Raw genomic sequence first — 116,225 nt, forward strand, 5'->3', positions numbered from 1 at the left:
AAATACGGTATCTCTCTGCTTCCAAAATCTTCTCAACCTCCCTTTTCCAATCCCCCTATCGTGAGGCATATGGATTGCTTCCAGTATCTAGGGATTAGTGCCTTAGCTGCATTTAGCAAATGTGGAGTGATGTTTCTTTTAGGAAATGTAATAGAAGCTGTCATCCCGTGAAAGAGGAAGTGTAGCAGAGAGGGCACTACAGATCTAAGTGTTAACTTTTTTATCCAAGGTGTTATCTCCTCCCAGAATTTTTTAATCTTGGGACAATACCACCATAAGTGGAGAAACAAGCCCCTCTGGTTACACCCCCTCCAACATTTGACATCGCCGGATGGGTACATCTCTGCCAATCGAGTAGGTGTGAGGTACCATCTGGTGAGATATCTATAGGACATCTCTTGTACATAAGAGCTTGTTGAGGAGTGGTGTGTTGTCTCCATCTATCTATCCACTTATTCTGTTGTAAAATTATGGCCCAGCTCCTTTTCCCATTCATGTATGTAATAGGATTTGTGTGGCCTTGGGCACTTTATACCAACTTATACATTTGGGATAGCATATGACCCAGTTCTGATAAGTTGACACACCCCTCTTCAAAAATGGTCAGAGGGTTTGCAGGTCTGATCTTTCTTTTATTTATTAACTAAATCCTTCAACTGACCGTATTTCTACTCTGCCATTGATACTTCCCCCAGATTCTTTATCAAGTCTCCCAATGGCAGTAGTTTCCCTTGTGGGGCCACTCCAGCACAGTTTCCCCTCCCCTACCCCAACACCCTAAAATACCTCTATCCTCTCCCAGGGGGGACCAAGGGAACCCTTCTAGGGGCGTTATGGGTGATATCGGGGAGCAAACCTTCCTGTCTTGTTCATTCTATCCCATATTGTAAGCGTTGTTTTAGTCAGGGGGGATACATACTCCGATAATCCCCTATAGGCGGCTGGAATCCATGGCGCTCCCGCCAAATTCCTACCTGCCGATTTTTTCTCCAGTGGTACCCATTTTTTACTATTTGAATCATGGCACCAATTCATGATCCGGACCAGGGCCATGCCCCGATAGTAAATCCCTATATCCGGGAGGCCTAACCCTCCCTCCCCCTTTGGTCTCCTCAACATGTCTCGTATGCCAATCTGTGGTGTTTATCTCCCCACACAAAAGTCGTTAAAGCCCTCCTTATTTGCTTAAAAAATGTCTGTGGGAGAGTTATGGGAATGGCATGCAAAACATAGATGGGCCTAGGGATGACGTTCATTTTAAGCACACTTACCCTACCAAACCCAGTCAAGTTATTACCTCTCCATTTCTTCAGATCTTCTACTATCAAAACAACTAAAGGTTCATATAATCGTTTTACGTCTGGAGTTATATGAGTCCCCAAATATGATAGGGAGTCCAGGCGCCATACAAACGGAAAAGCTCTTTGCAACTTCTTCCTCAACCCCAGGGATATATGAATTGCCATTGCCACGACTTTTCAATGTTTATTTTAAAATTTGATAAAAAAACAAATTTCTCTATTTCTTGTATCAATTCCTTCATGGATTCCTGGGGTGAGGAAAGATACAGTAATAGACCGTCTGCATACGCTGATACCTTATGTTCCGTTGACCTGTTTTCTATTCCCTTGATCTTCCTATTGCCCCTGATTTTACGTAAGAAAGGTTCCAACACTAAAGTAAATAACAATGGTGACAGAGGGCACCCTTTCCTAGTCCCGTTCCGTAGCTCGAAATAATCTTATAATCTCTCATTCACTTTGACCCATGCTCTAAGATCCGCATACAGTGACATCACCCATCCCATCATCCTTTCTTTCAGGCCCATCTCTCTCAGAACTCCGACCATGAACCCCCATCCTACTCGAATGCTTTTTCCGCATCCATTGAGATCACTACACTTGGTATCTGATTTGTTCCTTTATGCATCCAGTGCATTACCTTAAAGCGGAGTTACGGCCACAATTTCACTTTTTATATATAAATACCCCTGTAATACACAAGCTTAATGTATTCTAGTAAAGTTAGTCTGTAAACTAAGGTCCGTTTTGTTAGGTTGTTACAGCATTTAGACACTTTATAAAATAGAAATTGACTGGGGCCATCTTAAGCTTCAGAAGACGTGATTGGACGAAACGATCGTCAAGCGGATACACGCACACTCTCACGCACTTCCGGGAGACGAGCTGGGACGCATCTGGAGCGCACGCCGCTCAACCAGCTCTGTCACAAGCACCGGCTTACAAGTGCATAGTGGGACACTGCTGGTACAGCAGCTTTTAGTTTTTAGTTTTTTGTTTTTGTTTTTATTACCCTAACGGCTGGCAAATCCAACCAGCCTGGACCTTTTATTTACTTTTATTTAATTTTACTTTTCATATTTTTTATCCCAATATATTTGAGTCCCTGTACTCTTGTTACCTGTATTTCGTGCTGGCATAGCCAATAAATCTTAGCCTGAGTGCTACCACTTAAATTACTACACTATGGGAGTCCCTGTCCTTTTTATCTCCGGAGGTATATAAAGACAGCCGTCTTTATATTTTTTGCCCCGCTGTGGAATCTAAAGGGAACGTTGGGAGAATCGAGTGCCTGGAGATCCGAGCTGAGGAGCACCTGGTGGAAATCCCTACCTACGCCTGTTACCCCTGCAGGGGTGTTCAACTCTGGTGAGTGGGGATACATAAGGGGGAGCACCGGAGCCACAGCGACTGCACTCAAATTATTTTGTCTGTTCACCTAGCAAGTCACCAAGATGACACCCACCGAATGAACTTTATATCTGCTGCTGTTTATTATTTATTGTTTACACTTCAGAGTTACTAAATTGGAAGGACTATTTCAATTTTTATATATATACTTTTTTGATCACACTATCAGATGAATGAACACCTGATTGACCACGGATCTGTTACACGTTTTGCTTCCAGCTGTGGATGGTAGTACCACGTTCACAGTGTATAATATGCATAGATCTGTATGTCACTGAAGAGTCTATGTATCTACCTGAATCATTATTGTTTATGGTTTAACACTTTACAACCAGTCACATTTTGATCACATTTCTACTACCACATTTATTTAGGTATTTTCCATATACCGCCATCTAGTGTATATTTAGCATCACTACATCACTGAGTATCCAGTTTGGCTATTCACTTAACCTGTTGATCCTTGCTATTCAGCATTAGGATTGTTTACAGGTCCACACCCTGGTCACACAGGGTATATAACAGACAGCGCCACTACCCCCATCACTTCTTACCCATCTTAAGTGTGGGCATCATGAAGCCAGACTGTATGACTTCCCGGATTTCAGCCTTGCAGATCTGGCACCTGCTCAGTGCTGCACAAGCATTGTAATAGGTTTCAGATCAGGTTTCAGCACCTGTACTGTCCAAGTCACATGATTCTTCGAGATTGGGGAGTGCACAGACTCCTGGAAAGTTACACCCACTACATTCCCAGGAGTCTGTGCGGTGTAGGTTAGGAAGCTTAAGCACCTAGGTGCAGGAAGTGGGAAGATTAACTATTCTGATTAGCAACAACACTTTGAAGGCATCTAAAAAACATTTTTTTTTTCTTAAAGGACTAATGACATTTTTTTAAAACTACTGATGTAATGTTATATTTATGGGTGGAACTCCACTTTAAGAGCCCGGATCGTATTATCTCTTGCCTCCCGGCCTTTCATGAACCCTGTTTGGTCCAAATGAATTTTAACTATATGATCCTGCAGCCTTAGGGCCAAAATCTTAGACAGGAGCTTCACGTCGGAGTTCAAGAGGGAGATGGGCCTGTAACTGGCACAGTTCTGGGAATCTTTCTCCTATTTTGGGAGGACTTTCACATAAGCCAATAGGGCCTCTGCCGGCAGAGGTTTAGACTTCGAGACCGAGTTAAGATATCTGCAGAGAGGGGCCAGTAGGATTGAGGCAAACTTCTTATAGTACGTATTTGTTAAACCATCAGGTCCTGGACTTTTGCTCAAGCTTGACGCCGAGATCACTCCATCCAATTCCTCTGTGGAGATTATCTTTTCCATCTCCTCCAGGGCCTCTAATGGAATAGCCTTCAAACCTGAGGCAACTATGTATTCCCGAGTCCTATCCTCCTGATCTCCCTCTGTCGCCTCTCCAGAGACCTGATCTATATAATACAAAGACGAATAAAAGCAGTGGAATTCCGCTGCTATTGCTTGAGAGTCTATAATTTGCTCATTTCCTGTTTTGTTCAATTGTTTTTATTAGGTTTTAAAAAAGAAAAAATACATAACAATGTACAAAATATTAGAATACAAAGTCTCATTTCTCATAGTACTTACATACAAGTCTCGAAAGGGGAGTAAAATATGTATGTTAACACAAGTGAGTAACATAAGAATATAAAGGGGTAGGGAGAGTAATGGGGTGGTAAAGGAGAGCAATAGGGAAATGAGCACATGTGTATAAGATGAAGAAAAAACCGCATGAAATATATCCAAATACAGTCATCGGTCTAATCGCTATAAGAGAAACATTAGTGAGAGTTTGAGAGTGAGCAAATAAAATAAAATTAGGTCAGTTAGACAGCAATAAACAAAATTCATTAGATTTCGCGAAGTGATGCCAGCATGCCCATTTATTGTAGAAGCTTTTTGAGGAATCTTTGGATTGATGAATCAAATCTTCCATATTCGCTATATGTTGAACCTTATGCAGCCAATCAGAAACAGTAGGGGGAGAAGTTTGTGTCCATTTAATAGGAATGCAGAGCTTAGCGGCATTAATAAGGTGTAAAATTATCAAACTTTTGTACACTGAGGTAGGTAAAGAACAATGATGTAATAAATACTGTTCAGCTGTATAATCAGGAATGTACGTGGTGATATAGGATATTAGTTTGTGGATCTTCTCCCAAAAGGGTTTAATTGAAACACAATCCCACCATATGTGGAGCAATGTCCCAGGAGCAGAGTTACAGCGCCAGCATAAAGAAGATACATTCGGGTTAAATGTATTAATAATATAAGGGGTTCTGTACCATCTGGAATAAAGTTTGTAACCATTCTCCTGGGTCAATACATTCAAAGAACCCTTGTGTAAGCGGCGGAATATAATTTCCCACTGGTTGGTAGAAAAAGAGCTGTTAAGTTCTTCCTCCCATTTCAGATTTGTATTGTCTGTCTTTAAATCAAATGTGGAGTAGAACATAGCATACATTGTGGAAATTAAGTGTCTCTGGGGAGATTTCCTAAGACATAAAATCTCAAACTGGGTTTTGGGTCTGCGCCAATTAGAGTGTAAATTGGGTTTATTAATAAATCGAACAATTTTATCAAAGTTGAGTGGGGAAATTCTGCTGTCAAGAAAATTCAATAAGGAAAGATTCATAGGAAATAAGGTTACCATGTTTGAAGAGTTTACTGGCCCTGAGTTCCCTATCAAGAATTGGAACAATAGGGTTAGCCGCTGGGTGAATTAAAGGTATTTCTGGGTTACAATTACAGAAGTAAGGCTAGATTCACGTACCTGGGCGCATCTTTTGGCCGGCGTAGCGCATCCCATTTGCACTACGCCAACGTAACATAGTGAGGCAAGGCCAGTATTCACAAAGCACTTGCTCCATAAGTTACGTCGGCGGAGCGAAAATGGGACGCTGTAAGCCCGCCTAATTCCAATTGGGCAGGTAGTGGGCGTACTACATGTAAATTAACCGTGACCCCATGTAAATGAAGGGCCGTTGGTACGGTGCATGCTCGCGCATGCTCCGAATCACGTCGCAAATACTCCCTACGATACAACGGCTCAATGCGTACGACGTGGACGGAACTCACGCACAGCCCTATTCACGTACGACTTACGTAAACAACATAAAATTTGACGGCAGTTACGACGTCCATCCTTTTGCATGGGCTGCGCCACCTATAGAGGTGTTTTATCTTCACGCCGGCGTATGTCTTACGTAAACTGCGTAGCTTACTGCGATGGGCGTACGTACGTTCGTAAATCGGCGTATCTTGCTCATTTACATATTCGACGCGTAAATCAACGTAAGCGCCCCTAGCGGCCAGCGTAAATATGCACCCAAGATACAACGGCGTAGGAGACTTACGTCGGTCGTATCTTGGCAACATTCAGGCGTAGCTCATTTTAAGAATGAGCGCATAGATACAACGGCGCATTTTCAGACTTACGGCGGCATATCTACTGATACGTCGGCGTAAGATCTCTCTGAATCTAGCCTGTAGAGTCTGCTTTCCTTCCTAATGTCACCAATCTATGCTCCTTTAATCTGTCAATCTCATAATGTGTGCGCTTGAATTTAGCTGTTATTCACATTAATAAATAGATATTATTACTGGGATTCATAAAGACTTACGCCGACGTATCTACTGATATGCCGCTTAAGTCCACGGATGCGCCATCGTATCTATGCGATTGATTCTGCAAAGGAGATACGCCTGAATTTCGGCTCCATCCGACCGACGTAAGTCTCCTACGCCGTCGTATCTTGGGCGCATATTTACGCTGGCTGCAAGGGGCGCTTCCATTGATTTACGCGTCGAATATGTAAATGAGCGAGATACGCCGATTCACGAACGTACTTACGCCCGTCACTGTAATCTACGCCGTTTATGTAAGGCATACGTCCGGCGTAAAGATAAACCACCAAAAAGGAGGCGCAACCCATGCAAAGGTTTGGACGACGGAACAGCCGTCGTATTTTACGTTGTTTACGTAAGTCGTACGTAAATGGGGCTGAGCGTAGGTTACGTTCACGTAGAATGCATTAAGCCGTTGTATCTTAGGGAGTATATGCAACGTGATTCTGAGCATGCGCGCGCATGCGCCGTTCGTTCGGCCCTTCATTTACATGGGGTCATGATTAATTTAAATGTATCACGCCCACTACCTTCCCAATTTGAATTAGGTGGGCTTACGCCGGCCCATTTACGCTACGCCGCCGTAACTTAGGGAGCAAGTGCTTTGTGAATACTGTTCTTGCCTCTCTATGTTACGTCAGCATAGTTCATATGAGATGCGCTACGCCCACTCACAGATACGCCGCTCTATGTGAATCTGGGCCTATGTTCTTTAGTAAAATGAAGACAAAGGGAGTGGAGTTTTTCCACTGAACCTGATTTTAACACAAATTTGCAATTTCTCCAAGTGCTTCCAAATCCTCCAAGTGACAGCTGTTAAGATAAATTGCATCCTGCAAAATATATATATATATGTATATATATATATATATATATATATATATATATATATATATATATATATATGTCTTTGAGAAAATATTTCCATGTTGCTTTGTAAAGCTCTGGGATCCCCCCCTCCACCAGTCACAAATAACAGCCAAAAAGGGGATGCCCATCCCTCACTCTTTAGCGAGTGGGCTTCCTGTGTTCAGGGCTGGATTTCTGGATTTTAACCACTTGCCGTATGCAGGCAAAGCAACATACAGGTACGTTGCTTTAAATCTTATGATGGTGTCACGAAGAGGCAGAACGGGGAGATACCCTTGTAAACAAAGCATTTCCCTGTTCTGCCTAGTGACAAGACAGTGATCTATGGCTCCCATCTGGAGCAGTGATTACTGTCGTATCACTGGTAGCCCAGCCCCCTCATTTAAAATCACTCCCTAGGACACACTTAAGCCCTTCCTCGCCCCCTATTGTAATTTACACAGTAATTAGTGCATTTTTATAGCACTGACCGCTGCATAAATGACAATGGCCCCAAAATAGTGTCAATAGTGTCTGATGTGTCTGCCGCAATATCGCAGTTGTGATAAAAATCACTGATCGCCGCCATTACTAGTAAAAAAAAAATACATAATAAAAATGCCATAACTATCCCCTATTTTGTAGACGCTATAACTTTTGCGCAAACTAATCAATATACGCCGTCGCCTATTGTAATTTTTTTTACCAAAAATATGTAGAAGAATACATATCGGCCTAAACTGAGGAAAGAATTTGTTTTTTTATATTTTTTTGGGAATATTAATTTTAGCAAAAAGTTTAAAATGTTGCTTTATTTTCAAATTTGTCGCTCTTTTTTTGTTTATAGTGCAAAAAATAAAAACCGCAGAGGTGATCAAATGCCACCAAAAGAAAGCTTTATTTGTAGGAAAAAAAGAAAGTAAATGTTGTATGGGAACCACATCGCACGACCGCGGAATTGTTAGTTAAAGTGGCACAGTGCAGAATCGCAAAAAATGGCCCGGTCGTGGAGCAGCCAAATCCTCTGGGGCTGAAGTGGCTAACCTAGGTGAAGTATTTTTCCACCTAAACGGTTTAATTCAGGCCAAACTCTGCCTGCCATGTTTACACATACTAGTCTAAGCCTTATCATTTAGTGGGGTGTTGCAACTAATTTAGTCTGTACACCCCGATACCCAGCCCCAGGCTATCCACTGTTTCTCTGGTGGCTTGTAAACTCTGACGGCAGAGGAAACACAGAAGACAACCTTGGTCTTATTTAGGTATCCCTTACCTAATACACCCCCCCCCCCCACACGCAAATCGCCACCACAGATGCGGTGGGTGGAAGCATCTCAAAGGTGGTAGGGCAGACATGCATGCTTTTCTTCATCTCTTCTAACACCTTCAGTCCATTCTTCCCACTCCAAGTCCCCAGTACTATCCAACAGTGTATGCTGCTGCTGCTTCTTTGGCTGCTAGTCAGAGCAAGTCCTCTGGTAGCAAAGAGTTGTCAGAGGCCCTCAGAAAGAGGGAGTTGTGAGCTTCCTCCTATACCCCCAATTTTACTCTCCCAAGAGCCAACATCATGTTCCCAGCTAATGATGTAATTTTGGCACAAGAACAAGTCCAGGGTAGTTAAAAGGAGCTTCCATATCATGTAGTCCTTTAAAGACCACTGCACCCTTAAAATCGGAGGAAAAAAAAGTATTTTTATTTTGCCTCCTCTTGACTCCATGGCTAATTTCACAAAAAATACCAATTTTTTTAACCAAAATTTCTGTGAAATTAAAACGTTCAATTTCACTTATACTTATTTCTGGTAAAGACAGGGCCAGTCAAATATCACCAGGATGGAATGGTTCAGGGTAGTGTGTCTGGTGTGATGTTGCTCGGTAGACAGAAATATAAACACACAAATGGTAGACGAAAGCAGAGTTCTTTCTTAATCATAGAAAAGATTCTTAAAATGCATAAAGACCAAAATAGACATCAGATATATAATATCTATACATGTAAAAACAGGCACTGTCTGTTTCTTAATTAAGGATTTAGAAGATTCTTTGAATGAAGATCGTTGTTATTTTTTATAAACAATTTTGTATGCTAGCGTCAAAAGGAAGCAATCTGCAAGCCACAATAACTTCAATTTGTCTACAAACATAATTAAAACATGCAACTTTCATCCTTTCAAAAAAATAGCTCAAGTTTCATATGGAATTGCTCAACATCCTAGGAGCAAAGGCACTTGGGCTGAAACTGTAGTCATCTTTAAGTGATGTACCAGTAATTATGAAAGGATCTAGCCATTTCTATTATGAAAAGATGTCGTTATTGTGATAGTTCATCCATTCCATGTATGTAAAGTTTAAGAGAATTTCAGCAGGTGAAAAATGTAAAATGGATCCATGTCACTAAGGCTAGATATATTTTTTATAAACTGGCTGAATTCAAAGCATAGCACTAGACTCCACTCACTGTACATAACATGATCTGATAGGACAAGATTAACGGGTTACTTTTTGTAAGGTGGGGCTAAAATTAATTAAAATTAACTAATTAAAAAACTAAAAAAAACTAAATGAAAATGTCAACCCCTTCCTACATTCAGGTGGGAGGAAATAGGACTCTTGGCTGCTGACAACAGAACACATGGAACCCAAAGCAATGCCAGAGTTTTGCTTTGAAATCTTGAATTCACCAATCAAAAGACTGAGATTACTTACTAACTGTATTATATTTTCTATTACATATTGCTATTGAAAATGATCAAAGTTCAGTGTGTTATGCTTTTAAAGTGTTAAAAAAAAAAGTTATATTTGTGACAAATTCATACTTCAATTATCAAATCTATGGGTGGGTGGAAATAGACTGTGTACTTTGCAAGAGCAGTTGCTACAGAGCTTAGTAAATGAGGAAAAGCGTCACTTTGCAATAAATACCCAGTCACATGCAAGAAAAAAAAACAGCCTTTTTGCTTGCACATGATTGGATGATGGAAGTCAGCAGAGCTTCCCCTCATTTACTAAACTCTGGAGCAACTGCTCTATTATCCTTTAGTAAATTAACCCCAATGTATGTAAAAAGTAAAAGTATATTTTTAGGACTTTAAATGAGGCAAAGGCTGTTGAAAGGCCAATGTCTCCATCCCTGGTAATTGTATATAAAAGGGGGGGAGAAGGAAAACGTGGAGGGAAAAGGATAGGACGTGTGTAAAACTAAATAACAAAGTAGCCTTGGGACTATAAGTGAGACAGTGGTTAGTGAGCTAAGCCATAGTCTCTAGCCCTATTACTTGTAGGAAGAAGGGGAGCATCAGTGGGGAAGGGAACAAGGGGGAAAGGGAGGGAGAATTAATGAAAGGCGGGGAAATAGGAATTGTGGGACTTTAAAATGAAACACACCACCGGAATATAATGAATCAATTAGTGAATTAAAATAACATTTATTGGATACACCAGAGCATACCGAGCAATGAACATTTATAACAATAGATACTGTACAAATAATAACAGGCATGATTGGTAAATCATATGATAAATATCATGAAACGTAAATGTACCTATGGTATAACATAATATGCATCGCTGTATCCAAATTATTGTATATAGTAAAAAATAGAAATACATAAAGACATAATTGTCTAAAAACATGATAAACATGATATTAGTTGTCAGGATATAAATTCATTGATTCATAATTCTCAGAGGTAAACCACATATGGTGTGATATAGTTACTGTGACAAAACATCAGTATAAAGTTTGATGTGTTTCGTGGATAAACTTCCACTCATCAGGAGCAAGTATGGCCTGGGTATATCTGTAAATGTAATAAAATAAAATGTGCTAAATGGTAATTTAGTACATATATAATCCAAGGAGGGGACATAGAGTAGAGTCCCAACCCTCTTACCTATGGGTAGATTAGCCATTAGATAGATTTTAACCAACAATGTTGGCATCTAGGAAAGCATAACCCCCGGGGGGAGCTGAGGTGGTGGTACTGTGGCAGCAACATGGCAAAGAAAACTGGTAGCTGGACATTTGATAGAAAGGAAATCCCCAATCGGCAACCATAGTTGGGGTATATGCTTTCCACAGTGCTCCTAGATGCCAACATTGTTGGTTAAAATATATCTAATGACTAATCTACCCATAGGTAAGAGGGTTGGGACTCTACTCTATGTCCCCTCCTTGGATTATATATGTACTAAATTACCATTTAGCGCATTTTATTTTATTATATTTACAGATATACCCAGGCCATACTTGCTCCTGATGAGTGGAAGTTTATCCAGGAAACGCGTCGAGCTTTATACTGATGTTCTGTCACAGTAACTATATCACACCATGGTGTCCGTTTAATAAACTGTGAAGTTTTTTCTCCGTTCAGTTCACAGCAGTTCACGGCAGTTCTCATGAGGAGAATTATCTCCTCTGCAGCCGGTTTAATAAACTGAGAACTTCAGTTCTCAGATGGTGAACAGAGGTGAAGTTTTTTCTCTGAAAACAGCCGAGATCTGTGTAAAAGTGGGTGGACTGCCTGTAATCTCGTGAGATATTGTGAGATTATGGTGCAGCCGAATTCAAAAAGTGAAACTAAAGTTTAAAAGAACATGTAATTAATGTTTTCAGACATGTGATAACATATTATATATTTTAGATATATATATAAAATTACATATATATATATATATATATATATATATATATATATATATATAAATATTGTATGTATATATATATATACACATATATACATACATATATACCGTATTTATCAGCCTATTGTGCACACCCGCGTATAGCGCGCACCCCTACTCTGGACGTGAAATTCCTGAATTTTATTTATTTTTTATTACTTACAGTTTTGGTGTCTTGCCTGGCGTCCAGCGGCGTCCTTGTCCGGTCCGGCGTCCGTCTACGGCCTTCGTGGTGTCCTCCCCGCTGCTCCTGCACTGTCTCTGAGCCGATCCCTGCTTCCCGCGCTGTGTTTGAACGCCGCCGCCACCAACATATACCGAGCGCAGTACACTCGAGCACGCTCGGCTCCTCTCGCATAACCTAGAAGGGAGCCGAGCCTGGCCGACTGTACCCGAGTGTACTGCGCTCGGTATATGTCCGCGGCGGCATTCAAACACAGTGCGGGAAGCAGGGATCGGCGGCAAAGTTCAAACACAGTGCGGGAAGCAAGTATCGGCGTATATCGCGCACCCACAATTTTGCCCTGATTTTAAGGGCAAAAAAGTTTGCGGTATACGTCGATAAATACGGTATATATGTGTGTGTATATATATTTATATATATATATATATATATATATATACACACACACACACACACACACACGTGTTATATAGATACTGTATATATATATATATATATATATATATATATATATATATATATATATATACACATATATATATATGTATATATATACACACACACACGTGTTATATAGATACAGTATGTGTGTATATATATATATATATATATATATATATATACACACACACACGTGTATATTGTTGTTAATATTCATTTTTAACCCACTGGTGTTGAAATTAGGAAGAAATAAGCCTTCTTCCTCTTATCACACCAGCTTCTCTCCCAGATTCTCCACCTCTGAGCTGGTGAATCTGGAAGGGAGATATTTCAGTGGAAGAGCTGTGAAATCTTCATATCACGGTTTATTAAACTGGCCGTTTGTGACAAAACATCCATGTGATGTGATGTGAAGTGGAGAATGTGTTCTCTGCTCCTTATCACAGTTTATTAAACCGGCAATGCTCTGTGATAAGCAGTGATCAGCCGTGATCATCATGATCTCGGCTTATCACGGTTTATTAAACGTACACCCATATGTGGCTTACCTCTGAGAATTATGAATCAATGAATTTATATCCTGACAACTAATATCATGTTTATCATGTTTTTAGACAATTATGACTTTATGTATTTCTATTTTTGACTATATACAATAATTTGGATACAGCGATGCATATTATGTTATACCATAGGTACATTTACGTTTCATGATATTTATCATATGATTTACCAATCATGCCTGTTATTTTTTGTACAGTATCTATTGTTATAAATGTTCATTGCTCGGTATGCTCTGGTGTATCCAATAAATGTTATTTTAATTCACTAATTGATTCATTATATTCCGGTGGTGTGTTTCATTTTAAAGTCCCACAATTCCTATTTCCCCGACTTTTCTTAATTCTCCTACCCTTTCCCCCTTGTTCCCTTCCCCACTGATGCTCCCCTTCTTCCTACAAGTAATAGGGCTAGAGACTATGGCTTAGCTCACTAACCGCTGTCTCACTTATAGTCCCAAGGCTACTTTGTTATTTAGTTTTACGCACGTCCTATCCTTTTCCCTCCACGTTTTCCTTCTCCTCCCCTTTTATACCCAATGTATGTAAGTAACCATCTAATTTTACATGGAATATTGCAATACTGGAAAATTGTTATCAATACTCACTGTAATTTTCCTTTCCTGGCCTGTCCTCACGTCAGCACACAATGGGTTAACCCCTTCCTCCGGTCTTCCAGTACCACCTTAATTTAGCTGATAAATAGGGGGCCCCTCCTCCCTTTCCCTTGTTCCACCTAACTGGCGGATGACAGGCTTATAGGGAGGGAAAAGAGCTGTGCTGACGTGAGGACAGTCCAGGAAAGGAAAATTACAGTAAGTATTGATGACAATTTTCCATTTTCCTGGCCAGCCTCACATCAGCACACAATGGGATCTAATTTAGCTGATATAGGGTGGGGAAAAAAAACATAACACTCGAACAACAACAACTGAGAATGCTGCTTTAGTGAATATTTTATTTTGCTTGCAAAGGTCCCGACACCACTGCGTTCCCAAAATTCAATGCACTAGCCACTGTGACATCTAAACTGTAGTGTTTAGCGAAGGTTTCACAGGAGCTCCAACTAGCGGTCCTGCATATGTCTTCAATCAGTATCTTAGCCAAAGCTGACCACGAGGCTGCCACCCCTCTTGTAGAATGATCTCTAATAACTTGTGGAGGTGTCAGCCCCTGTTTCTCATACGTAAGGTTTATCACCTTGGTGATCCAGGTAGCTACGATTCTTGCTGACGCCGCTTGTCCTCTTCTAGGCCCTGATAGCAGGATGAAGAGGGTATCAGTCTTGCGCAACTGTAGAGAGCGGTGTAGATAAATTGAGAATAAGTTGACCAAGTCCAGTGGCCTGAGATCTTGCTCTTCCATTTGTCTCAGTGGTCGTGTGAAGCTAGGTCGAACCGCCTCCCAATTCACATGGAACTTGGAGACCACCTTAGAGGTTATGGTCGGTGAGGGCCTCAAGATCACTCTGTCCAGGAGGATAATGCAATATGGATTTTTGCAAGATAGGGCTGCCAATTCTGAAACTCTCCTTGCTGACGTTATGGCTGTAAGGAAGACAAGCTTGACTGTCAAGAACCAAAGCGGACATGTCTCCGCAGGCACGAATGTAGGGTGTAGGAGCAGAGCTTTTAGTACCGTGCCCAGGTCCCAGGCTGGAAACAGGGATTTCCTTGGTGGTTTCAACTTTATGGCTGCTCTGAGAAATTGTCTTATTAGTGGTTCGTCTGCCCACTTTTGACTGTGACTAAGCTATGATTAAGCACTAAAGTTTACTGTGAAATGCATCAGCTTGTACCCAGTTTGCTGTGGCATGTATCCTGTATTTTTCATTTTACAATAAAAGCAACAAGTTTTGGAGTGCGGCTGTCCAGAAATTCTTCCTTCATTTTGCATTATCCTATGCATTGCCAGCACCCGTGACTTCGGATTTGGTGAGGAGATTCCTAATTGATATCCTTGAGCGGTGATCCTTTCTGTGACCTGTGAAGCACGCTAAGGCTGACACTTGGACCTTTATGGTATCATAGGCTAAGCCCACTTTTAGGACTGACTATAAAAAGTTTCATGTTTGGGGACAACGGGGCAAAGTTTTGTTGCAAAGCAAACGCTGTAAACCTATTCCAAATTCTGTTGTAAATGACATTGGTTGTGGCTTTTCTAGATTTTAGAAGCATTGAAATTACTTCTTCTGAGATGCCTTGCAACTGCAGTCTGGCTGATTCAGCAGCCAAGCCATCACTTGCAATCTGCCCGGGTTGGGATGATACCACTGGCCCTGCTGTAGAAGGTCTCTCTTCAGCGGCAGTTGTATTGGGGGAACTGACGCCATCTGCAGGAGCAGAGGGAACCATGGCTCTCCGTGGCCAGAAGGGCAGGATTATAATTGTATGGAGGTTCTCCCTCGCAATTTTCAACAGGGTTTTCATTACCAGAGGTACCGGTGGAAAAAGGTAGACTAGGGGAAAATCCCACGGAATTGAGAAGGCGTCTTGCGTTAGCGCTTCATTGTAGCGGAACCTTGACACGAACTGGGGTATTTTCGCATTCCATGGCGTCGCCCTTAGATTCACTGAGGGGGTTCCCCACCTGTAAAAGATTATCTCCAGGCCGTCTGTGTTGAGTGCCCACTCGTTCTTGTTGGGGAAACCCCGACTTAGACGGTCTGCTATGCAATTTTGACTGCCCGGAATGTAGGCTGCCGTCAAGGCTTCCACATGCGCTTCAGATGAATATCGTGGTTGCCAACTGCAGCAGCGGCAAGCTCTTGGTTCCGCCCTGTTTGGTTATATAAGCAACCGCCGTTCGGTTGTCCAAGATCGCTTGACCCGAGCTCCGTGAACTCGGTTTTCGAATGCCCGCATGGCTAGGTATGCTGCTTGTAACTCCAGAAGGTTGGAGTGTCTGGTCTCCATCCTGCTCCATTCGTCTTGAACCCATCTGCTGAGGCAGTGAGCGCCCCAGCCCCGGAGACTGGCATCCGAGGTTACCTGGATCCAATCTCCGGGGGTGAGAGGCACGCCCTGTGACAGATTTCTTGGTGCTATCCACCACATCAAGCCCTGGCGGATCCGTCTTGGTATGAGGATCTTTTGGTGGAGTGATGCGCCATCCTACTGGTTCAGAAAGGACGTCTGGAATGCCCTTGTATGGAATCTTGCCCATGAGACAGCTGGGATCGCTGCAGTGAACATTCTTAGAAGCATCATACAGTCCCTTGCCGACAGCGATGAGGACTCCCTCAAGCTGTTTACACAGGCTACTAGCTCGGCTGTTTTGCATCTTAGTAGTGACACATGGCCTTTTGCTTGTATCGAAAACAAGCCCTAGGTATTCCATCTCAATGGAAGGGAATCAACTGGCTCTTCTGCTTGTTGACAATCCAGCGGAACTCGGATAGAATCTTCAGCACCAACCTTGCGTTGTGCCATCCACTCCTCGCTTGCATTGGCCACTACCAAGACGTCGTCTAGGCAGTGGAAGATCTTTATGCCCCTCAAACGTATAACGGCGATGATAGCTGGCAAGATCTTGGAGAAGACTCGAGGTGCTGTGCTGATCCTGAAGGGTAGACATTTGAATTGGAAATGGTCTTCCTGTACAATGAATCACCAGACCCCATGCAATGGGGTAAATTATCTTGGAGGTCTGCAGTTCGGAAGGCTTCTCTCCCTCTGCAGTCCTGCCAGGTAAAGGAGATTGGCACATGCGTTTATACCAGCATGATAGAAGATGCCTTGTCAAGCTCAGGGTGCATTTTGGGCCTGCATGCAGTCTGCAGTGGCAGAGAAATGATATGCACAGGTTGCCTCACAAGTATGTGGTTGTGCAAAATTCTAAGGCCTATTAAGGCCGCTATAGCAGAAAGTATGCTGCAAAATATTCATGCAACAAGCAACACCCCAAACGATCAAGCGTGAATCGCTCGTTCATGAAGCATGGTCTTTTCCTATAATGGCAGAGCGTAAATCGCTCGTTAATGAAGGATGGTCCTTTCCCATAATGGCAGAGCGTAAATCGTTCGTTCATGAAGGATGGTCTTTTTCCACAATGGCAGACATGGTCTTTTCCCATAATCGCTTGTGGATGAAGGCTGACCGAGACCTCATCAGAAGACCAATTTACAGTAACAAGTTTTCTGAACTATATCCAAATAGGATGGCTGATGTATGTTTATGCATTGCACTTCCAGGATGGATGCTGCCCTCTAGTGTCTGGGACAACAAGTGTCTTTGCCTTTTTTATAACTTGGTTGTCTCCAGAGATCCTATGGATGAAAAAATTGACTTGTTCACACCGGATGCAGTCCAGTGCGTTTTTATTCTGCATCAATAAACGCGTAGACAGTGGCAAACTTTGATTCCAAATACTTAGTTCACACCAGTACAGCACATTCTAGTGTAGTCAACAAAAGTAGAATGTTGCATTGTTTCTGTATAGAACACATCTGGAAAGTGGCAAAAACGCATTGAGAATGCATCAAAAACACTCATGCAGAAACACATCTGGAACATAGTAATTGTGGCAATCTAGCCATCAGAGGTATTGCATTCAACACAGGAAACTACAAGATTTGGCATAGTTTCCAGAAAGAGTTGAATCCAACAACTAACTTTTGGCTGATGCTTTTGGTAGACCTGTTACAAGCACTGGCACACTCAGTCACTGCTATGAGAGCATTATGGTTATGCCACTGGAGGGCAGGCTGAACCTCTACACAAGTGTAGCGCTACCCCTCAGGATCTGCTGGTTTGTTTTGGGATCTACTCTCTTTTGTTTGACTCACCCCTATTTAACAAGCTTGAACCCTCCCTTGACACAGCAGAAGTCTGGTAGGTAAGATATTGTGACCTCTGCTGGGCTGGGGTCACAATAGCAGGCACACAATATACAGTGATATAGCAATAGTATTACCTGCTTTCATGGAAGGTCCCTCCAGACAAGAAAATACACTTCACACAGCGGATATAGTTAAATCAGAAAGATAAGTTTACTTCATGTGAACTTTAAGAAACAAGCATAGGTTTAGACCTTAAACAAATAACGGTTAAATAATATCTCACTATGATTCCGCAAGGGCCCTTGCAAGAATCAGCAATTAATATTAGTATACAAAGGTTCAGATGAGTGTAGCGCCCCCTTACTTTCAGTATGCGCACTACGCTAAAGTTAGTGGGGAATGGGAGAGTTACTTTGCTCCCATTCAAAATTTGCTAAAATTGGGACTTCTGTCACTCCAGAAACGTTCACTGGGTCAGTCTGTGCTCCAGGGATGCAATACCATCCCTGGCCAGCAGTTGGCACGAGAGGGGTTCTGGCAGAGCAACTTTCCCCAGAAGCCAATCGGAGAAGTTCCCCCCTCGCAAGGCATGCTGGGGAGGGGTATATCTGGGACAGGTGTCATGTGCTAAGCAGAGTTTCGCGGGGTCCCGGTTCCAGGTGCGGCATCCACCTTCAGGGTGTGCGCATCCATGGACCCCGCCAGCGAGGCCCACCAGGCCAAAATTGCAGTCTACACAAACCCTCATCCGGAGGTAAAAAGGGACTCCAGTGACTTACTGGGTCCCCAGTTCTATTGAAAGGATCCCAGGCTGGGTGTCCCATTCGATTGGGGGGTCGGCTTGAGGAGAACCCGGAGGCAGGTTGTCCAACAGGGCTTGAATGAACCAATCGGGAATCTGGTGACCGGAATGCTGACAGGTACGTCTTGCTGTGATCCGGTGACCTATGCTAAAACCTACTGGGAGGATTCGCTCCATTCATCCATCTAGCTCACCTAAAGTAATTGGCCTGTGGCAGAGGCCCTAGAGCCAGGTCTGTGAGAGAGATCTGTTCCTCCCAGCAAAATCCTAGGTGACACTTCGGCTGCCAGGCTTGTAGAGGGGTCTGTCTGGTGGCACTTTACCCACTCCAACTAGAGTGGCGACGAATAACATTTGGTACTCTATTGAGCAAGTACTGCTCAATTAATATCCGGGCCTGACACTGCAAGGTTCTTTTTTTTTCTTCATCAACCTGCTCTTCCCACTTAATGTGGATGTTGGCCGTGTTTGACCTGGAATAAAGCATTGGAAAACCCTTTATTCACTGTCTGGACCTTCGCTCACTGCTTTGTTCTCCAACTGCACCCATACGCCACATTAAGGTAACTCAATATGCCGATCCCAACAACAAATCAGCAGCTCCTTCAGGGGTAGCGCCAAATGAGGAATAATACTATTCACTTAAACTAAGGTAGGAAGTCTATGCTCGCGAGCTCCCTCTAGCGAGCAGTTCTGCAGAACAATTTATGTCCACGTTGCGGCCGGTAGGTGCACGTTAAATTTGTAATCCACAGTGGCAAACAATGAAAGAAATTACCCAACAAGGTATCTGGAACAGTAGATGTCGGTGAAATGATCGCTCGTCAGTGTCAGTCACTTCTATAACACACTTAACAGTGAACTGGGCCTCTAAGTTTCAGCTAGAGACCAAACGCATATCTACAGCCTGTGGGGTGGCACTAAGTTGTCTGTATAGGTGGAAGTCAAGACTAAGCATATGCTCTCTCACCCGACAGGCCGATCCGCCTGAATTCTCCTCAGAAGGCGCGTTGGTAAAGCACTGCTCCACAGCACAAGGGTCCCGGGCGAGGGTGCTCCACTGTTTCAGACGTCAGCTGGGCTGCCTCTTCGATCTCCGGGAACACGGGCTGGATACTGGAGTTTTTCTTCTCTTCCTTCCGGATGGTTGGTCTCTCAGTGGGTTTAGGCCCAGGCTTCTGGCCTAGCAGCACGGCTGTGCTGTGACTGCAGCTCCGCAGAGGTGAAGATGCTGGTCACGAGGAGAGCGAGATCAACCGCGCCCTTTTCTTAAGTAACCTCCCCCACAAGTCTGTGAGGGGGTGTCACATGCTCCAATGCTGCAGGGGATTATGGGATGTATAGTCTGTTTCTCCTAAGGCCTCGTACAGACGAGGGGACAGTCCGCTGAAAACGGTCCGCCGGACCGTTTTCAGCGGACATGTCCCCTCGGAGATTTCTGTCTGATGGTTGTACACACCATCAGACAGAAATCCGCGCGGACAGACAGAGCGATGACGCGGCGACGTGCGCGACGCTGGAAGGTCAATGCTTCCACGCATGCGTCGAAACACCGAGGGATGGCGGCCGCTCGGACATGTACGGTGAGTCTGTACAGACGACCGAACATTTCCGATGGACAGGATTCCAGCGGACATGTTTCTTAGCATGCTAAGAAACATATGTTTGCTCGAAAACGGTCGGGCGGACAAATGTCCGCTGGAAACCTGTCCGCTCGGCCGTACAGACGACCGAACATGTCTGCTGAAACTGGTCCACGGACCAGTTTCAGCAGACATGTTCGGTCGTCTGTACGAGGCCTAAGAGTCAATGGAGTCCATATCTCCCGCTACTTTCAATCCCATAATGCATAACTCCTTAAAGGTATCTTACATATTTACAAGCGTGAATAAAGTCCCAGCGGGGATGCCCTGTCCTTAACTCTGACAGGATGACCCCGCTACACAAGCCTTCGACATTTCCTATAATGGGAAGGTATTGTTTGGCCAAACATTGAACAAAGCAACTTTACAAAACCATTTTTTTTGCTAGAAAATTACTTAAAACCCCCAAACATTATATATTTTTTTTCTAACACCCTAGAGAATAAAATGGAAGTCATTGCAATACTTTTGTCACACCGTATTTGCGCAGCGGTCTTACAAGCGCACTTTTTTTGGAAAAAATTCACTTTTTTAAGTGAAAAAATAAGACAACAATAAATTTGGCCCAATTTTTTTATATATTGTGAAAGATAATGTTACGCGGAGTAAAATGATACCCAACATGTCACGCTTAAAAATTGCGCCCGCTCGTGGCATGGCGTCAAACTTTTACCCTTAAAAATCTTAATAGGCGACGTTTAAAAAATTCTACAGGTTGCATTTTTTGAGTTACAGAGTAGGCCTAAGGCTAAAATTAATGCTCTCGCTCTAACGATCGCGGCGATACCTCACTTGTGTGGTTTGAATACCGTTTTCATATGTCGGCGCTACTCGCGTATACATTCGCTTCTACGCGCGAGCTCGTCGGGACGGGGCGCTTTAAAAACATTTTTTTTTGCTTTTCGCATTTATTTTTATTTATTTTAGAATTTTTAACACTGAAAAAAAAAAAAAAAAAAAAATTATCACTTTTATTCCTATTCCAAGGAATGTAAACATCCCTTGTAATAGAAAAAAGCATGACAGGTCCTCTTAAATATGAGATCTGGGGTCAAAAAGACCTCACATCTCATATTTGGGCTTAAATGCAAAAAAAAAAAAAAAAAATTTGGAAATGTCATTTTTTCAAATGACAAAAAAAAAAAATGTTTCTTTAAGACGCTGGGCGGGACTGACGTTTTGACGTCACTTCCGCCCAGCGGAGCTATGGGGACGGGCGAAGGAGATTTTTCCTTCAGTCTCGTCCCCGCTCAGCTGCCGGATGGTCGCGATCTCCTCCGCCGCTACCGACGGCTACGGTAAGCGGCGGAGGGCGGGGGAGAGCGGCGGGAGGGGGGGGGCCCTCTCCCGCCACCAATAACGGCGATCTCGCGGCGAATCCGCCGCGCAGACCGCCATTATCGTTAAAACGGCCGCCCACAGAAGAGATGAATATCTCGATTGTGGCAGCAGCTGCTGCCGTTACCGAGATATTCATCTCTAAAGTGAGGACATATAACGACGGTGGGCGGTCGGCAAGTAGTTAAGCGAATGACAGGAGAAAAAGTCCAGGCAGTGGCCACAGACTAGTAAGAGGAAGCCGCCATCCTTCACTCCGAACCTCAGAAGGTGCAGGCTGCAGATTTAACAGATCACAGTGGAGAATTCCAAAATTGACCACTTAATTCATCTACTTTATGTTCACCAAATCTCCAGAAGAGAAAAAAAAGTTTGCAAGATTTTCATACTGCTACAAGGCCATCATGACAGGGATGCCGGAAACATATAATCATCTGTGGATCTGCGCATCAGAGTTTTACAGGGGCAGATGGCGCTAAACATGCCCAGCAGAGGCCCTCGTCAGGACAGCCTCTTGACGTGTTTGGTTTTGCCGCCATCGCAGTCTGATCAGCTTTGCGGCCTAGACTGGTCATTGATTGGGATCTATGTCCTGTGCGTGACCCAGACGCATGCAGAAATTTTGAACGGTGGCGGGACTTTTTCTTCCGCAGATGTCTTGTTTTAGGGCTTCTGCTCCTATAAAGACAAAACACCTCCTGGTGTTGCACTCTTTTGTTCTCTTTTGTTCTGTGGCCCCCGTAGTATAGTCAGGCTATACCTGACGCCTGCCAGAAAAACACAGGGAAGGCAACCAGCGCGCTCCTAAGGCACAGATATTTAGAGAGCATGATAATACAGCAGCACCATTAAGGTGCATTAAGGTGAATTTTTTTCCTTTACAACTCCTTTAAGCCTTAATCTGCCCGCATAGCTCCTGCACATAGAGTGTACAGAAAAAGGTAATACCTTTATTGTTCTGGACTTTCTAGTCCCAGGACAGGCTTGAACCTGGGTGAGTTGGTTCGGCAGGGTTTTTTTTTCTTGTCTGCAGCTTCTTTCTTTTAACGAGTCTGGTGGCCTGGCGTCCGACCAAAAAAAAGGAACAAGGGCAAGGGAGGAGGGGCCCCTTATTTATCAGCTAAATTAAGGTGGCACTGGAAGACCAGAGGAAGGGGTTAACCCATTGTGTGCTGACGTGAGGCTGGCCAGGAAAAGTGAATTTTACAATGCTCATAGGAGTCAGCACCATAACCCCTGGAATGACAAGTGGAGGTGTTTTGGAGCGTTGTGGGTATGTCTACGCATTGCAGGTATGTCTCTACTCCATTGAGATGGTTGAAAGATAAATTCTGGTAATAAATATGTAAGATCAGCTGGAATCTGTATTTAATCTGTAAGTGTTGCTCCAGGAGTGTTTTTAAGAAGGTTGTGCAGGGCCATGAATGAAAGAAATCACACTGGATTATTAACTGTCCCTTTGTGAAAAGATCCATGTCTATGAGTGTTTGGGTCTTTTTTTTTTTTATTCCGTGTGCCACTATGACTAGCTCAACTAAACTGTCAAACCATCCAATAGCTGGTGTCATAACTGATCACATGTGCAGGATCATGGCAGTTGTAGATTAAACAGAGGCCAAGATGGCAGCTTCCTTGGCTGACAACAATAGGAGGGTTTATTTAATTTAAATTGGATGTTTGTTTTTAAAAATATACAATGTTACATTCATCCTGATCTCTAAAACTATTAGATATGTTTATAAAAATCCATAGATAAAACATTTCCAAACATGTCATTTATTAGTGATAGCGTGTCCCTATGTTTTGATTTTATTTAGTGAATGCGAGCATGCCGCCTCTGTTGCCCTTTTTTGGTGACCATTGATCCTCTGTGGGGGCTTTGAGGCTGTTTTGGGTTGAGACTCGTGCGGTCTGCACCACTGAACCATTTCCTGTTGGTCTGGACAATTGGTTACGTCCATATATTTGTAAGTTATATGAAATAATAAAATCATGCATAACTTGGTAAAGTCAATACAAATTTTACTATGCATTTTTTCTTGTTTTCTCTATGTATGTAGGATTGCTTCCACTTCCTTCACCCCTGATAAAGACTTTGCATAAGTTGAAACGCGTTGGGTTGATTTTGTTGATATATATTTTTTATTTTATGTATCCCTGCTTCATATGTGCTTAGTAGGAATGTCCTCAAAATTAGACCAACCAATTTTTAAACCTATTGTCTAACAACGATTTTCAATATATATATATATATATATATATATATATATATATATATATATATATATATATATATATATATTCGAAATGGTGTGATTTCCATTGCTGAAACAAAGTCCCATGGGAGATATCTTTCCAATAGTTTATTATGGATGGAGCAGCTTTCCCCCATGATATAATTGCTACTTGTTATGCTCATCTAGTGCATATTTCCTGGAGTAGTCAGTGTGGAATACCCCTCTTACATTGATGGTCAGTGAGAGCTTAGATCCCTCATTGATGGTGAGTGGGAGAAGGCCCTTTATATTGGTGGTCAGTAGCCGAAGAGAACCCATACACTGGTGGTCAGTGGGGAGAAGAGCCCCCTTATATCGATGGTTAGTGGGAGAAGACACGCTGGTATTGATGGTCAGTGGAAGAAAAGAACCCTTACACTGGTGGACAGTGAGAAGGACCTCTTATATCGATGGTCAGTGGAAGAAGACACTCCGATATTCATGGTCAGTGGAAGAAAAGAATCTATGCACTGGTGGCCAGTGGGGAGAAGGGCCCTTTTATATCGATGGTCAGTAGGAGAAGACACGCTGATATTTTTGGTCAGTGGAAGAAAAGAACCCTTACACTGGTGGTCAGTGGGGAGAAGGACCCCTTTATATCGATGGTCAGTAGGAGAAGACACACTGATATTTATGGTCAGTGGAAGAAAAGAACCCTTACACTGGTGGTCAGTGGGGAGAAGGACCCCTTTATATCAATGGTCAGTGGGAGAAGGCCCCCTTTTAAGGGTGGTTAGTGGGAGAAGGGGACCCTTACTTTGGCAATCAGTAGGGAAAGGCTTTCATTACACTGGTGGTCAGTATTGAAAGGGCTCCTTACACTGTTCAACATTGGCAAAAATGACCCCCTTATACTGATGGTCAGTGAAAATAAAGGCCCTCGTATATCTTATACTTATGGTGAGTGGGGACAAAGACTCCCTTATAGACAACCAAAAAAAAATCATTGGCAGTAGTGGTTACTTACCTAAGAAATGAGAGGAGATGTTTCTCTGCTCCCACACCACTGGCTCTGCCATGAGATGTTGGCACTGGAACTATAAGGTGGGAGACCAATATGCTAGTGCTCACTGCTCATGGACCCACCAGCAACCTTTGAGAGAACCCTTGTTGAGAAAGGCTGTTCTATACATTTTTGCAATCAATGAAGTCTGTATTTGACACATTCATCTTCAGCGGCGTAGCTGCTGGATGGTCAGCCACTGCAGGCAAATACAATACCTGGCAGATTTTGTTATTTAAGAGTCATATCTACTAAAAAGTTTAACTATTTTCTTCATATTAATATATATTACTGGTACTAGATAAAGACACCACTATATAATATGGTAAAGCGTAGCAGACCATAATTCTTCAGTTACACGAGTCTTCAAAAACAAGAGCATTCGAAATGAAGACAGTTAACAGCATTTTACTGACACACAGATACATGACATATGTTTTGAATGAAAAACAGGCAGCAATTTTTGCAATTTGTTGGTTGTGTTTATGAAAGCCACTTGTATCATTCCATGAACACAGATAAGTGAGGAGGCGATTGCCACATCCAGCCAGTCACATGATGGCAGCGCCTCCTTAGGCAGACCAGTGATTGGAGAGGCTTTGGTGAAGAACATTAAAGAGGCTGGATTATTGAGGAAAGAGAAGGGCTTTAAATTCTCTGCTACTACTGGCATCGTGTCACAGATCTCACACAGGTGCATTGGCTGACCTCAGCTCTTCTGAGACCACCACTAGCAAAATGAATATAGATACAGGCAAGATGAATGGAGGACATACCTATGTAAGTTGAAAAATGTTGTGTATTTATCTAGTTTTTGTGCTTACCTTACAAGGTTTATGTTTTATTCTTAAATTGGTATTGCAAAATAACGCAAGACTATTTGTACACATTTGAAATGTAACCTTTGTACTGCATGTAATAATTGCAGAATGTGTTTTTTTTTTTTTTGCAATGTATTTTGCATGGACTAGTGTGTTTTCTTTTGTAGATCAAAATATATAATATATATTATAATAATATATTTAATAATAATATGTATATTTGGGTCCTTCAAAAAGTTGCCGCACTTTTTTTATATTTAATAGACTTTAAAAAAGTGTGGAAACTTTTTAAAGAACCCTCGTAGGTATATAATAGAAATTATTTAATTATATTAGTTAGTATTAACAATCAGAAATTATGCTGCTCACGCAGTATGCACTTTATTATTAAATAAGAGACACGTGTGTCAACATAATTTTTTGCTGTAACAGCCAATCAGAAATGTTTCTGTTCACTCAGCACCACCAAAAGCTAAACACTGATTGGTTGGCATGTATTACAGCGATAGATTATTATATGCACTATGGGCCAGATTCACAAAAGGGATACAACGGCGTTTCTCCTGATACGCGATCGTATCCCTGTTTCTATCTATGCGACTGATTCATAGAATCAGTTACGCATAGATATCCCTAAGATCCGACAGGTGTAATAGTTTTACACTGTCGGATCTTAGGATGCCCCGCTGGGGGGAGTTTGCGTCGTAAACCAGCGTCGGGTATGCAAATTAGGAGTTACGGCCGATCCACGACGGTTTTTCGCGTTCGCTACTTCGTCCGTAGTCAAGTTTCCCGTCCCTAACTTTAGTCAGCAAGTGTATTGCTGTCTAAAGTATGGCCGTCGTTCCCGCGTCGAAATTCAAAATTTAACGTCGTTTGCGTAAGCCGTCCGGGAATACGGAAGTACGCTACGTGCGTTTCCGTTCAAAAAAATGACGTCACGGCGCGCAAAGCACGGCGGGAGTTAGGAAACGGAGCATGCGCGGTAGGTCCGGCGCACACGCCCATTTAAATTGGCCCGCCTTACGCCGGAGGCCGCGGGCGTAGTTTTCATCGCAAGTGCTTGGTGAATCAGGCACTTGCGATGAAAAATAGCAGCGGTGTAACTTATCTAGGATAAGTTACGCCGCCGCGATTCTACGTGAATCTGGCCCTTTGTTATTAAAATAAGTTATTAAAGTGGTTCTAAAGTCAAATCATCTTTACCTTAATGCATTCCTTGCATTTTCTTTTGTAGATCAAAATATATTTTATATATATACATATACATATATATATATATATATATATATATATATATATATATATATATATATATGTGTGTGTTCTTCAAAAAGTTGTCGCTCTTTTTTACATTTAATAGACTTTAAAAAAGTGCGGAAACGTTTTAAAGAACCCTCGTAGGTATATAAAATAAATAATTTAATCATATTAGTTAGTAATAACAATCAGAAATGAGGCTGCTCATGCAGTGTGCACTTTATAATTAAATAAGAGACTCGTGTCAACATGTTTTTTTGCTGTAACAGCCAATCAGAAATTGTTCTGCTCACTCAGCAGCACCACCAAAAGCTAAACTCTGATTGGTTGGCATGTGTTACAGCGATAGATTATTATATGCACTATGTTATTAAATTAAGTTATTAAAGTGGTTCTAAAGTCAAATCATCTTTACCTTAATGCATTCCTTGCATTAAGTAAAAAATGTCCCAGTAGCTGTATCGTCGCCCCTCGCCCTATTCCCTAACACTGACTGGAGTCCTCACCTGAACCAGCGTTGTGCGCATCTGCAGTGGCACTCTCTTCTCTCCTTGCTCTCACAGGATATAAAGGCACATTATAACCTGCTGTTCTATTGTGTTCTGACCAGGGATGCCCAGTCAGCTGCTGATTTTCCAACATGCACGTCTGACAGAAACAGGGACCCCAGATTGTAAGCTCTTTGAGGGCAGAGGATGATGTAAATGTGCACTATATGTACAGCACTGCATAAATTGTTGGTACTATATATTGGCATTCATTAGGAATGTTTAGATACCGATTTACCCTCTCATTGATACTCCTGAACGGGTGATTCCCTGTCACTGTGTTACTTTCTGATCCCCCCCCCCCCCCCCATGGACTTATATCAGCAATGACCTGCCTGATCGATTATACTTTATATGCACAGTGAACAGAGGACACAATCACCCGTCGCTATGAGTTTGTGCTTCTTGGGCTCTATATGTGATGAATTTTAATTTATTTATAACAACGTTGTTATGTGTGGTGGAGGTTTTGAATTGACATTTTTTGTCCTCTATTTTTCAGTAATCTTATGTCCAATAAATGATACTTATTTTTGATAGCATACTGTCTGAGGTCGCTTTATACCAAATGCTGGGCATCTGCTCAATATTTGCACTATATAAATTACTGTAAAAAAAAAAGATGTTTATTGAAATACTTTTGAGGTTCAAATTTATATTTTATAATTTGAATTTGTATTTTTATTTATTTTTTGATTTTGAGTATTAGTTTGCTAGTGTTCTAGGAATATTGCTTGTTCAGGAAAAGCTTTTCAGTAACTCAAACATTTCCTTGGTGTGCAGGATTCCAACTATATTGAAGAGAGCACTAAAGACAACAGGATCTCTTTGATCTTTTCTCTCAAAGAAAAAGTTGGCGCTCTGGCCAAGGTCCTGCGCATTTTTGAGGTAAGGATCAATGAGTTTTCTACATATGCTTTTTATCCTTGCCACCTTGTTTATATTGTGGTACACCACCCCCTTCTACAGAGCGATGTATCAATGTAGTACAATGTAGTAATTCAATGCGAGTATAGGTGACAGAGGAAGCTTTAGATTTACATTTACCCTTTAGCAACATTTTATGAGTTGTGTAGGCAGCTCATGTCTACAACAATGATATTCCAAGTTTAAATAGATAGTTCTCCCATAAAGTATTTTACAGCAAGCATGCTGGTTATTTTACTGTCACCAAACTTTCTTTGGCTTCCAGAACTGAGCTTGTCATTCATGATTATTGAATTTAACATTCTCAGACAAGAATATAGATTATGTGATCACCTAAAAAAACACAGAAGAGAAGGTATTTATAATATATACAGTATCTTATAAAAGTGAGTACACCCCTCACATTTTTGTTAATATTTTATTATAGCTTTTAATGTGACAACACTGAAGAAATGACACGTTGCTATAATGTAAAGTAGTGAGTGTACAGCTTGTATAACAGTGTAAATTTGCTGTCCCCTCAAAATAACTCAACACACAGCCATTAATGTCTAAACCGCTGTCAACAAAAGTGAAAATGTCCAACATAGGGCCCAAAGTGTCAATATTTTGTGTGGCCACCATTATTTTCCAGCACTGCCTTAACCCTCTTGGGAATGGAGTTCATCAGAGCTTCACAGATTGCCAATGGAGTCCTCTTCCACTCCTCCATGACGAGCTGGTGGATGCTTCCACTTGAGGATGCCCCACAAATGCTCAATAGGGTTTAGGTCTGGAGACATGCATGGCCAGTCCATCACCTTTACCCTTGACTTCTTTAGCAAGGCATTGGTCATCTTGGAGGTGTGTTTGGGGTCATCATCATGTTGGAATACTGCCCTGCGGCCCAGTCTCCAAAGGGTCGGGATCAGGGCTCAAGTCACAGCAGGAACTCAGTTCCCTTTGCAGGACTAGAGCAGCCGAGTCGCCTGAGCCAATCCTTCACTAAGCGGCGATGCCCAGCTCGAGTCACTGAACTTGCTTCTTTCCAAATCCCGCGATAACTCGCGGCAGACCTCCGCAATGTCCCCTGGGAACAATGACAAAAGCTCCCAGGAGACATTGCGGCATTGAGGAAGTGACGGAATACCCACACACTACCCGATGAATCCATATACAGGAAGCGGCCAGTAACATAAAGGATTACTAAGGTACAGTGGATCGAAAAAAAAGCGGTTTAGTAATTATGCATATGAGCATATGATTTTTTTTTTGGTGGGGGAGTGGATCTTGGGTGGGAGTTCCCACACTTTTTTCCCCAGGACTTGACCCCTGGTCGGGATCATGCTCTGCTTCAGTATGTCACAGTACATGTTGGCATTCATGGTTCCCTCGATGAACTGCAGTTCCCCAGTGTCGGCAGCACTCATGCAGCCCCAGACCATGACTCTCCCACCACCATGCTATACCCAGTTAATTTCACTCATGAATAAGCAAAGTCATCACAGTGAATATCAGCATTAACTGCAATGTGAATAATAATACTATAACTAGTTTAGAGTACACTCTAGGTCGGAGGATGGCTGGGATATGGTGCAATGTACCCTGAGAGGCACCTCTTAGCATAAGCCAGGGCTCAAAATTTCAAGTCTATAAGCCAGGCCTCAAAGGTTACTTGCCACCAGTTGCCCCACCCCTAATTCCGCCAGTAAACACTCCCTCATAAATCATCTCATGAAATGACACTAAAATGTTTTATGCAGAATTCAATTATAAAAATAAATATTAACAACAAATTTATCTGTGCCCAGCAATGCAGCTTACCTGTGTCCATCAATGCTGCTTCACCTGTGCCCAACAACGCAGTCTCACCTGTGTCCATCAATGCAGCCTGCCTGTGTCCATCAATGCAGCCTGCCCATGTCCATCAATGCAGCCTGCCTGTGTCCATCAATGAAGCCTGCCCATGTCCATCAATGCAGCCTGTGCCCACCAATGCAGCCTTTGCCCACCAATGCAGTCTGTGTCCACCATGCAGCCTGTGCCCACAATAAAACCTGTGTCCACAATGCAGCCTGTGCACACCATGTAGTCTGTGTCCACCATGCAGCCTGTGCCCACAATACAACCTGTGCCCACCATGCAGCCTGTGCACACCATGCAGCCTGTGTCCACCATGCAATCTGTGCCCACCATGCAGCCTGTGTCCACCAATGCAGCCGGTGTCCATCAATGCAGCCGGTGTCCACCCTGCAGCTTGTGTCCACCATGCAGCTTGTGCCCACCATGAAGCCTGTGTCCACCAATGCAGCATGTTTCCACCAATGCAGCCTGTGTCCATCATGCAGCCTGTGTCCTCCATGCAGCCTGTGCCCTCCATGCAGCCTGTGCCCATCAATGCAGCCTGTGCCCATCAATGCAGCCTGTGTCCACCAATGCAGCCTGTGCCCATCAATGCAGCCTGTGTTCACCAATGAAGCCTATGACCACCAATGAAGCCTGTGCCCACCATGCAGTGGTGGTCACAGCCCCCCGTGCTCACCCCCCGCCTCCAGGCAGCTCTTTCTTGCTAGCCGTCAAATTCCACTCACAAAATGTAAGCAGGAGAGAAGAATTTTTGAGGGCTGGCATAAGCAATAGGTAAAGGTCTCTGTGCAGCAGCTTTAAAGTGACAGTCTTTAGTCCTAGCTCATCCAGCTAGCATTGGGGCCCAGTCTCCCCTGGACTACAGTTACAACAGTGCAGTGCTTCCTGTCTCAGTCTATTGCTCTCTTCCTGCTCAGAAGCTCTAGCTCTAGGTCCTCTAGCTGTTAACCAGTTCAACACTGCAGAGCAGCAGCATTAAAGAGCAGCTTCAGCCATGGTTTCTCTCATTCTCCATTCTAAGCCAAGCACCTGGCTACACCATGAAACGGCGAGTGCCTGAACAAAGACTTTGATGGAAGGATCACTAGGTATTATTTTAATAAAAGCTGAAGGTTTCAAAATATTGAAAACAATATTGAAATAAATGTATTAAGGTGTATATGGGGTTTTCGTGATTGGGTTTAGATTTACTTTGGCAGTTCATGACAGGTTATGTTGTTGACATTATCCTAATGCTGCTTTGAATTTGTAATCAGCTTTTTGTTTGCTTTTCATGTGAAATTAAGGGAGTGTGTGCGCCTCTTTAGAAGAGTTTGCACATTTTGGATGGAATGTTTGTGTTCTGACTCTTCAAATAGTCCTCAAGGACACTAGGAAGGGTCACACAATGTTTTACTGTCTGTTTTGTTTAGACTGCACATGGAAAAGTATAACTTCAATGGGAACCTTGTCAAAGAAACAATCAGATAAAACAAAATGCAATTATATTCTCATAATATTCTTTCTATAACTACTGATTTCTGTTGCAATATTTAGAGTAAACACATATTTTAATGTATTCTGTTCAGGTGCAATTGATCTTGATGATTTGAATAGTTTGGATTAATAATAGATTAAACAGCCTACAGAGTAAGGGCCCTTTTTACACCGTCTGTGTCCGTGTGCGGACTCCGCTTTGCTCAGCGGAGATCGCTCCATCGATCCCCGCTGAGCAGGCAGATGAAAGGTCTGTCTCTGCACACTGTGCAGGGACCGACCTGTCAGAGCGTCACTCTCCCCTATGGGGGATCGGATGACGACGTACCGTCCCAAAACCATATGGCAAAAGTGAAACTCAAACTGTAGGTAGCACTACCCCGGTAGGAGCTTTCTGGTTTAAATTTGGGCCTTCCGTTACCTTACTGTTCCTTGCGCTCGTCTCAGGGGTTCTACTTGAAGAGTTATCTGCACCAACACAAAGTCTCTTTCAAGGGTTTTATTGAACAAACTTTCCAACAGAGGGATAGAAGGATGGGAAGGAATCAGGTATCTTAAGCCTCGTACACACGACCGAGTTTCTCGGCAAAAACCAGCAAGAAACTTGCTGGGTTTTTTTTTTGCCGAGGAAACTGGTCGTGTGTACATTTTTTGACGAGGAAACTGTCGAGGAACTCGACGAGCCAAAAAAGAGAGCATGTTCTCTTTTTCCTCGACGGGAATGGAGAAAATTGGCTTGTCGAGTTCCTCGACAGCCTAACAAGGAACTCGACGAGGAAAACAATGTGTTTTGCCCGTCGAGTTCCTCGTCGTATGTACGAGGCTTTACTTGCAGATCACAGACATTCTCCTAGGTCCAGAGGAACAACTGTCTTCACGCTGGACTCAGCAACCACCAAATAGGCCCATTCTCACTGTCCAAGCAGCTGGTGTGAAGCTTGATCAAAAGATAGTCTCTGCCACAGACTAGGTAGTAGAATTCGTTCATTAGTCTCTGCCACAGACTTGGTGAACTTAGAATTCGCTCAATAGTCTCTGCCACAGACTTGTGCAACCCCTCACTGGGTTAAATTCTGAAGGAAAAGAACACAGCTCTCAGTGCCAGGATCTCCAGTAGCTCTGTGAGGTAAATTTTGAGTCCTCAATTGCTCGGTACCTTTCATCAGGTAAGGCGACACAGGATCATCCCTGGATCAGTAGGCCCCAGTTGCTCCTGGGCCTACATCTCTGTTGCAAGGCCTCAGGCCAACGTGGCCCCGAGGCAGAAACTGCCAACACATCCCTGAGGCCAGGAGGGCCCTCAGGTGAGGATCAGAAGACGAACCCCACAAAATGGTGTCTGTCCCTTAAAGGAGTTGTAAATACAAAAAATTGTTTTGCTGAAATGACTGTTTACAGGGTATAGAGACATAATAGTTAACTGATTCCTTTTAAAAATGATTAAAAATAGATAAAAATCAATCATATAATGTACCTGTAGTTTCTAGTTTCGTTTTTGCATGTTGTTTCCTGCCTCTGCTGTACAGAGCCACAGAGCCAATACAGGGCAGTGATGGTCGAAACTGATTGGTGCTGAGGGTGCTTGAGACAGAGCCATAATTTAGACACAATCCTTCTGAGCCAACTACTGCTCAGATAACTACAATTTTAACACATAGCGCCACTCATTGGGAGCAGGGCGCTACATGTAAATAAAAGATTCTTCACCCACGTTGATCATGAGATTGGCTTGCTTGTCCCCTTGGTGGTAGACCAAGTCAATCCCCCCTCCACCACAACAAGAAAATAACACAAACAGAACCAGTTCCCTGAGTAAACAATCATCTGCATAAATTTGACCAAATTTAGTAGAGCCTCTGACGGAGCACTTTGAAATGTATTCGGCTTGTAAAGCATGAGTGAACCATAGCTATGAGTAAGCACCTGACGATGTGAAACATGTTAACCATTTTTTTGTCCTAGTGTTCACTTTCTATTTTTGACTGCACTGTTTTTGGATCATGTTTTGATTTGATTTTATCCAATAAAGATGTTGTTTAACGGAGTGTGGCAGTCCAGGATTTCTTTCCAATCCTGATCACAGATCAGAGTAAGGGGTCGATCCCGGCCCCTTACCACGTGATCAGCTGTCAGCCAATGATGGCTGATCACATGATGTAAACAGAAGCTCGGTCCCTCACACAGAAAGCCCTGGCTGCATTTTCTGTGCCCACCAGTGTCAGCTACCAGTACCCACCAGTGCAACCTACCAGTGCCCACAGTGCCACCCATCAATGCTCACAGTGCTACCAATCAATGCCCATCATTGTCTCATAATCAGTGCTACAGATCAGTGCTGCCTATCAGTGTCACCTACCAGTGCTCATCAGTGCCACCCATCAGTGATCATCAGTGCCCATCAGTGCCACCTATCTGTGCTGCTTATCAGTGCTGCCTATCAGGGCTCATCAGCGCAGCCTATAAGTGCCCATCAGTGCAGCCTATCAGTGCCCATTACTGCAGCCTCATTAGCGCACATCAGTGAAGGAGAAAAATTACCTGTTTTCAACATTTTCCAAATTTTCCGTCATCTTTTGTTTTATTTAGCAAAAAATGAAAAACCCAGCAGCAATTTAATAAAATAAAATAAAACATGCTTCTGATTTTAAATCATCTCCCTGCAGTTAAAGAGTTTAAAGCTTATATTTAAAGAACACTTGTCATGGGAGAAACATGGGGCTGCCGTGCTTTTACCTTCCCTTCTGAAAATGCTTTAACCTGAAACAAGTATAAGGATATTCGTTCTGCAATGTTTAATACAAAAGTGTTAAGGCCAATGAAATAACCAGGGAGCTAGCATTTTTTGTAATTTTGAAATTCATGTTAACATTACAGACCAGTCCCTTTCATTTTCTGGCAACAATTAGTGTTTTTTTCTGGAAGTTGCATCATTACTTGTAATTCCTCCGTCTCTCTGATGTTACGCTAAATAAATGGACATGACAGAAAAACATGTGTGTTTAGCTAATACACTTCAGATGCTCTTGAATACTATCCATGGCTTAAGCAATTTGTTAGGGGCGGTTTCCATATTTGTCAAACACACTGATTTGGGGCTCGTCAGATAACCACAATTTCCCCAGCCTATAAGCTTTAAGAAAGAATATCCACCCTCTTCATTTATTTGGGTATTGCAAATCACTGAACTTCATTTGCTTTTCTCCTCCCTGCCTATAATTGGTCAACATACTAAAACACGTTTGATGTCTAACAGGGGCATTACAAATAAATGTAGACTGAAGTATTAGATCAGAAGGCTGCATTCGAATAGTGAAGTGATGCATTAAAACATTATTATACCGGTGTACATTGTCACTTTTCAGTATACTATCATTTGTAATTCCTCGTACACACGACCGAGTTTCTCGGCAAAAACCAGCAAGAAACTTGCTGGGAGATATTTTTTGCAGAGGAAACCGGTCGTGTGTACATTTTCGTCGAGGAAACTGTCGAGAAACTCGACGAGCCAAAAAGAGAGCAAGTTCTCTATTTCCTCTACGGGAATGGAGAAACTTGCCTTGTCGAGTTCCTCGACAGCCTGATAAGGAACTCGACAAGGAAAACGATGTGTTTCGCCCGTCGAGTTCCTCGGTTGTGTGTACGAGGCTTAACTAGGTGAAAACTGTGTGAAATTGTTATTAATAATACGCTTAGGTGGTAAGTGATTAAGCCCCCCTGGGCCAGGAGAACATGCGCCAAATCATGTGTTATGGGTCCTGTACGTTCATGGACAAATGCCCTGACAGCAAAGGACCTTAAATGTGAGTACCACTCGGTACAGCATTTAGCCCCATCCAGCCACAGCATACTTAAGCCTGCCACAGACTTTGACAGACTGCAAACAGCAGGGCTGGAAAACTATGTAACGTTTTTTTAAATAAATATCAATAGGGATGATCAAATCTACCTGTATTCAACAAAACGTCTTCTAAATTAGAAAAAAAAATCAAAACTTTTCCCTCAATCCCAAGTCTACAAAGGTTGAATCTTAAAAATAAATGTGTTCTTCTTGTGGGGCTAATAAACAAACTATTGTCAATGAAGAGTCATAGGAAACAAAGGCAAAATGAAAAAAATAAAATAAAAATATAGCAGAGAGAGGCCATTTTCATGGGGCTTTTGGGGTCTGTTGAAAATACCTAAATCTTTAAGTTATAGGTTTAGAGAGGATTTGTTAAAGCTGTGCATGAACGTGGCACTACCCTTGAAGGGGCCGCTGAGAATTTAATGAGTTCTCCCTATGTAGTACAATGGATGCCAGTAACACAAGCAACAATCCTTTCACTTCAGCTCCATTAAACAGTCTAGGGCAGTGATAGCGAACTTTGGCACCCCAAATGTTTTGGAACTACATTTCTCATGATGCTCATCTACACTGCAGAGTGCATGAGCATCATGGGAAATGTAGTTACAAAACATCAACGTTCACCAGCACTGGTCCAGGTGATGTCTTTTTATGTTTATTGCTAAAGAAATTTAACAAGAGAGGGGTGAGGGGATATGGGATACTCCAAAATGCCTACGAACAATTGGCAGAGTACACACTTCTCTTGGTAAAAGTAGCACAGTCTAGCTCTCACAGCTAGGAACCATGAGGTAGTTTACAGTGCAGTCTATTTTCTCATAACTGGGGACCTTCATGAGGTAACTTCAAATTAGTTAACGTCTCATAGCTGTGAACCATGAAATAGCTCCAGAATAGATAAAGTCTCAATGCTGGGGAAATTGAGATAACTCCATAATAGTTAGGTCTCATAGCTGGGGACCATGAAATATATATATGCAGAGGTCAGCCATGTTCTCTACTTCTAAAGCAGCCAGCTCCTAAGACTCAATCACTTAATAGCGAGGTCTAGTATTCAGTAGACATGTGCATTCGTTTTCGTCTGAATGCATTTTTGCATTTGTTTTAACAAACGATAACGAATGTGCAGAATCCGAAATCCAAAAGATCCGACATAAAAAATGCTTTATTTTCTTTTTTTTGCGACAACAGTTTGATATAGATAGAAGATTCGACATGACGGTGACAATAGCGATCTGTGTCTATCGAACCTGCGGTTGAATGTGCCTAACCTAACTCTATTAGTCTGAGATTATTCGACATAGAGAGAAAAGATTCCACATTATAGAGACATAGATTCGACGAAGTAGCTAAAAACATACGATCGGGCGAGCGAACATTTATGGTCAAATGATCCGCCCATAGGCTATAGAAGAATTCTAATATTGGTTGACTAGTAATAATAATTAATACATATAATTATTACTAGTCATATAACATTAGAATTCTACTATAGCTTGTGGGCGGAGCATTCGACCGGAAATGTACGATTGCGGCGTCGTACAGTTTAGCTGCTTCGGCGAATCTTCTTCGAACATTTGACAGACACCATAAGCCTTTAATTGACAGATTTGACCTTAATTAATTCGGATTTTTTAACAAAATAAATAAAAACAAATTTCAGGAGTAACTAAATAAATAAATTTTTCGGACAAAAACGAAATTTTAAAACAAAATATTTCAGTGTGCACATGTCTAGTATTCAGTACATAGGTGCCTCAGGGGCAAGCATCCCCCAGAAGCTCACAGATCTAAAATGACAATCTCATCAAAGCTTCAGGTTATTTACCACCTCCCAGACCACCTTCTAGGCACATTTCCCCAGGGATTGGCCAGGGCATAGTAAATATTTAGGCCAGTCATTTAAGTTTCCTGGACGCTTCTCTGATAGGCAGGGGGAAACAATCAAATTACTAGCCTGTGAAACCTTGAGAAGATCAAGGCAAATGATCACTGCTTCTCTGATTACAGAGCAAGCCAAAACTAAATTTACCTAGCATCCTATGGATGGTGCCACATAAACAGCCCCAGAGAGCAGGAGCTGGAGGAGTACCTATTAGTAATGCTGGCAGTCAACAAGCTGTTCTGCACTTAAAGGGGTTCTAAAGGTTAGTTTATTATTTTCTAAATAGGTTCCTTTAAGCTAGTGCATTGTTGGTTCACTTGCCTTTTTCTTCGATTTCCCTTCTAAATGTTTTTTTTTCTTTGTTTTCTTTGTTTGAATTTATCACTTCCTGTTCCTCCTCTGTAAGCTGTTCTGGCTGACTAACCCCCAGCCAGAACGGCTCGGATGATGGGGGCAAGCTTACTGAGGAGGAACAGGAAGTGAGAAATTCAGACAAAGAAAAAAAACATTTAGAAGGGAAATGGAAGAAAAAGGTAAGTGAACCAACAATTCACTAGCTTAAAGGAACCTATTTATAAAATAAAAGCCGAACCCTAGAGGGTTTTGTCAACCAGTCAACTTTCTGCTGGCTATGCTTTGAGAAACAAAAGGTGTCACATTGTAATAAACTCTCAGAACTTTACCGAAGTGACCAGAATGTGTTGCATTATACACTCAACTCTGTGCAGAGATTTTAGGTCTCTGGTACAATAGTCTTAACACCAGCAGTCTGAGAGTGAAAGTTTAGAATGAAGAAGAAATGGCTGCACATCGGTAGATTCCAAATGCCGTTTATTATCACCAAAGCGACACCAGAGAACACCAACACAGTCTTGTAGACGTGTTTCACACACTACAATTGTGCTTAATCATTACCTGGTACTGATTAAGCCTGGTAAAAATTAGGAACAATTATTAATGCACAATTGTACTGTGTGAAACATGTCTACAAGACTGTGTGTTGGTGCCCCCTGGTGTCACTTTGGTGCAGCCATTTCTTCTTTATTCTAATATACCCATGAAGGCGGGCCGGGGCTAGCACTCAATTGGATTTTCTATCAGGCATATCTAACTCACCTGGAGCGGCCAACCTTTTATTTCTATCTGAGAGTGATAGTTACTGGGGCAATTTAAGTATTTTATATGCACATACAGTGGCCTCCACTGTGATATGTAATAGAGTTTGCTGATAATATTTATATATATATATATATATATATATATATATATATATATATACACACACACACTATATTACAAAAAGTATTGGGACGCCTGCCTTAACGCACATATGAACTTTAATGGAATCCCAGTCTTAGCCTGTAGGGTTCAATATTGAGTTGGCCCACCTTTTGCAGCTATAACAGCTTCAACTCTTCTGGGAAGGCTGTCCACAAGGTTTAGGAGTGTGACTATAGAAATGTTTGACCATTCTTCCAGAAGCACATTTTTAGGTCAGGCACTAATGTGGACTAGAAGGCCTTGTTCACAGTCTCTGCTCTAATTCATCCCAAAGGTGTTCTATTGGGTTGAGGTCAGGACTCTGTGCAGAACTCTGTGCAGGCCAGTCATGTTCCTCCACCCCAAACTCGCTCATCCATGTCTTTATGGACCTTTCTTTGTGCAATTATGTTCAATATTGAACCATGCAAGACTAAGACTAGGATGCCATTAAAGTTCATGTGTGTGTAAAAGGCAGGCATCCCAATATTTTTGGTAATATAATGTATACGTTTATGGAACTGTGTACCTAGTGTACCTAGGATACATAGCTCATCACACTGCAATCTACAATGTAGTTATCTATAGATTGTATAATATAGGATAGCACAGTATACCACTGTATAGCAAAGCATCCTTCTCCACACAGCTTTCCCCAACCTTCTGCAAGACACAATGACAATATGGCTGCTGGGCTCCCGCTCTTCTGAATTGAGGGGGAGGATGGTTCATTCTTCATTCTTAAAGATTTTTGTTTCTCAGGGACCCATCTAACCAGGGACAAGGGTTATGCAGTATACTATGGAATCAGAAGCACATTTTTAGCCACAAATTCAGAGTTTTGCTGAACTGAAAAACTGTAACATCCGCATTGTGCCCAAAGTGAATCAAAACTTACAGCTCATCCTTAAATATCACATTAAAACGTTGCTGTGAAATAACAGTATCTAAGCAAATGTTTTTGACTGATCCACTTTTAAATAACTATGTCTTTCCTTACAGGAGCGGGGAGTTAGTCTGACCCACATAGAGTCCAGACCTTCTCGTCTCAACAAAGATGAGTACCAGTTTTTCATCAATTTGGACAACAAAAGTACCACAGCACTGGATGAGATTGCCCGATGTCTGAGGCAAGATATTGGGGCCACTGTGCATGAACTGTCCCGAGATAAGAAAAAGGATGCTGGTAAATTTTTTTCTCTTTTTTTATTTATGCTATGGATCTCAGTGTGGATATTGTCCATTGAGCTAAGTAATCTATCAGCTGTACATGACTGTGCCTTGCTAGTCTACTTTTTTGTTTATATATGCAGAATCTATTTGTTGGATGAACTTGATGGGCATGTGTTTTTAACTATTAGTGACCAGTAAACAAAAGATATGCAATCCTCAAACTTACTCCATAGGAATCTTTGGGAGCAAAATATAATTTGTTTCTGGCCTTTTCTAGGGTTAATTTGCAAGCTTCTGGTGAAAAAGCTGGCACTACCAATGCAAAATACTTTTTTTAAACAAATATAGTTTGTGGGATTTTTTTTTTTTTTTTTAAATAAGGCTGGAAGGGCGACAATAAAAGATACACAATTGCTTTAAATAACAAGATGGGGGATCTTAACAATGAATAAAGTGCAGTGCAACCACTATTCACCACCTATTTATTCGATATACATTTATTATAAACATGCAACAATGTTAACCACATGAAAAACTCTAGTGTCCATATTATTAAATGTAATCAATAAAAGTCCTGGTAAAAAATCCAAGTGTTTTTTTATTACTAAAACTGGATAATTCTAAATCTGGTTCAGCTTTGCATAGAAACCAATCAGCTTCCAGATTTTATTGCCAAAATGTATTTGAACAAGCTGAAGTTAGAAGCTGATTTGCTACCATGCACAGCTGCCCCAGATTCTGAGTGCACCAGTTTTAGTAAATCTATCCCCTTGTGTCTTCGAAATGTGTGTGTGTGTGTGTGTGTGTGTGTATATATATATATATATATATATATTAGGATATTAATCGATTTTTTTTAATCGATTAATCGACTAATTTCGATTAATTATAACGCACATACAGATCTACTTTTAGCTGATCACCTTGCAGGCTGATTCCCAGTGCAGCTACCAACCACTGGAAAAATGGATAGCAGGATACAAAAAACACACAAAGGCAGCGCTCAATGGAAATAGCATTAAAACTTTTATAGTCTTCAAATACATAACAAAATAAATATTGCACTGGAGATAAAATCTATGTAGCTACATAAACTGTAAAAATGGTGCCAGTAATAACAAACGGTAGCAAAAGCAGTCATAAAAACATGTAGCTAAGTATGATACTGGTATAAAAATGTGTACAACGATGCCACTGCTGAATCCAGATGAGGAGAGGGGTTAACATCAGTCTGTTGGCATGTAGATGTCCCGTGAAGGGAACTATCACAACTCCCAGTGGATGGTTGTAGAATCCCAGGTTGATAGAGGGAAGTGATAGAGGGAAGTGTAACAGCCCTTGCGTGTGGCAGATAGTAAGGTCCCGCCGGCATGCAGATATGAAGGCACAGCAAAGGAGCCCTTCAGATGGACACGGTAAGCCCCGCCGGTGTCCGTGACATCACCAGATCTCCGACGGAACTCCCTGAAGGCCCGGAAGCCGGCGGAGAGGTGAGTCCCAATCAAAATAATTTTGATCGATCAAAAAAATTCAAGATTAATCGATGAATTAATAGTTAATCTCCACAGCCCTAATATATATATATATATATATATATATATTGTAATATTGGGGGTGTTTAGCTCAAGTGGGATATGCGGTTTTTAAGCGATTCACGCCAGTCCAGAACTATATTTAAGGGCCTGGTAGCCCATTTTTATTAAAGGCAAAAATAAAGTCCAAACAAAATAATGACTTCAGCCTCCTGGCTCACACATGTAAAAGGAAATGCCAAGCCACCTGGCCGTTTTCAGCAGTAGCACCACTGCTCAGCATGAAGCCCTCCTGACGCCTGTCAGCAACCTCAGATTTAGGTCTCTGGGTTTCACGGTGCACAACTGCACTCTACAGCTCTCTAGCTACTTCCCAGTGCACACCTGCACTCTCTGAGTTCTCCCTTCCAAGCCTGGACTCCTCGGGAGGGTGGAGCCCAGAATGCTGGTCCTGAGTCTCCTATCAGGCCCACACACACCTGCACAATCAGTGTGCTGATCAGCTCTAAAGCCTGAACTCAGGACTGGGGATTTCATCCCACCCGGATCTCTACGAAATCCCCAGGCTCCAGATCCCAAAGTGGATTTTAGTAAACACAGAGGAAACTGAAAAGCCAGTTTCCTCTTAAAATAGCAAATACCCTGGAGCCCCTCAACCTGCCTGGTTGAGAATCCTGGGTCACCACACCCCTGGGGTACCACACTACTACATATCTCCCCCCCTTGTTTCGACCCAGAGGGCGGAACACACCAGTACAACCTCCTCACTTTGGCATGACCATGCAAGCTACCACCCACATGGGCCAAACCTTGTCCCATCCGGTGACTTTCTCCGCGTCCCCCTGCTAGATTTACTCGGGGTCTGCAAAGACACTCCCATGCCTTTTTACGTGTATGCTTCCAAAAGCGCTGTCTTCCCATTTCCCTTGGACCTACACTAGCCACCTTATCAGTAGGGAGTTTACTACTCTTGGCACCTTTTTGCACCCAAGGCTGATTTCTGAGCTTTGAGGGTCCGATACCATTAAGGCTACCAAAGTCTCCCTCAATTTCCGATAGACCACCCCCTTTCCCTTTATTTAATTTGTAAGGGATCATATTTTTATACACTTGTTTAGTAATAAGCGGGGGCTCTTTTATTGGGGTGACGCTGGTCCCTCTCTGAGCTCTATGTACGGGCACCCACTTACTGTCCAAACTTAGCGTCACTTGTTTCCCCATGTACACTGCATGCTTCATTATGTCAGTTTCATCACTAACACCCTCATATGACTGCGGCCTCATCCTAGTCTCCCTCTGAAGGACATCCTGACTGTCTCGCCACTCTGAGGTTTTTAAGTCATGTGACACCTTGCTAAGTTTTGGGCTTTTTCCCTCCAACCATTTTTTACCAGGATCCTTCTCAGATCCTAGAAGTTCCTCGAACCTCAGGAAACCTTCCCCAGAATTACCCTCCTGAACCTGTAGGGGGCCTAATTCTGCTTTACTTTTTACCTCTGTGTCAAACCTATCATTTCCTGTCTTGCTACAATCTTCAGGGTTTGCTACAACCATATCAACTTGACCAAGACCATCAGGTCTACCTTTATTTTTGATGTCACCCATGGCAACCATACCATCAAAAATCGCCAACATGCTGCATTTTTCATCATGGTCAGAAACATCAATGCATTTGTCATATTTAATTTCACCCATGTTCCGCAGGGCAGTGTTTGGAGAGGAACTGCACCCAGCGGAGTGGTTGTCCACGGCAGCTTCAGTATACACCAACTCCACTGGCATGAGATCCTCTGCCAGCAACTGTCCTGACCGCTGAACATCGCATAACACAACATTTGGACCTTTGATTACAATCCCTTCATTTATTGCTGTGCCCTCTGGCACTTCCACCAACATCAGCTCATTTGGCGCGGCATCATTCATTACCATATCATTAGGCCCTTTGTGGATCACAGACATGATCTCTTCTGTGCGTTCGCCGTTACTTGGCGCTTCCATCTTGTGAGCAACATCATCTGCAGCAGCAAATGCACCATTGCATACAAGTTGCTCTGCAGGTCCTTCATCTGGCACTGCAGAAATCATGTCTGCTCCACTCTTACCAACAGAGGCCTTTTCCAACAAAGCCAACAGGCTTTTTGCCCATCTGTCCCAATCGGTTATCTCTGCGCTACCAGAGGGACAGAGTGGCACAGCAACAGACACATTGCAGACGTCACTTTTGTTTAAACCAGACTGTGGTAATACATTTTTAACCAGAGCAGGCTGCAATACCACACTCTCACCACCTTGCTCTGGTGGCGCTTCATTAAACACATGAACACCTTCACACCTGTCATTGCCAGACAGCATTAAGACACGTCCATCATGAGTGTTTTCAAACACATTAGTTTTAGCATTTAACATTTTGTCATCACCATGTTCAGGTACCGTCTTATCCCTCAGAGCAGCACCATAGCTGTCCCATGCAACCTCCGGCTCCAAAACGCAGAGCTCCCTGGGGGTTTCTAGGGACACCTCTGTGGCATTCATCACGGTTGCTAGGGGAGATAACACATCTTTAACTGCATTCATAGCAACATTGTTATCTCTAGTGAGCTGCACTAGCCCATTAGCAGCTGGGCCATCAACTTTAGACAACACAATATTATCAGTTTTACCCATCACACTGTCACATTCAACTTTACCACTTGCCTCCCCATTGAACAGGGCACTGCAGCGAGGCAAGTCCTTTTCCACACAGACAGTGGATCTCCCATTTGGGGTCACTGCAACTCCAGTGTGCACATTCACATAGTCAATCTTTTCCATGCATTTACCAGCAACAGTCTTACCGATCACTGTAACGGGGGCTGCCATGTTCATTTGAGTACGTTGTCTGTCCTTTATCGCACTTTCACTGGCCAACTCTCCCTGGGATGAAACTGCAGAAGCCACTGCTGACTCCTTAGCACCCCCTGCAGGCACAACAGGTACTTCCTTACTGTTGCCAGAGGTGATGGCAAACACACTTGCACAAGGATCTGGGCTTGCAGACAAAGACTTGTGCCCAGTAGCCATATCTCCAGCCAAGTTCCATAATCTGGGACAAGAAAAAATGCCATGCCCCAGCTGACCACATTCCAGGCATGGTACATTTTTGCACACATCTTTAGTGGGACGCCTTCCCACATCTCCACTGTAGCTCCTCCTTCCGGTTGACATCTGATCTTTCGTTGCTAAAGGAGATGGCACTCTTCCAGCTGTACTTTGCTGACTCTCCCAAATGCAGCGACTTTGCGATTCTTGATGCATTGTTGCTTTCAGCTTGCCACGATCCTCTGTCGGCAATACGTTTCTCACGTGGTCTGCAGACTTGACATCACCACCGTTGCTACGGGCAACCACATACCTCTCAAACTTCTGATCCGCCTTTTGGACACTCCTGGCACTCAAATTAGGTTTCCCAAACATGGTCGCAGACCTTTGTCTGGCCATGTCACCTTGTCTTGGCGACTGAGACAAAGGGCACTTGGAGACAACATGCCCCCACTCTCTGCACCGCAAACAGCGCTCTTGCTTCAGAGCATTAGCAGAACGTTCCCAACTGCATCCTCTTGTAAGTATGGGACTTTGCATATTAACAGCTGGCCTGCCTGCACCAGCGTTGCCAGGGGCAACCACATGCACTTCCCCTTTAACTGGCGTTGGTTTAGCAAAAAACAGTCTGCAATGCTCTCCAGCAGGCTCAAACCCTTGCATCATCTTCGCAGTCACTCCACCAAACTTTTGCACCGTCCAGCAAAAATGAAGCACTGTCACTTTAAAGCAAGTTGCTTTTCACTTCATGCAAGCTCTCCTCAGCTGCACACACATATTGTGCTGTCTCAAGCACACAAACACAGTTCATATGAACTTACTTTTGCAGAGATCTCCAGTTCTGCCAAGATTCTCCTTTCACAGGCACATAACCTGCAACATGCAATGCCTTTTTCCTGGCTGCACTTCCGCACACATCCAACAGTTCCTGACGTGAACTCACTGTAGAGCAAGGACCCGGATGCCACCGTCTTGTGCCCGCATGAATCCACCACTTGTAATATTGGGGGTGTTTAGCTCAAGTGGGATATGCGGTTTTTAAGCGATTCACGCCAGTCCAGAACTATATTTAAGGGCCTGGTAGCCCATTTTTATTAAAGGCAAAAATAAAGTCCAAACAAAATAATGACTTCAGCCTCCTGGCTCACACATGTAAAAGGAAATGCCAAGCCACCTGGCCGTTTTCAGCAGTAGCACCACTGCTCAGCATGAAGCCCTCCTGACGCCTGTCAGCAACCTCAGATTTAGGTCTCTGGGTTTCACGGTGCACAACTGCACTCTACAGCTCTCTAGCTACTTCCCAGTGCACACCTGCACTCTCTGAGTTCTCCCTTCCAAGCCTGGACTCCTCGGGAGGGTGGAGCCCAGAATGCTGGTCCTGAGTCTCCTATCAGGCCCACACACACCTGCACAATCAGTGTGCTGATCAGCTCTAAAGCCTGAACTCAGGACTGGGGATTTCATCCCACCCGGATCTCTACGAAATCCCCAGGCTCCAGATCCCAAAGTGGATTTTAGTAAACACAGAGGAAACTGAAAAGCCAGTTTCCTCTTAAAATAGCAAATACCCTGGAGCCCCTCAACCTGCCTGGTTGAGAATCCTGGGTCACCACACCCCTGGGGTACCACACTACTACAATATATATATATATATATATATATATATATATATATATATATATATATATATATACACACACACACACACACACACACACACACACACACCCCATACTTTCTGGCGTATAGGATGACTTTTTATACTTAAAAATATCCCCCACAAATTGGGGTTCGTCTTATACTCCGGTATGAAATGTGCACTTTTAATTCATTTGGGCCAAGCTGGCCCAAAATGAACGTCCCTAATCTGTCAGCCCGCTGGATATGCAGTAATACTGTATGTAGCTTCAGCCCGCTGGATGTGCGGTGATACTGTATGTACAGTAGCTTTGGCAACATACAGTATACATACAGTACACGGCGCTGAGTCAATCGCGGCCAGTGATGTATTCTATTAATGAATACAAAGCCTGCTCGGATTAGCTTTGAGAGTCAGAGAGGCGCAGGCTGATGTTGCAGCCTCTGCCAAACTGAGTAGGCTTTGTATTAATTAACAGAATACATTGCTCGCCATGATTGGCTCAGCACGGTATACTGTATGTTGCCAAAGCTATATATATATATTATCACCATTAATAATCTTGGCTGCAACTGTGCCTATAATATTATAAATTCACCACCGGAGCCATGCTCCTCCACCATTTAAACAGACTGCTTACCAGAGGGGATTGACCGACTTCACAGTAAGGTCAATTAGGTCCACTGCTCCCTGTTGCACGAGGTACTATATAGCTTTTTTATCGACTCCTTATGTCACCAATTTACTCCTCCACCATCAGATATTACACTTCTCTCCATATCATATACCACCACTGGCTCCCAATGATGGCAGCTTAGTGACATAAAAATATCTCCAATTGCTCAATATGTAAATAAATTAGCTGTAACTTATTAAAACAAAGTTAAATCTCACTCACAATGTAAGTGCACTGTAATCCGGTGCACACAGAACAATCGCCTTGCAATTGGTTATATTGCCCCCTAAAGAGATACATTAGCATTAGTTACATGTAATGTATTTCTCATTTCCAGTTGGCTCATGCACAATCTTCCCTTTGAGAAAGTCGCAGTGGTGTGACGAAAAACTCTTCAGAGGGTGGCTGAAAGTGGTACATATACATCGAAAAATTTACCTGCTCTTTACAAAACTGAAAAAAGACTCTGGTTATACACTTAACGAAGATTAGTGCTGTCATATGCCAATCTTTTAATTAAAGCTGTCTGGAATCCACTGCATGGACATTGTTTCCCCTCTTACTAACATTTTTAGACAGTTAGGCAAAGCTGAGGTCTGCAGCCAGTACCAGTTAGAATGTAAATAGGTTCCCCTATACCAGTGATGGCACACCTTGGCACCCCAGATGTTTTGGAACTACATTTCCCACGATGCTCATGCACTCTTCAGTGTAGCTGAGCATCATGGGAAATGTAGTTCCAAAACATCTGGGGTGCCAAGGTTCGCCATCACTGCCCTATTCAGTAACAGTCATGGAAGTTAGAGAATATGATTATTGCGGACTAGAATTACTTAGTAAGTGTTAACTAAGAACTTAGATATAGGGACTGGGTGGAAACCATATGGGATCACGCATGTCAAGCACGTTTTTAGACACGGAAAGCTTAGACCGTTTGCAGATCTGCGGACGGAATATGGACTTATGGCCTCAATGCTTTTTTAGTACCTGCAGCTCCAGCACGCAGTAAGGGCTCAGAGTAGGTCTTCTGAGTGGCATTTTTTTCAGATGTGTGTTACGTGCAGAGCTCAGGGGCGCAATGTGTACAGAGTGCAGGGTTTGGGGGACTGTGTGCAGGGTTCAGGCTAAAAACAAAGTACTGGGTGCGAGATCGATATGAAATTGCCTGGTGGGCCGGATTCAGCCCTCTGGCTTTGTGTTTGACACATGTGCTCTATGCATAGTTACATACGGTAGTTAGTCAGGTTGTAAAAAGGAAAAGAAGATAATCCCTTACCAGTTTTTAGTGTGTATAGGGAAACAAACCACACCACGTGAGACTCAAATCTGTTTACCAGATAGCAGCAAGTGATAGGCATTGATTAATAACTTCCCAAGGGATCACATCTGAACTCGTCAATTGAAAAGAATGTTGCTTTTTATTAGCGCCACATGTGGACTTTTTATATATTTGCTTATCAACAAATAGTGCTGGCTGCTTTCCTCTTCCAATATTAGTAATTTTTTTCAGTAGCGTAGATACCTACCTGCTGTTATTGTTTTACTAGGTTGAAAAAAGAAACAAGTGAATCTAGTGCAACCAAAAATAAATAAATACAATACCATATACACAATCCTTCACTCACAGTTGATCCAGAGGAAGGCGAAAAACCCCAGCAAAGCATGATCCAATTGCTACAGCAGGAGAAAAAATTCCTTCCTGATCCCCCGAGAGGCAATCAGATTTTCCCTGAATCAACTTTACCTATAAATGTTAGTACCCAGTTATATTATGTACATATAGTAAAGAATCCAGGCCCTTTTTAAAACAATCTACTGAGCTGGCCAGAACCACCTCTACAGCTCTTACTGTAAAGAAACCTTTCTGTATTTGGAGATGAAATCTTTTTTCGTCTAGACATAATAAGCGCCTCCTTGTCCTCTGTGATGACCTTAAAGTGAATAACTCAACACCAAGTTCACATAAGGGCCACTTATGTATTTGTACATGTTGATCATATCCCCCCTAAGACTCCATTCACACCTAGGCGTATTTACGCCCGACGCTCGATACGCTGGAGGGGAGAAATTCCATTGCCCTCTATGGAGATGTTCACATCTCCACGCCGAACGCCGAAACGCTGAACGCCTGAAGCTCAAAACAAGTCCCGGACCCTTTTTTTCAGGCGGCTTCGGCGTTCGGCATAGGAGATGTGGACCTGGGGGTAATGGGGGTTACAATCGCAGCGTTTTGTCGCCGCAAATCGTGGTACAAAACGCCGCAATTTGTCACCGCAATTCGCGGGACAAAACGCCGCGATTAGGTGTGAATGCAGCCTTAATCTCCTCTTCTCAAGAGGGAATAGATTCAGTTCCTCTAATCTTTCCTCATAGCAGAGCTCATTCATGCCTCCTATCAGTTAGGTTGCCCTTCTTTGCACTTTCTCCAGTTCCTCAATATCCTTTTTGAAAACTGGTGCCCAAAACTGAACTGCATATTCCAGATGCGCTCTTACTAATGATTTGTACAGGGGCAACATTATATCTCTTTCTCCGGAGTCCATACCGCTCTTAAAGCGGAGGTCCACCCACTGCTGAAAAAATTAAAAGCCAGCAGCTGCACATACTGCAGCTACTGACTTTTTCCTGTCCTGTCAGCACTGCAGCTGATGTTTCCATCAGCTGCCGGGTGCATGCCGCCTCCATTGTGAGTAAGGGAACCCGACAGTGTAGCCTTACGTCTTAACGCCGGGAACCCTACTGCACATGCGCAAGGCTCTGCTCCTCTCTCCTACTGGCCCGGTGGCCGAGGAAGGAGGGAGGAGGAGGGAGCCTAAGCAGTGATGCAAATACCTGCAGCTGAGGGTACAGGATACCTGTGAAAGACAGGTATCCTGTTCTCCCCCTCCCCCCGAAAGGTGCCAAATGTGGCACCGGAGGGGGGAAGGAGTACAATGAGCAGAAGTTCCACTTTTGGGTGGAACTCTGCTTTAATACAAGAAAGAACTTTGCTCGCTTTGAAAACCACAGCTTGGCATTGCATGCTATTATTGAGCTTATGATCTACCAAAACCCCCAGATCCTTCTCCACTACAGATCCCCCCAGTTGCACTCCCTCTGGTTTGTATGATACATACATATTCTTAGCCTCCAAGTGCATAACTTGACATTTATCAACCTTAAACCTAATTTGCCACTTAGTTGCCCAATTAGACAGAGCATTGAGATTGACTTGTAAATTGGAGACTTCCTGTAAGGATGTTATTCCACTGCATAGCTTAGTGTCATTAGACAGAAATATTACTTTTAATCCCAGACCCAATATCATTTCTAAAGATATTAAAAAGTAAGGGTCCCAGCATTGAACCTTGGGGTACACCATTGATAACCTTAGACGATTCAGAGTAAGAATCATTAAACACTACTCTCTGAATTCTGTCTTTTAGCCTGTTTTTTATCCATTTACAAATTGATCTTTCCAAGCCTCCAGACGTTATCTTACACATGACATGAGCCATGTGGGGGGAATTGTGTCCACAGCCGCCCCACTGTCCAAGGTTTTACTTACCTCCTCATAAAAAGAAATAAGATTTGTTTGGCAACTTCTGTCGTTCACGAATCCATGCTGTCTGTGGCTTAAAATATTTTTTTCCAGCCAAAACTTGTTTATGTGGTCTTTTATTAAACTCTCCAGTATCTTCCCGACTATAGTAGTTAAACTAACAGGTCTATAGTTACTTGATAAAGACTTTGATCGCTTTTTAAATGTGGGCACCACATTTGCCCTGCACCAATCCAGTGGTACCATTCCAGTCATTAACGAGTCCCTAAATATTAGAAACAATGGCCTTGAAATTACATAGCTCAATTCTTTTAGAATCCGTGGATGGATGCCATCTGGTCCAGGTGCTTTATCCACCTTTATTCTGAATGAATGAATGAATGAATGACTTGTATAGCGCAACTCATGCGAACTGAATCGCCTCTGGGTGCTTTTTCCAGCCAGAGTCTGCTTGGCTGGTGCGGTCATTTTACCCCGTAGGATCGTGACATGCTTGGGACACACAGTCATACACACAGATATACATATATATACTGGGCCAATTTGGACAAGATCCAATTTACCTACCAGCATGTCTTTGGAGTGTGGGAGGAAACCGGAGTACCCGGAGGAAACCCACGCATGCACAGGGAGAACATGCAAACTCCAGGCAGATGGTGTCGTGGTCGGGATTCGAACCAGCGACCCTTTTGCTGCTAGGCGAAAGTGCTACTCACTGCACCACTGTGCTGCCCCATTCTGTATTATATTTCTGGACCATATCACTTTTGAGCCATTGTGAATAATTTTGGGCTTTGTCACTACCACCCCCATTATGAATGAATGAATGAATGAAAAACTTATATAGCGCGGCACATGCGAACTGAATCGCCTCTGGGCGCTTGATGTTTCATGTCTCATGACATCAAAAGAGCAGAGTTTTAATCTGTCTTCTGAAAGACAGGTGGTTTTCCTCCAACCGAATGCTGGTTGGTAAAGCGTTCCATAGTCTCGGACCTTGAAAAGCAAACCTTCTTTCTCCTTTGGACTTGTATTTGGTTTTTGGCACCTTGACCAGATTTTGGTCAGTGGATCGCAGAACGCGATTAGAATCGTGAGGTTCTATCTTGTTGCAAAGATATTGCGGCGCCTTCCCATGGATGCACTTATGTGTCAGGCAGAGTGCTTTAAATACAATTCTGTCTTTTACTGGCAACCAGTGAAGGGTTCTCAGCGAAGGTGAGATTGATTCCCATGTTTTTTTCCCAGTCACCAATCTGGCGGCCGTATTCTGTACGACTTGCAGACGAGCGATTTGGTACTTTGGGAGCCCGAGGTAAAGGGCATTTGCATAGTCCAGTCTGGAATTCACGATTGTTCCCACCACGACTGCTACGTCTTCTTTGGGGATAAATGGAATAAGTCTGCGTAGTAGGCGCAACAAATGGTGCGATCCGCTGACTACTGACCCTATTTGTGCGTCCATTGTCATGAAGGTGTCAAAAATGACTCCTAGATTTTTGACTTTGGAGCTAGGGGTGATGCTTTGGCCCAGAATGGGCGGCGGTGTCCAGGTTGTTGCCAGTTGACTCTTTCGGCTGGCGTGAAACATAAGAAGTTCTGTTTTGGAACTGTTGAGTTTAAGATAACTCTTAGTCATCCAGTTTTCTATCGAAGAGAGACATTTCTCTAAACTGAGATGATGATCCTTTTTGTTGCAGATGCGAAAATACAATTGCGTATCGTCTGCATAAGAGTGACAAAGTAGTTCTTGGCTACTGATAATATCAAAGAGAGGGCGAAGATAGATGTTGAACAGTACCGGTGACAGGGGGGATCCTTGGGGGACTCCACATGGCACCGTGCGTTTTTCCGACGTGAAAGATCCCAGTTTCACTGTTTGTGATCGGTTTTCAAGAAAGGAGGAAAACCATGGTAAATCACCTTCTGCGATTCTGGCTACCTCGGCCAGTCGCATCAGTAACATTTTGTGGTCTACTGTGTCAAAGGCTGCGCTTAGGTCCAGCAGAACCAGGAGACAGGATTCTCCCTCGTCTGCGGCCTCGAGGGCATCGTCCCATATTTTGAGTAAGGCCGTTTCTGTCCCGTGTCCGGGACGGAAACCTGATTGAAATGGATCGAGTAGATTGTGGGTATCCAGATGCTGTTGCAGCTGTTGTACCACTATTTTCTCCATTATCTTGGAGAGAATATTTAGGCCTGTTATGGGGCGGCGGTGAGTTGGGTCCTTGGGATCCAAGTTAGGTTTTTTCAAGATGGGCTGGATTGTGCCCTCTTTCAGCAGGGATGGCACTATGCCTTCCTTAAATGACTGATTTATAAGCTGTGTGATGGGAGGCGCCAGAATGTCGGCGCATTCCTTCAGCAGCTTGGTGGGAATGATGTCATTGGGTGCTGTGCTGTTCCGCAACGCACCAATGATATTTTTGGTGGTATCGATGGAGATGGGTTCCAGAGTGAACTTAGTTGATTGTAGAAGGTTTCTGTTGGTGTTTTGTAGTTGATTGAAGAGGGGGCTGAGGGGGGTATTATTTTGCAGAATACTTACCCGGATTCTTTCGATTTTGTCGATGAAGAAATCCGATAGTTCATTACAGAACTCTTGGGTGTCTGAATTGGGGACCATCTTGAATAGTTCTCGGGGGCGGTTCATGGCGCTGTTAATCGTGATGATGATGTTTCTTGGCTTTGAAGATTTCTTTATGATATTGTGTTTTTATTGCCTTGTAGATGATGAGGTGATCTTCTGAAGGGCTTCTTTTCCAGGCGGCTTCCGCCCTTCTGCGCTCTTGCTTCAGTAGGGACAGCTGGTTGTTGAACCAGCCGGACTTTTTTTCCGGATGCAGACTTTGCGTTTCGGTGCTACTAAGTCGGCTGATTGTAGCAGAGCTGCATTTATGGCATCCAGTGTATCTGAGGCTGTTAACTGAGGATGAATACTTTCGATTCGGTTTCCCAAGGTAGATTTGAAGAGTTCCGAATGGAGCTTCTTCTGAGATCTAGCCCAGTGTATTGTCACCGGCTTGGCTGCTTTTATCACTGTCGGAATTTTGGAAATTATGAAACTAATTGCATGGTGGTCTGTCCATGGCAAAGGTTCATTTCCCAAAATGTTTATTTTCAGATTTTGTCTGAAAATTAGGTCGAGTGTGTGACCTGAAGCATGCGTGGGTCCGCATATAAGTTGCTGTAGTCCTAATCCTTCCAGGTGATCGATGCAGGCATCCGCAATGGGATCCTGTGAGGAGTTGGCCCACAGATTGAAGTCCCCGAGCAGCAAAAGATGTTTCCTGGGGGGAAGTTTGAAGTTGAAGAGTAAGGGTTTCCATAAATGGAAGAGGATTTTGAAGGACCGGCTTAGTGATTGCAATATGAAACTTATGGATCACCGCCAGGCCTCCTCCTCTTTGCCCTATTCTGTTTTCCGTTATAATTCGATAATTTTCTGGCACCAATTCTCCAAGAATGGTGTTGCAGTCGTCTGAAAGCCAGCTTTCTGTGATAAAGAGGCAGTCTAGATCGTTTTGTAGTAAGAAATCGTGGATTTCTGATCGGTGTTTTACTGCCGATCTTGTGTTGATCAAAGCACATGATATGTGCTTGAGCTGGGTTAAATGCTTGAAATTTTTGATGGTCGATCGTTGATCGAATCTCAAAAGTTGGTCTATTTTTAAGGTTTTTTTGGTGATGGCTGGTAATACTGTTGCGAATTGTCTCAGACCCCAAATCGTTTCTGCAGAGTATCGCAGTTTAACCATTGTTGCCAGTCACTGGGGGGGATTAATTGCAATAGAGGGAAGATTCGCTGAATCCTCTCGCTTGGCCTTGGTCCAGAGGAAGGCAAAAAAAACCCTGGCAGTGCTAAGCCAATTTGCTGCCGCAGGGAAAAAAATTCCTTCCTGATCCCTGAAAGGCGATCGGACGAAACCCTGGATCAAGTACTGTTTGGAATGGGGGGGGGGGGAAGGGGGGGAAAGAAGGGTGTCACTGTAGCTGAGGAGTACCAAGATGGCCGCCGACCGGGCCACAGGCCTCAGGTTTGGGTGCTGTTTGGCTTGGTGGGTATGAGCTGGTTGTTAATCCAGGGGAGGATGGGATCCTCCAGGGATAGGGGGATGATCCCTGACAATTCCAGGAAAATTTCCAGGCTGTCAGTGCTCCTTTTTGCGGCACACCGCTAGGCCGCGGCTGAAGCCGCGGTCTTTCCTAATTGCGGCGGCCGCGAGTAAGGCCTGGTCTGGCGCGGATGTGGGAAAGAGCCGCAGATCGCCAGAAAAAAGCGCTGCTATGCGCGGCGGGTGGCCGGGGTGATTATGGGTGACTGATTGGGGTGCATGCGGCTCTAAGAGAAGGTAAACAGCCGCAATTTGGATCGCTGGAGTGGCTGTCCTGAAAAGGACGGTCACTAGCGATTCCTGGGGGTGGAAAGATGGCCCTGAAAGACAGGGTCTTACCTGAAGAGAGGGGCCCACGAAGGGAAGGAAGGAGCCGGTCCTATGGGCTGCAAGTTGATTCATGCAGCAAAGATTGTAGGAGCCTGCCTGCCTGTCTGCGGTGTCTAGCTGGCTATCTGTCTGGTCCCTGGAGAGAGCAGACTCGTCGGGAAGCGTCCTACTCCCTCACTGAACTGACACTGACTGATTATCCAGCTAAGCCTTGTCAGCTGGACATGAGCTCCCCCATGCTCCTTTGTATACACAGAGCTGAAGAAAGTATTTAATACATTTGCCTTTTCTTTGTCCCCAGTCACTCACTCTAGATTCTTTAGAAAGATTTTTTGGGGGGTTTGTCCTACTATCTTTTGCAATCTTTCGCTCGTTTTGAATTTTTGCATCCGTGAATTTTATTTTTACATATTCTGTTACATTCTTTGTAACATTTAAACGATGATAGCATTACGTACATTTTTTTATTTTTTAAAAGCTCTTTTTTATTATTTATAGCCATTTTGACTTTGGCCATGAGCCACATAGGTTTTATTTTTAGCCTTTTAAACTTATTGCCCATGGAAATATACTTTGCAGTTAACATACAGTTAACATAGTTAACATAGTTAACATACAGTCACTTTGAAGAATTCCCATTTCTGTTCTGTGTCCATTGATGCCAATATTCTCTCCAAGTCTAAGTCCTGGAAAGTAGCCCTCATCCTTGGAAAATTTGCTCTCTTAAAGTTGTGTTTTTATCTTACCCATATGTGTTTGTGTCTTACAGCTAACATTAAATTAAACCATGTTATGGTCACTGCTACCCAGATGTTCTTTTATATGAATATTGGTAATAAGCTCTGCATTGTTTGAGATTACTAGGTCCAGCAGAACTTAATTCCTAGTCGGGCCTCAATAAACTGGACCATAAACATGTCTTGTAATAGGTAAGGAAAAAGGTACACTGCCTTACCTAAACACATAAACCAATAAAATAAACAAAAAGAAAATATACGGCAGCTCCAAAATATGAGACCACACATATATTATAAACCAAAGTACTAATGTCTTGTAATAGGTTTATACATTTTTACCATTTAACTGTCCCAGCAGTGTCATTACCCCAGTCAATTTCTGAGTAGTTAAAATCCCCCATTATTATCACTGCCCCAGCCCTTGCAGCCCTTTCCATCTATGCAAGGAGCTGAGTCTCCACCTTCTCACTAACACTGGGAGGTCTATAACAAACTCCAATGACAATCTTTGTAGTACGCACACCCATGTACAGTTTCACCCATAATACTTCAGACTCATCACACTCTCCATTAACTAGGTCCTCTTTCACACTCACTTTGAGATCACTTCTCACACAGAGACAGATACCACCACCCCTCCATTTTACCCTGTCTTTCCAAAAGAGAGCATAGCCAGGATATTAATAGCCCAGTCATGAGAAGAATGAAGCCAAGATTCAGCAATACCAATTAGATCATAGTTCTCCTTGTGCATTAGAGCTTCCAACTCACCTGTTTTGCTTGGCAGACTTCTGGCATTGGTAAACAAACACTTTAATGCATTGTCATATTTTGCAATCTTATGTTGCATATTTTTTATTTTAGTACAAATAGTATAATTTCCAATGGTGTTTGTAACATAGGAACCTTCATATCATCTGCCATAGCCCTTCCCCCATCTTTCCCCATTCCACCCACCAATAGGGGCTGACCCCTGTCTGACCTTTCAGCCCCATTATAATCTAATTCAGCCTCCCCCACAATCCTAGTTTAAATACTCCTCCAGCCTTCCCAAAAACCTCTCCCCCTTCCATTTAGGTGCAAACCATCTTTTTTTTTTTTAAAGGGTAAATTTATTTGCTTTTTAAATAAAAATTACAATATCCAAAACACATCTGTTACAGAGGATGACATCCATAAAATGAAGAAACAGTAGCATACAGATTCCAAAGGATTAGAGTCTATGAATCAGTACATACATTTCTAGCATCCTGTGTATTCAGCTATGTTTAATTCCAGCCTCCTGTATCTCCACGGGAGTACCCCGGAATGCGTAATAAGAAACATAAGAAAACAACCTGAACTCAAATTTATAGATAAATTAAGTAATTCACCTTTTGAAAGCACAATAATAAACCAATTACCATTGCCATGCATAAGTATTTATTTTGCTGATTATTATATAATCAATTCAAGGTCCCATCTCTACCTAATTTTCATCTATATTTCTCTGGACACCAATTTAATCCAACCAGCCCATATGTTAAACTTTTTAGGGCAACCCCTGGAGTTGTAGGTTAGTTTATATTTCGGTAAAGCCTCATTAATCAGTTCCACCCAGTAGAGGAGGGATGGAGGCATTGGATCCTTCCATTTCAGAGCTAATGCTTTTTAAGCATAAAAAAGACTATTCTTAAGAAAGTTTATTTAGAATCTGACAATTCCTCTTCCTCTTCCCCAAAATCACCCAATAAGCATTTGGCCGGTGCACAGATATTTGGAAAGGCTAATTTTTCCTCTAGGAATTTCGTGATTGCTGCCCAAAATTTCCCCACCTGAGGGCAGAGCCATACCATATGAAAATAATAACCTTTCTCAGCCCTACACCTAGGGCTGAGTGTTTCCACCCTGCCCATCTTGTGAAGATGTACGGGTGTATAATACACACGGTGGAGATAATTAAACTTGATAATTTTATCTCTGCCCGAAATCACTGAAGGCAACAGCGATTTGGTGACCTCAGACTAAAATTCCTCTGTAAGGGATGGGATATCAGATCTCCACTGAGCCTCCACACAGGTCAACAGGGCAAAATAATATCTTGAGATACATTTTGAATGATCATCCTCCAATAGCAATTTCTCCAGCCCAGAATAGAAAAGCTGAACCTCCCGCAGACCAAATTGGGCTGCCACAGCGTGGCATAGTTGCAGATACCAGTAATAATAGGCATTGGGGAACTTATATTCAATTCAATTCGAAGATCCCTGGATGTTCTAAAAGTTTGATTCATAAATAATTGGTGAGCATATTTAATACCATACTGAGCCAAACACGCCCCATCAGGGATTTTATGTAGCTCTTTTAGCTGGGGGTTGTAACACAAGGAAGCATTAGGAGAAGAAGTTAAAGGACTGTCCCCCATCCTTCTATTACAGATATGAAAGATCCTATATGAAAGTCTAAGAATGTCCGCCCCCTGGGTAGGGTAGGGTAGGGGCCATTCTTGTACAGTACCTTAATAAGCGCTTCAAAAGGCTTAATCAGGGCAGCCTAAGTCTCCACCGAAGCTATATCTATCCAGGGAAAAAAACACCAATGGATATGTGTCAATTGAGCTGCCAAGTAATAGCACTGTAAGTTTTGAGGAGCCTGCCCACTGACATAAACCGGTAAAAACAATGTGTCAAGGGATACCAAAGGCTGTTTAGTACCCCAGAGGAATGAGGAGAGCAATGTGTTAATTTCCATAAATAGTTTTTTTTGGGACATAAATTGATGCATGCCTTAATAAATCGAGAAACCTCGGGAGGTATATAATCTTAAATATGTTGATCCGGCCCAGGAGGTTGAGAGGCAGCTTAGACCATGTCTTTAAGTTATCCTTCAGACGTACCATAAGAAGATTTAGATTGCTTTTAATATAGGTGCTCGCTGGTAGCTGGACCTCAACCACGAGGTACCAGAACCTAGAAACTATTTTCAGTGGGACATCTGGAGGCAGCTTGGGGAATATTCTGGACAGATGGGGAAGATCACCGTTTTTTCCCAATTAACTTTAAACCCCCCAAATCTTGTGATTCTACTCAAAGCTGTAGGCAAAGAACCCTCCGCCTCTGCCAGATATAGAAGCATATCATCAGCATACAACAAGGTCTTTTCTTCTTTAGTATTTATCCAGCAACCTTTCACCTCCCCATCCTCCCTTAACCAATGGCTCTATAGCGAGGGCAAACAACAGGGGCGACAATGGGCACCCCTGCCAAGTGCACCTAGCTATTTCAAAGGTATCTAGGATTTTGACTAACATTTTTCCATCCACATTAATTAATGATATGGGCCTATATGATTTGCAGAAGTCATGGTCCTTTTGTGGCTTGGGAATCAGTACAATAAGTGCCTCCCTCAAAGAATTCAGAAGCACCTCCCTGCCGCCTCCCTGGACAGCTCCTGGAGAGGGATTTTTGCCAAAACTTTACAAAACTCATCCTCCCCACAATCCACCCTAGATTTGAATACAATTCTACAAAAGCATCAGCAATATCACTTTTAGTGGTGCAAAGTATACATTGTTCATTATAAATTCAGAGAATAGAGGCTAATGCTTGTTGTGAGTGGGCCAAATATGCTAATAATTTGCTATTCTTATCACCAAATTCGAATATACGTTGTGATTGGTACAGCAACTTTTTGGGGATCTTTTCCACCAACATCAGGTCCAGTTGGCGAGCCTTATCCCTCCAGACCACAAAGTTAGTAGAGTTAGGATTTCTAATAGATTCCACTTCCGCGTCTTCGGCAACCTGCTCACAGTCCCTGAACTTCCATTCCCTGTTAGATCTATGTTTTTTTAATTATCCACGAAATGGATCCCCGGAGAGTGACTTTAAAAGCATCCCATGTAATTCCCAGAGAAACCTCCCCTCTATTTTCTGACCAGGAGTTTGCTATATCAGTGGCTGTTGACCTCTCAAAACACTCTACTTTTAACCACAAGAGGCTCAGTCTCCACAACGTATAACCTTGGGATCGACCCATAGACATGGAGAGTAACAGGGGGAGTGTTCTGAAATCGCTCTTGGAAGATATTGTACATCAGTCACTCTCTGCAAAACACCTCCCTATTCACAAAACACATATCAAGTCTGGATAAAGTGTTTTAAGGGGAAGAAAAACATGAATACTCTCAAGCATCAGCATTCTTGCAGCGCCAGACCTCCACCAAATGATATTGTTCTGCACACATGGCTAGAGAGGAGGCACATTTAGAAATTGCCTGGAATCTATCCTTTTTCAGGCACAGTACTGCATTTAGATCCCCTGCAATAATAATTGGGCCTTTTGCCACCTGGAGCACCTTTGCCATCACAGTATCCCATAACTCAACTGTGAACGGTGGTGGCACATAAATTGCCACAAATGTATAGGGGGTATTATGTATAACGAGGTCAACGTCATCCAGGGTACATATCAGAGATTTTGTAACCAAGATGGAAACTCCCCTTGCATAATTAGAGTAAGTTGAGTGAAATGCATATTTTACAATCGCCCTCTGAAGGGCCATAATTTTAGAACCTACCAAATGTGTTTCCTGTAGGAAAATTACATGAGGTTTATGCTTCTGAATATAATTAAAGACTAGTGCCCTTTTAATCCAAGAGTTGAGGCATCTTACATTCCAGGACAAGAGTTTAAGAGTGTGGAGCGATGGTGTTATAAGATGAGATGTTTGTAATGTGGGACCCCCCATAGCGGAATGATGGCAATACATATATCAGCCCTCTAAGAGGGTAACATGCAGTATCAGACAGTGTCAACAGAGAATAGGTAACTTCAGAGATACAAAGTGGATTATCAGCAGCGTAAAAAACATAATGAACCCCCAACCATAAAAGTAGCGATCCAGTACAGAGGAACATCCGTTTGCGGATGAAAAAGGGACATACATTGGTCCCTATGTGATTGGTCCCTATCCCTATGTGATTGTGGGTGTCAGTGGTCAAACATCCGCTGACACCCGTAATCATCCGCCTCCGCAAACATTCAATTTTGCAGACGGAAGAAAACCCTATTTTTTCTTCCGTCTGCGGATCGGATGAATACGGACACACGGTCTGTGTTCATCCGATCCCCCATAGGGGAGAGCGGAGAAAAGACAGGGCGGTCCCTGCACAGTGTGCGGAGACCGCCCTGTCATCCGACGGCTCAGCGGGGATTTACGGAGCGATCCCAGCTGAGCTTACGGACACACGGAGGCGGATCATTACTGATCCGCCCCGTGTGAAAGGGCCCTTAGTCCAGTTCCACTAGGTCTAAGTTCCAGCAAGCCCAAGGATGAGCAGGCTCAAAAATTAGTTCTACATAAAGTTATATAGGACCTGAAGCACCTGTGGCCAATTAACCACTCCCTTAGTTGGTAGTCAGAGAAAGGAAAAAAGGCTGTTTAAAAAGTGACTGAAAATGTGTTAAAAAGCCCCTGGAAAGAACCTAAAAATGCAAACACAGCAATCACCAGCAGTCAAAAGTACAACTGGTTTTCACTCTCCACAAGTTCCCACTCTTCAGCTTCCAACCAGCAAATCTGTCAGTGTCTATAAACCTGATTAGAGGTACTTTTATACAGTATTAGAAGCTGTATTTAAATCTAAGGTACCAAAACCACTGACTGGTAATTACTAATTTCAGCATGGTTTCAAAAAGCGCAGCAGTTTCTAAAATGTTTCACTCTTCTGTGCTACACAGATATTGCTTTGGATATGAGAGATCTTCTTAGGGCTCATTTAGACCAGGACAGTATTTTGTAGTGTATTTAATGCACATAACATCACACATTAGCATACTGTATGCTCTATTAAGGCAGCCCATTAATTTGAATGAGCTGCCTAATGCATTACAACAGACTAGAAATGAAACAATGCATTTTACGAACCATTCAGCACTGCAACACATTATGGGGTGTTACTGCATGCTGTGTGTGTGCTGCAGCACTGGTGCATTGGGGAGCGTCATCCCAGTGAAACCAACACACGTAATGTGATTAAATATGTGTATCCCTAAATGATTACTGCACTCATGAGCTTGTGTTGAAGAAATCCAATAGACTGAAGTATTGAAAAAATCTGAACATAAGTCTATAGTAAAAAGATGATTTACAACCCAAGCACTCACTAGAGCAGGGGTCTCAAACTGGCGGCCCTCTAGCTGTTGCCGAACTACAAGTCCCATCATGCCTCTGTCTGAGGGAGTCTGCACTGTCAGCCTTGCAATGCCTCATGGGACTTGTAGTTTTGCAACAGCTGGAGTTTGAGACCCCTGGACTAGTGGCTGGCAAGCTAAGAAGTATGGCGGCTGATTTCCAAGTGCTAAGGATACCCTGAGCTTGCTGGGTCTACTTTTGTAGATGTTGTCTTATGTTAACCCTAATGCAATACATATATAACCAATCACAGTGCTGTGTCAGTTGGTGGAATAGAGTCCCAGGGGCCAGATAAATGCAAGCAGAAGGCCATATCTGGCCTAGGGCAACAGTTTGGAGACCACTGGCTTAGAGAAAACCAACTAGTCATAATGTCCAAATGTTGACAAGACCTCTTTATCAGTTTTTGTTCTTTTCTTACTTTTGTTCTTAACTGCTAAAAAAAATCTATTTTTAGACACACCTGGGCTTACAGTAACATTTGAAGGTATTCAGTGTAGGACATTTTTTTTATTTAACTCTCCTAGTAGCACAACTGTTTCTCAGCTACAAACCTTAATGCCAACCTGAAGTCCTAGTAAGTCTTGTGTGTTTGTCCGGGTGAAAACCGCATCCAATTAGTTTGACAAGCAAGTGTGACTGGCTCGCAATAGAGTCCGGGTGGCGACGGATTCCAAAAGGGTCCTGTGCATTTTTGGGTTGGTTTAGGTGCGAATTTACACAAAATTTCGGACCTGGATTGCATGTGAACTGGTGAACAGAAAGGCACCGGACCACAAGCTGGAACCCGTGGTTGCACATATGTGAACCGGACCTTTCTTCTGTCAGAAAAACTTTCTATTTCCTATTAGCAATTTTTTTTTTTTTTTTTTTTAGCGCATATTGTCTGTGGTGCACTGGCATTGCAGTGTACAGTGCCAGACCATTCCTGCCATGTGTAAGAAGCTGTAAACAGAGCCAGGTAGCAAAACAATGCAACTTCAGCATGCATGTGTACAAGATAATTCATTAGTGACCCAATGCCTAAAGAATAAAGGTGCTGAAACCGGGAGACGATGGTGACAGCGAATGGAATGTCAAACTCCTGAAAAATATAACTTTCACTTGAAAGGGTAACTCTACTCACACTGATCAGATAAAAAATGTTGTCTTTAGATTACACTAACTTCCATCTTCATGATTCTCTGATTTACTTCTTTTAAATCCTTCTCTGAGTGACTGTTGGACCTGTACATTACCCTATCTAACTGTAGTCATATGGGGAAATTAAAGTAATCCTTTACTAAGAGAAAAATAGAGAATGCCAGTATTGACCTCACTATGGAAATGCTATTTACCCAACTCTCACTTTATTTAAATGGCTTCAGTTCTATTTAATTTACTGTCCCGTGACAAGCATGCAGCAACTGAAGTCAGAAAAGCTGATCTGCATGCTTATTTGGGGTCAGTGATTTACAAAATACAGACCGCTAGACATTTTAATGTAGCACCCTCTAGTGTATTATTAGTGGCAGTGCAGCCAAATTTATGTTTTGGCTCATGGTAAAATGAGTCTCTGAATCTGCGTCAAAAGTTTACTACAGATCAGAGCTGGATGACTCATACAGGCAGGTCTTTGGTGCCTCCCTCTAGTTCTAGAAAGTTTGAGAATGTTCTGGATACTAGAAGGTGTAGGCTAGGAGGGTTGATCTGGATACGTGGAACTGTTCCAAACCCAAGGCAATGGGCCTGTTATGGCAGCTGAGCCAGCCCTTTAATATGGATGAGTCATGCTGGTGGGGAGTTGGGTGGAAGATGCTTAGGAGACTGTCGGTGTGGCTCTTCCTTGAGCTGGAGATGACCTGGGAAGATTCTGGCAGCATCACGGTCCGGGAGGAATCTTGCTAGGAAGCATCCAGAGCAAAGAGGACAGTGAGTACAGCAGCACGGTCAGAAACTTTAAGCGCTGGACTTCAATCTTTCCTTTACCTTGGCCTGGGAAATCTTCAGTAGCAGCCAGGTGGGCTAATAAAGAAGCAGCCAGATGGGCTGGTAGTTCCTGCAGTCAGTGGAACTGGGATCGGTGTCTACAGTGGAGTTGGATTCATTCCTGTATGCAATCCACAACTTTTGTGCTACTTTCAAAAGGAACAGAAAGTTCCTAGTCCTTAAGGGGCTTTTGATATTCTATCAGAAACTGTCAGGCATTAGATCAATCAGAGTTGTTCATAGGGAGAAAGTTGTCCCTGGTTTTGTTGGGTTCAATTTGGGCATCCCATAATTCCTATTTCCCACTCAAGTTATTACCCCTAATAAAACATAAAAACCAAGCTCAAAGACTGTTCCTTGTGTCTGGAGAAAGTGTGGCGAATACCTGGCTGTGCAGGAGTGGGGAACCCGATATCCAGTGGCTCCTTCGAGGGTGAGTTGAGCAATCCTTGCCTTCCTTTTTCACTTTGAATGTAGGTTTTTTTTACTGCACAGACCTGACATCCTGGATGCAACATAGATTTTCCAAGCACATTACACTCCTCAATCCACTGATGCAAAAATACGAAGGGAACTTGGACAGTCTCACTCCAAAAACGTTCCTTTTATTAAAATAGATCACAAAATGAACATGCCACAGCAAAAATTGGAACAAAAGCTAATACGTTTCGCACTGTAGCTTCAGTGCTTAGTCATAGGTAGTACTAGCTATGACTAAGCACTAAAGCTACAGTGCTAAACGCGTTAGCTTTTGTTCCAATTTTTGCTGTGGCATGTTCATTTTGTGATCTATTTTAATAAAAGGAACGTTTTCGGAGTGCGACTGTCCAAGTTCCCTTCGTATTTTTGCATTACCATTGCATTGCCGGCACCCATGGTTTGGATTCAGTGAGGAGGTTCTCTGATTACAACTGAGCGGTTACCTTTCCCCTCAATCCACTGATGCTTGTTTTTATCAGTTTGTTCAGAGCTGCCCTTTAAATTCATCCAACTGTATTTAATTCTTTGTGCAGACAGTCCAGATCTTATAATTAACTTCCTACAATTACAAGCCTATAATATACAATGCTAAAATTGACTTATTAAAACAAAAATACCTAAATGATACAATCTGTTTTATTAAATGACATAGAGCTATATATAAATAGCTCACTAATTAAGTATCTCATTTTTGACCCCTGTATTCATTTGGCTGCAACTTGGGTGTTCAGCATAAATGCATAGAATGCATCTTTTCTTCCTAAAAACAAACCAGTATTTATTGGTCAGGACACAGAATGTCCTCAGTTTTCTCTGGGGGTCAGTGTTAAACCAGCTCTTGCCATTGATTTATAACTCGGCAAGAAGACAACCCGTCTGCCCAGACAGACACTGCAGTGACAAGCATGACAGCGAGAGAATGTTTTCAGAAATCCCTTAATGCCTAATTGGATTATTTTAGATTTAGAGAGTGAGATGCTGGCGGGGCATCTGAACAGAATATAGTAGCCACAAGCAAGTCTGTTTTTAGAAACAGATAAGAAAGGCTTCATTGTCTCCGCTGAGAAAATGTTTCATAGTTGGTTCCTGCTTCCTGAAAAATGGACACAAATAGCCAATTATATAAACATATATTTTATGAAGTCTAGTATGATAATAGTAAAATATCCTTGTTGACATTTGTTAAACCCTCCAAGAGTGAAAACTGAGCAATCCTCATTATGATACACTTAAGAGAAAAAAAGGACATTAGCAATAATTTGCACATAAATTGCACTATTTTTGGCCTTCAATCATAGTGGTGACCAGTTAACGTTTAAGGTATATGTATAGTCAAAAAGCGTTGGGCCCCTGCAGAACCCCATATTTACAAATTGAAACTATACCGTCTTTGCTTTATAGGATTACAAGCAAGCAAAGCATACCTGTGCCATGGCAAATCTTTGGCAGCTTTTCCTGAGCAAAGTCCTCTATATGGCCAGTGGTTTGGGCGAGGGTGCCCTGTGGAGCATGGCAGCAAAATCTAGAGAGGTAAAGTTAGTCAGTGAGCTTCTTTAGCCCTTTCAGATTTAGTTTCTGGCCACAGTGTGGTGGAACACACAAGGTGCCTTTCACTTAGGTACTCATCTCTCCTAATTTCAGTCACCAGTGTATGTTCTGTGCACAAGTGGCAGTGGATAGCAGCTTGTCAGGTCGTATCAGGTAATGAATCAGGTAGCCATCTTTCTCTTTAGCAGTTACTCATTTAATGGCTGCCACTGTGTATGCACAGCTCTGCCGGGAAACAGTCAGGAGCATATGACTGCTTGGGCCAGTATTTGACCATTGCCTGTCACCACAACACAGTCCCTGATGCTGTATGTGGGGTCTTCCAACCTGGAAGGTAGGTGCTAGCTAGATAGGGAGAGGGGGCACAATTGAGGTGGATGAAGGAATCCCCTCAATGCCTACACCTCAGCCCCCCTCACCCCCCTGCTGATTGAACAAAGTGTTCCAGCTTGTCCCTTTGACAGAAGTCAACCAAAGGATGTTCTTCTGCCTAGCAGGGATGTCCATACACTGACTAAAATTCGGGCACTTTCTCCAGACTTGGACGAATTTTGATTAGGGTACGGCCAGCTTAAGGGAGGGTTATAACCTTTGTCAGTTTTTATGTTTCCATCTGTGTCTCTTTGGAAATAGACACTTCCGGTCACATAACCAAAACAGGAAGTAAGAGGAAATCCCTCCAAAATAAGGGAAACGTTGGTTGTCACCAATGCCCCCAGACGTAGTGTCTCCATTGAAAGATTCCCCCTCTATTTCTTTTATAGTGACAACCCAAAATTTGGGATTCACTTTCGCTTTCACTTTTTGTGATTAGAATCAACAGGGCAAATAGAGAGGATGCATCTTCCTGATAGAGGCACAGACAGCAATGAAGACCTGACAGGTGCTCTAATCCTTCTCTATTCAAAACTTTTTTTTTACCTTTAGATATTCTTAAAATGAACTTTGTATTACTTTGTACAGTTAATCCAAACACTGGCAGGGTTATTGGGAACATGGCATAGTAGCTATCTATTGATTTTTGGTGGCAGATGCCCTTTAAACTCAAACACACTCTCAGCAGCATTTGGATTAATATTACATAGTGCTAGCAAACAAGTATTTTTTAGTGATTGAAATCGATTAATGTATTTCAATAATATATTCTCATACTAAACCAACACAACTAAAGATACTGAAAACCTCATTGACCCTGTTAATGACACATTTAAAAGAGAAGCTGGAATGGGAAATATGCAGGCTACCCTGCTGATCTTCTAAAAGTGGTATTTACCTGGCTGCCACATTGACTCTCCAGCTTTAAAGTGTTACTAAACCCAGTAGTATAAAAATTGTTAATCCACCCCCCGCAGTGCCCACAGCTTATAAATCTTCTTTATATGTTAAAATACTGTCGCTATATACCCTTTCGGCTGATCTGTATACCACGGTCACATGGTAAACAGCAGGGTTTGCCCGAGTGCTGAGTGTTCAGGTAGGAGGAGATTTGCACTACAGTCTGTGTCCTTATGCTGTTATGGGAGACGGATCATCCATCAATCTTTTTTAGTTACTGGGCATGGAGGAGGAGGGAGGGACTGGGCTGTCAATAAGGATCTGTATACACGCTCAAATGTGTGATGTCAATTCCATGTGACCTGAAAAGTTCAGCTCAACAAGGAACCATTCTCTCTAGCAATAGAGACCAAACTGAGCATGTGCAGCTTTACTACTCTGACTGTGTCTTATCTGGCCTTGCCAAGAGAGACCCTGTAGGGGGGGGGGGGGTCTGTGCATACAGGATCAAAGAGCCTTTATACACAATAAAGAGGATTAACCCTTTAAATTCCACAGTAAGTATAACAATCATGCTATTCTGCATATACAGACAGATTTTCCTGTTGTGGGTTTAGTACCACTTTAAAGCTGAAGTTTAGGTATGACAATTTTTTAATAGTTACATTTGTCCAGCTTGGACCGATGTAAATATGTATATGCCATATTTGTGGGATCCCTGTGAAAGCTGGAAATCACTTTGTAGGCACTGGTACTCCAGTGATCTCCACTAGCTTCCGGGTCATGTTCGGAGTGGCTAGAGACCAGTGGTCTCCAAACTATAGCCCAGGGGCTAGATGCGGCCCTTTGCTTGCTTTTACCTGGCACTTGGGGCTGTAATTCCTCCCAATGACACCAATGAAGGGGGATCCCTGTGAAAGCTGGAAATCTCTTTGTAGGCACTGGTACTTCAGTGATCTCCACTAGCTTCCGGGTCATGTTCTGAGCGGCTAGAGACCAGTGGTCTCCAAACTATAGCCCAGGGGCTAGATGCGGGCTTGCTTTCACTTGGCACTTGGGGCTGTAATTCTTCTCAATGACACCAATGAAGGGGAACAATTCCTCCCACTAATACCAATGATGGAGTACAATTTTCCCACTCACACCAACAATGGGGCCCAATGAAACCAATGATGGGGCACTATTCCTCCCAATGAGATCAACAATGAGGCCCAATGCCTTTGTCTTAAAACATTTTTCAGAGGTTTACAAGCTCTTTAAGGGCCTATTCACACCAGGTACAGTAGGATGTGTTTTTGAACACACTCCTACTGCATATACATACAGTCCAAAATCCATGTTATCTAATGGGCATATTTCACACCATTGCAATGCAGTGCAGTGCAACTAGTAAAGCAAGCTGCTTTTATGCAACACATGACACGTGTAAAAGCCTGAAAATGTGTGTAAATATAAAGCAGCACAGCAATACAGCCCCTCTGACTCACCTGGTTGAATGAAAGTTATTGCAAGCATAAAGGAGAAGGAAGTGACCTCAAAGGTAAATAAATCAGACAAGTCCCTAAAACACTTAGGAAAAATGCACTGGAAATGCATGTAAACATGCAAAAAAATTCAAGTTGAAGGCGGATCGATGCGCATGCAGAAATGCACAGATTTTGGTGTGAATGGGCCCCTATAGAAAAGTGTAAAAATGAAAAGGAATATCTCCATGATGTTTCTATCAGACCCCATAGCTCTCCTCTGGCCTCCAAAGTATCAGCTCACACCAAAATCCCTGTGATCTGATGCTTATTGAAGCCGATAATGGCTTGTTTACTGAGCCATAAACCGGAAATGACAAAATCCTCATTGCTTCAGGTTTCTGACATCACACAGTGGGGGGTGGGGCAACAACATCCGTTCCTTCCACTATGTCTTAGGAACAGGATGCTACCGGATGCATCCTTACCGGGCTCTCCAATCGCACAGAAGACCCCGGTAAAGGCTGAAGAAAATGACAGAGATTCCCCAGTCTTTTTCTGCACTGAACAGTGAATAAATGGAAAGTGCTCTGTTCTGAATGGCTTCCTGTTCATTTCCAAACGGAATGCAATGCTTGGGTTACGAATGAACATATTGAGTGTATTCATTCAGAAAAAGAAGGGGCTGGCAAATTACATGTTTACCGGCCCTTTGCACACAGCTTCTTGTGTGCCCGTAGCAGCAGGCAGGAGAGGAGAAAAGGGAAGCCGGTAGCACTGCTCGGGTGAACAGCCTGAGGACATAGAGCAGGGCCCGGGCAGCAGGGGGAATCTGCGCTGCACAGGATGATTAGGGTGTGTCCGGCATAGGCCGTTATAGTGTACAGTGGAACCTCGGATTGTGACTAACGCGGTTAACGAGCGTTTCGCAATACGAGCACTGTATTTAAAAAAAATCGTAACTCGGTTTGCGAGTGTTGTCTTGCAACACAAGCACAATTCAGGCCAAAGCAGTGTGTAGTACCGCGGTTGGCCTGAGGTGGGGGGCAGCGGAGCCAAGCAGAGCCGAACTGCGCCGATCGCAGCCAATCGGCACGTTCGGAAATGCATGCAAAGGCCCGAGCACAGCACGGGTGAACTCGGCAAATCTCGGGAACGGAGTCTTCACGAGGTTTGCCGAGGTCAGCAGAGGTGTCCTCGGCCCTTTCTGTCCATTTCTGAGGCTCTCTGGCGCTCCCCCCACCTCTGCCCGCATGTGGTATTGCATGACCTTAAAGTCAATGCGGAACAAATTATTTTAGTTTCCATTGACTTCAATGGGGAAACTTGCTTTGATATGCAAGTACTTTAGATTACGAGCATTCTCCTGGAACGGATCATGCTCCTAATCCAAGGTTCCACTGTAATTATATAACCAATATAGTGTAATCATTATATGGGGCTCTGCAATACAGCCTATGTGCTTGCTTGGCTTTAGCTCTCCTCCTGCTGGCTGGAGGAGGATGGTGCAGCATAACATTATTATAACAGTAGAGGGATAGAGGCAAATAAAGAGTAAGGCCCCTTTCACACCTGCGGACCGTATGTCCGCTTTTTCATCCATCCGTGTGCGGATGAAACAGGGATATACATTGGTCCCTATGAGATTGCGGGTGTCAGCGGATGAACATCCGATTTCACCCTCCTCCGATTCTGCAGACGGGGGAAAACACTATTTTTCCTTCCGTCTGCGGATCGGATGAACACGGACAGACGGTCCGTCTTCATCCGATCCCCCCATAGGGGAGAGCAGAGAAAAGACAGGGCGGTCCCTGCACAGTGTGTGGGGACCGCCCTGTCATCCGCCAGCTCAGCGGGGATCAACGGAGTGATCCCCGCTGAGCATACGGAGGATCACGGGGCGGATCATTACTGATCCACCCTGTGTGAAAGGGGCCTAATGACTACTGCTTGATGTTGTTTTAGTCCAGCACCTGGCTACAGTAAGTTCTCTAAAGAGTCAGTTTACTAAAGCACAAGTGCAAAAGTTTTTTTTTTTAATCCACATGCACTATTATTTTTTTTATCATAGGAAATATCATTTTCAAATTGTTACATTAATACATAATAGTAGTATTTTTTATGATATAATTTAATTTAAAAAATGATCACTGTATTCTTAATCACATTACTTATAAGATGGTCATTTAAGATGCCTTTTTAGAAAAGCAGAGGACTGAACCATTTTAGGTGTAGAAAAAACAATTTCTTTATGACACAAAGAACCAAATCATAACTAAATTCTATGTATTTCATATCCATATTACACATGCAATATTTTAGTATGTGCATTGAAATATTTGATGGTAAAAGGATCATGTAATAAAATATCAATATAGTTAAAATAATTAATCTTGGCTTAGTGAATTAGTGAATTGATCTAACAGTTGCATCACATGGGGTGAAGAATTAAATATATATATATTTCAGTTTAGCATAACATCCAAGCTTCTGCTAGCACACTATTGACAACTGTTAGGCCCCGTACACACGACCAAGTTTCTCGGCAGAATTCAGCCAGAAACTCGGTCGGAGCTGAATTCTGCCGAGAAACCCGGCCGTGTGTACACTTTCGGCCGAGGAAGCCGACGAGGACCTCGGCGAGGAAATAGAGAACATGTTCTCTATTTCCTCGTTGTTCAATGGGAAATTTCGGCTCGCCGAGATCCTCGGCAGCTTCACAAGGAACTCGACGGGCAAAACGATGTGTTTTGCCCGTCGAGTTCCTCGGACGTGTGTACGGGGCCTAAGTTGCAATTTTTTCATTGGCGGAGTGTATAACTAAGGCAGGCTGGTGACACTAGTTTTTAGATCCAGAACATGCATTGCTAAATGCTGCCATCATGTGGCCTTTTTGTGAAACAGCATTTTTTTCTGTCAAGTGTATGAAGGTGGTCAAAAAGTAGACTGTTCTTGCTGTTGTCTTTTAGGCTAGGTTCACACTAGTGCAGCTGCGACTTGATCTAATTTTCAGTGCATTTTTTATGTGTTTTTTATGCTGATGTATTTTTTGTGGGGGAAGGAGACTGTACAAAACTGTGCCAAAGATGCACTAAAAAGGCATGTAAATTTGTTTTACATGCATTTTTTAATCTATGGAGCCCAACATTGCACTGCATCGCACCAAATTAGCACCTGTACCTTCCCCAAAGTCACATGTGAATGGGCACCATTGAAATCAATTTGATTTTCATTGTTATTGTTTTATTATTATTATTATTATTATACAGGATTTATATACTGCCAACAGTTTGCACAGCACTTTACAACATTGGGGGAAGACAGTACAATTACAATACAATACAGGAGGAATCAGAGGGCCTTGCTCGTTAGAGCTTACAATCTAGAACTGTTATGCCATTCTGTGCAAAATCGTACTAGTGTGAACCAGGAAAATGTTCTGCTGCAAGGCAGTTATTTTTCGTTTTTTTTATTTTTTTTATTTTGCAAATCTGTTTTTTAAAGTTTTACAGAGGACACAAACAAAAACATTAACAATACATAAAGGTGAGAACCCTTGCAGGGGCTATCAGAATGACATTGCACGAATAATAATATATAATATAAAAAAAAAAAATAGCAAGGGCCCCATCCATTAACATTGAGGCGTGGCTTGCAATAACAAAAAAAGGGGCAGATCCACAAAGCGAGTACGCCGGCGTATCTACTGATACGCCGGCATACTTTCAAATTTCCCGCGTCGTATCTTTGTTTTGAATCCTCAAAACAACATACGACGTCATCTGGGTTAGATCCGACAGGCGTACCTCTTCGTACGCCTTCGGATCTAAGATGAAATTTTTCGGCGTCCGCTGGGTGGCGTTTACGTCGTTTTCCACGTCGAGTATGCAAATTAGCTATTTCCAACGATCCACGAACGTACGAGCGGCCGTCGCATTCTTTTTCGTCGTCTCTAGTCGGCTTTTTCCGGCGTATAGTTAAAGCTGCTGTTTCGTGGCGTATAGTTAAACCTGCTATGTTAAGTATGGCCGTCGTTCCCGCGTTTTATTTGAATTTTTGTTTTCGTTTGCGTAAGTCGTCTGTGAATCGCGGGATGGACGTAATTTAGTCAAAACAATGACGTCCTTGCGACATAATTTCGCGCAATGCACGGCGGGAGATTTAGGGACGGCGCATGCGCAGTTCGTTCAGCGCAGGGACGCACTTCATTTAAATGAAACACGCCCCATACCCGCCCAATTTGAATTCCGCGCCCTTACGCCGCAAGAGATACACTACGCCGCCGTAACTTACGGCGCAAATTCTTTCTGGATTCAAACCAAAGAGAAGTAAGTTACGGCGGCGTAGCGTATCTCAGATAGGCTGCGCCGGGGCAGATCTTTGTGGATCTGCCCCAAAATCTTGAGCAGGCATGACAAAGGTGCAAAGGATATAATAGCCCAACAGGGAGGGATGCCCCCATAGCAAAAAAAAAAAAAAAAAGTATATAGACTACTCGTAAAACTGAATAGACATTAATCCATAAACATTACTGAAGCTAGCGAGTGCCCTGCCAGCCATTTGGACCATACCCTATCACTTTTTTTGGGGCAACCCAACCTTAACATACAGTAGGTGTTCTTATAAAGCAGTAAACTGTTATACATCAGTTGTTTCCAGAAGGAAAGAGGTGTGTGTGTGGGGGGAGGTATTTTTCTTCCATTGCATTGCTATGGCCTTCCAAGTGAAGAAAAGGAGTAGGGTAACCTTTCTGCCACCATGGGAATCAGATTTTCCACTAGACCTACTAGACAGATTTGCGGTGAGGGTCGCAAAGAGATAGAGATCACTAGGTTAATCAAAACCAGCACTCCTCCCAGAACCCGATGATGGTGGGACAGGTCCAGACTATGTGGAAAAAATCCCTCTGGGATCATTCACACCTCTACCACTCCACTGGATGTGAAGGATTCATCCTATAGGCCCCGTACACACGACCGGTTTTCTCGGCAGAATTCAGCAAGAAACTCGATGGGAGACGTATTCTGCCGAGAAAACCGGTCGTGTGTACATTTTCGCCGAGAAACCCGTCAGGAAACTCGTCGAGCCAAAAAGAGAGCATGTTCTCTATTTCCTCGTTGGGCAATGGGAACATTTGGCTCGACGAGTTTTCTGACAGCCGAACAAGGAACTCGACGAGCAAAACGATGTGTTTTGCCCGTCGAGTTTCTCGGCCGTGTGTACGCGGCCATAGAGTCTGAAGTGAGTGTAGTAGGCACTATGTACAATTTTAAATTATATGAGCTGGGAAATCCCAAATATTTTCTCAATCATCCCTGTCTAGATTTGGTATATCCTGCAGCCATTGGGCACAGAGCCTCTCCATAGCAGGCACGGACACAGAGACAAAATGAGAATAATAATTAAAAGTGGGTTTCTTAGAGAAATCCAATTGAAGCACATGCTCAAGATCAGATTGGGCAACCATAAATGAAGCTTGTGGAAACTGACTTTGGAAAAACATGGGAGAGCTGCATATAATAGAATACAAGCCGACATTTTCACTAATATACAGTATATTGTTTAACTGTATAGGGTTTATCCTACAGTATATGCACTTTAATGATGGCTATTACGCAGCACTCATAACTTTTTATATTTACAGCTTGTGCACAAACATGATTTATCTTGGATATATTTACTAATAAAATATATAGTAGAATCAAACAAATTCTATGAAAATTATAGCTTTGATATTAATTGTGCTATTGCCCAGCTTTGTTATGTGTCTGTGTAATATATATATGTATGCATTTTGTTTAAAATTTGTATTCTTATGAATGCCACCTAGGGCTGTATAATTGAATGCTAATTTGTGTGCTTTTTTGTTTTGTAATTTGTGTGCTTTCTTCATACTTTGCATTGTCTATATGTATTTTGGGTCCTTTCCCTTCCCTTTCATGTACTTGATTTCAGGTACCACCTCTGCTTTTTTGCTTCATGATGTATTTGGCGCCTCAGCACCCATGTTACATCAGAGCAATGTGATTTCAAGTGAGTAAGCTTAATTGATCCTGCTTCCCTTTTGAATGGATATTTTGCATGCTGTCATGAGATTTCAAGATAATTTCAAAATGCTCAAATATAAATTATTTTAAAGCTAGTCAGTCAGGCAACAGTCTTGCTAGGATGGATACATCAAAAAAGGGATTTAATGCTTACCATCACCTTTGGAAATACTGCTCCTGATTTGCACACATGTGAAGGCCTTGGCATTTGGTCATATGCTTTTATTACTGAAGTCTGGAGGATCTACCTGAACTCCATCTAAGGGGAGCTGCAGCCATCTTATGAGTGACTGTTGATTAATATTGGACTATCTAGGGGCCAATTCCCACTATACACTAAATTTTTGTGCCATAAGAATTGTTGTCTATTCATTTGGTTATGCATGCATGTGCTTATGATACCTAGGCATTCAAATATGGGAGCGAAACTAAATGGAGTCTGGAGCAGCATTTTTTCCTGAACATTAAGTATTTCATCTCTTCTGTTACACATTCATTATCCATCCTGGCATGACTGAAAACATCTTATTAGTAATATTTAAAGGAACTCAGGTATAATTAACCATCTACACACAAGTTCAATACCCATGGCCCAACGTCATGTGAATTTGGGTAAAGTGCTCCTTGTCCTCCTCAACCTGAGAGATTAGCATTCAATATAAATACAGCTCAAAGCAAATGCTGATTACTTCAATGAATCCCACAAAACTGTCAGATACTCTGTTCTGAGAGTTTTACTGTACAATTAAATAAGGTTATTACACATGTAGCACCCTGGTCCTAAACAGGGCTGCTAATAAATCTAGTTGTGCTAGGTGGTAACTAGCCTGGCTAATTGGAAGTCTTTGATCCACTGATTTCTGTCCTAAGCCTGAGTTTAATTCTTAACTCTCTTCTGTCAATAAGTGGCACTGTTGCCTTTGGCATTAGGATGATGGATAACAGTGAATTCAGGTGATGAGTAAATGTGTTGTCTCAGCCAATTAGCAGGAGTTTCTTTTGCCCACTTTGCATGCTGGGATAAACTATTTACTCGGAAGGAGTCATGTGATCAGGGTTCTTGTCTGCCCAGGGCTGCGGTCTGAAAGGATGTGTGTCAAACAGCTCCTGGCTGCTAGGCCTGAAGCCTGAGGCCTATCCAGGATTCCAATGGCTGTTAGGTCTATGTGAGGCCTATCCAATAATTTAAGATTCCGCAAAGGAGCAGGAGCAGCAGAGGTTAGGCCTGAAGCCTGGGGCAGAATCAGGTGTGTTAGAGGCTCAGCTCAGAGGGAGCCTGTTTGTTGCCGGAGGTAAAGGAGAAGCAATTGCCAGAGGAACGACCTCTCCTGTTGCCGGTGGCAAGTGTAGAAGGGATGAAGTTCTGAGGGAGTACCAGAGCAGAAGCTTCACTAGCCAGGGATGGTGAAGTAAGTGGTAAAGCTTCAGTGGAGCCTCATCCAGGAATGCAGCGGGTAGCTGTGAGTAAAGCTTGAAGGAGTACAGAGGGTAGCTGTAAGTAAAGCTTGAAGATAAGTACAGTGGGTAGCTTTGAGTTGAGCTTGAAGGATCCAGCAGGTAGCTGAGAGTCCAAGAAGTCTTGTAAAAGACAGCGAGATGAGTTTAAGGATCTACAGTGGGATAATGTGAGTTAAGCCGGAAGATCTACAGTGGGTTACTGTGAGTTAAACTGGAAGATCTAGCAAGTTGTTGCTATAAGAAACAGAAGATGCTACAAGATACAGTGTGCTGCATTTAGCTTAAAGGTCCTTTTTCTGTATTGCTGTCTGCCTAGTTCTATATTTGTCTGCAGAGTTTGCCTAATTGCTATTGCATTTGTGTCCTGTGACCTAACTCTCTCTCCCACCATTCCTGTTAAGAGAAACAAAGTTCTTTGTTCATTTTTATAAAAGTAACTGGCGCCCGATCTTTCCACCTTGCACCACACCCACTATGCCTAGTAACCTGAACCCTGAGGAGGAATGCCAGTTCTCCCTGGCTCCTCCCTGGTCACCATCAGGCCCTTGAAAGTTGGGGAGACTGCTACACACAAATGAAGGCAATCAATTGCAAAATGGTATGCATACAGTATCATCAAAAGGACATATTGGTTTTTTTTTTTGTCTTTAGAATATCTATTCAATAAAAAGTTAGTGCAGGCCAGTCATGACCAGCCCTAATTAAATTATTTAAAAAACATAAAACTCCCACTGTCCTGCAAGTCTTGAGTGGTGTGTGGTGGGAGGAGAAGTCCAGCTTGAGCTTGTTTCTCTTCTGGGTCACAGCAGTGCAATTCATTTTCCACTCCTGTGACCTGTTTTCAGCAGAGACAGGTCTAACATCCGCTCTGTAATGACGTCCACCAGGTGCCTGGACTTATGCCTGGAAGCCCCCAGACCCCCCCCCCATGTGAATGAGTATGGGGTACATAGCTCCCTTCTAATTAACAAAATAAAGTGTAATGTAAAAAAACAAAAAACAAACAGTAGGCAGTTTTTGTCAAATTTCTTTATTTAAAAAATAAATGTCCACCGGTAAAGATCGTCAATTATGCCCCACCCGCCGGCACCACCGACCTGAAAAAAAAACAAAAAAACTCCAGCCCCGACAAAGGCTCCCGCCATCTGCCAGCTCTGCTGTGTGACAGCTCCTAAATAACTAATGGGCAGGCCACCCGGTGATGTCACCAAGTAGCGCCGCCACCTTGTGACGTCACCGACCCAGCATGCCATCGATCGATTACGACAAAATGTTTGTTCAAACTTCCACTAGTGCATATCTAGCTTTACTGCAGCAGAGAAAAATAAGGTCTCCTGCTATGCCAGGTAGGTCTGTTCTGTAAAGCAGAGCTGTGTAAATCTCAGTATTGGATGGACATAAATATAAATCCCTTGGCAGGTAAGATGGCTCTAATGTATTTATTTAATCTGTGTATTTTACTGGTTCAGCTTTAATTATCAGTTTATTCATTTTGTATGATAGATTTTTAGGGGTATTTAAAGTCATACATTTTCATACTAAAAGGATAGAATATTTATTTTACCAATACCAATATTCATATTCATATTCATGAAATGAAGACTTCAGAAGGCATGTCTACCAGGCACCCATTCTGGCTCTCAGGGCCCCTCAGCTCAAATGACTGTACTTATGACATACCTCCCAACTTTTTGAGATGGGAATAAGGGACACCTATCAGCAAAAGTATACAGGCATAGGACACACCCCTTGCCACACCCCCTTAAAGGAGAATTGTGCAAAAAAAAAAAACAAGGTTTGTTAAACCCTCAAGGGTTTTTTTTTTTTTACCACTGCTATTCCTTTATATTGGCTTTTGGTATTTACAAATGCAGCAATTGAGAAATCAGATGAAAGGTTTAGCACTGGAAAACACTTTTTGATAGATAAAAAGTGTATTTTATATACATCTGTATAGATCAGACCAAAATGAGGGACAGATGAGGAGGAATGAGGGACAGAGGGACATTGCTCTAAATCAGGGACAGTCCCTCGAAATTAGGGACAGTTGGGAGCTATGTTTATGAGTTGAAATTTTGAGAGTTTTCTTATTAAAAAAATGTGAAAAAATGTCCGCCTGCCCTGTGCTGTGTCATTTTGTTATAATCTGTTATGTCATCCATTTTAGTCCCATGGTTTCCAAGGACCATTCAGGATCTGGACAAGTTTGCAAATCAGATTCTGAGCTATGGAGAGGAGCTTGATGCAGATCATCCCGTGAGTGCAATTGTTTATTTTGTAAATACGATTAATGATTATAATACTATATTCCTAAAATATATACAGTATAACAGTGTATTGAAAAAAAAAAAATCTTATATTTTTTGATAAATATATCTGGAGACACATTTATCAATGCATTTAATGATTATTAAGCCTCGTACACACGGTCTGACTTTTTGTCAAAAAACTTCAAAATGAGCACGTTTTCCCAAAAATCCGACCGTGTGTACGCTTCATCGGACAAACTTTTTCGGTTTTCATCGGACAAAAGTTCGCTCTGCAAACGGACAAACTTTTCGGCAACAAAAGTCGGATGGTGCAAAGTCCGACCGTGTGTACAGAAATCCATCAGACTTTTGTCCGAAGTACAAACATGCATGCCCAGAACCAATGTTAAAATCAACCAACAATAGCAGAAGTTGACCACAAAGAGCAGAAATACCACGTGATGTTGGGAAAGTTTGCAGAAAAGTCCTGCCGTGTGAATGCTATGGGTGTGCCCAGCCAACTTCCTTTAAACAAAAATCCATGGAAAAGTTTGTTTGAAGTCCGATCGTGTGTATGAGGCTTAATACTACATGTGTAACAGTATATTGAACATGTGTTCTTATATATTTTTATAAATATATCTAGGGGACACACTTATCAAAGTAGAGCAATTTTTTCTCAACAGTGATTAAAGTCACAGGGAAAGTTCCCCCATTCATAGAAAAAAGTTAATAAAGATGCAAATAGTTAAAAATAAAAGAGCAGGTCCCCATTTCAGTCGCAATGAGGCATGAAAGTCCAGCTCCAGGAAAAACATTTTTAATGCCCCCATTTCGGAGATATGGGGGGAAAGGGACTGCAGTAGGAAAGGTGCATAGGTATGTTACCCTATATACCCTAAGTCTTTAGTGCAGGGGTCTCCAAACCCACATCTGACCTGCTTGTATGCTTTATCAGACCCACAACTTACTCAGATGGTGTCGACACTGCGGGCATAGCACTGATGATCTGCTTGCTTTTCGAATTCCCCGCTGTTCTCGACAGTAAGGCTCCTCAAACTGCAGACAAAGCCACTCCCCCAACCCTTTCTGCTATGCCAGGCTGTGCTGTGGATTGGTTGTTAGGACCACCATCAGCGGTCCTAACAATCAGCGGAGCAACTTCTGGCTCCCGCCCACTGTTTATATTAGCGGTCCGTCTGCATTCAGCCTGCTTGTGTAGCAGTGGGCGGGAGCCGGGAGGTGCAAGAGAGCTGTACTGTGCCTGTGACTTCAATGTAAGAGGCAAATGGGGGCAATGTAGTGTAAATAGCATTGTGCTGGACATGATTGTGCTAACACTGAGGGCACAGATATTCAGAAGATTCTGATGGGGACACAGATATGGGGGACACTTTGATGGGGGACACAGATGTAGGGAAGACTCTGATGGGGACAAAGATGTGTGGAAGGCCCTGATGGGGACACAGATGTGCGAAAAGGCTCTGATGGGGACACAGATGTAAGGAAAGGTTCTAATGTGGAAACAGGTGTGCAAGGAGACTCCCATAGGAAAACAGATGTGCAAGTAGACTCTGATGGGGACACAGATGTGTGAAAAACTCTGATAGGGACACACATGTGCAAGGGTTCTCTGATGAGGACACAGATGAGCAAGGAGTCTCGGTTGGGGACGCAAATGTGTGGAAAGTCTGTGATGGGATTATTTCAATTCTATTCATTCATTTATAAATAATAAAAAAAAATGTGTCCTGCAAATATTTGTAAAATCTACAATGTGGCCCTCGAACTGAAAAGTTTGGAGACCCGTGCTTTAGAGCTATACATGAATACAGGTTATATTTACAACTCTAAAGATCTTAATTTTTAGTCATGTGACTGCTATTTTGCAATATAATGGGGCACAGCAACAAAAAAAAGATCACAAAAAAATAAGCTCTTTATCCTGGCTTTTTAGCTATGTGAATTGAGCTCTTTAGATTGTGAGCTGTATATATCCAATCCCAGAACAACTCTGGTCAAATGCCTATTAGTCTTTCTTTTTATTATCCTACCATAAACAAAACTAAATGACGACCAACAAAGGTAAAACTCTCCTAAGGTTATTTGGAACAACAACATTCAGTTTTAAAATGTTTATTAAGACATTTAAATTGTGAACTCAATGGCCAAATGTAATGGCCAAAGCAAGTCTTATGTATACCTTGACTGAAGTGCTATACATTCATATTTTATATGTATGAGAAGATTGTCAAGTGTTTTTTTATGTTACAATTAGTGCTCAGGTGCGTTTCATCCATAACACTGGTCGCTTTGAAAAATAGGAACAAACACACAAAATATTCATTTGTGGCCAACACAGAGGGATAGGTGCAGCTGAAAATGTATCTATTACTTTAATTGATCTTGCGTAATTATAGATAATTGCTCACTTAATTCAGTATGCAATAGGCATCATTGTTTGCTGTGATTCATGGGCTTTGGAGGGATATGTTCAAAAGAAAAATAAAAGGAATCCGGTTATCTTTATTACAAATAAGTGTCATTTCCTGTGTGTAACAAAACATTTGCACGTTAAAAATTAAGCTGAAATACAGTGCAAATATATTCCTGAATGTGACTCAGTTGGACTTTCCTTGTAGTATCATTGACCAATATTAGCATGAGTAATTGTAATACACTTAAAAACTTTCTATTTGCCATATATGAGAAAATAAATAGTTTGCTTCCCAAAGTGTACATTTATAATAACCTAATTGGTGCTAAATCTCCAAATTGTATCTCCAACCAAATCATGATTGCTGTGTAAATAAAGATTTATAGCACATTGCCCTAATATTCATTCCTAGTGTTAGGGTCTGGGGAAGGTAGACATGAGCCGCCAGACAGGTGCCTATAATTTCACTTGAAGGAATTCTTTAAAAACCTGTCAAGTCTCTTAGGCCTCGTACACACGGACGGACTGTCCGCTGAAAACGGTCCGCCGGACCGTTTTCAGCGGACATGTCCGCTCGGAGATTTCTGTCTGATGGTTGTACACACCATCAGACAGAAATCCGCGCGGACACGATACGCTGTGACGTGGCCGGCGACGCGCGCGGCCCTGGAAGGTCAATGCTTCCACGCATGCGTCTAATCACTTCGACGCATGCAAGTTCTTTCGGCCGAGCGGACATGTCCGGTGAGTCTGTACAGACGACCGAACATGTCCGACGGACAGGCTTCCAGCGGACATGTTTCTTAGCATGCTAAGGAACATTTGTCCGCTGGAAACCTGTCCGATCCGCCGGAAAATTGTCCGGTCGGACGTACAGATGACCGAACATGTCCGCTGAAACTGGTCAGCGGACCAGTTTCAGCGGACATGTTCGGTCGTGTGTACGGGGCCTAAATGTTAAAGCAGAGCTAAAGCCACCCCACTAAAAAATGTAAAGCCAGCAGCCTACTGCGCATGTGAGAAGCGTGCTGCGCTTTGTGAATATCCCGATGACAGGGGAAGGAGGAGGGGGGGGGGCTAAAATTCTTGCCACAGTGAGGTCCCCTGGAGGTGGGGAAGAGTACCTGTCAAAAACAGATACCCACTCCCTCCCTCCCTGAAAAGTGCCAAATGTGGCAGCGGGGGTGCATGTAAGAAAAAACTGGAGCTTCTCCTATTGGATGGAGCTTTGCTTTAATAGGGCAACAGACTTTTTAAACTCACATTTCAGCAACTAAAAGAGGCTTTACAGGACGAGCAAACACCCCTGTGCTACAATTTAAATTGAGCATGAGTTTTGTTGTTGTAGTACGCTAATGCCTAGTACACACAATCGGTTTTCCTGATGGTCAAAAGACCGCGGGGAAAACCGAGGGGAAAACCGGTAACCTGCTCTGTCCCTTTTCCCCTGTACACACGGTCGATTTTCCAGACAGGAAAACTGCCAGGAGAACTTTGGTCGTGAAAGCCGGCCATGTGTATGCTTCTTCGCAGTGTTTCCCATAGGAAAACTGCGGGAAAAAAACCCAATGCGATTCGTGGCGAGAAAAAAGAGAACATGTTCTCATTTTTTAAACCGCAGTTTTCCTGTCGGGAAAACTGCTAGGGAGCATACACACGGCCGGTTTTCCCAGCCAAAGGAAAGCACGGCAGTTTTCCCGATGGGAAAAACAATCGTGTGTACTAGGCATTAGAGGTTATTGCTATTAAGAATTTGGCATTATATATGGAACATGAGAAAATATAAGCATGATTTATTTATTTTCTTTATTTGCTCTTAGGGATTCACTGATGCCGTGTATCGGGCTAGACGCAAAGAATTTGCAGACATTGCATTCAATTACAAGCAGTAAGTACAGTTATTGATATTATTTTTTTTCACAAATCATTTATCAGATTTATCAGTATGTGCAAGGTTTATCCTTTGAAACAGAGTGTAGTTTAAAAAATGTGGCTGTCAAGTGAAAACAGGTCACAGGAGTAGAGTTGAGCGAACCCGAACTGTAAAGTTCGGGTTCGGTACGGACTTTGGGTTTTTCCCGAACCCGGACCCGAACCCGAATAATTGGAAAAAGTTTGGGTCCAGGATCGGAATTCGGGAAAAAAAATGCGTGGAGGTCCCCGCAAATTCAATAACCAGACCCTTTAGGTCTGGTATGGATATTAAGGGGAACCCCGCCGTCAATTTAAAAAAAAAATGACGTGCGGTTCCCCCTAAATATCCATATCCAGACCCTTCAGGTCTGGTATGGATATTAAGGGGAACCCCGCCGGCAATTTAAAAAAAAAAATTATGTGCGGTTCCCCCTAAATATCCATAACCAGACCCGTTATCCGAGCACATTGACCTGGCCGGCCGCAGAAAAGAGGGGGGGACAGAGTGCGCCCCCCCCCCCTCTCCTGAACCGCACCAGGCCACATGCCCTCAACATGGGGAGGATGTCCCCATGTTGATGGGGACAAGGGTCTCATCCCCACAACCCTTGCCTGGTGGTTGTGGGGGTATGCGGGCGGGAGGCTTATCAGAATCTGGAAGACCCCTTTAACAAAGGGGACCCCCAGATCCTGACCCCCCTGTGTGAAATGGTAATGGGGTACACTGTACCCCTACCATTTTTGCAGATTTTCTCTCACTTCCTGTCTGTTAAAACATTGTCCCCAAAACAGAAGATAAGAGAAAATCTCTTTAGCAGAACCCCAGGCTATCAGTAAAACAGGACAGGGGTTCTAACCAGTGGTGGTGTGTCCATAGAGGGCGCAGGAGCGCCGCCCCCTCTCTCCTGCACCCGTCAGTCAACAATAGATAGATTCATGCATTGCATGAATCTATCTATTGTCGCCGTTGCCGGCCTCTATTGTCGGGCGGCGGGCATCTGAATTACAGCGGCTGCGTTTGATGGAACAGTGGCTGCGTTAGATGAGCACAGTGGCAGCAATTGATAGGCACAGTAGCTGCGTTTGATGGGCACAGTGAGGCTGCAATTTATGTATTTTCAGTTTGTGGCCCCCGCTCCATAATTTTGAGCACAAGCCGCCACTGGTTCTAACCCTTCACCATTCTATCCAAAAAAAAAAAATACAAAGTTTGACTATGGATATGTTTACCTAGTGTCTCTAAAATTCTCCCTGGTCATGGTAAATATTTTACCATAAATATTTATTTATGCCCCTTTACACATAATTTGTTTGTAATGGTGAATACATGCATTATTGATTAGAACTTTCACCGGCTGTCCATTGTACATTTCTGGACATTGATATTGAATAGCCTACTTGGTACTGTTTGTTTTGGTAGGGGTTTAAATATATATTCTTTTGTAGAATTTTTTCATTTATCCAAATCATGGTATAGAAAGCTAGTAGTCACATTCAACTACAATTGCTTTGTAGTGTTAAACACATTTTACCATTTATCCATGTAGCTTCTTTGTTGTGAGTGTCAGGTGGGAGAGTATAAACCTTGTTCTAGGTACATAATCATCATAGTGATTGGATTTTGCAATTACAGTGCCTTGAAAAAGTATTCATACCCCTTGTAATTTGATTTGCTGTTCTAACAGTGTAAGCCACATGACCCATCCTTCAATGGTTTTGTCCAGTAATTCAGGTGTTGGGTGGGTAAGGAAGTAAGTCAATTCTACAACTCGGGGTAATGCTTTGCCTCCTAAAACTGTTGATGTGAACTAAATGAAAGTCTGTATGTTTTTTTTTTTTCCTTTTAGTGGTCAGCCTATTCCTCGTGTTATCTACACAGAACAGGAGAAGAACACATGGGGGACAGTTTTCAAAGAGCTGAAATCCCTATATCCCACCCATGCTTGCTATGAACATAACCATGTCTTTCCTTTGTTGGAAGAATATTGTGGATATAATGAAAATAACATTCCTCAGCTTGAAGACGTGTCTAACTTCTTGCAAAGTATGTGGATGAAAATCAATCAATAGATTAATGAATCAGCATATTTGTAAATGTGTATTATAAAAACTGTATTCACTTGGAATTTTGGGCCAGATCCACAGCCCCGCAGCGCAACGTAACTTAACAGATTTAAGTTACACTGCCGCAAATTTCCTAAGTTAGGTATCGATCCACAACACACTTACCTGGAAATTTGCGGCGGTGTAACTCAAATCCGTCCGGCGCAAGGCGTTCCTAATCTAATGGGGCGAGTCCCATTTAAATTAGGCGCGCTCCCGCGCCGGACGTAGTGCGCATGCTTGTGACACAAATTTCCCGACGTGCTTTGCGCGACGTGACGTCATTTTTTGATCGGCGCGGCTCGTAGCGTATGTCCGTATTCCTGTACGGCTTACGCAATCGACGTAAAATTAAAAAATTCGACGCGGGAAGGACGGCCATACTTTACACAGCAGTAAGCCTGCTGTGTAAAAGTAGGGCTGCTTTACAAAAGTGTAACTAAGCGACGGGAAACTAACGTAGCGGCGATGTAGCGAACACGAAAAAGCTTTGAGGATCGACGTAACCCCTCATTAGCATACCCGACGCGTAATTTCGACGATGAATGCCCCCAGCGGCGGTCGCGGTACTGCATCTTAAGATCCGGCATTGTAAAACTATTACACCTGCCGGATCTTCTGTCTATCTCTTGGAAACTGATTCTGTGGATCAGTTCCAAAGATAGAAACAGGGATACGCAGGCGGAACAGCAGATCCGCCTGCGTATCTCTTTTGAGGATCTGGCCCTTTGTTCCCTAATGCTTAGCAAATAAGAATGATGTATAATAATCAGCAATGCAATCAGCAGAAATGTCTGATCTGACCAGAAAGAATACAGGGCAGTGAGTCTAGCACTTGAAACATAACCTAAGGGTAATTTTGCAACTTTGACGTGCATTAGTAAAACTGTACATATCGGCACAACTGCTTTTTGTATCCAGGTGGATTATACCTTGTTTTTTCAGGAAAAAATTACGCTTTGTTTTGGTGGTGAATGATAACTGATATCTCCTGTTTTTTTATATTGTCAAAGGAAAACTGGCCCATTTTTTTATTTAGCTGTATATTTCTTGCTATTATACCACCAAAGAACAACCTAAATAATATTTTCTGCTCCTGGCAATTGCAGCAATACCACATCTGTGTATGTTAGTTGTTGTTTTTACCCGTAGTACAGCCCGGAAACAATGGTGCGCATTTTGCATTTTTTGTTTCTGCCTAAAACACACTGGCCCGGATTCAGAAACAAGATACGACGGCGTATCTCCAGATACGTCGTCGTATCTCTGAGTGCGGGCCGTCGTATCTATGCGCCTGATTCAGAGAATTAGTTACGCATAGATTTCCCTAAGATCCGACACCGTCGTATCTTAGGCTGCACATTTACGCTGGCCGTTAGGTGGCGCTTCCGTATAGTTACGCAAGGAATATGCTAATTAGGTATTTACGCCGATTCAGAAACGTACGTCCGGCCGGCGCATTTTTTTACGTTGTTTACGTTAGGCTTTTTCCGGCATAAAGTTACCCCTGCTATATGAGGCGTAGCTAATGTTAAGTATGGACGTCGTTCCTGCGCCGAGTTTTGAAAATTTTACGTCGTTTGCGTAAGTCGTTCGCGAATAGGGCTTTGCGTAAGTTACGTTCACGTCGAAACCAATGAGGCTTTGCGGCGTAATTTGGAGCATGCGCCGTTCGTAAAATACGTCAAATATGTGGGGTCAAAGTGAATTTGAATAAACACGCCCACATCAAATACATTTGAATTAGGTGGGCTTAGGCCAGACGACATACTTTACGCCGCCGTAACACGGGGCGCAAGTCCTTTCTGAATACGAAACTTGCGCCCTACTTTACGGCGGCGTAACGTATCGCAGATATGTTACGCCAGCAGATAGATAGACAAATCTATCAGAATCCGGCCCACTGACACTAACAGGCACTGATACAAAGTAATTTTTTTATTCTACCCATAATATGGTGACCATGACCTTTGACCCCGACCTTGAACTTTAACCCTGACCTTGACCATAACAATAACCCTGGCAAACCTTGGTTTTGTTATTTATTTTTATTATTATTATTTTCTTATTGGATTTCTTTTTTTTACACACTGGTTTATTTACATTTTCTTTTCCTGCAATGTATCTTTCTCTTCATTCAGAAGAGGAAGTAAACAAAGGGGTGGGCCAACAATGACTGATCACTGTGATGGCCAATTAGAGGCTATCACAGCGATCAGGTGACCCGGAACCGAGAGTCTCGGGTCCCGATCAGATGAGAGCCCGGCACGCTCCCAGTACAAAGAAAGATGCGCATATATGCGGCCCCACGGAAAAAAGACAACTTTAGCGAGGCCACATTAATACGTTGGCAGAATGGCATGGCTGTGCAAAGCAATGTGCCTGTACGTTGCTTTAAAATTGCTGCCGTGCGGGCTTGCACGTGACGCAAGCTCTGTGACTGTGTCCACGGGACCCGGACTCAATGTCCAACGATGTCCCGCGTTTGAGTCACGGAGCTGCAGAACAGTGAGATGCCTATGTAAACAAGGCATTTCCCTGTTCTGCCTAGTGCCAGGACAGTGATCTACTGCTCCCTGTCATTAAGAGCAGTGATCTCTGTCATGTCGGTTGTAGCCCTGCCCCCACACAGTGAGAATCATTCCATACGACACTTAACCCCTTCATCGCCCCCTAGTGTTTAACCCCATCCCTGCCAGTGTCATTTACACAGTAATCAGTGCATTTTTATAGCACTGATCGCTGTATAAATGACAATGGTCCCAAAATAGTGTCAAAAGTGTCCGATGTGTCCGCCATAATGTCGCAGTCACAATAAAAATAGCTGATCGCCGATATTACTAAAAAAAAAATTATAATTAAAATGCCATAAAACTATCCCCTATTTTGTAGAAGCTATTGCGATTTTTTTTTACCAAAAATATTTACAAGAATATATATCAGCCTAAACTGAGAAAGAATTTTTTTTTTATATATTTTTTTGGGGGATATTTATTATAGCAAAAAGTTAAAAAATATTGCTTTTTTTTTTTCAATATTTACACTCTTTTTTTGTTTATAGCGCAAAAAATAAAAACCACAGAGATGATCAAATACCACCAAAAGAAATCTCTATTTGTGGGGAAAAAAGGGACGTCAATTTTGTTTGGGTGCAATGCTCTGATCAGGAAGGGGGTAAATTCTTCCGGGGCTGAAGTGGTTAAATGTAAGGAGTGTAAGACAGTCTCCCAGAAGGCTGTCAGTGGGACAACGCTAGTTTCTCTAGCTGGGTGAGTAATAATGAGTAATACAGTAAAACATTGGTAGCACCATTCTTTACAGAAGAAAATCGTGCCCAAATCCCAAGGTTTTGATGTGACCTCACTGAACAATATGCTAAAACGAAAGGGGACTAGCCTGAAAAAATGCACTCGATTTTGGTAGATTGCAGATGTAGGGCATAATTTAAATATTTCTATAATTTTTTTATTTTTTTTGTGAAGATTGTACTGGATTTCGTTTACGTCCTGTTGCTGGTTTGCTGTCCTCTCGTGACTTTTTGGCAGGACTAGCATTTAGAGTTTTTCACTCAACCCAGTATATCCGTCATTGGTCAAAACCCATGTATACGCCTGAACCGTGAGTACATTTTGTTAATTTTACCAGTACTATAAATATGAAATGTAAATATATAATAGTTATCTATACAGGTATAGTAATACTTTCTTCACCAAGGTCCCAGATGCTTGTCAAATGAGATGTAAACATAAAGGGGCAGATCCACAAAGATCTGCCCCGGCGCAGCGTATCTGAGATACGCTACGCCACCGTAACTTACTTTTTTTGTTTCGAATCCTGGAAGAATTCGCGCCGTAAGTTACGGCCGCGTAGTGTATCTTTCGCGGCGTAACGGCGCCTAATTCAAATCGGCGAGTAGGGGGGCGTGCTTCATTTAAATGAAGCGCGTCCCCACGCCGAATGAACTGCGCATGCGCCGTCCCTAAATTTCTCGCCGTGCATTGCGCTAAATGACGTCGCAAGGACGTAATTTTTTTGGAAGTGGACGTAAATTACATCCATCCCGATTCACGGACGACTTACGCAAACGAAAAAAAAAAATTCAAAATAAACGCGGGAACGACGGCCATACTTAACATGGCAGGTTTCACTATACGCCACAAAACAGTAGCTTTAACTATACGCCAGAAAAAGCCGACTAGAGACGACGTAAAAGAATGCGACGGCCGCTCGTACAATCGTGGATCATCGGAAATAGCTAATTTGCATACTCGACGCGGAAAACGACGGGAACTCCACCCAGCGGACGCCGAAGTATTGCATCTAAGATCCGAAGGCGTACAAAGTCGTACGCCTGTCGGATCTAACCCAGATGCCGTTGTATCTTGGTTTGAGGATTCAAACCAAAGATACGACGCGGGAAATTTGAAAGTACGCCGGCGTATCAGTAGATACACCGGTGTACTCTCACTGTGGATCTGCCCCAAAGTATGTATATGTAGCATATCTTTACCAAGGCAAGGGTTAGAGCCCTTATTGTTGGGTGTGTGGGAGATTTCTAGGAAGATTCACCCTCTCTATTGGTCTCTTGGTTACTATTATCATTAAGACTAAAAATTCTGAGTTTTCACTAGAACTTGAATAAAGACCTCTTTCAAGGGGAAACTTGCTGTGGTCTCATTTCCTTTTCCTACAAGACAGGAAGTAATATAAAATCTCCACAATAGCACATTGATGACATGAAATGAAATATGACAGGGGTTTTAGCTTTACCCTAATCTTTAAAAAAAAAAATGACTTTAGATATTCTTTCAATTGTTTTTATACACTATATGAACAGCCTTCAAACGCACATGAACTTTCATGGCATCCCAGTCTTATGTCGCATACACACAATCGGACATTCCGACAACAAAACCGTGGATTTTTTTCCGACGAAATGTTGGCTCAAACTTGTCTTGCATACACACGGTCACACAAATGTTGTCGGAAATTCTGAACGTCAAGAACGTGGTCACATACGACACTACGATGAGCCGAGAAAAATGAAGATCAATGATTCCGAGCATGCGTAGGATTTTTGTGCGTCGGAATTGGCTACAGACGATCGTAATTTCTGACAAGAACTTTTGTTGTTGGAAAAGTTGAGAACCAGCTCTCAAACATTTGTTGTCGGAAATTCCGACAGCAAATGTCCAATAGAGACTACACACGGTCGGAATATCCGACCAAAAGCTCACATCGAACATTTGTTGTCTGAAATTCTGACCGTGTGTACACGGCATTAGTCCGCAGGGTTCAATATTGAGTTGGCGCACCCTTTGCAGATATAACAGCTTCAACTCTTCTGGGAAGGCTGTCTACAAGGTTTAGGAGTCTGTCTATATTTGAACATTCTTCCAGAAGCACATTTGTGAGGTCAGACACTGATGTGGATGAAAAGGCCTGGCTCGCAGTCTCCACTCTAAATTATCCCAAAGGGATTTAGGCCAGTCAAGTTCCTCCACCCCAAACTGGCTCATCCATGTAGAGAGAGAAAATAACCGCTCAGAAGTCTTCAAAGAACCTCCTCAATGGAACCAAACCATGGGTGCCGGCAATGCAATAGTGATGCAAAAATACGAAGGAAACTTGGACAGCCGCACTCCAAAAATGTTCTTTTAATTAAACTTGATCATAAAATAAACATGCCACAGCTAAAAAATTGGAACAAAAGCTAATTTTTCCCACTGTAGCTTAGTCATAACTGGTACTATTTTGTGATCGAGTTTAATTAAAAGATAATTTTTGGAGTGCGGCTGTCCAAGTTTCCTTCGTATTTTTGCATGGCTCATCCATGTCTTTATGGATCTTGGTTTGTGCACTGGTGCGCAGTCATGTTGGAACAGGAAGGGGCCAACCCCCAAACTGTTCCCACAAAGTTGGGAGCATTAAATTGTCCAAAATGTCTTGGTATGCTGATGTCTAAGGAGATCCCTTTACTGGAACTAAGGGGCCAAGACCAACCCCTGAAAAACAACCCCACACCATAACCCCCCCCCCTCCACCAAATGATTTGGACCAGTGCACAAAACAAGGTCCATAAAGACAGTGATGAGCAAGTTTGGGGTAGAGATATGCACAACCCGATAGAACACCTTTGGGATGAATTAGAGACTACGAGCCAGGCTTTCTCGTCCAACATCAGTTCCTAAACCATATGCATTTCTGGAAGAATGACCAAACACTCCCATAGACACACTCCTAAACTTTTTGGACAGCCTTCCCAGAAGAGTTGAAGCTGTTATAGCAGAAAAAGATGGGTCAAATCAATTTTGAACCCTACAGACTAAGACTTGGATGCCGTTAAAGTTCATGTGCATGTTAAGGCAGACGTCACAATACTTTTGGTAATATAGTGTACGTTAAAGGCAAAAGACTTACATTTTTTTTTTTAACCATTTAAATTGTAGAACAAAAATATGTCATTGAAGAACAATTGAAAAATACAAAATAACCACGTATTCGATTTACTTTATTGTTTTTTTCAACCAATTGCTGTTCAGATTTTATTTTTTATTTATTTTCCCCTATTTACAGTGATATTTGTCATGAACTTCTGGGGCATGCTCCTTTATTTGCTGACCCAAGCTTTGCCCAATTTTCTCAAGTAGGTATTCTGCACTCACATTTAGAGACTTATATAATACAGTATATTATGGCTGGGTCCAAATAACAAAATCACATTTTCACTCCTTTATCTCATTAGGAGATTGGATTGGCATCACTCGGTGCTCCAGATGAATATATTGAGATGCTGGCTACCGTAAGTATAACTGTGTAAAATATTAGCATTTTGCAAGACAAGCTATATTTTTTAATACATTTTGACATGACGTACAAGCGATGTCTTGTTATACAAGTAGCATCATGTCACAACTGAGTATAAAAGAGAAGCGCCTCTAAGTGTAGCAATATGATTACATTTATTGAAGGTACAACATTTAGCAACATATTGCTACACTTATGCCTTGTACACACGATCGGAATTTCCGATGGAAAAAGTCAGACGGACTTTTTCCATCGGATATTCTGATCGTGTGTAGCCCCATCTGAGTTTTTTCTTTGGATATTCCGTCGGAGTTTAGATATATAATATGTTCTATTTTTCTCCGATGAAATTCCGTCTGAATTCTGATGTGATTTGGCCAGGCAAAAGCCTGATCGTGTGTACAAGGCATTAAAAGCGCCTCTCTTTTACACTCTGTAGCTCCTGTTGGATTTTGCTTGTAATCCACTTGTGGAGGCTTCCATTTGTGGATGGACATTTTATGGTTACACAACCTATCACATTACTATAATCTTTTGATATGGACTATAAACTGAAGGACCTATGAATAAATGGTTGTGGAACAAATCATTTGAGTTTGCATTACTTTGTACGAGGAAATTCGCTTTGATATGCAAGTGCTTTGCATTACAAGCATGTTTCTGGAACGAACTATGCTCACAATCCAAGGTTTTACTGTAGATAATTTTTTGGTGTTTCTTGTCCTAATCCACGGCGTCCACAAGGATCACAACAATGTGTTCAACTATATACATTTTGAATCCTTTTTTAGAACAAATAGAATATAATAACATTATATCAGCCTTACTCAAGACTAGTGTTGCTCACGAATATTCGCATTGCGAATATTCGACTCGAATATAGCATATTCGAGAAATCGCGCTATATTTCGAATTTCGCGGTGAATATTCGCAATTCCGAATATTCGCATTTTTTCAATTTGATTTTTAAAACAGATCACATCCTATCGACGTCTAAAAGCATTGCTGGTATGATTAGAGACCCTGGGCCGAGTAGCTAAGCTGAGGCGATCCTTTTATGTTGCCAAATTGAAAAAAAAAAAATTGCGATTTTTCGCTATTGCGAATGCGAAAATGATTGCGAATTTTCGATAACTGTGGTAGGAGAACTCTGATTGTCTCTGATGCAAAAGGGGGGGGCTTTGTGTATGTGTATGTTATGAATATTTGTATGTTTGATATTATTATTTTTTGTAAGAAGGAAAAAATTGCGCATACCTTAAAAAAGGGGAGAATACAGCAGCAACTCAAAAATGTTATACAACATAAATTAATACAAGACAGAAAATGGAGTCGCTCTACAAGAATAAAAAATATGTCTAGTGACAAGACATGTGGGCAAATTATAAAATAAGCAAGCGCAAATAACTTGTGAAATACACAGTGAAACAAATATATAAAGAAATATAGTCCCAATAATAGAAAAATAATCTTTCATAAAAATGTCTTTGATATGTGAAGTGAAAAAAAGTCCAAAGCATGCTGCATGAACGTGTTCAATCTTTAAGGTGTTTGATTGACAAACGGCTGTGACAGATGGATAGAGTAAAGAATCACCACCAATGCAAAACACTTTTTATTTTCTATTGTAAAATATCAAGAATATTCTGAGCCAATCAGAGTGCTCCTTCCGCATTTGCCGAATATTCGCAATTATTTTGTATTGTAAAATATCAAGAATATTCTGAGCCAATCAGAGTGCTCCTTCTGCATTTGCCGAATATTCGCAATTATTTTGTATTGTAAAATATCAAGAATATTCTGAGCCAATCAGAGTGCTCCTTCCGCATTTGCCGAATATTCGCAATTATTTTGTATTGTAAAATATCAAGAATATTCTGAGCCAATCAGAGTGCTCCTTCTGCATTTGCCGAATATTCGCAATTATTTTGTATTGTAAAATATCAAGAATATTCTGAGCCAATCAGAGTGCTCCTTCCGCATTTGCCGAATATTCGCAATTATTTTGTATTGTAAAATATCACGAATATTCTGAGCCAATCAGAGTGCTCCTACAGCATTTCTCGAAATTGCGCAATAAATATCGCATTCGCATGTTGCGATATTTCGATAAAATATCACGAATATTCTGAGCCAATCAGAGCGCTCCTCCAGCATTTCTCGAAATTGCGCAATAAATATCGCATTCGCATGTTGCGATATTTCGATAAAATATCACGAATATTCTGAGCCAATCAGAGTGCTCCTACCGCAGTTATCAAAAAATCGCAATTATTTTCGCATTCGCAATAGCGAAAAATCGCAATCATTTACTTTCGATAAAATATCACGAATATTCGAATTTAGCGAATATATCTCGAATATTCGAATATATATTCGAGATATATCGCGAAATCGAATATGGCATATTCTGCTCAACACTACTCAAGACACATTTCTTGACATTTTTCTACCAGACACTGGGCTGTACAATGTCTGTTATCTATATCAGTGGCATAACTACAGCGGTAGCAGAGCATGTGACTGCTATGGGGAACAGAGGCAGGATTTATGTAGGCAGCAATAGTTTTTAACAAATACATCTGGATAATTTCTTTGAAACCAAACAGTATTCTGTACCACTAGAGAAATCGCCTCTAAAATGGACATAAGAGAGTCAAACGGCCCCTTTATATTATTGCTAGGGAAGCCAAATGACAAATGATGCTCATTTATAATGTTCTTCATAGTCCTGCAGTGTGTGGTCCATTCATAAATAGCATATTGCAGGGTGGTGCCTGGGTATCTACAATAAAAGTGTAGCGCTGAATGATGAACCATATGCAACCATATAATGTGTGAATATACAGTGAAAAAAGTATAAATAACTAAAAATAATAATAAATAGATAATGAACAGTGAATCACTAAAGTTCTTAAGTGAATATCCCCTGATGGAGAAAAAATATAGTTCAGTCAATTCGTGTAGACCTCCAGTGATAGAAGATAGATAAACGGAATCCAATGCGTAGAGAGACCCACCACCAGGAGGAAAAATGAAGGCTTACTGACTAGCCAGTGACCGCCCTTCTCAGGGGGGTCAAAACAGGCTCAGCAGAGTGATGGTCCTCACTGGAGCATTAGGGAGTCTTCCCAAATACGACCGGTCACAGATATCACATCCGCATTCCCAGATGGGTGATCCGGATACAATCCACGAACAGGTTCCGGGGGTTAGGTTAAGTAAACATCCGGTGGTGTGGGGTCAATAATACACAATGGGATCAAAAAAAGGGAGACACTTCCAATAGTGAAGATGTTCTTGTAGTTATTTAAAAAGGGTACAAGGTACAAAACAATAAAATCAAGTCCTCTAAAAATAGAGAATAATAAAACCGATATTTCCTTGCAAGGATAAAAGCTTTGTGGTTTGTCAGTCAAAAATCCGGTTTGCGCATGCGCAGCACATGTGCGTGATGCCCTACGACCATTTCGTCACAACTGACGTCATCAGGGGCACCCTGGGTATGGCACAGTATTTTTTTTTCTTATACATTTCTTAATTGATTCTAAATAGTTTGTACATCACTTTATAAATGTGTAATTTTATCCTTTTTTTTTTAAATGGACCCCAAAAATATGTTCATGGTCTATATATCATCTGTTAAATACTGACTCTGGCCTAAGAATCACAAATAATGTTTTTTCACTAACGTAGAGGTGAGATTTGCTTACAAAGCAAGGAAATTTTGCATCTACTTTCTTTACCGTGTACTAATAATGATGGTTATATTTTTCCCCCACCAGGTTTACTGGTTCACTGCTGAATTTGGCCTTTGCAAACAGGAAGATAAAGTAAAGGCTTATGGAGCTGGCCTGCTTTCATCATTTGGAGAATTACAGGTTTGATTTTTTTTTATAATCATTCTAATATAGTAACAATCAAAGTGCAATGCAGAAAGTGTAAATGTCATTAACTAGTTGCAATGTCCAGGAATTAGAACAGGTTGTATATTAAGGGTCAGTTTTATGCATTGTAACACCCCTGCGAAATGTTAAATGTGAAAAACAATTCACATTTGGCTTATTCTGTAATCCAAGAAGCAGCCAGTCAGAGTTCATCCATCAATGATCTAACTTTAGTAAACTGAAAGCAGATTTGTTGGCATGGGTTACAGCATTTACTGGATCTACTTGACTCTTAGTGCTGTTTTATTCAATAAAACTCAATCAGAGCTTTGTGCTGTAGTTGTCAGTTTTCAGTTTACTTATGCACAGGGGTCTCTTTTAACCTCTCTTCAACCTCAATATGTCTTGTGTGGCAATGACATCTGATATTGTTAGTGTGATACTAAGACTAGCCAGTCTGCTGGGGTAATGGGATGTGGGGGGTTGTGGGGGCTGCACATAACGGTAGGCCTACTTGGTAGGAAGAATAAATCCACTACCACCATCACAGATGAATGGTCTAAAAATGTTTACTCAATCCAGAGCCAAGTTTTGACTAACAGGAAGGTATGTGATTGCCCACAAATAGAAAAGAGAATTTACTCAAGCCTTCCAGAATAAAGATGTAACTCACCAGTATATCTTCTGCAAAAGGAAAGGCTATTTTCTAAGTGTAATTTACTTACATGCAGTATTACTAGTTGTGAAATTAGGACAGAGTGATGATGATATTTAGTATAAAAAATTGGGAATATTTACTTTAGAATGTACTGTCCTTGTGTTATGTTCCAACCCTTTTTAATATGACTATATCATGAAGTGTATGGAAACCACAACTAAATTGCATTTAAGTTTCTGTACCAAAAGAGATTTGTCTTGTAGTAAAGCATATCTAAAGCCAGAGCATTTGTGTTAGTTTTGGATAGTCTGGAGAAGGAGTAGAACTCCTGTTGGGGTTTTACTGCTGTCCAAGGCTCAATCAGAGAGATTTCCCCTCACTTCCTCCCAGGGACAACATTTCTTCTCCAAAAGCAACACAGGCAGAAGTAAAAATGCTCTTTGAAGTTAAGTAGTGGACGTTTGTGGAAGTGCATGGTGGAGAAACATACTGGGTGAGAAGTTAAGTAAAGTTACAGCTTGGGGGGAGAACTGGGAACATCCAGAAAGCCTGTCTTGAGTGCATTGCTGTATACAGTATATTTGAATAGGAATTACTAGGTTTGACATACTGATCACGTATGACCAACTCCATGGATAGGTTGCTGATCTAGTCATTTGTGAAATCTTTAGAATATCATACTTAGGGGGGCTTTGGATATAGGTTTGCTGCATTCATTGTGCACCTGGTCTAAATACATATTATATCACCTCTGTCTTCCTGATGAAGCTGACTGCGAAATGCCTTAAAATGCCCATTTTTGCTGAGTCAGGCCTCGTACACACGACCAGTTTCCTCGGCAGAATTCAGCTTCCGACCGAGTTTCTGGCTGAATTCTGCCGAGGAAACTGGCCGTGTGTACACTTTCGGCCGAGGAAGCCGACGAGGAGCTCGGCGAGGAAATAGAGAACATGTTCTCTATTTCCTCGTTGTTCTATGGGAGAACTCATCCCGCCGAGCTCCTCGGCGGCTTCAGTGCTGAACTGGCCGAGGAACTCGATGTGTTTGGCACGTCGAGTTCCTCGGCCGTGTGTACGAGGCTTAATGTGAACCGTATATATGTATATGTCATAGTAATCAAAAGTACACATATTTCTGGGTTATTCAGTGATGTATGTACCATAGGTAGAGGTTTAATCCAAAGGTCCAACAAATAATGTTTTCATATTCATTATTTTTAATAATACAGTACTATTTGAATTGATTTTTGTTTTAGTTTGTTTTATTTTGGCACCTAAATGGTCTCATATACATATTTATTTTTGGTTTAAATTGGGCAGGGATGTTGTGCCTATTGATCACCCATAATGCAATACCTCCTTTATTAGTAGTGGATAGCTAGAATGCTCTACAGTGTTTATTGTTGTTTGTTTTCCTGTTTCAGATCTTTATCACTTCCTGTATAGTAAAACTTTATCCTCAAAGCAGGGAGTAAGCATAGCTCCCAACTGTACCTGATTTTGAGGGACTGACACTGATTTGTAGCAATATCCCTCAGTCCCTCTCCTCCTCATTTGTCCCTCTTTTTGGTCTGGTCCATATAGTTGTAAATAAAATGCACTTATTGGGCCAGATTCACAAAGAGATACGACGGTGTATCTACAGATACACCATCGTATCTCTGACTTACACTGGTCCTATCTATGCGCCTGATTCATAGAATCAGATACGCATAGATAGGGCTAAGATCTGACAGGTGTAACTGTGTTACACTGTCGGATCTTTTTTTCAATTTAAAAATGGCGCCGGGGGCGTTCCTGCTGATTTACCTTGAATAATATGTAAATCAGCGAGATACGCAAATTCACGAACGTACGCGGACCCGACGCAGTCTTCTTACAACGTTTCCGTAGCGGCGTACCCATCGTATACTTACCCCTGCTTTTATCAGGCGCAGCCAATGTTAAGTATAGCCGTCGTTCCCGCGTCGAATTTGAATTTTTTAACGTCGTTTGCGTAAGTCGTTCTAGAATACGGATGGACGTCGTTTACGCAAGGGAACGCGCCTGATTTAAATAGTACACTCCCCCTAGCCGCGGAATTTGAATTCCGCCGGGGGATTTAGGATCCGCCGCCGCAAGTTTGGAGGTAAGTGTTTTGTGAATTAGCCACTTGCCTCTCAAACTTGCGGGAGCGGATCTTAAATCACGTAGATCGAGCGGATCTATAGATCCGCTGATCTACGTGAATCTGGCCCTTTATCTTTCAAAAAGTGTTTCCCAATGCTAAACCTTTCATCCACTTTCTAAATGCATTTGTACATTTTAAAAGCCAATATAAAGGAATAGTAGTGGTGAAAGAGCACTTGTGGATTTAATTTACTTTTTGGTTAATTCTCCTTTAAGGGTGTGTGGCAGGGGGCGTGTCCTATGCCTACATATGTTTGTTAGTAGGTGTCCCTCATTCCTATCTCAAAATGTTGGGAGGTATGAGTAAGGTAAATTCTCGCCAACAGCAGTGCCTCTGATAAAAGTAGAATCTGGTAAGGATTCTAGCCCTTCCCCACGTTAGCCAAAACAAAGAAAAAAAAACATTTAGATCATAGAAACACTTTAATACTCATTATACATTCCAACCTGTGCATTTACTCTTTTATGTTGTCTTTTTCTTTTTGCAGTACTGTTTAACAGAGAAGCCAGAAGTAAAACCATTTGAACCAGAGAAGACCTCTAAACAGAAATACCCAATAACAGAGTTCCAACCAGTATATTTTGTTGCTGAAAGTTTCGAAGATGCCAAAGAGAAAGTGAGGTGAGAACTCTTGTGTTTTTTTTATTGTAGGTACCATTTTTTACTTTGACCCTTTCAATCTCAGTAGTTTCATAATTTATCAGAATGTACACAGTTTTCAGGATGTCATATTTTCAACCAATTTTTATAAAGCTTTTTGCTTGCTGAGACTTTTTAAGACTGAAGGATAAATGTCATCTTAAAAAGAGTATACATTACTAATGTACTTTTCATGAGTGATTTATAAACAGCAAATAAAGTGTATTAATTTGAATGAACTTGCAATGTTATTTCATTTTGACAGGAAATTTGCTGCCACAATACCTCGTCCTTTCTCGGTTCGCTACAATTCATATACACAAAGTATTGAGGTACTGGATAATGTACAACAGCTGAAGAATCTGGCTGACTGCATTAACAGTAAGTTTTTAATAATACCTGTGCTATTTGTTTGTGTATATTATGTAGAAATGTCCCAGTACTGCTTTGTATTATATGTGCTTATTTAGCACAATAATAGACCACTGGCTACATATGGTTTTAAATTATTATTATTTTTGGATTCTGTAAAAAATAGTTATTAATATTTTTATTATTATTCTGCTTTTTTTCTGTTTAGTGTAGTCAGAACAGTTAGAGCCGGTTCACACTGGGGCGACTTGGGATCCTACTTGAAGTCGCCTCAAGTCGTCCCAAGTCGCGCTGTCGAGAAAAACAATGCAAGTGAATGGGAGCGGTGTTAATACACACGACTCGAGTCGCTCCGACTTCAAAAGAAGTTCCTGTACTACTTCAATCCGACTTGTAGGCGATTTGTACCCATTGATTTCAATGGAAGTCGTCTCCAAGTCGTCTCCAAGTCTGATCACTGTCTTAACTGAAGCGACTTTCCAGGAAGATAACATACATTTCTCAGGCAAACCTCTCCCTCCCCCTCCCTCCCCTAGAGCTGATTGTTGTTTGATTGGCCACTGGAAAGTCTCCTGTCCTGGAGACGACTTCAAGTCGTGTTGTAAATCGCCCCAGATCGCCCTGTGGTTCAAGCTCAAGTCGTGTCGGAGTCGCCTCTGAAAGTCGCGCTGGAAGTCGTGTCGCCCTAGTGTGAACCGATTCTAAAGGATGGTTGCTGATCCTTGGAAAGGTTTTATGTTTTACTGAACTTTGTACAATACTCTAAGTTGATCACTGTTTTATAAAGTTTAAATAACAGTAATATAATTTCAGCAGCTTGTAATTATTAGACTTTATTACAGAAAGGAGGAGGTTTGTGTTCCATTGAAACCCAAACAGTTGTCCAAACTGGGTAATTTTTCTCTATTCCTGATCTAGTAGCAACTCCAAATTGTGGATGTTCCCTCAGCCCCAGTGGCAATAGTCACCAGCAAAAATATAGAGGGTAATCCTCCTTAGTGTGGACACAGATAGCTTTAAATCCTAACAGAAGTTGTAATTCTTTCCTACTATACCAAAAGAAAACAAAGAAAAACGGCCTGCGGTCACACTAGGTACGATTTAAAATGGTGCGATTTTAAAGCCCGACTTCAACCACTACTCCAGCACTACTTCTGTGAAATTTGTAACGATTTGATATGACTTCAGTACTATTTCTGTGAGAGGGGCTGTCCATGTCACAGGGAGGAACAGTGATGTTATAAACAAATGTTTAACTAGCAAAGAGTCAAAATGTAACTTCTTTTCAGGCTCAAGAAGAGAAAAAAGAAGTTCAATGCTTCCGAGCATGCGTCGACTTGATTCTGAGCATGCGTGGATTTTTGACCGATGGATTTCCCCACATACGATAGTTTTTTCTATCGTTTTTTTAACCATCAGAAAATTTTAAAACAGGTTCTATTTTTTTTCACCGATGGGAAAAAAAACGATGGGGCCCACACACGATCGGTTCGTCCGATGAAAACGACCGTTTTCATCAGACGAACCAATCGTGTGTACAGGGCATAAGTCTCTGTTTGATCTGCAGATTACATGGTTCTTTAAATGTGATCAGTTCCAACAACATCCATTTGATGGTTTGACAGCTCAGTTGAGAGCACAAACATCTGTTTAGTTCTGTTTTAACAGTTAAAGGTGTGATTTTATGTTTTTGCCTTTTTTTAAACATACATTACTACCTAGATTCAGGTACGGCGGCGCGTCTTTCCGGCGGCGTAGCGTATCGTATTTACGCTACGCCACCGTAAGTCAGAGAGGCAAGTACTGTATTCACAAAGTACTTGCCTCCTAACTTACGGTGGCGTAGCGTAAATGCGGCCGGCATAAGCGCGCCTAATACAAATGAGGATGGGGGGGCGTGTTTTATGTTAATTACTCGTGACCCGACGTGATTGACGTTTTTTACAAACGTCGCATGCGCCGTCCGTGTACATATCCCAGTGTGCATTGCTCCAAAGTACGCCGCAAGGACGTATTGGTTTCGACGTGAAAGTAAATTACGTCCAGCCCCATTCACGGACGACTTACGCAAACGACGTAAAATTTTCAAATTTCAACGCGGGAACGATGCTGCACTTTTTGTTTTCTGTTTATACTTAACATTGACTACGCCTCCTAGGGGCAGCTTTATCTTTACGCGGCGTATCTCTTACGGAAACTGCGTATTTTTACTGCGACGGGCGCACGTACGTTCGTGAATCGGCGTATCTAGTCATTTACATATTCCACGCCAAACTTAACGGAAGCGCCACCTAGCGGCCAGCCTAAAAATTACACTTTAAGATACGACGGCGTAGGAGACTTACGCCGCTCGTATCCTAGCCTAATTTAAGCGTATCTGGTTTCCAGAATACGCTTAAATTTACGACGGCGCAGATTCAGTGTTACGACGGCGTATCTACTGATACGCCGGCGTAACTCGCTCTGAATCTGCCTATACATGTCTAAATCCTTAGGTTTGGGGATTCAGGCACACAGAGATTTTTTAGGCATTTTATATGCCTAGATTCATTTCCCATTGCTTTTCCTGCGTTTAACATTACCCCAGACACATCTCAAGTAAGCACATTCCACTTAGATGTGTATAAAAAGCATAACATTGCTTTATTGCAAATAATCTTTTAAAATTCACTAGTTCCAAAAAAACATGTCTGAAAGTTTCTCATAACAAGATTATGTCCATAATCAACCATCAGGCCTCGTACACACGACCGAGTTTCTCGGCAAAAACCAGCAAGAAACTTGCTGTTTTTTTTTTTTGCCGAGGAAACCGGTCGTGTGTACACTTTTCGACGAGGAAACTGTTGAGGATCTCGTCGAGCCAAAAATACAGCATGTCTTCTGTTTCCTCGACGGGAATGGGGAAATTTGGCTCGCCGAGATCCTCGACAGCCTAACAAGGAACTCGACGAGCAAAACGATGTGTTTCGCCCGTCGAGTTTCTCGGTCGTGTGTACGAGGCTTCAGTCGATGCCTTTTGTGGACTTCTTCAGTACTTAGCATTGCTTGACACAACATTAATACATCTAAAAGATGAACAAAGTTAAAGTTATATGTAGTACACATAAACAGCAAAACTGTAATAATCATTATATTATTCTAATATGTCTAACATGTACACAAACTCCACAAGGGAGTACAACAAAAAGAGAAAATGGCTGTCCGCTAAAAAACAACATGTAATAACACATACCTACAAGTATGTACTGGACATGTCCCCATTACCTCTGAACTGCCTTCCTTTGTGCTTGCTGATATTTCCATCTTTTTGGCTGGAGAGCAAATGGTGGACCGCCGGTTTCCAGTGGTGTATTTCAGGTTTAGGGTTTGTGAAAATTGCCAGATGCACAATCTCTGGCAAGACACAATGGCGGCCCTGGCATTTTCCTTTTTTGGAAATGTGTTTGGGATAGTCTACATAAATCCCTCTTTCTGTGTTATATTTATTTACCTGTGCAAGTGCTTCTAAAGTGTTTCCTGAACAAGAAATTTCCTTATTTGGGAAATACAATGGGCATGTTATGTATTCATTGTAATGGCAGGCTATATGTGGTACCTGCAGCCCCCTCACCACATGAAACAATGGGAAATTATGCTGGATATATAACATGCCTATAATATTTCTGTTTGCAGGGACCGGCATGTTAAATAAACATGATTTTTAACTTCAGAACTATTTCTTTCCTGCAGGTGAAATTGGTATCCTCTGCAGCGCTCTCAGGAAGCTGGAGTAAAAAAATAATAAAAGCACAGCAGTGATCCAGTTGTGTATGAAGATTGTTATCAAGTTTGAGGTGTTCAAATATGATTAGTTCATGGAGTTCAATTTAGAAAGAATTTAGAGTTAAAGCAGTAAGTCAGAATGTTTACTGATACTATTTAGGAATCAAAGAAGTAGAGTTTACCAATGTCCTTCTGAATATTACGCTGCATTGTATAATGTCATAAACAATATAATGCAATGGGCCTTTTTATTTGGGTTCAACACCATCCAATATATATCCTGCAGAATATATATGTATATCAGATTGTGAGGCCCCGTACACACGGCCGAGGAACTCGACGTGCCAAACACATCGAGTTCCTCGGCCAGTTCAGCCCTGAAGCCGCCGAGGACCTCGGCGGGCCGAGAGCTCCCATAGAACAACGAGGAAATAGAGAACATGTTCTCTATTTCCTCGCCGAGGTCCTCGTCGGCTTCCTCGGCCGAAAGTGTACACACGGCCGGGTTTCTCGGCAGAATCCAGCCAGAAACTCGGTCGGAAGCTGAATTCTGCCGAGGAAACTGGTCGTGTGTACGGGGCCTCAGACGTTTTACCTCTATGAACAGTTAAGGGCAGGTGTAATAATGACTACTGGACCATCATAAACAAGATCTTGCATTCTATTTAAAGTTATGTCTAACTAAAGTGGAATATTGCTGTCACCAATTTCACACCAAGATCTTCACAGATAAAAATGAACATACCCTATCTATCTGTCTATTTGCAACTCATATCTAACCCAGCAAAACCTGCCAGTACTAAAGCAATTTATGAGGAGATCCAAACACTAGGATCCTACAGGATTTCTCCATAGAATAGGTAAATCGAGTAAGCTTTTTTAACATGACAGCCATTCAGAATTTATCCTCCATTGATATGATGCTTGTATGCTGAAATATTATTGGCTTTTATGGGTTGCTGCACTTTGCACCGCATCATTATTTACTGTATAAACCTTCTTGAAATCTTGAACAATGCATAGAGAGGGCCATATCATACCCTAGTCCCAAAAACCGAAAAATCATTAGAGGTAGGCTTTGATTGCTATAAATCATCAGTGCTTATAGAGGGAATGCAGTCATATGAAAGCTTGCCTTAACCTTTTGCAGATCAACATTCACATATAGTAGGTGAGCATCACACAAGCTGTTTTTCTATTCTATTCTTAGACTGCAGCTAAAACAATTGAGTACTATTTGTAAAAAAACATCAACATTTTCAGGACAAGCTTTCGGGTGTAGCCCCTTCTTCAAGGTCCAAGCAGTACTAATACATAAAGTTTTAGCAGAATGGTAGACAATCTCTGAGGAAAAAAAAAACTCATACTTACATACAATGGTAATTCAACTTAGATGGTTGGGGAGATATAGAAAGGAGAGAGAGGGCTATGGACTGAGAGGGGGAAAGAGTAAGGCCTCGTACACACAACCAGTTTCCTCGGCAGAATCCATCAAGAAACTTGGTGGGAGAGTTTTTTTGCAGAGGAAACTGGTCGTGTGTACATTTTTCATCGAGGAAACTGTCGAGGAACTCCTCGAGCCAAAAAGAGAGCAAGTTCTCTTTTTCCTCGACGGGAGTCAAATTGGCTCGTCGAGTTCCTCGTCGGGCTGGTTTCCGACGAGAAACTCGAGCGTGTGTATGCTAAGGAACCCATGCTTGCTCATAATAAAGTATGAGACGGGAGTAAAGCATTTGTAATGGAGAGAACACATTTTTAAAGCTGTAACAAACTGAAAAGTGCAAATAGTCTCTTACCAAACTTTTATTTAACACGCAAACACATGAGATTAGCAAAGGCAGCCCCAAGAGTTGTGCAAGTAAAATCGACCTTCCCCTGACGTCCTATGTGTTGTAGTCACCGCGTTTGAGAATGAAGAGATTTTGTCTTGACTGTGTGTACGCTAACAAGGAACTTGACGAGGAAAATGATGTGTTTCGCCCGACGAGTTACTCCGTCGCGTGTACGAGGCCTTACAGAGGTGAAAGTGGTCATACAACTGTTGAATCGTGATTTAAAAAAACTGAGGTCCACATTTAGTCTATTATCCTTCGTGTAATATAGAATTATTATTCTTAATTCAACAGTTTTCCTTTCCTGAGTATTTTTGAAGCTGGGAATTGAAGAAGGGGGTACACCCTGAAAGCATATCATGACAATTTTTATGTTGTGCAAATAAAACAAAGTATCTTGGACAGTGCTCAATTGTTTTTGTTGGGGGTGCACTAATACAGCTACAATGACCTCAGTCACGGACTGTGCCAGAAACCAAGGGACTCAGAAGAAAATTCCCCAATGCATATGAACATTGCTGTACATTTTAACTCCTTATATTATCACAGTATAATTAAATACTTTTCTCAGTTAGGATTCTCAGTTTAGTATTTTAAATAGTGTATGTTCCTTAAACTTATTACATATGCTGAATATATATCTAGTATGCATATTTATACACACTGATCTATGTTATCATAGGTAATTTTACTATAGTGTATTCTGCATTATTCAAAAACAGATGTAATTTTAAATCCTTTAATAGGACATCTATTGACCCGTCTAAGTGACAAGTAAACATTTATTTTTTTACTCAACTATAAGGGGCGATTAACCACTTGACCACCAGGCACGTAAACCCACTTAATAACCAGACCAATTTTTAGCTTTCGGCGCTTTCACAATTTGAATGAAAATTAAATTTTCGTCCTTTTTTTCACACAAATAGAGCTTTCTTTTTGTGGTATTTATTCACCGTTGTTTTTTTTTTGTTTTTTTGCGCTATAAGAAAAAAAAGACTAAAAATTCTGTAAAAAAAAAGAATTTTTCTTTGTTTCTGTTATAAAATTGTGCAAATTTAGTATTTTTTCTTCATTCTTTTGCATAAATGTGAAAGATGAAGTTACGCTGAGTAAATAGATACCCAACATGTCACCCTTGAAAATTGCACACACTCGTGGAATGGCGCCAAACTTCGCTACTTAAAAATCCCCATAGGCGACGTTGCAGGGTATTGTGGGGTATTGCAGAGTATTGTGGGGTATTGCAGAGTATTGTGGGGTATTGCAGAGTATTGTGGGGTATTGCAGAGTAGTGTGGGGTATTGCAGAGTATTGTGGGGTATTGCAGAGTAGTGTGGGGTATTGCAGAGTAGTGTGGGGTATTGCAGAGTATTGTGGGGTATTTCAGAGTATTGTGGGGTATTGCAGAGTAGTCTTAGTATGGGGCAGGGATGGATGGCTGGATCTGTGACTGCATTTGTCACAGATCCAGCCCACAGCACTGGTGCTGCATCCGCTCCCTCCCCTCTCCTCTCACACTGTACCGTTCGGTAGAGAGAGGGGAGGGAGGAACCGGCGTCATCACATGACGCCGGTTTGTTTACAAGTAATCGCTCCGTCATTGGACGGAGCGATCATGCGGTAAACCGCGCTATCAGCGGCGATTTACCGTGATCCGTGATGCGCCGGGTCCGTGTGTGCGCCCCAGAGGGCGCACGGGAGCGCGATTCTGGGAGGATTGATTGATTGATTGATTGATTTTTGAGCTTAATTAGGCGCCTAATGCCCACTGTGAAGTGAGCGTCTAAGCGCCGCTGGTGAGATGTAACTTTGAATCAATCCGTGGTGAAGAAGAGAGAGAAAAGAGAAGAGACGTCCTCCCAGAGTTAAGCAACCGCCTTGTAGACGTATTTCGTCTATAGGGCGGTTGGTAACTGGTTAATAAAGGTAATGTATGTAACCTCAATTACCGGTACATCAAATTTGAAAATATCTATGATAGCATTAGACAGCCATACATGTTTGACCCCCCCCCCCCCGACACACACACACACCTATTACCCCAGAGCAACTAAAAAGGCAATAATTTAAGTTGGTCAAAGGTATTTTTCCTCTCTTAACTCATGATAGGTCTCTGGATTGTCCCTCTTATGCCGCATACACACGATCGGTCAAACTGATGAGAACGATCTGATGGACCGTTTTCATCGGACCAAACCGATCGTGTGTGGGCCCCATCAGTTATTTATCCATAGGTTAAAAAAAAGCAATCTTGTTTTAAATTTAAACGATGGATACCTAACCGATAGGAAAAAAAACGATCGTTAGTAGGCACGACCATCGGTTAAAAATCCACGCATGCTCAGAATCAGGTCGACGCATGCTTGGAAGCATTAAACTTAGTTTTTTTCAGCACGTTGTTGTGTTTTACACCGCATTCTGACACGATTGTTTTTTTAACCGATCGTATGTAGGCATGACTGACCATCAGTCAGCTTCATCGGTTAACCGATGAAAACGGTCCATCAGACCGTTCTCATCGGATGGACTGATCATGTGTACGCGGCATTAGTTACCTTATGACCTACATTTTGGTATCAATATACAGAAGATAATAAAACATAACACAAACATATATTTGAAAATCACCAAGACATTTTGTTAAGTTCAGTCTAGAGATTAATATGTATCATAATCACAACAGGTGTTGCAAATATGTCTGCCTTGACTCCAATCTGCATCCGAGAGCAAAGGGAGAAAACTATGTAAATTCCACATTAAAACACAATGCTGGTTATGTTACCTCGACCCATGTGATAATGCTGGGTGTTCGAACATTTCCTGGTGGCCAGGAGTGAGATGAAGGTAAAAACATGCAACTGGCAAAGGGTAGCAGTTTAGTACTTTAGTTCTTGTTGCTTCACCTTACATGGGCAAAGTACAGATTTGATTTATAATAAAACTGTTTGGACATTCAGTGCAAAGAAGCTTGAATGTAGCAGGCATTGTTGACTTGTCAAACATCAACTGCAGAATGGCCTGGACAACAAAAACTAGCGCCATCAGGAGGAATCTCCTGTGCTAAATTAGCAAAGATGAGCCAGTATAATACAAAGCAACCTATAAGAGAAGGGGGGGATGTTTAAGTATTGAATGCCTTGCTTGTAAGCGTTACAGGCTACAGACATTGAAACAGAACTGTCAGGCCTCGTACACATACATCGTTTTCCTCGACAAGTTCCTTGTTATGCCGGGTACACACGAGAGGATTGATCCGCGGATACGGTCCGCCGGACCGTATCCGCGGATAAATCCTCTCGAGGATTTCCGCGGATTTTGATCTAAATCCGCGCCGAAATCCCATCGCGATGACGTGTCGCGCCGTCGCCTTGATGATGACGCGGCGACGTGCGCGACGCTGTCATATAAGGAATTCCACGCATGCGTCGAATCATTACGACGCATGCGGGGGATTCATTCGGACGGATTGATCCGGTGAGTCTGTACAGACCAGCGGATCAATCCGTTGGGATGGATTCAAGCGGATAGATTTTAAAGCATGTCTTAAAATTTTTATCCGCTGGAAATCCATCCCAGGGGATAAAAATGCGCGGAAACAGATCCGCTGGATTGTACACACCAGGGGATCTATCCGCTGGAGCTGGTCCGCGGATCAATTCCAGCGGATGGATCCTCTCGTGTGTACGGGGCCTTAGGCTTGTCGAGGAACTCGACAAGCTTGCTTTGCGTACACACTGTCAAGACAAAATCTCCTCGTTCTCAAACGCGGTGACATACAACACATACAACGGCAGGGGAAGTTCGATTCCACTGGCACAACTCGTGGGGCTGCTTTTGCTAATCTCATGTGTTTGTGTGTTAAGTAAAAGTTTGTTAGGAGACGATTTGCACTTTTCAGTCTGTTACAGCTTGAAAAATGTGTTATCTCCATTACAAATGCTACTTTTACTCCCGTCTCATACTTTATTCTGAGCAAGCGCGGGTTTCTTAGCATACACACGCTCGAGTTTCTTGTCGAAAACCTGCCAATTTGAGACTCCCGTTGAGGAAATAGAGAACTTGCTCTCTTTTTGGCTCGTCGAGTTTCTCGACAGTTTCCTCGATTAAAAACGTACACACGACCGGTTTCCTCTGCAAAAAAGCTTTCCCACCAAGTTTCTTGATGGATTCTGCCCAGGAAACCGGTCGTGTGTACGAGGCCTGATACTGTTCGAATATGTGAAACATCTCCAGCTGCCTTCCCCATACTGTATACGGTTTAAGTTCACTTGGGCATTCAAAATGAACACAGACCTTTGTAAACATTATTCCTTTAGCAAAACACCACCAGTCTTTTCAAATAACTGACAACCATCTTCTCTGGATGTATATCAAGGTTATGGAGTAAATATAATGTGGGGCAGATTTACTAAGGTAAATAGCCTATTCACTTTGCAAAGGAAGTTGGACTTTGTAAAGGAATTTTGCCTAGAGTTTAATGAATGAGGAGAAGCTCTATTGAATTCCATCATTCAATTATGTGCAAACTATTTTTTTTATTTTCCCTGCATGTGATTCTATGGAAAGTAAAATTTCACCACATTCACTAAATTCTGAGCACAACTCCCTGCAAATGTTCAACCTCCCTTGCAAAGTGAAAGGCTATTTGCTTTCAGTGCATCATCTCCTATGCCTCAAATAATCACATTTAAAAACTTTAAAACTTTCTCAATATAGTGTTGTAATTCAGTAACCAAAGCATTATGGAAGTGACATAATATGTGTCAGTTTTAAATTTGAACTACAGTTCTTGAATGTTTCTTTAAGGACTTATGCCGCACTTAAGCAATTTTCTCAGGCTTAAAACATATATATATATAAATTCTATGTGAATATCCTATTCATACATATATCTTGATAACATTCTCAAAGTGCTTTAATGTATAACTATGGAATTTGGCAATAAGTTACATTTATGTAAAATGTTTTAATTATGTATGTAACAGCTATTATTAAAGAATTATTGAAATCAGAGGAATGTCTAATATTTTTATTGGTGCCCCACTCTTATACTTCAGTTAGTAATAAACATGACCTTACAGGTTAGCAATTTGAAATTCAACAAAATGAATTTTTAAGCAGGACCATGTACATCCTCTTAATGAAGTACATAAATCCTCACCTATTGAAGGCATAAAAAATATAAATAGTATAAATGGTTACATCTGTATTCTGGAGTGAATTTTGAAATCAGTTTAATTAGGCATTGCTAAAAGTATTGTATAGTAGCCTAGATTTATCAGATTTTGGTTTATTGGAGTCAAAGCCGTAAACAAAATTCTCATTGGTTGCTGTATTTGTTAACTTCACTACCTTCTGTTAACCTCCCTGGCGGTATGATTCTTTCAGAAAAAACATGCTGAAAGCGGTACCATTATTTGCAAGGAAATTTGGCGTTTTATATTGTAGGCCTGAAATTTTTAGAAATAACTCACTTAAATCTGACCAAACAAGATTCTAATAGGCATCCCAGGTATGACATTTTTTTAAAAACAAAATTATAAATTATAATATAATAAATAATTATAAATAATTATAACAAATAATAATATAATTTTAATAAAAATTATTCAATAATGTAATCAAATCAAAATCACTGAAATTTGCTCAGTTGCAGAATTGTCGCTGTCATTATTATTATTTTTTTAATGACGAATTTCCCCACAAATCGCTATCGCACAATTCTGCAAGTGATTATAATTTATTATCGCTGTTTTTTAGCTGATCTAAAACTATTTTTGACATAAAGGGACACTTTGCTATGGACAATCTACAGTTTGCAGGGAGAAAGAAACGTTTTTATTATATAAAATAACACGCAGGGCACTCGGCAGACCACTAGGGACAAGGGGGGTGTGTTTTTTTTTACATACAGTACTGTAATCTATAAGATTACAGTATACTGTATGTAATGTGTTTGTTTACTTTTTTGAATTTGGCGCCGTTCTCCGTCCCCGTGCGTCGTAACGTCGCAGGCAACGGAGATCGGTGGCGCAGGAGGACGCTGTGTGAATTGAGCGAGGTCCCGCTCGCTCACACAGCGCGGTGGCATCGCTGGATCCAGGGACAAGGTAAGTAAACAGTGCCTGTGGATCTAGCGAGGCAAGCACAAGTCTGACTCGGGGTTACCGCTCGCAGCAGGAAAATCTAACCCCGAGTCAGACTCGGGAATACCGCCAGGCAGGTTAAAAGGTAAAAAAGAAAAAGGAAAAAAAGAAAAATTATAAATAGAGCAAACATCTAAGCAGTTGTCCATAGTAACAGGTCTGGTAACTAAGGGCCAGATTCACAGCGGAGATACGACGGAGTATCTCAGATACATCGTCGTATCTCTCAGAGTATCTATGCGACTGATTCATAGAATCAGTTACGCATAGATAGCCCTAAGATCCGACAGGTGTAATTGTTTTACACTGTCGGATCTTAGGATGCAGTACCGCGGCCGCCGCTGGGGGGATTTCGCGTCGTATTCCAGCGGTGGGTATGCAAATTAGCAGTTACGGCGATCCACGACGGATTTTCGCGTTCGGTACGTCGCCGCTAGTATAGTTTCTCGTCGCAATTTTAGGCGTCGTTTGACCTGCCCTAACTTTAGACAGCACACGTATGTGCTGTTTAAAGTATGGCCGTCGTTCCCACGTCGAAATTTAAAATTGTTGTTGTCTTGCGTAAAACGCCCGGGAATACGAAAGTACGCTACGCACGTTGTCGCCGTTCGAAAAAATGACGTCACTTCGCGCAAAGCACGGCGGGAATTTCGAAACGGAGCATGCGCAGTAGGTCCGGCGCGGGAGCGCGCCTAATTTAAATGGCACACGCCCATTTGAATTATGCGGGCTTACGCCGGAGGCCGCCAGCGTAGGTTTTCATTGCAAGTGCTTTGTGAATCAGGCACTTGCGATGAAAACTTGCGGCGGTGTAACGTATCTACGATATGTTACGCCGCCGCACTTCTACGTGAATCTGGCCCATAGTCTTTGCTTTGCTTAGGAAAATCCCAGCTTTCCCAGTTCTGTCTTCTAACATGTATGAGATGGCCTCAGCCCACGGGGGCTTATTCTTAGAGGACGTCTATGAATAAGCCTCAGTGGTTGGAGCGAAATATGTCAGGAGGAGTGGCTTGTGAAGTGGTGTAAGAATGAGACCATCTCACACATGTTAGCAACATAGACTAGACTGGGAGAGCGTTGACAAAGCTTACTACACACTACTGGATGGTTATATCTCATATTGGAACCCCACTCCTGGGCACCAACGGGACAATACATGCCTTCCTTTTTTGCTTAGAATGACACTAGAAGTATAAGCAGGTCTGTTGGTTTTAGCTCAAACTTAGTTTGTAAACGACAGTAATACAGAAATGAAATCAGGCAGTAGGTTTATATAATCATTATTGATATTGACATACTTTTTTCTACTACTCAAATTGTGTCATATGCAGTCACATGTGAGTACTATGTAAATTACCAATAAACTATAAGAATTTTCAGGGTTAATTGTATGTAGTTAGTCAGTCAGGCAATGTGAGTTTCAGCTCACAGTTCTTTTAACCTTTAATGTTCCTGTCATCATCAGCCGTGTGCCCAGATGAACTATTTCAGTGCAATTTCTTTAATTTTTCACACACAATTGCTTAAAGCCCCAAACAATTATCTATTTTCTTAAAGCAGGGCCATGTAGAACTAGATGGTGGCTGTTGCAAAATGTTTATATGATATTTGTACGAATGTTTATCATATCCATATTTTCAGGAATAAATAAATTAAAATGAAATTTAGTGCACATAAACACAATATAGTATAAAATATAAAAGATGGGGTTGTGTCAAGCCTTAACATTGCAGCTTTTAAAGCCTTTAAAGGTTATGAATTTAGAGTTAACTATGAATGATAGCCCTAGGATTTTTCCCCTCACTCCAACACTAGCAGTGAATCCACATATGTGTGCTACGGTTGCTGTGTACATACATATACGTGCCCTACTTGTGTTTGCATTTGAATGTGAGAGTGGTGGGGTTGCTTTTTACATTTTTTCTTTTTCTTTTAACTTTATTGCTATCACAAGAGGGTTACAGGGGAACTTAACTCCATAAATGGAGTTAGTTCCATTTAAACATCCTCACCACCCAAGACAGGATTGCAGGGAGATTTGTCTGTGTTTATTTATTTTTTGTTTGGTCCCAACCCCCTGCCACCATTCTGACCTCGGCCAGAATCACATGTATCCTATACTATAGCCACCTGGAATACTGCATCATCAGGAGGCTGTATGATCAGGCAAACAGAGTGGCCTAGGGGTATCTGTCTGCCTGCACCCAGAAGACACAGCCAGCAGAACAGGATCAAGATGGCCACACCGGACCTGGTATATTACATCTTGTGTGTAGGGGTAGAGTGTGAATCAATACGCACCCTAAGGAAGTACCATCCCTTGAGAGACAATTATAGAAGTCTGAGTAAAGCCCTGTACACACGGCCCAGAATCTCTTCAGGAAAAAAACATAGTTTTTCCTGACGAGATTCTTGGCAAGAATCTCTTGCCGGCCGAGTGACCAGACACTCCATTCAAAAGAACGCCGTTCTTTTGAATGCGCATGTGCTTGCCACATTCAATGCCGTCGCCGCCATATTGCTACACCCTACCTATGCCTAGGAAGCTACCGCACATGCATCAAAGTCATTTCGAGCATGCGTGGGTTTCCACGGCGACAGGTAAGTATACACACTCTCGGGTTTCTCTGCAGGAAAACACTGCCGAGAATAACGACGAGAAAATAGAGAACAGGTTCTCTATTTTTCTCATCGAGATTTTGGGCAGTTTTCTTGATGAGAAACCTGAAAGCCTCGTACAAACGCTTGGTTTTCTTGGCAAGAAAGCTCTGCCAACAGTTTTCTTGCTGGCTCTTGCTGTGAAAACCGAGCGTGTGTACGAGGCTTTAGGGTTGGGACTTTTCATGTACTTCTTTGGGTAATATTCACTGAGCCAACATATTATATAAAATCATTTGCACATAACTTTATTTAGAACATTCTACAATTATTTAAAGCAAGGTGTTTAATCATTATAAAAAGTATATACCTTTTTATATTGATTTATACCATAAAATATTAATTGCCCCGCTATGTGGAATGTCGGATTGAATGTAGAAAATATATCTACATTTCTTTCTCATAACAAAAGATGATGCTGTGTGTAAAGAAATTAATTTGTGATTTGACTACATGAAACATTGATTTTCATATCTTGTACATGTTGTTACAGTATTGGACAGGATCTGATGCCTCGACAAAGCGTGTCAGTCCGTGAAATGCATTGGATAAAAGATAAACAAAACCTGATCTTGAATCCAGGATTATATCACCCTGGACAAGCAGTTTGTTAACTTGTTTTTATGGAACAAATCCCTTTCTTTCAAGAATTGTAGAATGTTCTAAATAAAGTTATGTACAAATGATTTTATATAACGTGTTGGCTCAGTGGTTATTAACCCAAGAAAGTACATGAAAAGTCCCAAACCTTACTCAGATTTCTATAAAGGACCTGGTATATGTCACCCACACGGCAGTTTGCAGCGGGACAACGCTGGATTGGCTATGCAGGTAAGTATTTTCTTTAGGAGGATATAGCACTACAGGTAAAAGGAGAAAAAAACATGGGAGGAGGGTTGGGTATCCCTTTAACCACTTCAGCCCCAGACCATATTGCTGGTCAAAGACCAGAGCACTTTTTGCAATTCGGCACTGCGTCGCTTTAACTGACAATTGCGCAGTCGTGCGACGTGGCTCCCAAACAAAATTGGCGTCCTTTTTTTCCCACAAATAGAGCTTTCTTTTGGTGGTATTTGATTATAGTATTTTGCTATAAACAAAAATAGCGCGACAATTTGAAAAAAAAAATATTTTTTACTTTTTGCTATAATAAATATCCCCCAAAAATATATAAAAAAAATTATTTTTTTCCTCAGTTTAGGCCGATACGTATTCTTCTACATATTTTTCGTAAAAAAAATCCCAATAAGCGTTTATTGATTGGTTTGCGCAAAAGTTATAGCGTTTACAAAATAGGGGGTAGTTTTATGGCATTTTTATTAATATTTTTTTTTTACTAGTAATGGCGGTGATCAGCGATTTTTTTTCGGTACTGCGACATTATGGCGGACTCTTCGGACACTTTTGACACATTTTTGGGACCACTGGCATTTTTATAGCGATCAGTGCTATAAAAATGCATTGGATAACTATAAAAATGCCACTGGCAGGGAAGGGGTTAACATTAGGGGGATGGGGAAGGGGTTAAGTATGTTCCCTGGGTGTGTTCTAACTGTAGGGGGGGTGGACTCGCCGGGAACGCGCGCGGGAGTCGGGGGCGAGCAGGGGGCCCTATTGGCTGCTCGGCGATATGACGTATAGCTACGTGATCTCGCCCAGGAGAGCCGACCTGATGCCGTATAACTGCGGCGGCTGGTCGGCAAGCAGTTAACAAGCCCCCTATATCAAAGCATTGGGCAGGGGACAGGGTCTCATTATGGAGACATCATAGAGCTATTAGACCCCTGAATAGCATGTCCCTGGCTAAAAAATTAAACCAAGCTCATGTCCATAGGCTGTTTATATGCAGTCTATGGACAGCAAGTGTTTAATTTACTCACAGTCAAATAAATACACTTCAATTACTGATCTGCATACAGCTGTTTTGAACCTTTTAGTCAAGAAAAACAACAGTTTCTGAAAACTGTCTTTTATTTAAAGCGGAGTTCTGACAATTTTTTCTTTTTAAAGTCATCAGATACAAATACTGCAGCTGCTGACTTTTAATATTAGGACACTTACCTGCCCAGGGCACCCGCAATGTCAGCACCAAAAACCGATCTGTCCCTCGGCTATCGGGTGCTTACCGCATCTTTGGTAAGGGAATCAGGAAGTGATTACTGCAACAATGTCCTGTGGTCTGATGAGACCAAGATAAACTTATTTGGTTCAGATAGTGTCAAGTGTGTGTGGTGGCAACAAGGTGAGGAGTTCAAAGACAAGTGTGACTTGCCTATAGTCAAGCATGGTGGTTGGAGTGTCATGGCCTGGGGCTGCATGAGTGCTGCCAGCACTGGGGAGCTACAGTTCATTGAAGGAACCATAAATGCCAACATGTACTGTGACCTACTGAAGCAGAGCATGATCCCCCTCCCTTCGAAGGCAGTATTCCAACATAATGATCCCAAACACTTTGGGGCCAATTTGGATATTTTTACTTAGGGGTGTACTCACTTTTGTTGCCAGCGGTTTAGACAATAATGGCTGTGTGTTGAGTTATTTTGAGGGAACAGCAAATTTACAC

At 42.1% G+C, this 116,225-nt stretch overlaps 1 protein-coding gene across 2 annotated transcripts; it reads left to right on the forward strand.

Annotated features, from left to right (window-relative positions):
• The first annotated feature begins 25,549 nt into the window (after window positions 1–25,549).
• Window positions 25,550–103,326, forward strand: LOC120932125 (phenylalanine-4-hydroxylase-like). Of its 2 annotated transcripts, XM_040344281.1 has the most exons (14): window positions 25,550–25,702; window positions 28,335–28,439; window positions 39,791–39,974; window positions 74,474–74,551; window positions 78,191–78,279; window positions 82,530–82,597; window positions 84,471–84,667; window positions 88,209–88,344; window positions 91,303–91,372; window positions 91,472–91,528; window positions 95,319–95,414; window positions 98,735–98,868; window positions 99,152–99,267; window positions 102,988–103,326. In XM_040344281.1, the coding sequence occupies exons 1-14, from the start codon at window positions 25,661–25,663 to the stop codon at window positions 103,029–103,031; spliced, it is 1,416 nt and encodes a 471-aa protein (XP_040200215.1). In that variant the 5' UTR covers window positions 25,550–25,660; the 3' UTR covers window positions 103,032–103,326. The 2 variants fall into 2 exon arrangements, with proteins under 2 accessions (XP_040200215.1, XP_040200216.1); XM_040344282.1 differs by lacking the exon at window positions 74,474–74,551 and having other exon boundaries at window positions 25,552–25,702.
• Window positions 103,327–116,225: the final 12,899 nt, after the last annotated feature.

This window comes from Rana temporaria, chromosome 3 (assembly GCF_905171775.1).
Source record: "Rana temporaria chromosome 3, aRanTem1.1, whole genome shotgun sequence".
Lineage (NCBI taxonomy): Eukaryota > Metazoa > Chordata > Amphibia > Anura > Ranidae > Rana > Rana temporaria.

Coding starts and splice junctions, on each gene's coding strand:
- LOC120932125 (XM_040344281.1), top strand. CDS start 25,661: ATGAATATAGATACAGGCAAGATGAATGGAGGACATACCTAT. Junction 25,703..28,334: donor TGAATGGAGGACATACCTAT/GTAAGTTGAAAA, acceptor CTTGGTGTGCAG/GATTCCAACTATATTGAAGA. Junction 95,415..98,734: donor CATCATTTGGAGAATTACAG/GTTTGATTTTTT, acceptor TTCTTTTTGCAG/TACTGTTTAACAGAGAAGCC.